A 144,179-nucleotide genomic window follows, 5' to 3' on the forward strand; every position below is an offset into this window, starting at 1 on the left:
TTAGGATGGAATGTACCACTGAGTATAGTTACATTTACATAAAGATGGAATCGTATTTACCATGTTGCACATTCCCCACATGTCACCGTTTACATTAATGACGTCCAGAAAGGTGACGCCAGCTAGAGCAGTGTCGCATTTGAAAGTTGCCATTCGTTAAAAACGGATTTTGCCATCGCATCGCACCGAAAGTACTTGCAGGTTGTTGGCTGCACTTGAGGTTGCCGTTTATTTCTCTATGTGGAGGAATATGTTCATTGTTTATTTTGCGGAAACATGATGTTGTAGCGTGTTTGCCACTGCTGACGTATCCATGTGAGCAAGAGCAGTCATCTCTGCTTTGCTAATAATTTGTAAGAATGAATGTGGTGAGCTGCTCTCTAGTTAAACCAATGCAATCAGACCTAATAGTAAGCAACACATGAAATGTTCATATTATAAAGCTGAAGGCAAACTAATTTCAGGTTTCAGGATTTCAAAATTAGTAATTACCATGTATATAGACCGAAATCTCATCTACAGCAGAATCTCAGAAAAAACAAATTGATTAAATGGAACTTGCTTAAAGAGCACCAGCCTCATGTGGTTTAAAGGTGAAGCATTTCTTGGTGAACCAAAAGGTGCTTTGACCATATCTCTCTATTTGTCTCTCTACATGCCCAAGTCTTGATGCTCTTGTGATCATTTCATCATTCGATATTACCAAACTTGGCCTGGCATGATGCGAGTGGATGACAAACATGAATGATAGGCTGTGGCATCAATAGCAGGACATGCAAGTCATGTACATGATGGTATACACGACGAGGTGCCATGGTGGCCATTTTATTACCGTGATTTTATTGAGAATGTGCATATATGATGTGCATATAACAAACAAGTATGACAGGTCGCAACATGAATTGCAGGTCATGACATGAATGGCACAAGTGACGTGATGTGTTTGTCGTTAAGCTGTCGTGGTATTTTAAGTGAAGTGGTGTATACCACGATATGCATGCATGAGTCATTTAATGTCATGAATAGCATGGCATGAATGACAAATGGCAAGATATCGCACAGTTGCTTGATTAGCTGGGGTGTACCTCAATATGCGTGACATAACGGAAATGACAAGGCATGTATATATTCCATGACATACCGTATTTGCTCGTGCAAAACCTATGCTGGTTGGCAAACTTTTGGCTAGCGTTGCATAATAGGGCATAATGCTGAACTGTTTACTAGCACTGGCTAATGTTGACCGGGTTGGCAAGTGGCAGCTAACTGTTGGCTAATAGCTGCTAATTTTGATTTGCGGTGGAGTTAGTGGCTGTTGGCTGGCATTCCATAAAGTTGTGATCTGGTGGTGGCTAGTGTTTGCCAATGTTTGCGAAGGATGGCTATGTGTTGGCTTAGCGTGGGCTAGCATTGGCTCATGCTGGCTGATTTTTGCCCAATGTTGCCTGGTGCTTGCTGGTGCCAGCTGTCGGTGACCAACGCTGCTTGACTGTTAATAGTAGTTGGCTACAGCGCTGGCGATTATTTGGCTAGTGGTGCGCTGTCAGTTATAGGCTAGTGCTGGCCAATGCTGGTTACTTGTTGGCTGTTGTTGCCTAACTTTGGTTGCATTCGCGTGGTGTTGGCTTTCAGCTCTCATAACAATGCAATAAACATTGCATATGTACTGCCACCACTGGGCAGCTTAGTCTAGCTTTGCTCGACCCCACAGAAAGGCGCCTTCTGCTTTTGGTATGCACAAGTGCGTCGTAGCGTGCATTTTGCCTCGGACGAAACTGATCGTGCATGCTCGAATGTGATTGCTAACGTTACGTCGGGTTATAAGGTGCTCCTTGCAATGTAATCCAGTGTAGTCGAGGTGCCTGGTCAGACCACGTCATGCACACAACCACGAGATGTCGATCCGCCTTGTAATGATAGGCTCTAAGCTAAAAAATGCGGCATAGGCACCTCGATCCTCAACTGAAAAACATTTCTTAAACAACTGTGAATGTTGTTGGGACTCTGGATAAACGGAACTTTAAGCACAACCGTAAACGAATTAACAGGCATTTCAGCAGCATCAAGATGTGCACCGACTACAGCGCACAGCTGTTCGAGCTATTTTTTCCCATTGGCCGTGGTTGACTCTGGTGTTTATCTGCTAGGTGAGCTTCCTGGGCGTTTCCACCCATTGGCGATACTGAAAGGCACTTGCTTGCGCTAGATACGCATATGAAAATCGTAAACGAAATCAAGAGTGGTGGCGTCACGAAAATGATGCTTGCTGGGAAGTGTATGGCATCATTTATCAAGCATCCTGCAAGAAAAAAAATCACAGCATATCCACGGAGTGAATGATGATGAGTGGGCGAAGCTGCGGAGGTTCATCGGTAAACCGTGAATCTTCCGTGAATTCTGCCCAGTACATCATCACCGACGTGAGATCGGGCGCGTTTATACTAAAGGTTCGATGAGAGTTATGACGACTTGCAGCTCACTTTAATTTTGCATGTACGCTGTGAATTTTCATTGTGTAATCACGCACAGGAGAAATCGCACACACGCACTACCTTGGAGGTCAAAATCCAGTGCGAAGATGGAAGCCTGCTGCTCCACGTTCTGCGCCCGCAGCCTCGCGTCGTTGTCACGCCCATGCGCGCTTCCGTGCGCATTGGCGCTCGGAAGCGCGCATGGGCGCTCCTTCAATTTCCGCTGTCCGTCCTCCGAGCGAATAACGCCACGCGTCCGTGCCATGCAGAGTCCAAAGGGCAACTGCATGATAACAGCGATAGCGCAATCTCTACGCCACGAGACAAGGGGGCACAACGATTTTCGGGAAGTGCCGCCGCCGAGTGTCGCGATCGACACTTGTGAAAGGGGCATTAGCGGTTCCGAGCGGGCGAGGAGCACATGTGGCGAGGCCCGAGGGGCGCCGGAAATGGCTCTTCTGCGCGTCTTTTTTTTTCCCTAGAACCTAGCCATACACATCTTCGCTGCAAAATAAGTGGCACCTCAGCCAGTTTTACTACCCGAAGGAAGATATTGTTGTGAGCAAACCACGAGAACCTCGAGCGCCCAGATGTTAAATAATAATAAAACAAATTAGGTGTCGTTATAGCTGCGCTTAGGAGACGTAGTAATCTAGCTGCATTAACTTCCTGTGATGGCGCGCCCTTCATCCGACATGGGTTCCGGGCTGGTAAGTGTGGTCGAGTCATTTTGTGCCCTCTATCCCATGGCAGCAAAAAAATTGCGGCAGTTTGCACTAAGTCGCGTCGCGCAAAGCTTGGCACAGCGAAGCACGGGACCGTCGCCGCTCGTAGTCCCCATCGACCGACACATCTAGCTTCGAGATGCGCAGCTTCCTCCTCGGGAGGTAGCGCGCGATGTCTCCGTTGGTGGGCGTGGCATAGCTACTGCGCATGCGCGGCTTGTCCAGGTGGTGCGGTATCTGGTCGCTAGACGACGCGATGTAGGCTTCCTCTGCCTTTCTATCTTCTTTCTCTCTCTTTCGTTGATGTTCTCTTTTTCTTTCTGGATTTCTTTTTCTCTATTTCTCACGTTCTCATTCTTTATGTGCTACGCTTTGCTCTCTTCCTTCCTCCTTTCCATCCTCATAAGCCACCCTATCCTCATCACCATCACATCTCTCCTCCTCACGTTCACTTCCCTTTCCCACCGCGTGCATTGCCGTCGGTTACGCTAAAGTCCCTGGATATTTTTGGGAAAGTACCGTCCTGCTTTTAACCAAGCCGCCACGCCGAGCACCCTCCTCTCCCGCCTTCCACCTCCCCGCTTCACGGGCCGTTGCCTGGGAAACGCGCGCGTTATCTGCGTGACATAGCATTCTTGATAGGAAGCGGCGCGTGCCGCGTTATAGGGCCGGCGCCCGCACGGTGGTCGTTTGGGAGAGGAGATAGATACGGTTTGGACACTTGGGAGAGGAGGGTTGGACTTTTGGGAGAGGATATGGAGGAGAGTGTCGCTACTTTCTCTATATCAAGGGACTTTAGGTTACGCCAGGCCAGCGCCTCCTCTATTTTTCTGTGCCTCGGCGAAGGAGCGGAGCGCAATGGGAACCGACCGTCGGCGTTAGTGCGGCTTTTAGCCGTCGGGCGCCGCCACCGAAGTAGACCCGCCGACGCGTCGTCGCTCGTGGAAACGAATGCCGTGGCTGCATTCGAAGCTGCTATATGGTTCAGTTTTCAGCTGTATTCGCGTTGTTTAAAGTGTAATGAAAACTTGTAAGCGGGAATCATGAAGCACTTGTCGTTCTGGGCAACCAGTCCATTTCGAAGACATGTGTCTTTCGCGGCTATTTGATCGAGACGCTCGCGCGTCGTCTGCTAGACCGATAGCGTGCGCATGCCAGTGATGCGCGGAAAATTGTTTTGTCACCGTTACGTTTGCTTGACTGAGAGTTGGTTTTTGACTGTCTGACAGTCGATTTTCGAAAGCAGCGTTTGCTAAGAGCTAATACTGAAAGCTTGGGCGCTTAAAGTTCCGCGATGCGTGCTACCGTCTACTGGTGTAGCACACTATACGCAAACCTGGAGTTCATGCGCTAAATAGCATGAAATGTCACTAGATTGCTTCCAGGGATATACGTTATCGCCCGTTCCCTTCGTAAAGCTTTGGAGAATTACATTTGTTGCCACCGAGAGAAAGCAACAGCTGGTGCCAGAAAAAGAGGAACTATGCCAAGTGATTCCACGATTACAGAGCTTCAACCAGTTAAATCATGGTGGTACGAAAAACAAATAAAAACAGCGACATATGCCACGCGCTTCCTGCAACACTGACCGATGTGTGTGAACAGACGCTGTCGTTCAGGTATAAAGTCGTAGTGCCGAATCTAAACTTGAGCGAATGTGAAAGGCGTGAAAAATGGCGCGGCCTGTTGTCAGTTGCTTGAGCAAGTCGTTTGTATTTGTCGGCGGATTGTTGTAGCCTCTGTATCTGGCTCCTCAGGTATCTTTCTTTTTTCTTCCATTTGCCCTTTTCCGTAGTGAGCAAAGTATAGAGGCCGAATGGCTGTCGACCTGGACGCTTTTGTCGCATGGGGCAGCCTGCTCAGCCTTGTGCACTCATCTATTGTGACAATGTACATAATGACTCGGTTGTTTCGCCGGTAGCGCATGTGGTGTCCATGGGCTCCGATTCTTCAGCTTCTGGACCTAATGTCAGCGCTGCATGCACATGGCGGCGATCGCGAGGCAGCGTTGCTACTGGTACTACATCCATTGGTTGACTGTTCGGACGCAACACGGTCACGTTTAGGGATACTTGGCATGCTTGGTTCAGTTGTTACCTTGGGCTGCAAACGTGAAGGGTAGTCTGCAAAGAGTGACGCTACTGCATCCTTCTTAAGCCGCCGCTTCTTATATTCTATGAAATCTTCGCGTCGTAAACGACGGCTGCATATTCTAGTGTAGCTTGAAGATGTAATAGGAGAGCAATTATCCCGCCTAATTACTGTAAGCCACCTCTACCGAACACCAGCGGCAGCTGGAATTTCATGGAACGGCAGCCGAACAATGTATTAAGGCGAAAGCCTTAGATGCCTCATCAAACGCGAAAATTGACCGTCGGCGGCGTCAGCACGAGTGAGTGTGAGTGAATAACTTTAATAAGTTCCTGCAGGTTTCCGGGCTGGGTTCCCGCCTAGGAGTCGGCCGAGAGACCGTGTCTCTCAGCAGCTTCCTTGGCCTGCTGGATCGCCCAGAGTTGATTGTCTAGTCCTGAGCTGAGCAGCGCGGCCCGCCAACGCACCCGAAGGTCCTCATTGGAGGCCGCGTCCCTAGTTTTGCGTATTAGTGCTGGACACTCCCAGAGAATATGCGCTAGTGTGGCCCTATTGGTGCAATACTTGCATGAGTTGTTTGTATACAAATCAGGGTAAATGTGCTTCATAATTACGGGATTGGTGTAGGTGCCTGTTTGTAATTGCCGCCATTGAACGGACTGGGCCCGGCTAAGTTTGGGGTGGGGCGGGGGGTATTCCCGTCGCTGAATTTTATAGTGTTGGGTAATATCGCTGAATTTGGTTAGTCTATCCCCCCACTCCCATTCGTTCACAAGGGAGTCCTTTCGGGTAGTGTCAACCGCAGACGCAGGACTTGCAATGCCACTGGAGAGATCCTACCATTTGCAAAATTTCGAACTGCCGTTTGTGAGTCACTGATAATATATTGGGCATCGGTGTGAGCTATGGCCAGCGCGATAGCTACCTCCTCCGCTGTTTCTACGTGCCTTGTGTTGATCGAAGCACTGGTCATGCATGTGTGCGTATGGTCTACAACCGCAACAGCAAAACGGCGACCGTCTCGATAGCGCGCTGCATCGACAAACACGGCCTTCTCATTGCGGCCAAAACTTTGGTGCATAGCTCTGGCTCTACTGATTCTTCTGCCTTTGTTGTGTTCAGGATGCATGTTCTTTGGCAGTGGTGGTATTATGAGTTTAGTACGGATATCGCGGGGTATGTCGTGTTTGTTACCGTGTTGTGTGTGATAAGAAATGCCGAGACTGTCGAGAATGTGGCGGCCGGCTTTGGTATTGCTCAAGCGCTCGTACTGCGAGATCTGTTGCGCTTCAATTATTTCTTCAAGGGTGTTATGAAGGCCTAGTTGGAGGAGGAGTGATTCAAAAAGTAATTACGTGATGACGTCATCATATAACGTCACAGATCATACAATTTTGTGACATCATCGTGACGTCACATCATGTGACGTCGTCATATTACATCTTCGCTTGGTCAAAATGGGCCGATCACGAAGGCAGTGCATGCCTCCGCTGATGTCTAGAAAGCTTGCACTGCCTCCGATCCTTGAGGCTGTAAGAAAACCACGTTAGTCGCAGAAATATCTCGGAGGGAGGCAGGGAATGTTCAATACATTGACTGGAAGAAACAGAAGAAGGTGGCTTTCGCCTTTCAGTCGTCTTAGATGAATGCATAAGGGTGAGATTTCTTTTCTTTATCAGGAAAGGGAAATAAAGAAAAGACAATCGTGATTTATTTCAGTTCCATTTGCAGAGTGGAACAAAACAGTATGACATACTAAGGCATTCGGGCGGATGCAATAGCCTGAAATAGAAAATAAAACGCGAACACTATCAAACTCGAGTGCAAGTATTGAACCGGCAGCACGGACTGACAGACTGCCTGAGGAATACGTACAGCGGGGATGGAAAGACACGCGAACATGCGGCACATGCATTCTTTGCTGTTTCGCATTTATTTTCAAGTGGTTATAGCCTGGATGATTGATGAAAAGATGGCGTCATCTGCGACACAATAAAAGACCATCTAGCATCTTTTTATTGCCACCACGGCTAGAGCGTGATGAAAACAGCGCGCAGCTATGTTCGCGTTTCTTTCCACCCCTCTGTACCTGTGAAAGCTTGCAAGAAGCATAAATGCAATTTAACTCGGATGCAAACACGAATTCGTTAGCTTCGTGATACGCGCGGCCATTCAACGCCAGCTTCCCGTAGTCTACTTGCACAGCGCCACCACGCGGCAGCGGCGAGCGGACGCGGAGCGCGCGCTCGACAGCCCGAGAAGAGCGTTCGCCCAGGCACTGATAAATAGAGGAGGCGCTGGCCAGGCGCACCGCAGGAGTTGCCGTGGGTTGCATGAGACTCCCGCCTTGGTTGGCACCCGTTGTCTCAGGCACCTCGCTAGTCTTGGCGCTGGTTGCATCAGACAGTCTATCGATATTGACGCCACTTGCGTCAGACGTTCTACCAGCTTGAATTCCTTGCCGAAGCAAGGAAGTTTGGGTTGGGAGCCCTGGCATAACAACAGACGGAATTACACTTTCCTAGAGCGGTAATTCGAACTTACGGACAAGAAAGCCAATGACAGTACAGTGGATGTTATTTTGTAGTAATTATGATGTAAATGTGAAGAAAGTAAAGTGGACGAAATGATAACTTGCCGCTAGCAGGGACCGAACATGCGACCTTCGAATATCGCGTTCGATGCTCTACCAACTGAGCTACAGCGGCGGTTCTCCACCCCGTCCACTTTATGGGGCATATATGTGCATTTTAAACTTAAGAGTGTTATTCAGCGCCGCTGACGAGTTTAGAACACTCTTTTTCTGCCTGCTGGCGTCACGAAACACGTGATCTATTTTACAAACTGGCAGCTGACCAATAATCCGTCGTATATAGCATTCAGTCTGCCATTCGAAGGTCTTGGTTTCGGTCTCTGCAAGCGGCAAGTTATCTTTTCGTCCGCGTTACTTTCTTCACATTTACATCATAATCACTATAAAATATAATTTCCTGTACTTTCCTTGGCTTTCTTGTCTGTTATTTCTAATTAATGTTGTGTCTAGCAAAGTAAAACGAGCCCTTGAAATTGCCCTTCTTTCGTTCATTGTCTAGAGCGGTGGAGCACGTGGAAGTAGACGCTGTCTTTGGCCGCAGCTGCTACCTCAGGTTAGCTGCAAGCTTCCTGTCTTTCTTGAATTGTAGCTCAAGAACCTAGCATGCAGTATGACTATGTCAGGTATCATTACGGCGTCGGTCTTGCCATATTTCTGCAGAAACCGGCAGATGAAGCGGCCATCTGGGCGCTCTAGACAAGCGTGGTTCCGTCTGTACTAGCAACTCCAGAGTTTCTTGCACGTCGATTGACACGTTAATCGCTTTTCCCCGTATCCCATATTGCCCATAATCATGAGTGAGACGCCGAATGTTCATGAATGGTTTCTCCAGCGACACCATTTGCTCTTCGATCTCCTTGAGTCGCGGTAGTGATGCAAGCTTGACCGGATACGTAAAGTTATTGCTGACGCTAAACTGAGGGACACCGCCACGCACAATCGTGTCCCGGCACGTCCTACATTACCTTAGTTCACCGTGGTCACTCTCTTCCGGGAACATGTCTTGCAGAACTATAGGCCTTTGCACGCTTTTCGTTGCACCGCACAGAGCTTATGGTGGATAATTTGGCGTTGAACCATGGCAGTCTATCGCACGCCTTGCACGAATGTCCAAACTCGAGGGCTAGGAACTCGCGCGCCAACCTAGAATTGTACTTTTATGGCGCTGTCATTTGGGTTTATGGCAACATTTGTCGAGAGAAGAGCGAGCGATTTCTGTTTTGTCATGACTTATCTCAGTGGCCGATAAAACACTGGGCTTTTTGTTAACGGGGATTAGCTGAGTTTAATAAGCGTTGGGGTACAAGAATAGGTGCGGCTACATGGAGGTAGGAATGCAGAGAGGAGAGTTCCGAGGCGGGGGAGCGGCCCGCCGGAGGGCCAGACGAAACTTGATACTTCGTGAGCTCGGAGTTGATAGAAAAGGAGGAGGAGGAAATAAACAGAGAGGGAGGAAGCGGAGAATCTCGAAGGAGCGTGCGGCTTGCGTAAGACACTGCACTAGGCTCCCTACACTGCACGCGATGGTTGCGCCACCATCTCTGGATCCTTCTTGTAACAATTTCTAGCTGACTTTTAGAAACAATTGTAAGTTCCAGGCCGTGTGCTGCGCTATAATCTTTGGCTCACGTGTTCTCAGGAGCCTCGAACACTGACCGGCCGCGTTTTCACCATGGTCAAAAAGTGTTGCAGGGCCCGCATGAAGTGACCGCATGAGGATTGCAATACATTTCGCAGAGATATTGGGGCGGTTCGAAGCTTGCATGGGCAGCTGGAATGAAGGGCGATGCAAAGATGATTTATGCACAGGAAATAAAAAAAAAGAAACGAAAACGCGCCTGGTTTTTAATGTAGTAACAGTGCAAGCGTGTCGTGAACGGTATGGCAGCCCTTATTCACTGCATACAAAGAAATGAAACGCGTCGCGTCCGGAAAATTGTTATGCAGTATGATTCACGGCAAACATGACTTTCATCAAGTTTTTTTGCAGACATCATCACGTAGGTTCTGCAACTGCAATAACCGTATTCAGCATGTTTGAACATGATGTGCATTTTTGACTTGCTGCAAATGAACAGTGGTAATTATAGTTGAACACATTTGGAATTGTTATATCCATGCTCCTCTTAAGAATTGGACTACAACCCTTTCTTATCTTAGGTCATGTTCCACAGGTTTCCTGCCGACAAGAAACTGCATGCAAGGCTGGGCAGAGATACTCGTGAAAGTACTCCGCAATACAGATATCGAAATACATGTGCTGAAAGCCTAAAATACAAATGCTGAGATATATTTTTGTTTTTGACGTAACGGGATATTTCGGGGATACGCGCAAAAACACGAAAAAAGTATTCCGGAATACAGATACTGGAGTACAAATACTGGAACACATTTATACTTTAGGGACGCTGATGCTCCCCAAAGATATTTATTAAGTGCCGCCTAAACATGGTGTGAATAATGTTGCAGTGTATTGAAACTTGCAAGTCAAGTACATCGCTCAGTCATTAACAAAACCACTGAATTAAGAAAAAGTATATTTTACATACAAGATCTGTTTTTTCTGAGAATGTTGTTGCGTTAAACAACAGCAGCCTCTGAGAACTAGGCTGTCTTTTAGTTTAGAACAGCGTTGGTTCGGCATCAACACAATTAAGACTCGTGAAAGGGCTGGCCGCGCGGAAAAAGTTGTAGGTGCTGCACCGGCCTTCAGACACTTCCAGTGGCAATGCCTAAGCAATTATGCCGTCAGAAACGTCGGGCGCTTTACCACATGGGCGATGTGTGGGGAACACCTGGCGCCCTCCCAGTGACGCTAAATGGCGGCGCACCTCTATGTTTGACCTAGCACAAAAACGTTTTCCTTTCCCTCTTGGAAACAGGTCAGTGCATTTGCAACAATGTAACCAGATACTTGTGTCCGCGAATTATCGCGATATAGTCGATACATCGTAAAAGTAGTTCACTACTGAGATACAAATACAGTTTTCAAATGTATCTCAATACAGAAATCCAGATATCCCAAAGTGTCTCTAAGATACTATCGCGATACTCTTGTATCGCGATACTGCTTAGCCCTGGCTGCATGTACATGCAGTCGATCTACGCCATTCCGTGGAACTTAAGGAAACAGTTTAATATACCAAAATTATCCAAAATATCCAAAAGTGCGATGGCTCGAATGACAATGCTGTCGCTTGAGTTTTCCATTATATATAAAAAAATTGCACCATCTCCCTCTAAAGGGGACCATGAGGCGATGCGAAGCCGGAGCACTTGCACGATCGCGTTCCGTTGGCGTTCGTTGGGCATGCTACCGACCTCGCGTCGTGGAACGCGAAGAGGGACGCTACGCGCGTCGTATCTTCCATCTAGCCTGGCCGTTAATTCTCACAGGGCGAGCGGGGAACGCGGTCGACAGGCGGGCGGGAGGGGGGCAGCGTAGGGGAGGAGAGAGAAGGGGAGGGGACGCGCATGCGCTCGAGCTCATCGCGGCGTTGCGCAGGAGAGAATTTCGGCATGTCTAGCCCGCGTTTCAGATGAAGAGTGGAAAGGGGGAGGGGAGAGGGGTATGGGAGAGGGGAGAGGGGGAAGTGGAGAGGGATGTAAGAGAGGGAAAGGGGAGAGGGAAAGTGGAGAGGGAAGTAAGAGAGGGGAAGGGGACAGGGTGAGTGGAGAGGATGTATGTGGAGAGGGTATGCGCATGCGCAGTAAGGGTGGTCACGCCGCACACCACCGGATTGAGCCAACGCCACCTAGACTACTGAAGGCCCCCGCACTCCTCCTTTCCAGCCGTGTGACGTCACCCTACTCTGCCCGAGGAAGCGAGCCGCCGCTCCTCAGGCAATGTTCGGGCGACCTGCGTGAGATGGCGCTAGCTGCAACTTTCCCAGCATTCCTCGCTCTGACTGCCTCGGTGTTGTTGGTGCTGCGTTGCCTAGAGCTCGTCGCTGGCCACGTGTGCCAATTTTCTTCGCTGTTCTTCGTGTGGTGCTAAATATTCTTGTTTTTCGTGCCTGTCTGCTACATATGCGGAAGAATGGGACGTTGCTGTGTGCCAAACTGCAAAGGGAATTACGACACTGGCCCCAAAGTACGACTGTTCGAGTTCCCTCGCGATCCTGAGCGGAGATCACAATGGCAGCGAGCTGTGCGGCGCGGCGACATAGACGTTGCAAAGCCATTGGTAAGTGTGTTTTTACGTATGTCACCCAAAAATATTTGGGTACAGAAGATTACTAGAAATGTAACTTTTGCAAAAATGCGGCTGATAGTAGGACCTGTCAATGTGTGAGGAGGTCCTCTGTGCATATTTTCCACCTAAGAAATATGAGGGCATTTACCTATTTTACATGCACGCGACTAGCTGTCATGTGGTTGTTTTTTTTTAGAACTCGTTGTTGAGCTAGTTTGAAACTCGTCATAGTGTAGGTACTTATCGCAACTTCTTATTCCCTCGAAAAACACGCTCACATTCACACACATCCACGCAAATGTGGGGTGCGCTTTTCGAGTGGATGCGTGTTTTTCGAGGAAATACGATGTTGCGCTAAGTACCTGCAACATGGGTTGTTTTTTCACTCACTAAAATTGCAAGTGTTAAAGGGACACTAAAGGCAAATATTAAGTCGACGTTGATTGTTCAAATAGCGGTCCAGAAACCTCGTAGTGCTGCTTTTGTGCCAAGGAAGTGCTTATTTTGAAATAAAATCACGTTTTTAGTGGTCCGCATCGCGTTAGCGCGCTTCAAATCTCCCGCCTGAAAATACGACTCTCATACGTCACTGCTGCCGTGCCCAACGTTGTCCGCTTTTACTGCGCGGCCGCCGACACTAGTAGCAGCAGAGCGGAAGTAGCGGGACCCACAGTAGCAACAACGGCCATCGAAGCTTGCCGCAATCGCCGCAATGGATGTGGACGGAGAACTTGACAACGAGACATTGGCTCGCGACGCTGGGCTCCAGTTCAGCGACTTGAGCCCCGATGAACGCGGTATGCTGCTGAGGGCTCGTAGTGCCGGCGTCGTTGCGTACTACGATAGCAGCCTCGGCAGCGACTCTCCCGAGCCCGAAAGCAGCGAGGAAACCAGCAGTGCGGTGTCGGGCGAGGAAGCTCATGCGGCATTTTGTCGAACTTTCTGTCAGAGCGACTTTCACGAGCGCGCAAAACACACGCGGGCAGTACGCGATCCCGAAACTACCACTGAGACGGGCGAGGCGCAGTTCGGCGAAAACGGAACCTTTGAACCACGCGCGCCGTTCCCCATGGCAACGCCACGGATGTTTTTTTTTTCTTTTCCATGAATCAAGCGGAAATGAACAAACAGCATTTTATTACGTCTTTTGATGCTCGGAAGGTTCTTTTTTTACTGCTGCTAGTTTGATTACTAGTGATTTATTGTAGGCCGACTTCCATACGTCATCGGGATCACTTCGAAAATGTCCCACTCGTGGCGCTCATCATGTGATACATCTAGCTTAATTTCTCGGTAAGTAGGGCACTGCTGTTGATAATATTGCCGTTTTAGAAGTTGTCATACATTGGACTTTCACTCTGACATAAATTGTTATTTGCCTTCAGTGTCCCTTTAACGTGAGAAAACCTATATCAAACCGGAGTTGTGGCATCATTTTGTTTGGTTGCACGCATCAGCGCAAATTTGTTTACAAAGGATTGGGTTGCTGCACTCATCCAGGTATGTAATAGGACACAGCGATTTTTAATAGCGACGCCTGCACTGTCCTGTTGTCTTCTTGCCTTTCATTGCTTGGTTTTGTTACATGTGCACAGAGGCACAATTCACATGGAAACAAACTAATTTTGATTTATGTCTTTTGTGCAGGTATGCGAACGTCACTTCAAAGAGGAATCTCTCCGCACGACGACAAAATATACAGATTGTGACGGTCGCACCATAGAAGTTAAGATGAAATTGACGCGACTCACGCACGATGCTGTGCCTACAATTTTTCCGGATAGCCCTGACTACCTGTCGGATACTCACCAATCGAGAGAAGAACAAGGAATGAAGAAAAAACGAAGAGAAGATGAGCAACGTCAGAAAGCTATTGAGGAGTCCGTGCTGGCGCACAAGAAGGAGTTGGAAGAAAACAAGTTGACATGCCTGGACGACATAAATTCTCGCCTGCACCTGCTACAAGAAAAAAAAATATTGGTCAGTTGTGAATGCCGACGGCCATGTCATCTTTGCGCACATCGAGGCAACAATTGAAGAAGCTCCGAATCTTATTTCGTCTATAGTCATATCATCGGATATGTCTGTGCGCGTCTTTGTGGGAGGTGCTCGCCTTACGTCAGACGAACGGCTTGACATTCCAGAAGTAGTTCACGACATGCGTGTGCTGGTGCAACTTCTGGACGGCGTACAAGAGTACTGTCGCAGAAGAGAACTTGGAAAAGATGAAAAAGTGAATGGAGTGTTAAAGCTTGTGGTTTCCCTCCTCGAGGATATTTCTAGGGAAGACCTTCTGGAGGATGAAAGAGTAGAAGCAATAATGTTTCTCAGGGAACAGTGCCAGCTCCTGATGAGACGAAGCAAAAGGTATTCAGCTGAACTATTAATTCTTTCAACTGTGTTTTACACTATTTCTCCCCATGGTTACAACTTTTTGCGAAGCAGTGGTAACATCGTATTGCCTCACCCTTCGACAATTAAACGTGTGTGTGCCTCTCGTGATGTGAGCCCTTTGAAGGAACAAAATCAAGAAGGGTTCTTACGGTACATGAAAAGAAGGGCCAGCCTACTGCAGTTGCATAAAAGAAATGTCACATTGATGCTTGATGAAATACACTTGCAACAATTCTTTGACTACAAGGCAGGCAGGTTAACAGGAGCTTCTGTTAACAGCATTGAACCAGCGAAAACAGCGCACGTTTTTATGGTTCAGAGTTTATTGTCAGCATATAAAGATGTAGCACACATATTACCAGTGTCTAAAATTACAGCTGAAGAACTACATAGGTGCTGAGAGAAGTAATAATTATTCTTGAAGATTGTGGCCTTCACGTAGTGGCAGTAATAACAGACAATAACTCAATTAACAGAAAGGTAATGTCACTGTTCGCAGGAAGCAAAAATCTAGAAATAGTGTATCCTCATCCAGCGGACCCTCAAAAACCTTTATTTCACATTGTTGACACAGTGCATTTGCTAAAATGCATTCGTAATAACTGGATTAACCAGAAAAATTCTGACAAGTGCCTGTATCATCCTCATTTTGATTGTTATGATGAGGAGAACAAAAGGCTGGAAGGTGCATCGTTCACCTCACTAAGAAAACTGCATGAAGCTGAAGAAAATAGTGTTGTGAAAATTGCTTATGGGCTAACTTACAAGGCTCTGAACCCAAGTAACCTAGAGCGACAAAATGTTAAGCTCGCTCTCAAGATATTTAACACCTTCGTGTCGTCGGCTTTGAGAATTCAAGATGAAACTTTGCATTTGGTCGTTGCTGACGGAACAGCAAATTTCATTGATTTAATTGTAAAGTGGTGGAGCATCGTGAATGTGAAAACTCCTCATAAAGGCTGCAGGCTAAAAGATGTGTGGCAAGAGCCAGTGCGCAATATCAGCTGCGAGCAGCTGCAATATCTGGACAAGTTTGTTAGCTGGCTTGATTCTTGGAAGGACAGAAACGTGCAAACAGGCGCTCTCACAAAAGAGACCCACACAGCTTTACGGCTAACTACGTATATATGCCCTGATCGAGGTGTCTAGGTACTGCATGGAGGAACTTAATTTTAGATACGTGCTCCTTGGTAAATTCCAAACTGACTCGCTTGAGGCTCGGTTTGGGAGATACAGGCGACTATGTGGTTCGCACTATAATGTGTCGATAACACAAGTTTTAGAGGCTGAGGCTAAAATCCGCCTACAAAATACATTGATTTTGGCAGACATGCCTGAATCACACTGTCAGAATGAAAATGAGCCTAATGCTGAAGAGACAATTAGGAAGTATGGCATACGCTTGACCAATGCTGAATTAAACAAGCCACGACAGGACATGGCTGCATTGGTCTACATCGCCGGCTACTGTGCCCACGCGGCTCTTAAGCGACAACCATGTGATGACTGCCGTGACATACTGACGGTCGCGGAACGAGAGCTGGAAGAAAGTGACAATGTGCTGATTGACAGCATCAGTCGAGGTGGACTGAAGTTTCCACAGCCAGCTGTTATTCATGCAGTCCTCTGCGCGAAGGTTGTTTTCGATCGTGTCACTAGTAAAGAGCATGAGCTTCTGTTTCATGCCGAAAGTAATCATCGACTGACTACTTAGTGTTCTTATGTATTTGTTGAATGACAACGAAGAATTTGATGCTTGTGCGGCTGGCCACACTCCAGATTCAGTAATGAAAAATGTTTTGCTGCCAGCGATAAACATCCTGCTCAAGAACTACGCTTCTCTCAGAGATGAAGCGCTGAGCAAAAAGAAATCGAATGGAACGAAAAGAAAGTTAGTTACTTTGAAATGATTTTGTGTTTGCATTTCTTTTTCTGTGTGTATGTGTTTGTGTGTGCATGTTCGTGCGTATTCACTCTCGAAATAAAATTTATTTCTTGTTCTGAAACTCTTCTCCGTTTGGTATCACTCTCCGAACTGCTTGGAAATTTGGATAGTGCACATATTTAAATAACAGTGATGACAGAATCCTCGATGCTGTAAGAATTATGTTTGGTAAATTCGTCTAACCCAGGCGACGAGAAATTACAACTCATAAGATATTCCACCCTGTAAACCCAACTACAAAACAACAAAAAAAGTTTTCAGGTTTGTTCATTAGATCAAAAGCGTGTCTTGCGTAGCATTCGGTGACAAGCACCAGCTGTCATGTCCCGCACACAGGTAACAAAAAAAGACAGAAAAATACGAGGACGCAATACAGCTATATGTGCAAATGTACGTATGCGGTCGAAACAAAAGGCACAAAAACGGTGAAATGCCTACGGTGAAATGCCTCAAGATATGAACCAGCCTTGCATTAGCCTCACGATCATCGCATTGACTAATTTAACGCGAATTAAGAAAAAACTGCGTTTATAGCTAAAGCGGCCGCAGTCCAGAAGCGCCGCGTACGGGCTGAGTGTGGTGACGTCACGGAGGAGTGCGGGGGCCTTCAGTAGTCTAGGTGGCGTTGATTGAGCTCGGCCTTAAGATACTTCGCATCTAAAAAAAACGTTGATTCTCGGCCTCCTCCCGCAATGTATTTGAAAGCTACACGCGACATTGGCGAAGCTCGCATAAATGAAGACATGCTCGAGAGTATGTGCTCACCAGCAATTGATGCGATGACGTAATTAAACGCAGTTTAGGAAACCAGCTGATGCTGCTGTCAGCGAGCGCTTATTACGACTGAACAAAAAATGAATGAAAAAGAAGGGCTGATGAGGCGCGAAAATTTTCAGATTGCAGTGACGAACTTGTACAGACAATAGGCAAGTTAAGAAGTGTACTAGTTGATACAAATGGTAGTTACGAACACAAACACATTTTCTTTCTCCTTCATACCACTCACATAGAACGATGGGAATCGGGCATCTACCAGGCTACGTTGTTTCTCTTTCTGACCACTCTCTTTTTTGTCATTCTTTATCTGCGCACCCACTTTGTCATAATCCTGTCTAATAATATCATGTATATCTCTTCGCCATACCTTTCTTTTCCCTTACACGTGTCGCGATGCCTTCCCTTTCTTATTTTGCATTTCCTTCTTTTTGTGATATTTCCTTTAAGTTTATATTTTTCTGCCGCTGATATTGTATTACTTGCTGTGTTTATCTCAGTTCATTTTTCTTATTTATTGTGTAAGTTTTGTTTTTATTTGCGTTTCATTCGATTTATTTATGGCTTTTTTGACGTGTCATTTATAATAACTGCCAGTTGGGCGTGTTGGTATACATGGTATACATTCATGATTGTAAAGTGCTAAAAGAAACGGAGACTTATGAAGAACACAGGACACGGCGCTACTAGCAACAGAGTTTAATTTAGGAAACAACGCCCTCATATATATAAAATGTATGTCATCATTAAAGCCAATTTTTTTTTAACACATGATCATGAAAAAAAGTGTTTCTGATGGAAAGTGATCTGATGGAAAAAAGTGTTTCGACCCAGGTCGACCGGTTAAAAGGAGCTAGTTTTCCAGATGAGTGCATCCTTTTGGCATGTGAAAAGAATCGCCGCGAGATAAAACAGATGAGGACAAAGGCACTGAGGATGAAGGCGGAAAGAGAACGAAGTCAGCCGTTGTTCCATACTTACACAGCACGGACCGCTCCCAAATGTTCTGAGGCCGTCCTCTAATAACACCATTGCACCATTCCGAAATTTCTGTCTGCAAGAGGAACATACTAAATCTTCTGTCCTGATAGGTCTTGGTTTTTCTGTTCTGATAGGTCTTGGTAATGCTCAGCGCCCTGGCTCTGCGCCTGCCCTGGTGATCGGTAGGGTGCATGTGCTTAGGAACCTTGAATGTAGATCTGATCTCGTCTGGTATGTCTACCGTGCGGTCCAACTCCCGTATGCTATCTTGGTAGCCTAATCTCCGGAGGAGGGCTCGTCCTGTCGTATTGCGCTATAGTCTTGTCTTCTGAGAGGCAAGCTGCGCCTCCCTGTGTTCGTCATAGGTATTGTTATGCCGAGGTCTATTACTTTTGTGGTTGCCGTGCTTGTTGCCAGACCTAAGGCTGTCTTATAAGCCTTCCTGAGGATCGCCTCCACTTGCTCCCTTTCTCTTTGGTTTAAATGCTGGTAGGGGAGGCTGTAGGTGGTTCTACTCACCACAAGTGCTCTTACAAGTTTGAGGGTGTCATCTTCCCGCAGGCCGTTTCTTCTGTTGGTTATGCGCGTAACCATTCTCGTTATCTGGGCCGTCGACCCAGACAGCAGTCTGATTGTGTGGTCCGCCCTCTGGTTAGATTGAATCCACATTCCCAGAAGCCTTAATGTCTGTACTTCCGGTATGCGGACCCCGGCTAGTGTGACTGTTAGGTCGACTTTGTCGCCCTGTCTGGGCCTGCGCATCCTAAGTATTTCCGACTTTTCAGGTGAACATGACAGTCCTCTTGCTTTTGCGTACTCTTCCACACAATTGGCAGCCACCTGGAGTCTCTCTTCTTTGAGTCCCAGCGAGCGCTTCGTCGTCCATATCGTGATGTCATCGGCGCACATTGCATGCCGGATGCCTTCTATAGCGTTCAGTTTCTCCGCCAGCTCAACCATTGCAATGTTGGAGAGAAGAGGTGAAATCACGGGCCCTTGCGGCGTGCCCTTGTTGGGTAGCCTGAACGTGTCTGACCGCAGGTCGCCCATCCCTATGGTCACAGTCCTATCTGTGAGGAAGGCCTTGACGTAGCCGTGAATTTTTTTCCCGCAATTCAAGTTGGTTATAGCCGATAGTATGGTGATATGGCTAACGTTGTCAAAGGCGCCTTTGAGGTCAAGAGCCAGTAATACATGTTCTCCATACTTAGGAACGTTCCTGAGAACTTCTTCTTGGATGAGAAGTAAGAGATCTTGCGTTGATAGCTTGGGACGAAACCCAAACATCGTGTGAGGCATGAGGTCGTTATCTTCCAGATAATTTTTCAGCCTGATCGTAATTATTCGTTCATGTAGTTTCCCTAAGCACGAAGTCAGTGAGATAGGTGGTAGGTTTTCTAAGCTCGGCTTTTTGCCTGGCTTTGGGATGGTGATGATCTGCGCGTGTCGCCGCTCCATTGGAACGGTCTCCGCTTCCCAATGCTTGTTCAGAAATTCCGTGATAGGTTTGACATGTTCCGGCCCCAGGTTTCTTATGATTGCATTGCCGATCCTGTCTGCTCCGGAAGCTGTGTTCTTGACAGCCATTCTGACTGCCGCGTACACCTCTTCTTGCGTAATGGGGCGGTCGAGTTTATCGTTTTCGGCACCTCGATAGAGGTCCGTGCAGACAGCGATGTTCACAGACCCAATGTATCGTTCCCTGATCTTGCCTAGTAGCTCCGCATCATTACCTTGGAAGTTGTGGGCGATTCTGTGTAGCGTCTTGTTGTTTTCTGTTTTGGACTTGGTTGGATCGATCATGTTTCTCAGCAGCGCCCAAGTTTTGGCAGTCCCTAGCGTGCCCTTGAGCGAGTCACAGAATTCGTTCCAGTTTTGCTTCGAGAGCTCTTGCGCGTATTGCTCTGCTGCGACCGTTAACGCAGCGATTTTTCGTTTCAATTTTCTGTTGGCTTTCTGTCTCCTCCATCTCTTGGTCATGCTTCTACGAGCTTCCCACAGGCGTAGAAGGTTATTATCGATTTCAGGGGTGGTGTCCGTCCTTTCCACTGCCTTTGTTGCCCTTTCGTACGCCTCGCGGATCCCCTTGCTCCATTCCGCAATCGTTTGAATCGGTTCTTCTTCGCAGTCTTGTCTAAATGCATTCCAGTTTGTTATTTTTGCCTGTCCGAGTTTTCTTCGCACTTTCGCGGTGGCGACTGACATCATAGAATAAGAGAGAGCTGAGCTAGTTGGTAAGTATGGTGGTGTCCTAACTTCTTTCTTGTGTCCGTGTTTGCACGCCCTGCCTTTTTAGAATGACTGACATCCAAAGGATAAAGTGGTCGCTGCCGAGGTTCTCTTCAGTGTTTACCCAATATACGTCATGGGTGTTTTTTACAAATGTGAGGTCTGGGCACGTATCTCTGCTGACACTGTTCCCCATTCTAGTCGGCTTCGTGAAGTCCGTGACCAATTCGAGACCTGCATGTGCTGACACTTGAGCCAGATTCTTCCCTTTGCTTGTTTCTTTCACATATCCCCAACTCTTGTGTTGCGCATTGAAGTCTCCTAATATCACCAAGCCGTTGTTCTTGACTGTCCTGCTCGCTGCTTTGATTAGTGGCTCGAAATCAGGGTTCCTTTGCCTAGGTGGGCTGTACACATCCAGAATGAACACGCTCCCCTTACCTCTCTTGTGCGGTATGATCTCGGTTAACACAAGCTCGATGTCAGTGTCTAATGCCGGGTGTTGGATTGTCGTTACTTCTTTGGATACCAGGGTCATCGCTTTTCCCTCTGTCTGGCTCAAGTATGCGTCGTACCCTGTTAGAGTGTGAGAGCAACCAGTCTATTGCAGCGCTACGATGTCAGGCCTCACAAGGGTCGTCTGCATGTATTGCCTAAGGGTACTTTGCTTCTTACTGAAACCGCAGCAGTTCCATTGCCAAATTTCTAGTCTTTCTGTGTTTCCCTTTGTGATTCTAGCCAGGCCACGGTCCCGAAACCGCGACACTCGAGCCAAATGGCTCGACCCATAGGCGTGCGCACAGGGGGCGGGGGGGGGGGGGGGCAGGGGGGCAGCCCCTTAGGGCATTAGGGGAGGGGCAGCCGCCCCTCCCCTAATCACCTAAGAGTGGGGGCGCAAAATCTTCCCCGTACATTGACCCTTCTAGTCACCCAAGAGAGGGGGGGGTCGCAAAATCTGCCCCATACATTGACTTAGTAGAGTGGGGGGGCGCTGCGACGAACCTTTGCCCCCCCCCCCCCTATTGTGGAACCCTGCGCACGCCTATGGCTCGACCAAACCGCTGATAGGCACTAAGTGCCACTCAATGTAAAGAGTAACAACAAAAGCGGGTTCAAGAACGCACTCACGCACGCTGGCCGACTGTCAAGTGGCTTGTTTACGTACGTAAATTACTTTTTACAATTATACGCCAGGTAAGCGAGATGGCAATAAATAGCGGTAAGTGAAGAGTCAAAGAGGCGGAGAAGACTTATCGGATACCAGCGATGGAAAAAATGGGTAAAGACAGAATAAGGGGGAAAGCATTTTATGATAACTCAAAGAGGAGCGCTTTACTGCTTTAAAATGTCAGGTTGCCTTAGAACGCGCAGTTAAAAAGCGAGATTCCGTAAAGAAGACGACGAAGGTACTAGCCGGAACATGTTTTAATTCAACGTGGATAGGGGCACTAGCCCAACTGAATCCTTGGGTCTTAGCGACACCAAGGAAAAGATCAACGCGGTCAGTGGAATGGTGGCGGATAAGTTGGGAGAAAGGTCAAAAATAAACAGTGCGAAAAGTGACATTGCTCATGCGTGAGACGCAGAAAGTTTACGAGATCTTCACTGTATGGGGAGAAAAATTAATTGAGGTAGACGAGGCATTATGACCCATTAAACTATAATAATAATCAGAAGCATATTTTTTTCTAGCTTGGTGGCGCAGGTCACCGCCTCACAGCATCCATCCATTCATCCATCTATCCATCCACGCGTTGTTGTTTTTTTACTTTACGTGCAGCATATTACTTGTACAGTAAAATTTTATGGTATGGATGGAGCATATCAGCAAATTCGTGGGTGAGACGGCGATGGCTGTGGGAAGAACTAATATTTATTTTTAGGCTCGCCGAAGTCAGTGGGTGAACAATGGAGATGTCAGTGACATCACTATGACGTAGCTATTTTGGGGATCTTTTTTCGCCATAATAGCTCCCCAAATTCTTCGTTTTTCTTCGTTACGTTCCCTATGACGCTGCGAAGTACCTGGCACGTCACGTGCCACTTTTGTTGCGAACATGGCCGGCGTGATGTAGATGTTGAGTTTGCGTGTCAATGACAGACCGCTACTGTGAGTTCCAGAGCAGGCATTCGCGCAAACACGTTCATGATACCTTTACTCGCAGTGACACTTGTCGGGCAGCTCTGAAAGTTTCAAGAAATTCCTGTTGCAAAATTGTCGGCATTTCCATCGGTGCTAGTTTAGCGCTCTGAAAGGAAAGAGCTTTTTGGTGCGTCTTTCTGTCACACAACAAAGATAACCTCGCGCGCTTTGTCTTGCGTTGTCGCTGCGCGCACTGCACTGCTAGGTCACGAACGGAGTGCACGCTATTAGCGTTACGCAGCATTCTAGATGCGAGCGTAGATTTTTCTAGAAAAGAAATTTAGGCAAGCAGGCCAGATGGTGATTAGTGTGCGATCGAAAGATGCCCCAAGTAGGCCTTCATTCGTGTGTGTGTGTGTTGTTTGTGCAGTGGCCTAAGAATTGTTCGTGAAACTTATATTTCGAAAATGCAAATATTTTAACATTGATTCCCGTTCTTGTCATATAACGCTTTTGGCATTTTATTCCATTTTATTGATCTTGACATGGTCACAGAAAGCCTATGTACACGTAGTGCTAATACCTTCACTTTTGGTAAACATATATAAATGCACTTGACTTGTCAGTCTCAGCTGTCTCAGCTGCCCCTTTCAAAGATGTTTCGTTGTATTAAACACAGAAAAAGCTATTTTTAATATTGCTGTTGCCTGTGCTTGTGGGTTCCAGATTATGGCCAATATTTTCTCTTCCATAACAGATCTGTGATGCTGCTGGGACCAGTCTTTAAGACCATCAACATATTTTATGCAATCATTGCTAGTTGCTCAGAACTAACAGACAATAATGCCAAGGAAAGTATAGGGGATGTTATTTGCAGCAATTAGCATATAAATGTGAAGAAAGTAAAGTGGACGCAACGATAACTTGCCGCCGGCAGGGACCGAACCTGCGACCTTCGAATAACGCGTCCGCTGCTCCACCACTGAGGTACGGCGGCGGTCATCCCCCCGTCCACTTTGTAGGGTGGACGGGGGTGGGGGGGGGGGGGGTATGACCGCCGCCGTAGCTCAGTGGTGGAGCATCGGACGCGTTATTCAAGTTATCTTTTCGTCCACATTACTTTCTTCACATTTATATCCTAATTACTACAAATAACATCCCCTATACTTTCCTTGACATTATTGTCGGTTAGTTCTCAATAATATTGTGTCTAACCAAGAAAAACGAGCCCTTAAAAGTCATGTTATTTTCTAGTTGCTCAGAGTATTTCTTGCCTGATTAGTGAGGTTCAGTTGTGGAAATTCTCATGCTCTTCGGGACATAAATTCGATAGCAGAAATTTTAAAGCACACTCAAAGCATCCGGTGAGGTAGTTTATGGGGTGTTGTTTTCGTGCGGCTTGTCACTGGCTCACACCCATTGTAGGGAATCCGCCATGGATTGGGCGGTTTTGAAAATTCGTAAAAAAATCTTTAGAATAGGGTAAATAAATTACGAATTAAAAGGAAAATTTAGGTACACGATAAAATGCAGAAAAACACGATGCTTTTATTATAATTGATAATATACAAGTAAAAAACCCAACATTTTTATATAGATATGGGTATGCACAAAAAGGTAAGTATAACCGGTTTAGCTGGATAACCGATCCGTTTCATCGATATAATTTTGCACAGCCAAATAAACTTTCGCACTGCAGAAGCCAGAAATGGATGCTCCAAAACACAAACAGGTGCATAAAAAATATTCCGACATATATTTTGCGGCGGGGTTCTTAAGAGGGCTTTTATTGAGGCAGTAAATCGCCTACAGGTAAAAAAAAATCTATTGTTTCGGGCTCGCGATAGAATGCGCACATCGGAAAAGGAACCTGAGTTTCCAGGACAGCGCAGCCTCATAAGTGGCACTTCCAGTTTTCGCGGGAGACGAAATGTTGTCCGCCAGGTGTATAAGAGATGAGGTTATTCGGTGGAGTTGGTGATGAAGTCTGAAAATGCTTCCGTGATGACACGCCTATACGAAGCCGAGCAGCCGTCACATAAGTGAACAAAGAAAAGTAAGGTAAAATCGGCCCACTTATGAACAAAATGTCAGATAACTCTGCCATTTGAAAGAAGGCCTTTCCCAAATCTCGTACATGAAATGGGTCATGTATGAAGGGGATTTGACGTCAGCATTCGATAACGATATCGATACCGATCTCTAGAATGAATTATTTCTGAACGTCGATTCTCAAATATAGTTTTTGCTCCACGGTTACGCTTTCACAAATGGTGGCCGCATCGGTTGCCTCGCTAAAAAAAAAAATACTTGAGACCAGTCACGTCTGTGTAGCTCATGAACGCACTTAGGAAAAAAAAAAGAAAGATATAGAAAGTCATGTATGTGCGGGCCGGGCCGCAATCGAATGGTCCGCCTGTTTGAGCCCCTGCCTTACACCTTCACAATAATGGTGCTGTTGTGGCTGCATGGACAAAGCAAATAATTGCTTTCTTTTTACAGCAAAGATGCAAGCTTCATCCTTTCGGAACATGGTTGAAAGCCGTGCTGTCACAGTAGCATCAATTCTTTTGTATATTTCGGCTTTCGTCAAAGATTGGTAAAAAGAACGATACCGGTGTGGAAACAGCTTCACTGGGCATTTTCGTTCATGCCTAACAAGTTTAACAGATTTCTCTCCTGAAATGAGAACTCTATTTCCTGAGATGCACGGCGCAAGAAAAGCGCGGTGGGGCTGTTGGGGCCTCGGAGTACTTGCAGCTGCGGCGGTGTTCGGCGCGCGCAGCTCATAGCTTGCGTGTGCCGGCTATTGATTGATGAAAAATGAATGATAGCGTACCCTTGTACCACAAGTCGAACCGCCCTTCTTGCGGCAGCACTGGCTCGACCATACGTCTAACGTAGTTAGCGTTGCGCGTAAGTGAACTGTGGCTGCTCGTTGTGGTTGTCGTGCGCGCTATGCGTTAATGAGAGGCCGATTAGAGAGACAAAAAGCGTGGCTGATCCCGCCGTCATAGGAATCGGTATAACACGAAAGTGAAACGTGTTTTCACAGTAGTGCTTATTGTGTAGTGATATATCAGAGCTTGTACAACGTCTATTGGTGTCTGGCAGCTATAGCAGCGTTTGACATGGATGCACCCACGTTGACGTCTATAGTAGCATATCTCCATCGCGACGACTAACGCCCATGATCATGATTTAACCATTGTGATAGCTGAAGTTTTTAACATATACCTGGACACAGCGTATCGTGAATCCCGCGCAAAGATGACATCAACAAGAAAATAATAAACGTGGTATTCGATATGCACTTCAAAGCGTCGTCAATTAAGGAAAGAAACTGCACGGTGTGCGCTCCCGAGTAATAGGGTAACCTACGCCTGTGCTCATGCATGCACTGCCACATGACCGCACTGCGCTTCAGCAACACGGGAGGCATAGGTTCTTAGCTTGTGCCACGAAGGCGCGCAGGCGTTCCACGTCCCGCTGGCCTCTGTCTCGCTCCACAAGGCACGACATTCGCCCGTTGACATCGTTGGTTTTCTGGAGCGCCTACCGCAGCAATTTTATTAGTCGATGCTATCGTACTCGAAGCAGTCGGTGGCGAAACACCATTGGTGCGTGTGGAAGCTGCGCTACTCCGACCAGTGTTGCGGAGTTGCCACTCCGGAATTGGAATGACTCTGGACTCATTCCACATTTCCGCGACCACGGAATGGAATGGGGACAACGCTTGGAGGAATGGAATGGGAATGCAATTTAGCGCCTTTTGCACGGAATGGAATGGGAATGGAATTACGTCTTTTCCCGAAAATAGAGCACGTTTTCGTCTACGCGCTGTTTTTCAAACTTCAAACGTTAGTAAGTCAGAGCCTCGAATTTAACAATTTAACAACAAGACATTGCATACCTGCGCACAGGCGAACACAGAAGGTTCTACTCACCCAATCCATTCTTGCGAGGCGCGCCTGCGTGAGTGCTAACGAGCAGTGCGGCCCAGTCACTGGCGTAAATCATGGGGGTGGGGGGGGGGGGGGTCATGGGGGTCGTGATCCTCCTTGTGTTCAGGCTGGGGGGGACGCCTGTTGCGAGTGTCCCCCTCTTGAGATTTATTTTCAGACATCATATTTCAATTGCTTGACAGTAAAATATAGCGCTCTTAACTTTTTTAACGCCGGTTTATTTCGTAGTACGTGTGTACCTGTGTTCAATACTCTTCAGCTGTATAAAGCTGTATTGAAATTGCATCTATCATTCGATCGGCTTTCAAGAACACTCAATAGCACCATGCAATTACGTGAGGTGTGAACCTATGCTTACTGCTTTTTTAAAAATTTTATTTCAAAGCATGGTTTTAAATTTTATATAATTAAATATAAAACCTCTATTTATAAAAACGAAAAGGCCGCCATGGCCAGGAGTGTGTCTCCCCTTGTGGTTTTTCTGGATTTACGCCACTGGGCCTAGTGTTCCGTATTCGATGCAAATGCACAAGGTGCCCTAGCGGTGCACTGTTTCAACTAATACCAGCAGATCTAGAGGGTTTTGTACCCCATTAACCAAATCAGGGCCTGACCAAATCTTACTTTTCTCCATATTCACGACCGCTCACGAGGCGTGGCGAAACTGCTTAATCTTCTTGAACACTACTTTTGTCAGCATAAAAATACGCTATATCGTCACTTTAGCATTAACATGTTTAAGCTTAAACAATATTAAAACACCACCATTTGTTCAAACATGCTGACCATGCAAATACTATAGGTAGCGGGTGAATTGCCCCTATGGGAATTAGTAAGGTGGTTGTACTGCACGAGTTTTGTCGCCAAGCTACTATCCCCCGACCTTGGTAACGTGTTTTGCGTACTTTTGCATTTCTTGATGCATCTGATGACATCAGCTTTATGGGGCTCTCATTCTTAACTCGCTAAAACTATCAAGATGCCTTTCCGACGTTGAGGAATTGCAGAAATGGATTTTAAATGCCCTGCCATTCCCGGAGTGGGAATGGGCTAAGTTTTTTCATTCCCAGGATTTGAAAGTAATGGAATTACGGTAAGTTCTAATTCCCCGGAATGGAACTGGAATGGAATGGAGGCGCCCATTCCGCAACACCGACTCCGACAACGAGCCGTCACACGCTAACACTAAGCGAAAGGCACAGAACGTAACTGCGTCTAGAGCGACTCGCCGATGATAGCGCGGCCAGCGTTTTTCGCTGCTATAGAGAAGCTTCAACCATGGCCTCCGACATTGCGCGCCGGCGCGCAATCTCGGAGGCCATGCTTTAACTGCGTCGTCGCCGAATCGTTCTCTATCGGCGCTAGTGTCGTGCCACATTATTTCACTCCCCTGCTCACAGACGGTGGCACCACCCCGCCCCGCCTAGCCCAGCCAACAGAGAGCACCGTGCGAGAGAGAATGTGTGAGAGATATACGGTGCGTTTGTGGAGAGGCGTGTATCAGCTTCCGTAGCGGGGCGCTTATGGTCCCGGGCCAAGTAGTCGTAGGTGCGATTCCCAACGGGGGAACTTTTTCTTAGTTTTTTTCTTCTCATCCGTTAGCGTGCATTTTATCAGCGTCATATCCGTGACGGAAATACGTCACTAAAGTCGTGGTGGACCCCGGCATAAAACACTTTCGTGTTAAAAATATGATTGTATATGCATGCATGACGCCTGATCAGTGCTGAAGCGACCGACAAGGAAAAGTCATGCAGGGTAATTGTCATTTTCAGTCACAAACACAAGCAGGAGAAACCATGTTTACAGAAACGTTCTGCATTTTAATGATTTTCGCAACGGCTGTCGCTAAATAATTTATTACGAAATGCCGAATTTCGCGAAACTCCTTGAAAGACTAACATGGTTGTGAATTTAATATCACGCTTCGAGAGACGCTCAATTTATAAATTATATGACGAAGAATCTGCTACGTGGACAGGTGCGCCGTGCGTCAAGCAATAATGTGGCTCATCTGGTGCGCGCCTCGATGATACTCTCGCACGAACTCCCGACCACCAGAAGAGGATCGGCTTCACTAAATGGCTTGAAATAATTTATCCGCGCTTCAAATAAGTCCGTGTAAGGATGGCGGCTGCTCCGGGAAGGTCGCTGGTTCGAGCAGGTCAGGAGGCAGCCGCATGCTCACAGGGCAACCTGCAAGCACCGACAAAGACCATTCGTTTGCACCAGGCATTCAAGGATTGGTGAGGCGCCATTGCGTGGCTGTTGCCGCAGTGTCCACTGCCAGGTCGGAATATACACAGGTTCGTTTAGTTGTTGAAAGCTGACGTAGCGGGCAGATGCTGTCGTTGATATGAGAATAAAAGCTGCAAGACAGACAGGGATCACAATACGACACGAACGTCCTTGTCTCATTTGCAGCGTTTATTCTCGCAGCATCATGAACCATATCGGCCACCAGAAATAAGCCCGAGAACAGAGGAAAATGAATATCTTGCCCTATGATAGGATACACGAATTAAAAATTTTCACGTGTGCTTTCAATATCGTTAAAAACAAACTGCCTTTTCATATTTCTTTATTTTACACATCCTCTCGAGTGACCAGAAATCAAGCATACAAAAATTTCAATCTTCCCCCAACTAAGAATACTTACGGACAACATTTGCTACAGTATTTAGGGCCAACAATTTGGAATAAACTACCAGCAGAAATAAAAGAAGCAAATAATTTTTCATCAGTGCTCAAAAAAACTTACTTAGTCTGAACAGTGTTTATCAATGGGAACAATCATGTTTTTTTTTGTCAGTAACTTGCTGAAACCTGTTAAAAATACCATTCTTAACTAGTGATTTGTTTTTTCAAGATTAGCCATGTATATTTTAACCTTACGTAATAATGCAAGAATTTGCCATGTTTACTTGTGTTTCATGTTTACCTACAAGGATATAAATGTTATATAATGTGAGGATATAAATGTTATATCCTAATTGCAACAAATAACACCCCCGATACTTTCCTTGGCATTATTGCCGGTTAGTTCTCATTAATAGTGTAACAAAGAAAACGATCCCTTAGAGTGATGCTCTTTCCTATATCTATGGATGTAATGTATCTTTCTTTTATACATCGAACTCTTATTTATTTATTTTTTGGACCCGCAACTAGCCTTTCGCTATGGGTCCAACCAGTTTTGGTATTTCCGTATGCTTTACGCCTGCAAACAAAGAATTGAATTGAAAAAAAAAAAATGTGTAGCTGAGTCGAAAGAGGCCCCTAGGCCTCTTTCCACTGAGTGACGTGTAATCATGCTCGTGCAGTTGGAAGCTTTCGTTTCAACTACCGTTGCTCCTGCGGCTGCTGCATCATTTTTGTCTGCGTCAGAACCACTGGAATGACACAATGAGACCAGCGAAGAAGAACGTGGAGTCAGCCCCATGCGCGATAGCTACGGCTTGTCTCTTGATGCGTGCTTTGTCCTGCTGCTCGTCGCCGTCGACAAACCGGATGATCCAAACAACGACAGCATCTGTCCGCGCTGACGCCAGCCTTCAACAATTAAAAAAAAAAAAAAAACTGGGGAGGGGCGAATCATGCAGGGAAAGGTGTTTCAGCTGCCCTAACGTGAAACCTGGGGTGGGGCGAAGCATGCAGTGTGCGCCGGTGTTTCCAACAGCAAAATCGCTGCTAATGAGCATTGAGAGAAGAGACAGAAAAAGAAGAAGGGCCTGACCGAGGTAATTTGCCACATTGTTTTGAAAGAGATTTCTTCGATGAGGCACTAGTGGTGCCAAGCCTGTAACCGGGCGTGTAGGAAAGGGTGTTTCAGCTCCACTAACATCGCCGGAAAACTGCGTCGGAATGCACGTTACCCTAAAATACCACTTTTTCTTCTTCCCTTCATGTCCGGTTTCAGTTCCCTACGGCATGTAGGGAAGGGTATTTCAGCTCCACTAACGTCGTCGGCTATTTGTTGGGCTAACTGTTGCCTCCTTCATTTTTAGTGGACCGGTCGCGAGTAACGCACTATCACTTTGCAGATATGTTTCAAGAAGTGGCGTTTCAAATAGATGACTTTACCGTAGAGATCCACGTTTGTGTCTCTGGTTTTAGATAATAAACTTGAGCGCCTTGGTAATTTTCGCCGGCGATTGTGACACCGCTGCTAAGCCAAGCATAATGTTTTAGGCAGTAACGACGAACCTTCAACTCATGATATGCATGTATGACCAGTAGCGACCCTATTGGAAAAAGCCAAATGGTGGACATGGTGGAAACCACCATCCACCATTATAGTGGATTAATGTAGTGGGTGGATGGTGGACGCTGGTGGATGGTGGGTGGATAGTGGACGGTGGTGGATGGTGGACGGTGGTGGGTGGATAGTGGACGGTGGTGGATGGTGGACAAGGTGTGTGGATAGTGGACAGTAATTTAGGTGGGCAGATGGTGGACGGTAGCCTTGGTGGCTAAAAAATTATGCTGTGTACAAGGTACGCGGCAGGTATGGAGATGGCGGGCATATTTGTCAATGAACTATTTCTCTTTCAATGCTATTTCAGTTATATTTCAAAACATATTTGTTACACAAGGCATACAGGTTAACCACAGATTGGTAACTCTCAGCTTTGGTTCCAAATGTGTTATCAGGCAAAACAGGCACAATAATACCATGTTTGCACTAAGCAAAAAACACACTGGCTCAGTGAATAAGTTTATTCCCTTTTCTACATTTCTTGGCGTTATGCTTACTCCTTTGCCTCGACGGGCAGCTTCTGCAGAAAACCCTTGTAGAAAACCCTCACCACGACATCACGGTAGTTCCTCGGTGGCTATAATTGAAGCGGCTACAAAGAGATACATTTCTCCAAGCAACCTGAAAAATATTTAAAAAGCATCATTAAAAATATAAATGATTTGTTTATAATCAATATATTGATGTGTCTTACACTGCTCCTTTCAAACAAATAAATAGTACTATAGTGAGTGCTTGTTGCAAGTATGGCATGTTGTTGGGCTAGTTGGTTCATAGATACAGCAGACACTTTTAAACTGGGCGAAGACAACACGTTAGAAGACAGAAATAAACAGACACACACGAAGCGCACGGTGTGTGTGTTCTCTGCGCTTCGCTCGTCTTCGCACAGTTTATACGTGTCTGCTGAACTTACGACTAAGTGACTTTTGAATTAATACAGTAAAATTGCACTACAAATCACCACAGCTGGTGAGGTACTACCGGCTGTTGTATTATTTTTTTCGCGAGTTGCCGTAAGCGAAATAGTGCCGGCATTCCGTGCGAGGACAATTACTTGCCCTCGCAACAGGTCGGCAGCGTTCACTTGATTGTAGCCCTTGAAATAAATCTTATTATAACCACAAGTGGGTCAGTTCTCGCGGCAATTAACCTAACCCTCGCAAAATGAACGCGGGATTCGATAGCCCGCGTTGAGCAAGAGAAAAAAAAACACACCGAAACCACAGCCCAAACTTTCAAACGTTGCAGCGGCAAAAGAAATCCACATTGGACGATGCCGGCGGCCAGCCAACGGGGATACACAGCCGGCCAGTTGACGCTAGCGCCGCAGTGCCGAACCCCCGCCCCATTCCGCCTTCCCCGGAAGCCCACCTACCACATTATATCGTCCTTCAGGGGCGGATTCTGAACAAATTCCCGTTATTTCCGACGTAAAAACTTATGAGTGCACAAGGGTGCTAGCATAATCAGTGTTGTTTATTGCATCGCCAAATGAAACGTATCGCGCCTCACCGATTCGCAGTCACAGCACAACCCGGTGGCAGTAGCAATAATATTTTTAATTTGGTTATTACAAGTGCAGTGACGATTGTTAAATACCTGTGTAAGACGAGAGGCTGTCGAAAATTTGATGTATGTTTTCAGTTTTACGGCGGGTAGTGCGCACGTCTCACATATTCAAGCACTTTGTAACAGGAGCGATTAAGCTGTTCACAAACGTCGGGCGGGAGCAGCTTCAACACAACTGCAAAGACATTCAGCACCACCGTATTCAATATCCCTTGGCAATACGCATACAGCAATAATAATGCATAACGTGCACAGAGTAGCACTCACAGCCACCTACCTTTCGCAAGAGAATCATGCTGGCAGCGTACACGTTGCGACGTCCGCCGGTCTTCAGGTGATGTAACGAGTCGGCGTTGGCTGACCACCCCGTTTGCAGGCATCCGTCGGTCTAGAGGCAATATGGTGAGTTCCCATGTGCACGAACTGTCACGTCGATTCTCCATGCCACAGCGCGCGTTGCGAGAAACTATTCCGGCACTCTTCATCGACGATGATCACCAACAAAGGAATCGTACTTGGGAAGCTGGCGCCTGCCGCTCACTTAGTGTGCCGTGTACCGCGCATCATACTGATTCAAGATGTTCCGCCTAAGTCAATGACCGCAACATAAACCACAAAGCACTGGCACGCACGAAAATCAACCGCATCAGCACAAACACAATCACCACGCCATGATCACGTTGTAAGCTGCGCGCCGCCATGACAGGAAAGAAAAATCTGGGAGGACGACAGCGGCGACGCCAGTGGCCACGGCCTAAACGAATTTCACTTCCGACGATGGCGGACGTGACGTCACCGCCGCCATTGAGACTGCGCCTATGGCGAACACGGCCTCAGAGACCAGCAGTAGACGTTTATCTCAGAGGCTAGGTTGTAAGCCGCTACCAGCGCAGCGAGGAGGAGGGAGCTGGGAAGCAGCTGCTCGGCTCAGATAATAACTGCTGGGGTTTGACGACGTCCCAAAAGCACGATATGATTTTGAGAGACGCCGTAGTGTGGGGGCTCCGGAAATTTCGACCACTTGGGGCTCTTTACGTGCGCCAAAATCTAAGTATACGGCTGTGCTTTGCACCTTGCCCCCGTCTAAATGAGGTTCTCGGCTCAAGCCGCAAATTGTTTTTGCAATACAGTACATTGTCAATCTGTTTACGCGAGGTGATTCGGTTGCAGCATGCATTTCACGGACCTTTTTCTCAACATTTACATCCGTAGCGCACATGATGTTGGTGTTTACTTCCAGCCTTATCATAAATGTGAGCGAGCAGCAAATTCAGCGCGAATGTTAAAGCGCAACAGGCGTGGTCTCGGGTAGGTACATCCCACGGAAGTCCAAAAATTAACTGCTATCCAGTGATCACTAATTTTGCTTTTTCTTCGTGCTCGAATCAATATTCTCAGCCAAGAAAATCGTATTAAAATTTACGAATAATCAGGCAATACACTCTTGAGCATTTTTTCGCGATCAATAAAATAGGCACTGCAAACAAATGTAACATTGAAAACGAAAGCTCAAGGGGCTCGACCACTCACCACAAAAATATAGATTTATTTTATGTCAGTCAACAAGAAATAAACAAAAATGCATGCTTACAAGGGGTGCATTACAAATACAAAACAAGCTCGATATCCTGTCTATTGAGTTTTACATTGCTCCATTAGGCATTACCAACTCGCTCAAAATGCTGTTCATTTGCACTGCAATGATATTTCACATTATACTCATCATAGTTGCCACTGCTTTCGAGTATAATGACGGTGTTTGGTGCAGCTTCTCCAGCATGGTGCAGCATGGTACACCATCATTTTCCTCACCCACCATTCCCTCGCTGCTTTCCACCATTCGCGCCATAGTGGGCGCTGTCTCCTGCCCCTACCCAGTATTTTGCTGCTACTCTCCACCATCGTCCACCATCCTTTCCACCTCACCCAGCTAACGTACACCTTGCCACCCACCACTGTCCACTATAACACCATGATTTACAGCATACCCAGCATTATTTCCACCATATCCACCACCTTTTCCAGTATCCACCATGGTAGTTTTTCCGATAGGGGAGTAGTGGGATTTACCCAATTTTTGTGGCACATACCCGTTTATGATGGACCGTGACGACTACATGACACGCCGACAAGACGAGACCCTCAGGTGCTTCGCCTCTAAAACCCAGTGCAGATTCCTACCTCGCAGGAATTGCGACAAGAGCCACGCAATGAAGTCTAAGCGTTACTCGCTGCTTCTGCAGGTATGTTACTGCAAGTGTACGGAATGCTTGCTGTCTGATAGCCAAGGGCCTAGCCAGGCGTACCCAGAAGATTGTTTTCGGGGTTGGGGAAGGGAGGGGTAAGGGTAAGGGTACGACCACCCGTCCTGTACGTGCGTGCGCATGTTTTTATGTGTTCGTGTATATATACATTAAAAATTTATAGATTAAATTTAAAAATTCATGGGGAGGGGTCCTCTTGGGTGAAGCAACGCTTAATCATAACGTTAATGAAAACAGACAATCAAGGCAAGGAAAGTATATACGGGATGTTATTTGCGGTAATTTCGATATAAATGTGAATAAATTATAACGGACGAAAAGACAACTTGCCGTCGGCAGGGAGCAAATTCTCTTGTCCACTTTAATTTCTTCACATTTTTATGGCTTGATTATCTGTGAGTTCTCATTAACGTTGTATCCAACAAAGAAAAACGAGCCCTTAAGTTACCCTTCTTCGTTGCTTAATCATAGGAGTACATACGTAATGTTTGTCGCATTGTTAAAAAAAAAAAAAACGGATAGCCAACACTGCAAACCCAGTTGACGTCGCCGCGAGATGGCGCCAGCGTAAGGTTTTTTTCCAAAGCAGTTTTAGGCATTGGCGTGTTTCAATGGTAGAACACTTGACTACCGCGCAGAATGTCTGGGTTCGATTCCGGCTCGAACCGTGATTTTATTCTTCGGGTTTATGGGGATTTTCTTGCCTTACCGGCAACAAATGTTTCTGCGACATGGCCTTTTTAACGCGATGGCATTAAGGTTCCCAAAGTCTATCTGCGCCATTCCTGGGTGGATATAAACAGTGAATCACGTGTGCCGCATACCTGCATTTCATAGGCTATGGTACACGGGTATGCGCCTCACGTGGCTGCGGGAAAGGGCTTCATGACGGTCGTGAGAGGCATGCTACATTATTCACGTCATGACCTGTTGATCGTGTTGGTCATGCACTCACGTCCTCCTGTGGCAATTTTGGTATATACCAGGTTAAAGGGACACTAAAGGCGAATATTAAGTCGACGTTCATTGTTGAAATAGCGGTCCAGAAACCTCGTAGTGCTACTTTTATGCCAAGGAAGTGCTTATTTTGAAATAAAATCACGTTTCAGTGGTCCGCATCGCGTTAGCGCACTGAAATCAGACTTTCGTACGTCACTGCTGCCGTGCCCAACGTTGCCCGCCTTTACTGCGCGGCCGCCGGCGCTTGTAGCAGCAGAGCGAAAGAAAATAGCGGGACTCACAGCAGCAACAACGGCCATCGAAGCCATCGAAGCTTGCCGCAATCGCCGCAATGGATGTGGACGGAGAACTTGACAACGAGACTTCGAGCGTAAGGGTTCATTCCGCGGCACCCAGTGAGAAGACACATCGGTTTCCTTGCTGCAGCACTGGCGTTGTGCACCATTCGGGCATCCGGCAATATCACATGCATGCGGCATTTTGTCGAACTTTCTGTCAGAGCGACTTTCACGAGCGCGCAAAACACACGCGGCAGTACGCGATCCCGAAAATACCACTGAGACGAGACTGCGTGAGCGAAGCAGTCGCCGGGCGAAGCGCAGTTCGGCGAAAACGGAACCTTTGAACCATGCGCGCCGTTCCCCATGGCAACACCACAGAGGTTCTTTTTTCCATGAATCAAACGGAAACGAACAAACAGCATTTTATTACGTCTTTTGATGCACGGAAGGTTCTTGTTTTATTGCTGCTAGTTTGATTACTAGTGATTTAATGTACGCAGACTCTCATACGTCATCGGGATCACTTCGAAAATGTCCCACTCGTGGCGCTCATCATGTGATACATTTAGCTTAATTTCTGGGTAAATAGGGCACTGCTGTTGATAATATTGCCGTTTTAGAAGTTGTCATACATTGAGCTTTCACTCTGACATAAATTGTTATTTGCCTTTAGTGTCCCTTTAACGAGACGACCACGAGAGGGCTGACGTAAGCGGCTAGATAGATAGATAGATAGATAGATAGATAGATAGATAGATAGATAGATAGATAGATAGATAGATAGATAGATAGATAGATAGATAGATAGATAGATAGATAGATAGATAGATAGATAGATAGATAGATAGATAGATAGAAACGGTCAAAGTGCCTTTGGTTCACAAAGAAATGCTTCGCATTTAAAATAATAGCGTATCCTTGATTAATCGCGATTTATTGAATCTAGCACGCCATGTTGGAATTTTGAGACGCTCAAAACGCTTTGATGAGCCACAGTATAAGCTCTATTAACGCTTCTCAAAACAGCTCTCGAGGAATGGATCTGAGGTTTATCGATACGAGAGCTCCGACTTGAGCCTTCGAATCTACTTGATGTCGTCGAAACGCCACGACTTGATAAAGAGAATACTATTTTTTTTTACAGCTCCGGCAACATTTGTCGTGCGCTTCTACCTGCCTGCCCCACGTCGTTCAATCGCTAGTGCGCTCCCACAGTCTAGAGCATAGCGCTTCACGAACTCACTACTGAAATCACTACTGAAGATCCACATCTGACAAGGAATGTTCCACGACGTTAACGTGTTACCACTATGGCATTTCACCCCAAAACAAGAAATCAGCTGCCCGTCGTTTTAACCATCACGGTTCGCCATTAGGTAACTGAACTTGGTAACCGCGGTTTGGTTATGTTCCCGAAAAGTATTCGCATAACATTGATCACCAGAGTATACGTAGTATCGGCATAGGTTGCAATGCCCGTAAAGCTTTTCTCACAGTTGGAATCGCTCGTGTGAGTTTATAACACGGAAACTTGAGCATTCAAAACGCCAACAAACTATGTATTGAAGAACTCAGGTCCTTCTTGCGGTGCTGAAGATCACGGCCGTGAGAATAAGCCTGAAGCGCTGCATTATATGTGCAACTATATATTTCCGACCACGTCGGGAGCGATGTATAGGTGTATTAAAACGCTGCTAAAGGTTGATTTCTGGTGAAGCGGCTGCATCACTTAATTTGTGCATGCCGCTGCGTGAAAGGAAGTGAGTTGGCGAAATGCAAATTAGAGCTCAACTTCTATTTTCTCCCGCTTTCGGAAATATGTGAATGAGCTGAAAGGCGGCACGGTATGAGTCCTTTCGTTGTAACATCGTGTGCGAAGCTATTTTGCATAAAATATATAATGTAGAATGACTTGGTGCTGCAGCATGGTGTATCTGCCGGTGACGTACGTACAGCCAGGACATCCAGGACCTACGCTATCAACTTATTGCAGAGAAGCCACATAAAATAAGCTGCAGAGCCTGCTCTCTACAAAAAAAAAAGTACTCCTCAAGAAAGATTTTGGTACACAAACAAGCACAAATGACTTGGCAGTACAGAGCAGCACACGGTGTTTTAGCTTCAGTAGCTATTAGCGATATGCGCAAACCGGTTGGAATACACTGCCGAGCTATGTCGTTCCGGATCCGACAGGCGATGCCACCAACCTGTAATTTGGGTCCTTCCGCAGCGCCGAGCGTAACAGCTGGCCCGTTTCTGTGCGCGGGAGCGAGGCAGGGAAGTACACGCCTCCCAGCAGCTGCTTGTACGTAGCCAAGTTTTCTGCGCAGTGTGAAATGTGCAGTGGCACACATACTTTCTAACCTATTCATATTGCGCAAGCATTTCTATGCGGACTCAGCAAGAAAGCTGCGTGTTTGTGTGTCCGTCCCTCTTTCACATAAGACAAACCGCTGTAGATATATAAGTGCATAAAACAAAACACCTTTTCTTGGTGGTGATGGGTTTCGAATGTAGGGCCCCACGATCCAAAAGTCCAATGTCTTAATCAGTGGGCTTAACATTCTCGCTTGCGGAATGTGAATGCATCTGGGCCACATGAATGCGTTGTGCTGGCGAATTACCCAGAAAATCAATGTAAAAGGACAGCGCTTTCTATGAAGGCTTCGTTGAAGTATCTCGTGGTGGTGAAATTAAAACCACATCTAGGACAAGACGTGAAGACGACATGGAGGACACCAGGAATTACGACTTTGCGAAAATTTAACGCCAGACACTCCTGAAATAAACAGCGCAAAAAGCAGCGCTTGTCCCGTGTGTTTCCTTTCCATGGCCGTCCGTTTTTTGCGCTGTTGCTTTCAAGTATGCACAACTAACTAGCCCAGTCAGCTACTTTGCCAGACACGCGTTTCGGTGGTCGCGCGACGCGCCTTCCATGAGGCCGTTCAAGACGCTGACGAGTGCTAGAGAAGTTGAAATATTGCAGTGAGACCACGGTGAGTAAAACTGACAGTTGGGCGAGTTGTATTATATTCATCATTCGAGATGAAAGTTAAAATAGTCTGTGCCGATGACGCTCGATAACAATGTTCCAGGAAAGGGAAGGAATCGTGGAGTTTGCCGCAATAAAGCTCCACGCTTACGCATCACTTAGGCGAATCCTGCGTGGATTTCGTTTTGTTTTGTTTTTCGCCTGTTACAAAAATGTCGCCGATTCGGAATTCGAGAAACCATCGACCGCATCTGTTATGCTCGCGAAGGCGACAATGTTAAGTGAGCGAAGACGTTACATCAATCGCATTATACTGCGATAATCGTCGTGTCTTTTTCACTTAGCGGGAAGTTTTCACATGCAAGAAAGTTAATTTCGAGGCTTAATTTATGTAGGCGCCGAATAAAGGGTTGAGATGCAAGCAACAGTTCATTAAACTGACGTGTTTGATAATTAGCCTAGCGTTTTACGCGATTTTGAAGCACTTATGAGTAAGATACTATGTTGATTTGATTACCGAGATGCATCGCTGAGCGTGCAGTATGGCGACAGTGGTGATGGCGGTATGCAACAATGTACTCGAATTTAAGCAAGCAGACTTCTCACGATACGCACCGGCTACGATATTCTTGATTTCCTTCTCGGATATCTCCTGCCCTGGTTTGAGCGTGACAAACGCCGTGGGCACCTCTCCGTAGTCAGGGTGGGGCAGCCCGACGATTCCCACCTCGGCAACCGCCGGACAACGGCTCATGATCAGGTCTTCCAGCTCGGCGGGTGCCACTTGGTTGTCCATGCATTTGATCATCTCCTTCAGCCGTTCCACGATGTGCACGCGACCGGATTCGTCGTAGAACGCAACGTCGCCTGGAGCACGCAAGATGCCGTTCCAGATTGGCTGGCACTCTCCACTGAACTATTAAGGGGCTTCGCAAGCACATGAAAACAGAGGAACGCAGGCTGCTATCTAAGACAGGACAGATATACCTTTTATTTATTTATTTATTTATTTATTTATTTATTTATTTTTTAGAAATACTTTCAGAGCCTGAGGGCATTACAAAAAGGAGTGCTTAATACATATACAAGTGCGCAGTAATACGATGTATGAAAATACAAGTTTCATCTACCCATTGTCATCCATCACGCCATTATATTCACAGCATCTTCTCTTCTCACACTCTTTCGTCTTTGCGCTCTTTGGCCGTCAGCGGTCCTTGCGCCATTTACCACTATTCATCATCATCATCATGAAATACGAGTTGACAAAATAAGGCATCTTGAATGGGACTGCTGATGTTAGTGTCGGCAATTGCAGCGATGGAGGCAAGAAGATGGTTCTATTCTGTGCTCGTTTTGGGATAGAGAGAGTCATTATACAGGTTGATTAGGCAAAATGACACGCCAACGTTAAACTTGTGGTCCACAGGTGATGAAACGTACGTCGGTTGAAGAAAAAAGACGGTTTTTTAGCACTTCGTTTTGATGATAGATGTTGTGAAAGAGGCAGAGACGAAGACATTTACGACGTCAAGACAGATTGGGCAGGTGTTCTTCATTGTGGACACAGAAGCACAGCGGAAGTAATTTGACAGAATAAACCGGGCGGCGCGATTGTGAACAGGTTCGAGGGTATCAATTAATATGGCTTCGCTGGGGTCCCAGATGCTGGATGCATATTGTAGTTTTGGATGGACTAAAGCTTTATACAGAATTAGTTTTAAAGTGGATGGCGCTTTCGAAAAATTACGGCTCAGGTAGCCAAGAGTACGGTTAGCATTGCGGGTTATGTAATCAATGTGCATATTGCAGGGAATGTCGTTGGCAATATTAATGTCAATGTATTTATAGGAGTTAGCGGAATTCGAGGGGGGCTTCTTTAAGGTAGCAAGTGTAGTTTGTGCTATGAAGGTGCCGGGTTCTTCTCATGGTCTTACACGTTTAGTTGCCTAAGCCATTGTCGCATCATAGGGATAACTGGTCGAGATCTTTTTGAATACTTAGTGAATCATAGGAGTTCGTTATTCCGTGATAAATAATACAGCCATCTGCGAAAATCCGTTTGTTCTTCTTCCAGAGTATTTCTTTTGTGGTTGCGCAGCACGATGCTAGTTCAACATGGACCAAGTAGTCGGCACGAAATCTTTAGCGCAATCCATTTTGACTTTTCTTCCTCGAACTCGACGTAAGCCATGCTGTCAGCTCAAGCTCACAATGAAAAAATTGCTACCAGCATTTACTCATCTCCTCTACATATATTTACCCACCCTAGCTCGCCTCACATATAACATTTCGCAGCCACTGAAGTTTAGCCGTCCTGCCTCATCTCTTCTCTAAATATTTATGAGCGCTCCTTCATATCACACGTAGCAAAGTTATCCTCTCTCTGACACTTCACGTATAAAGATTTAGCTGCTCCACATCGCGTCACCAAGAAAACTTTAATAACCACGCTAACACACGTGTAAATGTTTGCACACCCTGCGTCAGCAGGTATAAAAATTTTCTAGCTACCTAAAATCACCTAGCTACCTAAAAGATTTCGGACACAATTCCGAACATCAACTTCCCTGATCTTTCTCATTCTCAGCTGATTTTTGCAAGGTTGCGCTCGTTACCTCAAACATAAGAAAGTACCCGAGCTTTCTGATCTATTCGATGAATACAGCGATTTCAACACATTCAGAGTAGCAAGATTTGCGCGCATTCCGGATCCGCCCGTCACCGTCTCTTGGCGGCCGCTTCTTCGGCCAAGCACGCTGGATCCAATTGCTGCCGGCGTTGCGATTCCCGTGCTGCAGCACGACGAGCTGAGGATCAAACGGATCGAACAGCTTCGCTGGGCCAAGTTTTGCGCAACTTAGTGCAAGCATCCCGCATTTTTTTTTTCCTTTTTTAGAAAAATTGACCGTAAGCACGAAGCGCATACGAGGGGCTGGTCATGGGGTGTGTGTTCACTCACTACTTGCTTTCGGAAAAACGGTTTTTCAGCCACACACAAAAAAGAGACTTTTCTAAGAAGAGCACGAGTATGAAAAATATGCAAAAAGGAATAAACTTCCCAAATTGCAACGAAAAAAAAGTTTTTTTTTTTAAATTTTGCCTTACCCTGTACGATTAAAATACGCAGTTTCTGCCGGAGCCACACAACTCCCCCTCCAAAAAATTACGAACATGGTAAACGGCCCAAAGTATCCGTAATTCAGCAATTAATTTCTGTAGAAAGCAAACTGAATATAATAAAACTCATTGGATACTGCCTTGTAGGTGAGGAAAAGAGAGAGGAGGAGGGTAGAGGGTATAGCATTGCATAGCAATGTACAGTATAGCCAAGGCCGGGGGAAAGGGAAGTGAGGGTGAGGAGGAGGGTAGATAATAGCATAGTCTTGTATAGCAAAGGGAAGGAGAGGGAAGTGGGTGTGAGCAGAGAGAGAAAGGAGGAGGGTAGCCGCACCAGCTCCGCTGTTTCTCTAGTCTTCTCGCCACTAATTAGTAGCTGTCCCAATAGTTTTTCATGTGTGTGAACGCGTCCTTTGCGCGCCGCTTGTGCAGCATACTCCGTCAGTTGAGCACCTTGACGCGCGCTCACCCGTGTGGCACCAGCTGTTGGCGTCCAGGAGCTCGGCGGTCTCGTGTGGCCTCTTGTAGTAGCCACGCGTCATGGAAGGAGTGCGGAAGACAACTTCGCCTTGCTCGTTTGACCCCACTGGGCGCCCGCTTTTCAGGCAGAGGAACTGCGTTGCAGACAATTTGTGCTCCATAATCCGATCGCAGCGATAGGCGCGGCATTCTGCTGATAGCAATGCCACGCTGTTGCGACCCCACGATGGTACGAAGCACGGCATCACGATGCGAGGTCGGTGAGTATGCACTTTCCTGAATCTGGCTATCTAGCTTAGAGTCGGTACAAGATGCGACCCGATCCATATCTACAGATCTTTTCGAACCGCAGTAAGCTGTTTTTCATGGTCCGTTTTTATAATTGTTAATCTACCTTTACTGCGAAACAATCCACTAATTTAGCTAAAGACAGCGTATCCGAATGTCGCAATCAGCGCCTACCAGTACAATATCCTTTCACAACAAGGAAATGGCGGATATAGCTGTCGAAACGAAACCATGCAATAAAGAAAACTCCTGGCCTGTCGAGGTCCTAGCCATCACTGTCCTTACTTGAACTGAAGCAAGGTGTATGACCGGGCTAGTTGGTATTCCATATTGACGTGAACAGCGCGTGGGATACACAAGGACGAAGAAACGACGAGGACTAGCGCTGACTTCCAACAGAAATTTATTAACACAAACATAGAAAAACGAGAACAAGTAGGCACGCGTGATCACCGCTCATTTGAATTGCGCATGACGACAGGCATGGAGAGGGAACCAAGAAACAAAAAGAATTAATAAGCAAAAACCACAAAAGCGCGAAAAGACGTCAGGAGAAGCAATCGAAGTATGTCTAGGTTATCTGGTCGGATGAACTTAGGTAATCTATTTCTTTTTCAGTGAGGGCGATTGAAGGTTTGCTGATACAATTGCCTTTAGCGATTGCTGCAGCTTCAATGATTATGCGCGTGCTGTCCTGACGATGCCTAGCTAAAATCTGTGTGTTATCAAATGCTGGAGCGCACCCGCATTGTGAACAGTGCATTGCAAGAAAACCTTCTGTCCCTCTGCGTACCTTTTGGTTATGCTCCTGCAAACGTACATTAAGGCACCTGCCCGTCTGGCCGATATAAGTCTGTCCGCATGAGAGTGGAATGCTATAAACAACGCTACTAGAGCAGTCAACGAATTTATTCTTGTGGTTAATTTTGCATGCGCTTTCATCCCGTTTTAGAGGGTTGGTCCTGACACTCAGCTCGGACAGCTTGTGCGGTGCCGAAAATACGACGGAGATGCCCGCCTTTTCACCTATCTTTTTTAGCTTATGAGAAATGGCATGCTTATACGGGATAGGTCCTGACACTCAGCTCGGACAGCTTGTGCGGTGCCGAAAATACGACTGAGATGCCAGCCTTTTCACCTATCTTTTTTAGCTTATGAGAAATGGCATGCTTATACGGGATAACCGCCACCTTATTTCTCGCTGGTGCCTGAAGATCAGGAGACCTACTCGACGGCTTGAACCTTTCCCGCAGCTTATCAGCAACAGAGACGAGAAGGTGGCGGGGATAGCCGGCTGCCTTCAATCTACCTATCTGCGAGAAGAAGCTGTCGTGGATGGAGTGATGGCAGGACTTGACAAGGGCGTTGTGCAAGCATGCTTGGATGATTCCCCTCTTAACAAGTTTACTATGTGCCGAAGCGTTCGGCAGGAGAGGTTTTTTGGCGCGGGGCTCGTACTTCCAGCACACGTGCGAGTTAAAAAAGGACAGTTTTAAGTCAAGATATTTGAGCACTCCCTCATCAGCGAGCTCATGTGTGATTACAAGGGCATCGTACAAGGGCATGTCCATCGACGTCAAGGACCTTTATTATTCTATCCCCCATCGCGCTCTCATGAGTGTCATTGAACAAGCAATCCTTGATTTCGGCGCCGTTGCTTTCCAAAACGAGTGCGGTGTTACAATAGCAGGCTTTGAACTTTGAACTTTGAACTTTATTTATTTCAACATTCGGGATGCTGAGGGCCGTGGTCAAAAAGCCTCTAATGGCTTTCTTGATATACTCAAAGTGTACCTCACCTCTACCTTCGCTCAGTGGAATGGGCGTGTTTACTTGCAGAAAAGTGGTGTATGTATCGGTTCGTGCATCGCTCCCATACTAAGTGACTTGTTTCTAGCCCATGTTGATAGGAAGCTTGAAGCGAGATTGGAAGGTACCAATGGGGCAAAATGCTTCCGGTTCGTGGACGACTATCTTGTCTTGTTTGAGTGCAACGATGCCACTTTTGGGTCCTTGTGTCGCGGCACTTTGTCAATTTTTGAGGATTGCCTTGACCCGCTCGTAAATCAGGATCTACATGACATGCATGTCATGACTGCCGTGCTACGACCTGCCTTTTATTGTTCGTCGTACACTCATGTCATGCATCCCAAAACCACGATATGATTATGAGTGACGTCGTGATGGAGGACTTCGGCAGTTTTCACCAACTGGGGTTCTTTAACGCGCAGCTTAATCTAAGTACACGGGCCTCTAGCATTTCGCCTCCAACGATATGCGGCCACCGCGACCGGAATTCGATCCCGTGACCTTCGGGTCAGCAGTCGAGCACATATCAAGCCATACTAATATTGGTATATATAAAGGTTAACGAAACGGCCACGAGAATACAAAGTCGTGGCCAGATAGATAGATAGATAGATAGATAGATAGATAGATAGATAGATAGATAGATAGATAGATAGATAGATAGATAGATAGATAGATAGATAGATAGATGGGGTAGCTCGTTTACGTAATACCGGAACTTGCCTTGACAAGAGAATGACGAAACTGGTATGAAGGCCAATCGCAGTAGATTCTGGCCAGGAAAAAAGGGCAAGTTGTCTGAAAGGCACAAGTGCACCGCGTGTTTTTTTTTTTTTTTCATGTGATGTCTGCTTCTTATCCAATTGTTAAGGTAGAAGTGTGCATAAAGCACTTTTTCTGTCGCACTGCCTTCAAGAAGAAGCACCGCAGTGGCTGCCCGAGTTTTACGCAGTATAGAAAATCCGGAAGTTGTGGTTTTCTTACGCGCAGCCCTAAAGAAACACGCGAGCAGCAAACAATACACGCGCAGTTCAGGCGATCCGCACGTGTATTTGAGATGACTCGCAGCTTTTGACGGCAAGATACCTCTGCCCGACGCGTCTTCATCAAAGGTTGTGGGGATCCGAGGCGCGCCCGAAGCCACTGCGCGGGCATTTCGAATCCTTTCCCTCTCCCGTTCTCCCGCGACGGCGAGTGGCGCCATTTTGCGCTACGCGCCGACACTCGTGGTGGCGCTGCGCGCGGTCGGAGAGCCGCGAAATTCGGCGACTGACGCGCGGGCAGGCCGGGACGAACGCTCTCTCTCCCCGGACGCCGCTGGGTAAGCACGCATTTTCCTTCCGGTCCAACGTCCCCTTTGGGAATCGCTGGACTGTAGCCTGCCTGGGTGCCTCGGCATCCTTGCAGGCGTGTTTACCTCAGTGTTAGCTCCGGTTCGTACGTGAAGCCAAAGAGCGGTGCCTAGTGCTCGCGCGCGGTCGTACCACGCCGAGTCGCACTTGCCGGAGGCCCACGCGTACGGAGATTGCCCTAGCTCCCGCGACCAGGCCCAGTGGTCATCGCGAGAGTGCGCAGCATAGCCGCGAGGGACCTTTTCCCGAGCGGCGTGTCAAAGCTCGCCATTGCGAGCTGCGACGTGCTTCGCGGAACCCCTTGGTGTATCGTCCGCGCGGGAAGCCTTTTGCTTCCCCGTGCCCGGGAGCGGACGTGTACTGTGTGTGTGTTGGGGTGCCGCAGAAGGCAAATAAAGTGTTTGTGTGTGTATGTTAGCTCGAACACTGTGTTTATGCTGCGCGGCGCTCAACGCCTTTGCTAGCTGAGCGCGTGCGGAGCGGTGCGCTAAACGTAAGCAGGCGACGGTAGACGCGGCCCTGTGGCTCGCTAAGCCTGAACCCGCGGTAGTCTTCGGCTCCGGTGAGCATGGAAGCTACCACACTGGCGCCCAACGCGGTATCAAAGGCTCATTAAGCCTTTAGTCGAGTCAGCACGCCTTTGCGTATCAGGCTCGCCGTGTTACCCGCGTTATGTCTGCTAGGCGTGAGTTTTGTCCGCTGTCGTTTTTAGCAGATACCACTTTGCTCGAGAACAGGGCCAGTGCCCCCTTCGAGCAGCATGCGCAACAGGCGCTCCCCGAGAACGGTGCAACGGCCGGTATCCCCTTTGAATCCGCGCCGCTTATCGAGCTCGGAGACAGTTCCCCACCGCTCGAACGCGCCTTTAACACACCGACAGCTTCCTTTGAAGCGGGTGCACAGACGCTGCTGCAAAATGCCGCCCAAATGATACAGGCGCTCACAGGGGCAGTCCAAACGCTTTCGGCTGTTCCGAAACGCACTCATCCCGCTGTCATGTTGGCCGTTCCGACCTACAGCGGGTACGGTGATCTGCAAAGTGCACGCGATTACCTGGACTCCCTCACACGTTACCAGAGAGCCATGGGTCTAGACGATCAGGATGTGCTCGGACGCGTCGTCCCGGCCGCACTGACTGACACGGCGGCGAGGTGGTATCGGCTTTCAGGCCACCGAGCAGCAACCCTCGATGAGTTCCGCGCGGCCTTCCTGCGCGAATTCTTACCCGCTGACTACGAGAGTAGGATGCGGCGCGAGCTCGAGCTCCGCACGCAAGCTCCTGATGAGTCGCTTCAGGAGTACGTACGCGCGATGGAAGACCTTTTCTCTATCGCTGAGCCCAGAGCTTCGAACGAGGAACGCGTCGAACGGGTGATCAGGCAGGCACATCCGACCTTTTCGGCGTACCTGCGCGGCAGCCGCTTCCGAGATTTAGAGGAATTGGCCGCCGAGGCGAAACGCATTCAAGGCGACATTCTCGCCGCGCGCGCCTATCGCCCGCCACCACCAGCCAGCGAGGCCCTCGAGCCGCGCTGCGCGTGGGGAGGGGCCATGACCCTTCCCCTACAGCAACAGCCCGCCGGAGCTGCCTTTGCGGCTACCGCTGCAAGCGGGCGCAGTTGGGAAGTGAGCGATCGCGCGTTAGATCCCTACACGTACGGGAGGCGCGCAGCCTGTGCTGCACCGCAACTCGACACGCGCGAACAGGGACGCAATCCGTCCCAGCGCATCGATGAGGGTGACACTCGTCATAATGATCAACAGGCGAACCGACCCCTGCCGCTAGAGGCTGCTCCTCCTCGGGAGAGGGGCCGCGACGGCGCATCTTCCCTTTCCCGAGACGGAATGCGCTGCTTCCGCTGCCGCGAGCGAGGGCACATAGCGAGGGAGTGTCCCGTATCTAGGCCTCCTGTGAGGCAGGGAAACGGGGGCGCGGGTCGTTCGTGAAGGCACGAGCGGCCGAACCCTTGCTTCTCCCCTCCGCGTACCGGTCAAGCAGTCTTGCTGGTGCGCACGCGCCGTTTATTTCGGTCATTATTGCCGGCCGCGAATTTTCGGCGTTGCTAGACACGGGCGCGAGCGCTTCGTTGTTTGGCGAACAGGTGTTGTCCCACTTGCGGAAGCACTCGGTGCGCTTGCGGGACAGCCGAACGACATTCACCCTCGCGAAAGGCGTGGCCCAGTCGGCTGGCGCCGCAAGGTTGACTGTCACATGGGGAGATCGAAGGAGACGCACGCGTTTCGTTCATCTTCCAGGGCTCAGTGTTCCTGTGATTCTCGGTCGGGACTTTCTCCTAAAAACCGGTATCGTTGTGGACATTGCGAATGGCGGCTATCGCGACGGACCTTTTTCCCAGCTCAAGCCGTTCATCAGCCCGCCGGCGTATGCAACTGCCTGTGCAGTAGAGGCGTCGGAACCGTGTCGCGTGCAAAGTTCGGGGGCAGGCCCCTGCGCTATGCGCTCGTCGGCTCAAAATCCCCATCGGGATCGAGCGGCACGACACGCAGAGGCTCCGCATCCTTTGACCGCCTGTGCGACTCATTTGGATGATACACAGAAGGCTCGTTTGTCGGCACTGTTACGCGAGTACGACGAGCTCTTCACCGATCAGCCGGGCTGTACTGAGTTGGTGAGCCACGCGATCGAAACTGGCGACGCGCTTCCTTTGAAGTGTAACCCCAGGCCCGTCAGCCTGGCCAAGAGGCAGGTTATTGACGGCTTGCTGGACGATATGCTTTCAGCTGGCATTGTTCGCCGTTCGTCCAGCGCCTGGGCGTCCCCAATTGTGTTGGTGCCTAAGAAAGATGGCAGTCGCCGCCTGTGCGTAGACTACCGCCGTCTGAACGGAGTGACTCGTAAGGATGCCTATCCGCTCCCCACGATTAGCTCCATCGTAGGAAACCTCGGCACTGCGCGGTACTTCACCACGTTAGATGCCTCCAAAGGTTACCTACAGGTCCGGATGGATGAGCGTGACCGGTGCAAGACCGCGTTCACCTCCCACAGAGGGTTGTTTGAGTTCACTCGTATGCCCTTTGGTCTTTGTAATGCTCCTGCGACTTTTCAGAGACTCATGGACCGCGTCCTCGGGGAAGCAAAGTGGTCATACTGCATGTGCTACCTCGACGACATCGTGATTTATTCACGAACCTTCGAAGAGCACTTGGCCCATGTTGCCGATGTGCTCGGGAGGGTGAGGGCTGCCGGGATGACGTTAAATCCCGCGAAAGCCCAATTAGCGCAGACTCGAGTTCAGTTACTTGGGTTTACGCTGGGCGAAGGCTCCATTGAGCCAGACCGGGAGAAACTTCGAGCAATCCTCGATTTCCCCGTGCCCAAGGACATACGCGGCCTGCGCCGCTTTCTTGGAATGGCCAACTTTTACCGGTCGTTCATTCCGTCCTGTGCCCGAGTGCAGGCGCCCTTGACCAAGCTCTTGGGTAAGTCTGCGGTGTGGCGATGGGGACCTGAGCAGCAAGAGGCGTTTTGCCATCTGTCTAGCGCCATTGCGGAGACAGCGCAGCTCAAGCTCCCCGACCTGACCAGACCGTTTGTTGTCCAGACTGATGCGAGTGATCTGGGATTAGGAGCAGTTCTCCTACAGGAATACGATGGCGTGTTGCAGCCGCTGGCCTTTGCCAGCCGCTCGCTGATACCCGCGGAGAAGAATTATTCCGTGACTGAGAGGGAGTGTCTCGCCATCGTGTTTGCACTGCGTAAGTTTGACGTCTACCTGGATGGGACGAAGTTCGTGGTGCAAACAGATCACAGCGCGCTAAGCTGGCTGATGCGGCTCCGTGAGCCTGCGGGCAGGCTGGCGCGCTGGGCTCTCTTAATACAGCATTATGACTTTTCAGTGCAGTATCGGAAGGGGAGCACTAACGTGGTAGCTGACGCGCTATCTCGTGCCCCAGTGTCTACCGGGAGCCTGGATTCTGGTGCGACAACCGCTAGCGGTGCCTTTGCGCAAGCAAGCGTCGGGGGCGAAACGGCAGCCGAGCCGCCGAGCGGAGAGGAGGGTGAGTGCGCCGACGAGCGAACCCTTTCCGCGAGCCAGGCGAGCCAGGCAAGCAGCACGCCGCGACGCGGGCGAGAGGGTGAGCAACACGGAAGCGAACCCATGACGCCGACGCAAGCGGCAGCGATGGCTGCAGTCCTGAGTGGGAACGATACCAGGCTCCCCTTTGGGAGAATGGGAATCGCTTTCAGCAGGCAAGAGCTACTGAAGGCCCAGCAAGATGATCCGTTTTGTCGCGAGTTGAGCGACGGTCTCAGGGAGACGGAGCGCCGTGACGCTGCTGGTAGTGCGGCGGGCGCAGGGGGACGGGAACCGGCGTGTGTCGCTGGGTCCCCCGCGGATACATACTTGCTGGACCATGACGGGCTCCTGCTGAAATACATAGCCACCGATGAGGAGTCCGTGGACCCGTTTAAGGTGGTTATGCCCAAAAGTCTGAGAGCCGCACTGTTGCGATCCTCTCACGACGAACCCATGGCCGGTCACCTGAGTGGCTCCAAAGTTTTTGCAAAACTGAGCAAGACTGTGACCTGGCTTGGCATGAAGCGTGACATTTTCCGCTATTGCCGTTCCTGCCATGTCTGTCAAGCGGTGAAATCAAGGGGTGGCAAGCCCGGCCTGATAAAACCGATTGTCAGTGAGCGTCCGTGGCAAGTAGCCACCTGCGACCTAATGGGGCCGTTCCCCAGAAGCAAGCAGGGGTTCATACATCTGATGGTAGTCGTGGATCATTTTTCGAAGTGGGTGGAATTGTTTCCGCTTCGGAAGGTGACAGCGCGAGCGGTGCTTGAGAGGCTGCAGGAAGTGTTTTGTCGGTTCGGCTTTCCGGAAAGACTGATTACTGACAACGCGTCGTATTTCACCGCTCGGGTGTTTGGTGACACGTGCCGTTCCCTAGGAATTAATCACTGCACCACTTCGCCCTACCATCCCCAGTCCAATTTGACGGAGCGAACCAATCGTACGCTCAAACCGATGTTGGCGGCCTTTGCCGAAAGTCAAAAGGACTGGGCAGACCATTTGAGTGAGCTTGCGTTCGCAATCCGAACCTCCGAGAGTCGCTCTACTGGTTTCTCTCCCGCTTTCCTCAACTTCGGAAGAGAGTTGGCAAATCCGGTGACCAGTGTCATGCAATGCCAGCTCGGAGACGAGGAAGCACCAGCAGACTGTTCTGCTTACGCATCGAAGCTTCGGGACAGGCTTTGTCGAGCTCTCTGTAGAGCAAGGCAGAGTTTGGCATCGGCCAGGGCTGCGCAGAAGGCCCAGTATGACCGGAAACATCGCCATCTTTCATTTAAGGTAGGTGATCTTGTCCTGAAGCGCAACCACGCTCTTAGCGACGCGAGCAAGGGGTTCTCAGCCTCGCTCGCTCCTAAGTGGCTTGGTCCGTACCGCGTGGAGAAAGCTTGGACTCCGCTCGCGTACTTGCTGAAAGATCCCCTTTCGGGAAAACTCAGCCGTGCCCACATCGCAGACTTGAAAGCCTTTGCGTCGAGGTCAGACGAGCTCCCGCCAGCGCCCAGTGGCACTGCGCGCAAGCAACGGGGCACACCCGGGACGGCGGACCGCATTCGGACCACGCACCGGTACAATCTGAGGAAGCGGTCACCTTAGTGATTTCGCGCCGGACGGCGGACTTATTTCCGCAACCGAAGGCCCTCACATTACTATCTAGTCTCAGTTGCCTAACTTCTTTACGGCCTGTGCTCGCAAAGAAGTGGGCCCCGCCCAGTTTGCTGCTATTTTTGTTTGTTTGAGTGTTCATGTTTACACTTGATGTGTTTCTCGTAGTTTTTTTGTTCGCATATGGAGTGTCATTTTGTTTGCTTTTCGCTGTGTTTTTTTCTTTCGCCTGCGGAAGGGGTCGTGCATACTGGTGCTTATGCGGGGGGGAGAGGTACGAAGGACGCTACGCGCCTTCCATCGCGTGGCGCGTTGGGAGAAGCCCGTCTTCGGAGCTGTGTGTGCGTGTGTGTGTACGTGCGTGGTGGATCTGTGCGTGCCCTGGAAGTGTGCGGCGTGGTGACGACACCGTAGGAAACCACCTTCACCCTGTCGCCGTGGACCCTGGAGGTGTTCGGGGACCCGCTGACGTCAGGCGGACCGCCCGGCTGTGTCCTCGTCTCAGCGTCACCGAAAAGCCTTGCTGCCGTTTGCCTCACGGCTGCTGCGCGAGGCTAGCTGACATGGCAGCTGCTCCCGGCTCTCTGCCGACGCCGGGACGCCTTGACACCAATTTGGTTGGCGTCAGGATTACAGCAGAAGGACCGGCTGTCCCAGCGAGGTCTTTGATCATCCAGCCTGGAATTCGGGACCTCCGAACCACCACCGAAGCGGCGTTCGTCGGACTCGCGGGTCTGTCGTCGACTAGAGCGACGAGCCGAAGGTGAGCCCGTTCCGGGCATGCGGACATCAAACAGGCCTCTTGCCTCGCACTCTGGCCAGCAACATTACGCGCTCCGCCTCCCCTCCGCGCCGTGGACGCTCTCCCGTGTGAGCATCACGAACACTCGCCTTAATTTCTTTTACCCCCTTCCGTAGCATCATATTGTATAGTATAGTGTATTTCAAGTGTGTTGTGTTATTATTTCTTTTTTTTTTATTTTTTATTTGTAGAGTAATTAGCAGCAGTTGTGGGCCTGGGCTGAGGTTAGCTGTTGCTCATTGCATAACGCCTTTGCATGCATGGGCGACGACCGGCTGCCTTTGCAGACCGGTATAGGGTGATTTAAGGAGAGGAGGATGTGGGGATCCGAGGCGCGCCCGAAGCCACTGCGCGGGCATTTCGAATCCTTTCCCTCTCCCGTTCTCCCGCGACGGCGAGTGGCGCCATTTTGCGCTACGCGCCGACACTCGTGGTGGCGCTGCGCGCGGTCGGAGAGCCGCGAAATTCGGCGACTGACGCGCGGGCAGGCCGGGACGAACGCTCTCTCTCCCCGGACGCCGCTGGGTAAGCACGCATTTTCCTTCCGGTCCAACGTCCCCTTTGGGAATCGCTGGACTGTAGCCTGCCTGGGTGCCTCGGCATCCTTGCAGGCGTGTTTACCTCAGTGTTAGCTCCGGTTCGTACGTGAAGCCAAAGAGCGGTGCCTAGTGCTCGCGCGCGGTCGTACCACGCCGAGTCGCACTTGCCGGAGGCCCACGCGTACGGAGATTGCCCTAGCTCCCGCGACCAGGCCCAGTGGTCATCGCGAGAGTGCGCAGCATAGCCGCGAGGGACCTTTTCCCGAGCGGCGTGTCAAAGCTCGCCATTGCGAGCTGCGACGTGCTTCGCGGAACCCCTTGGTGTATCGTCCGCGCGGGAAGCCTTTTGCTTCCCCGTGCCCGGGAGCGGACGTGTACTGTGTGTGTGTTGGGGTGCCGCAGAAGGCAAATAAAGTGTTTGTGTGTGTATGTTAGCTCGAACACTGTGTTTATGCTGCGCGGCGCTCAACGCCTTTGCTAGCTGAGCGCGTGCGGAGCGGTGCGCTAAACGTAAGCAGGCGACGGTAGACGCGGCCCTGTGGCTCGCTAAGCCTGAACCCGCGGTAGTCTTCGGCTCCGGTGAGCATGGAAGCTACCACAAGGTTCTTCACTTCATCACGGGAAGTTTCGGTCGGAAATTGAGCGGCCGTCTTTCCGACGCGCCCGGTGTTTTGGTATTGCCGTTAAAGTTCGATAATGGACAGCTCAAATTGCATGACATTTCTCGATTTCGTACAACATTCGTATACAATACAAAATAAGGTTAATCACAAAACGCAAATTGGCAAGCTTCTAGCTGTTTTTTATTAATACACCGTTATTTCAGCCCGACACAGAGTTTTCCCGTGAACACGGCGCAGGTGCCTGTAAGACTTATGAAAAATCTATATTGTCCATGCAAACCCTGTATTTCTAGGGAAGAAAGGCACCTCGCATGGAGAGACGACACAGAGAAGCGCTTCTGCACCATCGAAATGTGCGTGGCGAGCCGCAAAGAAGGCTGCGCCGTTTACTCAAATGTGACCAGTGCGGACCTTGAGCTCGGTGTTGGGCGTAGGGAAGCCGACGTCCGAGTAATCGATCTCCTCCACGCCTGGCGCAGCCAGGAGTCCGCAGCATTCGGCGACACCGTAGAAGTTTCGGAAGTTGCGCAGGTTGGGGAACACTGCGAGCGCCTCGCGCATCAGCGGCTCGGTGACCGCGCAGCCGGCGAGGCACAGTTTGCGTACGCTCTCGAGCCGCACGCGCGAGCGCTGCATTTCGTGCATGATGCGGTGGATTCGAGATGGGAAGCCGAACAGCGACGAGACCTGCGCGCGCGACAGGCAGGCTTGTCAATTTGAGGTCGTCAGAAGCATGATTGCAACACTCTGTCAGGACATCGAAAAACTTCTAGGCGTAGCTTTGCTGTCGCAAACACCAATGTTCAGCGGAGCTGAAAGAAAGACTCAGCGACGAACGTCTTAGGCCGCTTTACTAAGCTTTACTCTCTCCCTTCTTCCTGACCCTCGCTTCAATTTTCCGATCACCTCCCTCCTCTTCCCCCTCGCCTTACTAGTTTCTTGCCTTGATGCTTCATGGCATTACTACGCTTTTACTCTCTCCTTTCCTCCTGTCCCTCGCTTCTCTTTCCCAACTCTACTATGCTAGGCTTTGACTCTCGCCTATGCGCTTGCCCCATCTCCCGGCTGGGCTATGCTGCGAACGACATCGCTGTGGACGGACGTAGCTCGACTATGACAGCTCTGTACGTGTAGAAAAAGTGCTCGACTACGAACTGGCACGTCCCGCGCATTTCACTTATACGCAAGTGCCAAACCGCAGTTATATCAACGGACAAAGCGCGTCTGCTGGTGGGCATATAAGACGCAAGTTCAAATGCGCGCAGCGCGTTAAAAATTTTCAGTGCTTTACGTTGTCGTTCAGGAGCACCCCAACCCAGTACTTGATTTGGCTTGAAAGAGGTTCATTGTAGAGCCGTGCAATCGCAGTGGAACCAATATATAAAGAAATCTGTCAACGGGCAAACACATTAAGAAAGAAATGCTTACCTTGGAGTTGTGAATTATTGAACAAGAGAAGAAATGCCTCATAATGGCTAACAAGAATTTGTTTTACAAGAACGCACTTTGTCCGGTAAAATTATGCAGTCGTCGAGAGATATAATATCTTTAATACAGCGTACTACGACAGCAATATTCAGAATATTTGTTCGTTCTCATAGGACAATTATCGCAAATTATCAAATGACCTGGTACATATGACCTTCTTTTCAAACAGTAACCAGTTTTGAATAGTATTAAAGGATTTTTAGAGGACACGCGACTCGAAAAACGCGTTTTTTCGGAAATTGCAGATTTTTTTGCTTTTGCCTGTTTTGTTAAGTGGAGTTTCTCTACTTTCATGGCAATAAAAATCAAGGTTTCATTTAAACGGCAAATGAGTTAACATCGCGCTTAAGGATCACAAGGCGGCTGTTAAAAACTGGAAATAGTACATTGCATAGAGTCCCCTGGCTGGCACCGCACAGCTGCTTGCCATTGCAGTTTGTACGAGGAGTTGACCAAAGTCACATTCTCAAGATAACCATGAGTTCCATGCTCCCGCGAAGGACGAAATAGTCATAATAAAGCACACGTTTCGCACATGGCAAGCTTTAAATTTTACGTTTAAAGGCGCCCTGCAACACTTCTTCGAGTAAATATCGAATGACTTCCTTAAAAGAGCTTATTGCAGTGGTTCTCAGCCATTGATGTTTCAGGGACCCCTTGTATACCAGTGGAACTGATGGGGGACCGCTTGCCGTTCTGTTGACAACTTCAATGATTTCAGCATTCAGTTAATTCCAGCAGCTTTTTCCAGTCTTGTTAATTTCGGTTAACCAAGGTTTTACTGCATAACACTGCAGCTTCCTTGATGTCCACTTCCTTGCATGCCCTCCATGCCATTTCCTATTGCCCCTGCTTACTGGCCTGTAAGTGCACCTAAAGTTTCTTCGCGTAACACTGAAGTGTCAACAAAGACTGCCTGCGCAAGGAACCTAAAACAAGCCCAAACTTAAACACAGTCAAAACTTTCACATGCAGCATGTGAAATAGGTGCCTTTTATTTCTATCTGGCAAAGAATGGTGACACAAAAGTGCCACGTCAATTCATAATAATTGTTGTTTTCTTCCTTTCACCATTGACCATGAGCATTCCCGACCAGACGAGTTTTCGTCAAACTCTTGATTTCATAATTGTTGGGGTTTAACGTCTCAAGACCACGACATGATTATAAGAGACGCCGTAGTGTAGGGCTCCGGAAATTTCGACCACCTGGGTTTCTTTAACGTGCACCTAAATCTAAGTCGAACATTTTCGCCTCCATCGAAAATGCGGCCGCCGCGGCCGGGCTTCGATCCCGCGAACTGCGGGTCAGCAGTCGAGCGCCATAACCATTAGAACCACTAAATTCGATCTCTGTCAATAAAGTGTGCGGTCTGCAGCCGCATTCAACCTGTTTCTAGCTATGTTTGCTTTTCAATTATGCAGAAATAGCAAAAGCATGCTCGCATGCATATGTCCTAGAAAACTGCAGCAGAAACTTTGCAGCCATCTCATGAAAGAGAAACATAGGTCAGCTCCGCCGCATTGCAAAAATGTTATGCAGTGAAGCATACCAAATATCCGAAATGGCCGCTGTCATGGGACATGATGTGCCTTCAAAACAACGCGTTTTTTTTTTACAAGTATGGCTTTTGCGGACTGCCATAAAAAACCTCGCGGACCCCCATTTGAGAACCACTGGCTCTTTGCCTCACGAATCGACTGCCGTAAAAAGTGTACGAATCCGCCAGGTACGAGCGGAGTTTCAAGGATTTGTCGCAAACTTCAAGCGCTTTCTCTCTCCTTTCTTGCCAGCGAGCGTGCTGAAAGCTACGCGGGGAGATGGATGACAAGGGGGGCAAGAAGATGCGTCCATTGGTCAGCGCGTGTAATGCGCTTGAGCGCATTCTCTTCTTTTTTTGTTCTTCGTACGCGTGGCCTACTTTCAGTGTGATCCCAAGTGTGGGCACGCGGCGGCATCCCGCGACGGCCACGGTAACCATGCAGGTCAGGATGTTCAAATTAGCTAATAATGGCCGTGGACTTTGGGGATATGGCGCGGTCACTTGGGTTTATGGCATAATTTGTCGAGAGAAGAGGGTGATTTATAGCTAATTTCAGAATTAATTGTAAATTCCAGACCGCGTGCTGCGCTGTAATACTTGGATCGCGTGTTCTCTAGAGCCTCGACTACCGATCAGCAGCGTTCTCTGACCACGCTGAAAATGTGTTGCAAGGCCCCTTCAAGATGCGCTTTTCTCAAGATGCAAATTTTGACCCCGTCTTAAGTTTGTCTATCTTCCTTTTAGGTACTTTAAATGCTCGAATCTGGATGACATTTTTTCCAAGTTTTCTTTAACATGCGAGGAGTGTCGTTATCTTATCAAAGTTCTATATGGTTTGTATAAATATTATGGATTTAAGTTTACTGATTACTGGGGCCTGAACATTTCAAGACTTCCCAGGTTCTAATTTTACGCGCTTAATACCAAATTTTATATGCACTTTCTTGTAAGTTCTGGGCAATTTGCAGTTGATGGGAAACAATACGAGTCATTAATGGCTCGCAGATACGGAAGCTTAGTTATGGAAAAAGTGGGGACAAAAACGCCAGTAATTTATACATTGCCGTGATACAGAACAAAAAGTACGCAACTCACTGTAGTACTGATTACATACTTGAAATCAGCATAAAACGCTATAAACAGCTCGAGTTTCTTTGCTCTAGCGTGAATATAACAAAAGAAAAAAAAAGAGCCTTCGAGTATAGCACGTCCTTTGAAGGCAGGTATCTAGACAAATTAATTCAGGAACACTCATACCGATATGACATTGAAGGGACAGGTAACCCTTTACTTCAATGCAATTTAGAAGAGTGGTAAGTTGGGCTAGTTGGTAATGATCCATACTTAATATAACTACGCAAAAGACGGACGGAAACACGAAGGGCGAGAAAAGGACAAAGAAGCGCTTCGTTTATATTGCCTCGTTCTTGCATTAAAACTTCAGTTGACAGTCTGCGCTTGTTTGTCCTTTTCTCGCCCTTCGTGTTTCCGTCCGTCTATTGCGCAGTTACATTAAGTATACTTCAATGCAATACCAACTGCAAGGCCAATAGAACACGCCGTCAGCACCAGGTTAATACGGTCAGTTTAATATAGCGCTTGTCAATTTCTTTCTATTGGTACTGTGCCTTTAGCTGTTAGATGTACCAGCGGGCCCAAGTCATCATTGTCTCGCGTATAAACACATAAATCGTCATTCGTGCTCGGATTTTGCTTAAATATTTATTTATGTTTTTATTTAATACACACTGTTATCCTGCGTGTCATGCTTTAAGCAGAAGTTGGCATACATAATTTTGTGCGGGAGAACAATTGTGACAGACACCACTACAAGGCAATTAAACTGGTAGCCTTATAGGGACACTAAAAGAAAATAACAATTTATGCCAGAGTGAAAGCTCAATGAATGAAAACGTCTAAAACGGCAGTATTATCAACAGCAGTGCCCTACTTACCGAGAAATTAAGCTAAATGTACGTATCACACGATAAGCGCCAAGAGTGGGACATTTTGGAAGTGATCGCGATGACGTGGGAGAGTCTGAATACAACTAATCACTAGTAATCAAACTAGCTGCAATAAAAAAGAACCTTCCGTGCATCAAGAGACGTAATAAAATGCTGCTCGTTCGTTTCTGTTTGATTCATGGAAAAAAGAACCTCTTTGGCGTTGCCATGGGGAAGGGCGCGCGTGGTTCAAAAGTTCCGTTTTCGCCGAACTGCGCTTCGCCCGGCGCCCTGCTTCGCTCACGCTGTCGCGTCTCATTGGTAGTTGCGGTATCGCGTACTGCCGCGTGTGTTTTGCACGCTCGTGAAAGTCACTCTGACAGAAAGTTCGACAAAATACCGCATGCATGTGATATTGCCGGATGCCCGAATGGTGCACGCCGCCAGTGCACCCCGCCGCGCAGTAAAGGCGGACAACGTTGGGCACGGCAACAGTGACGTGCGAAATACCGCTTTCAAGCGGGTGATTCGAAGTGCGCTTACGCGATGCGGACCACTGAAACGTGATTTTATTTCAAAATAAGCACTTACTTGGCATAAAAGTAGCACTACGAGGTTTCTGGACCGCTATTTCAACAATCAACGTCGACCTAATATTTGCCTTTAGTGTTCCTTTAAGGGACAAGAAGAGAGCAGTGTGGGTCAGGCAGGGGTGGATTCAGGACTTTGAAGAAGGGGTCAAGACACGTGGACCATCTCCCCCCCCCCCCCCTCTGGATCCGCCAGTGGGGTTAGGGAAAAAACGCGTTAAGGACATATCTTCGTCGAAGTCAAGAAGAAATGGGCGTGGGCAGTGCATGTAGCGAAAGGTCAAGATGACTGCTGGTCACTGATAAGAGAAACATACGCAGAAAGTTAAAAAGGGCCGATGAGATTAAGACGTTTTTGGCAATAACTCGGCGGCAGCAAGAACAGGACCGGGTTAGTTAAAAAAAAGAACATTTGAGAGGCCATTGTCCTGCAGTGGGCGTAGACAGGCTGATGATAATCATGCTCCTGATACGTTTGTGCGATATTGTAAATTATTGTGCGTGCGCATATTTGTTGCTGTCAAATACACTTAAATAGGGACAACGGGCTCGTCAAGCTAAACATCTGTAGAATTGACCGCTAGTCTTTTCGTTATTATTTAGTGTAGCGGTTACGGTGCTCGGCTGCTGACCCGAAGGTTGCGGGTTGGATCCCGGCTGCGACGGTCGCATTTTGATGGAGGCGAAATGCTAGATAGAGGCCCGTGTGCTCCGCGATGCCAGGCACGTTAAAAAACCCCAGGTGGTTTAAATTTTCGGAGCGCTCCACTACGGCGTCTCTCATAATCATATCGTGCTTTTGGGACGTAAAACCCCAGATATTATTATTATTATTATTATTATTATTATTATTATTATTATTATTATTATTATTATTATTATTATTTAAGGTATATGGCTGTTTAGCAAAGGTTATGGTGCGTTAAGGTACACCCAGCGAAGTTTGCAGATCTTTATGGTGACACCTTTCGAGATGAGTACCCATTGATCACCGAGTGCCAGGTCAGCGTACTCTTTTACACATAACAAAAACTGGAGAGTTCCCAGCTGGCATTGGAATCGAACCCGGTACCTTTCGCATTTGAAGCGGATGCATGCTCCTTCATTTCACCAAAACAGCGGTCGCCGGCGATAATCCAAAATTTAGCGTGAATTTACTCATGCATTCAGACGAAAAAGACGCAACCTGATATTTGTTGCACACGTCGATGAACTGGTTGTAAGTGAGAGCGGGCGATACGATGACGCACGTGGATCCGACGCAGACTGCCAGCATAGTGAACAGGAAGCCGCACGTGTGTGTGATTGGGTTCCACGCCAGCAGCACGTCCGTCTCGTCCGACGCTATGGTGCTCCTGCGTGCGATGCGAGGTTTGGACTCTTGTTTTCGATAGCGTGATGTAATGACGGCCGCGCCACACACCTTCTAATCAAAGAATGTCTTAAAATTTGGTGAGTACTTGGGCTTATATACCGAGTCAGCGTGTCGCTTCTGCTCTACTTCTGCCGCATTCATCAGTACGTCCGTATGGTAAAGACAACTCTTAAGATGGCGGCAATGCGTGTTTGTGGGCAACTGAAAGATGCAGTTAGCTAGCTTTTAGCCGTTCAACATCACGTGACAAGAGAGCTGTTTCCTTTTTTTGTTGCTTTGTTTGCTGTGATTTACAGGTTTTCTCAGATGTCACGACACAATCCTTTATTTTTTTTCTACAAGGTTGCATGATTAGCAGTACTGCCGAAACTATGGGAACATCTTTACCTTCACCTAGCTTCTGTACACAGGGGCCCCGCTATCAGGCGCTACAGTGGTAAAGAAAATATAGCTTTGGTGAATTTCATTGATGGAATACTGTGACATCGGGCGAGGTATTTAAGTGAGTGGGGCGGGGACGTGGTTGAATACAAGCGTTTTTATTACATTGCTATAAAACGTGACAGTTAACTCTACGCGCCGGTAGCGAACATACCGAGTAAAGCAGCTCCAACCTACATACTCATGACTATAGCCAACAGCAACCGCGACTACACCCAAACACTAGCGTACAACAGACCCCTTTAGGATATGTATCCGCGAGACACACAAAAAAGAATGCACAGACACGTACAGCTTGAAAATCGAGAGGACAGTATTGGGCATCCCTACTGAAATGTTCCGTATGCCGCACCAATAATTCCACATGTTTCCTTACGGAATTCCTATATTAAAAAAAATGTTTTCCACATATTTGCCGTATATTTCCCTACGAATCTTACGGAAACATATGGAATTATTCTAGCGGCATACGGAACATTTCAGTCGGAATGATATGCAGATTGCGGTACACCAGCACGTACAGTGCGTTTTACAGAGCATACACTTCGACAAATATGCAAGTGCGAATTATACACCTAAGCACATATACAAACAGTATTGTGATGCATTAACTCTTTGAATAAATATACAAAAGTTAGTATGAACATGAATAAGCTTATGTTAACTGCCCTTTGCCCAGTAGTTCATTTCGTGAATCTCTGAATGAAAATTCTTTAGTATCAAGAAGCTTTCCAGTGCTAATTGCACTTAAAAACGGTGGTGGCAAGAGGTATAGGATTTATTTTCAATAACTGAAATAAAATTTTGTACTTCCGGGTCTTCAGGTTTGCGCGTATTAGTACTATTTTGTTTGAATTCTTTGTGTTCTTACAGTGGTTCTAGCGCGTCGTCATCATAAACTAGACAAAGTTTGTATTTCCGGCACGAAGTGTAAGTGTGCACGGCACGAACTTGAATAATACTGGGTTTTAGAAAAGGTAATTGGAGTGAAATAGGCATGGAACTTTGCATATTACACAAGCTAGTGGCGTTTCAACAGCGCGATCTCGTAATGATTTCCTTGGTGCCTCCTCAAATGAGCAATCAGTAATTTATGACAGATAAAAAGAAATTACCCCATTTCCCGCTAAAGGGGACCATGAGGCGATGCGAAGCCGGAGCACTTGCACGATCGCGTTCCGTTGGCGTTCTTTGGACATGCTACCGACCTCGCGTCGTGAAACGCGAAGAGGAACGCTACGCGCGTCTTGTCTTCCCTCTAGCCTGGCCGTTAATTCTCACAGGGCGAGCGGGGAACGCGGTCGGCAGGCGTGCGAGAGGGGGGCAGTGTAGGAGAGGAGAGAGAGGGGGAGGGGACGCGCATGCGCTGGTGCTCATCGCGGCGTTGCGCAGGAGAGAGTTTCGGCATGTCTAGCCCGCGTTTCAGAGGAAGAGGGGAAAGGAGGAGGGGAGAGAGGAAGTGGAGAGGGGGAGGAGAGATGGGAAGTGGAGAGGGGGAGGGCAGCGTGAGTGGAGAGGGTATGCGCATGCGCAGTAAGGGTGGTCACGCCGCACAGCACCACCACCACCACCACCGGATTGAATTCCGCCATAAGATACTTCGCATCTAAAATATCGTTCAGAAGTTTCAGCGCAATGGTAGGAAATATTGCACGAAATACCAACAGATCCGGAGAGGTTAGTGCTGAGTTGGTTGACGTGGTCACCCCATGCCCTGTCTTTGAATGAATTTCTGTTTCTTAAAGGGGTACTAACAACAATTTTCGAAGCGGAGTTTACTCAGTCATACAAATATCCTGTATACAGAGACCACTCTGAGCAACTTTGAAGCTGAGTAAATGCTGATGCGATATTTTTATTTTTTATGTTTTGTATTTATTATTTTGATATTGAAATCAATTTTCGCGTGACGCACCGTCTGACATGGACACTAGCGTTACGTCAGGCTACTTCGCGCGCCAGTATGACTAGCTGTGATAGCGTCAGATACTAAAACATACAATATGGCCGCTTGCACGTCACCAAAAACACTCAAAATGGCCGCTTGTGCGTCACCAACAGATCCACTCAGTGGAGCGGCCGTGGAAGCGTTACCATATCGTATGCGCGCACGCGACGAGAAGCTCATACCGTGTCGTGACGTCAGGGTACAGCAGAAACTGAAAGCAACTTTAAAAACATGCTGTAATAATTTTGTCAGGGTGCACACACACACTTACCAGTATATTTTCTAGGCTCTTGAGGACTTGTTCTTTCATCTGACGCGAAAAACGACAACTGAAAATTTTCCTATTAGTAGCCCTTCAAAGCTATCGCTGAGGCAGCTTCTTTCACCCCGTAGAAGTAGGGCATTTGTTTTACTTTTATAATAAAAATCTCAGTTTTGGTTATGGGGTATAAGCTATCGAAATAATTTCAAGTAGTAAAATAATAATAATTAATGTACTTATTATTAAGTAATCATCACTTATTGAATTCGTTAACTAAATAACATAGTAAGGTGGCAAATTGGGCTAGTTGGAACGTACTCGCCATGTTCATAAGATAGAGGGATAAGACTTTTTTGTTTGGTTTTTGTGGTTTTTTGTTTTGTTTTGAATTTTTGTTGTTTTTTTGTGTGCTTATATATGACACGTTTCTTCCATTAAAATTTCAGTTGTTAGACAGCGCTTGTGTCGTGCACTTGTGTTTTCGTGTTCCTATTTTGCGCTGAACATGGCGAGTAATTACCATAGATTGAAAAAAATGTGAGCACATATTTTTTTCATTCTTTTCGCTACCATGATCATGCGCATCACAATTTGTAAAAACCAGTGCTGACACAGAATTTGGATCTGAAAGTAAAGTATTGTGGTCGGGTAGCACTTGCAGACCATTGTCGGGAGCAGCAGTAAAGAAAGCGCGCTAATTTTGTATCGCGTATTTGTCCTGGTTGTTCTATAGAAACCGCAACTTGACATTGGTAACGAAATGCCGACTAGCGAACATGCATATGTCAAAGTGGCGATTACAATTTCTCATTCAACCTAGGTGTGCGGTTGCAGCTATACACGCAAGTAGGGCCGCTTACTTGTTCTGCACCATGTTAGCGACGTAGGAATAGTGGGTGATCTCGACGCCCTTGACGTGTCCGCCGGTGCCCGAGCTGAACGCGATGGCGGCCAGCGTGTTGCGGGGATCGAGCACGGCCACCTCGCGAAAGTCCTTGTCCTCCAAGTGCTCGAAGCCGAGGATGGAGATGAAGCCGGCTGCCTCACCCAGCACGAAGCGGTTCTGAAACGTGGAAGAATTTCATCGTACAGGTGAAAGAAAGGCTCTGCGACAGGTCATTCGGTAAAAGCACCGAGATTACTAAAAAGGGTGTTTGCGAAAGACCACCTGTGGAAAAAGCGACCGTATTAACACACACACACACACACACACACACACACACACACACACACACACACACACACACACACACACACACACACACACACACACACACACACACACACACACACACACACACACACCACACACACACACACACGCACACACACACACACACGCACACACACACACACACACACACACACACACACACACACACACACACACACACACACACACACACACACACACACACACACACACACACACACACACACACACACACACACACACACACACACACACACACACACACACACACACACACACACACACACACACACACACACACACACACACACACACACACACACACACACACACACACACACACACACACACACACACACCGTTCTGCTAAACTTCAGGGCGCCAATTCGGTACGGGACATAGAACACAAACACACATGATAAGCGCTTGTCCTGCGTGTGTTTGTGTTCTTCTATTTCTCGTAGCGAATTTGAGATCTGAAGTTTAGCATTACGAACCAACTAGCCCAGGAACAAATTCTCTTAACACACACCATTGGGGCGTCCTTACACAAAAGAAAGAGAGAAAAAGTATGCAGTTGCACTCAACGTATAAGCTGAACGAAGTGCGGGAATCGCCTGCCCTTCAGCTACGCTCGCGTTCACGGGCAAGCAAGCGCTGGCGTACCAAACGTGCAGCCTGCTCGTCATCCATGGCGGGAAAGGAAACCTTCATTTGTGATGCAGTGGTGCCTGCTCCCCTCCTCCTCGCCCTGACTTTCCTTCCTTTGCTATACTGTACTATAGGCGGCTATGCTATGCTCTACCCTCCCCCTCCTGACATCACTCCTCGCCACCCTCACTTTCCTCCCCCCCCCCTTGCTATACTATACTATACACGGCTATGCTAGGCTTTGCCTTCTCCTCCTCCTCACCCTCACATCTCTCCTTCTCACCCTCAGCTCCCTTTCCCACCCCCTTTAGAGGCGAAACACCTTAAGACCTCACAATGTCCGTCCGTCCGCCGCAGTCTACAGTCGAAGCGCAGGCGCAAGACAGCTGTGCACAAACCGTCTTCAGAGCGAGCATAGCGCGCAAACGGTTTAAAAATAAACCGTACTCGGTGCGGCGCCGCTTGAAAGCTGCTCGTAAACAAGCCCATAGATTAACAGGTGACAACATGAGCAAAACCGTCAACAGAGCGCGCGTAGCGCGCACATGGTCCCAAAATAGACCGTTCTCGGGCGCGGCGCCGTGCGACCGCGTTCTTGCCAACTTCAGGCTAGATCCGATCGAAGAACCATGGGCTCTAGATTTCACGGACCACAAAGCAGGAATAATGAAGGCAAAACGGAATCCACAGCTGAACACGACACACGAGTTATTACCAATAAAACACATTGTATGTAACTGTACACACGCGTTGTCATTCATTTACATGCGCGAGTGGGCAATTTCACGGGAGATTCACGGTTACCGAACGAGTGCTTCGCCCACTCATTATCATTCACTTCGTGGATATGCGTGGAATTTTTATGCTGTACTATACACGGCTGTACTTTGTTCGATGTAACTGCGCGGTAGAGAACACGGACAAGTAGACGGGGACAAGCGTAGACTATTAGCTGAAAGTTTATTTATCCCATACCACATATATATGACTGAAACAGGAAAAAGGAAAGTTGGCTGTTAACAAACAATGGAACACAATATTTGTACACCCGATGCACGAGGCAGAAGATTAGATTCACTGGCCATGCGCGCCACTTGGCAGGAACTGTTGCCCTTTATCTAGAAAAGCAATCGACGGTTTGATGACGCAGTTGTCAGGTTCTCGCGCCATTTTCTCGGCTTCAGTGATCATACGGGTACGATCGTCTTTGTGTTTATGCATTACAACTGTGATTTAGAACTGCGCATGGCAATGAGCGCAGGCGCAAGACAGCTGTGCACAAACCGTCTTCAGAGCGAGCATAGCGCGCCTGGCTCAGCATGCCAGCCGTTGTGGTTGCCATGGGCAGGTCGAGTTATTACACATGGCTAAACATGGCCGTGCTATGCATGGTTTTGCCTGCGTAACGTCATAAATGGCTATGCTACCCTGTCCCCTCCTCCTCACCCCCCTTTCCTGCATCCTTACTATACCATACTATACATGGTTTTGCAAACATGACGCCATACGTGGTCATGCTATGCCTTACCCTCTCCCTTCCTCCTTTCCCTCCTCCTCACTTTATTAGCAGTTTTCCTCACCGTCACTTTCCTTTCCTTGCCATACTACTTTACACATGGCTATGCCATAGATGGCTACGCTATACATGATTTTGCGTGCGTGACGCCAAGTGACGACATGAGATGACAGCATACGACAGCATACGACATCCGGGGCCCCTAAAGTGCTCCGCACTTAAAACGTTTGAATAATGTCTGTGGCAGAAAGCCATATGCGCTGTATTATTGATGAGCCACATTTCCCAAAGATAACGTCATCATGAAAAAACGAGTTGTAATCGGCTGCTCAACAAAATTTCACACGTTAACGCAGTTAATTCTCTGGAGGGAACAGGAATATTCAAAATGTATAACGGGAAATATTGGCATATTGTTAATTTTTACGTTTCAATTGATAAAAAGTTATTTTTTCTGAAGAAATAATTAAAACACCAGGGCCCATATTCACAAAAAAGCTTATGCTAAACATTTTCGTAAGAGTATATTTCAGACAGTTACGATACGGGACATATCATTAGCGAAGCCGGCTGACCACTGGGAAAACGCACTCACGAAAGAGAACTTTTGTAAATTCGGCCCCAGTTCATTTTTACGGTTAGTTTCAATCTCTGCGTCTCGGAACGGTCGGAATTGGGTCCGCGTGCGGGTTCCTTGAAATTTCAGAAGGTAGAATTCGTGAGTTGGAAACTGATAAGAATCGGGCTTACTAAAATTGTGCCATCATTTCGCGCTTTTTTCAGGAGCTGCTGTGGCCGTCAAAGGTAGCTCTGAATAGAGGAACGCAAGTTAAGACACACGGAGGAAACTGATGGGATGAGCGCAAGTGCCAGCGCGAAGCTAAATTGTGCCCATAATTTTTATAGCTATGTTTTATCAACTATAGGCCACGAAGAAGTACTTGAAGAATATCATTTTTAAATAAAGAATTGCTCACGGGAAAGTGCACCGTTTCAGGGTGGCGCTTACGTTTGTCGTGGTAAATAATACAGCAGCAATGTCACAGATGTGGTTGAGGGCACGGCATTCTTTATTGTATCGTACTATTCGCGCAGCAGCGGATTGTTTTATTTCCCAAATACGGAGGACCGAGCATGGTTGACGCACTGATGAAACTTTGTACGCTATAACGCAAAGCTACTTCAATTTTATGTATTCCAGATTTGCCATTAGCGCAGGCTTATTGACAAGCGAACAAGGAGCTAATAACTAGTGGCTTCAAGCTAACAGCTTGCTCCTTTCGTGTGATCTATAGCTTCAGCGCAAACTTTGCGGTGAAAGCACCGGACGTACAAAACTCCCCCTCAAGAGATAATCGCGCGGGCACGGTCGACCACGCCCTGTATGCCAAAGTGCAAGGCGGAGGCGCACATCCCAACTCCGGCGAAACACAAGAGAGTTTTAGAATTGGGGATCCAAGAAATTTGCGAGCCGCCAGATAAGGAACTAGTGAGGAATGAGGAATACGGTATAGCTATACGTCATTTCATGCCAGTTCATGCTAGAGAGCTTTTTAAAATAGTTTGCAGCGCAAGCACGTCAGTGCTGAAGGAAAGGCGACGCAGTGAAGAACGCAAGGCAAAGAGGGGCGCACACAAATCGCCGTTCTTCTTCAATGCATTTCTAGAGAGTTTGGTCAACAGAATATAACACGCCAGCCCCCTGTGGAGAGATCCCCAAGGAAAAGCGCACGAGCGCAGGTGACAGCGTCAGAAAATATGGCCAGCTCAGATAGAAAAGTAGACCACTACAGCTGCCGCAAGACCGACGCTCTAAACAATTTATTTACATGCATGCTGCCAGCACCTGGCTAGCAGCATTTACTCGCATGGTCTCAACACGGGATAATGTTAGCTAAAATTGGTGAAATAATGGCTAATATTTTGGATAATGTAACCTAAACGGCGCGTAACGTAGGCGAGCGAAGAATTATCCTTTAAAGGGGGGGGGGGACAAATTTCGCCGCAGCAACCCCCCCCCCCCCATCCCAGCCCCTTCCTTTGATCGAGTCCGAAAGAAAACGAGCTCTGCATCGGATGCAACGATGAAAGATGAAAATGACGCAATGTCGTGCTTCTCACAAAGGCCTGCCATTGGCCCCCGGCTTTCCGCGGGGAAGGTGGGAAGTAAACATATCTTTCAATGCAACAGCGAGAATTCTTGGTCACCATTATTGTCAAAAGCATGCGTAGCCGTAACACCGCGCATTAAAAAATTACGCGAAAGGCCTGACTGAGTGAAGGCATGGGGCAAACTTGGCGTCCCATTTAGACGATCTGGAAGGTCATCGCTGTGTCGCCACATTGAGTAGCTAAAGGTGTCAGCGTAAGTGGTTCTCGGCAGTGCTTCAACTAACGACGCCGCTAATGAAGGTACCGCTACTGCAGAAAGCAGTGCCCTCGGGAATCAGGTGAGGTACGGGCTCGACGGCTGTCGCCTTCCGCAAGTTGAAATGCTTCACTTCAACGGGAGCCCATCGCAGTGGCAGCCTTTCTGGGACATGCTTAAGCACGGTGTTAATGAAAACCCCGAGTCTGACCAATATCAAGCGCTTTCACTGTATGAAGAACCTTCTGACTGGACAGGCTGGAATGTCCATCGACGGAATTCAAGCTACGGAGGGGTCATACGAAGATGCCGTCACCCTATTAAGTGATCGATTAGGAAACAAGGTCATCGAATAGAATTACTTGGCGAATCTACGAACGCTCAAGGCACTTAATATCTTCCATCGATGTAGCATCTTCGCGCAGCTTATTCGACACCATCCACATCAACATAAGTGACCTAAAGGCGCTCCGATGCCCGGAGCTTCCTATCTGTCTTGCTAGAAGAACCAGAACAGACACTCACCTCGTCGCTCAGGCTGATCTGGTCGCACACTTTGCCCATCTTCTCAGCGTTGGGAGTGTCAGTGACTACGTGCGTCGCATCAGCGTCGGTCATCCGCACCACCAGCTCACCTGCGAAGTTTGTACGGTTTTCAGAAGATGCGACTGCGCAGCTGTCAAGAGACGTACATAAATCGCATTGGCAAAGCAATAATATTCGGGATTTTACATGCCATAACCACGATACGATTATGAAGCGCGCCGTAAGGCTGCGGAAATTTTGACCATCTGGTCGAAATTTCCGCAGCCTTACGGCGCTTTAACGTGCACTGACATCGCGCGGTACACGGGCCTCTATATCATTTCGCCTCCATCGCGCGTCGGTAAATCACTGCAGGGAAGAGCAATAGGGAAGAGTGAATGCGTGGAAGAGTTTGTTTCGTGCCAAGCCCAGTTTTGAAAACTCAGGCATAAAGACTTACCCGCATGGCTTTGCTGAGGACGTACAAGAAGTACCTATCGACGACATTATTGAACGGCAGCGCAACCAAGCACGCACTCTTGATCAGGTCCCGCTTATAGTGCTAAATATAGCCAGGAAACCGGACATATTTCATCTGGTTTCCTGGATATAGCTAGCATTTAATAAGGACGTGATTAATAGTGTAGACAAAGAAGAAACAATATGACTACAAATATACAGCGCTGACTCACAACTTAAGTTTTTTTGTTGGAGAAACAGCATAATATAAGTCAAAAACACGCAGAAGTACCAATAAAGAAGCACAACAAGATCCCTATGAGACCAAACTCGCATTTAAATATCTAACAAAATTCCAACTAAAAATCATGCAGCGTCACCAACGGTTTATTGATAGACGCACCAGAGTGTTTCCTGATGTTGTACGACACGCTTAACTCGCCAACAATCTTGTTTTTATGACTTCAAAATGACGACCACATTAAATTTAACTACACACCCACACCCATTAGGATGCTGAGCCAAATGTGCATACCCCCTGGTGCTCATTGTGTGTGTGTGCCTGTGCCGTTCAGTCATGAAGCACAACCAACTAGCCCAAGTTTCAGCCTTGTTACTACTGACGGCACAGCAAGCGTGGCATAAATTTGACGAAACGAGAATGCTTGCTGCACAACGCACGAATACCTTCAGCGCTTGTTCAGCGGTCTCTTGCTATCGGCGTTGCTACTATATGAACAGGCAAGATGGATCGGCGCCAGTATGAAAAAAATCAAGCTTTTTTCAGCAATGGGCAAAATTACTTAACGCAAAAAAAAGAATATCTGCTCAATGAAGTGGCTGATGCTCTGAAGGTTATGTACCAGGTGCTGTTATACAAAACATCGTGTCTCATGATCTGAATGCAGTTTAAGGGCGTATAATCACGGAACATACTTAAGTTAAAACAAAATATAAAACAAAAGTACCACTCCACGTGTCATCCTTTGACGTCCGCTCTTCTCTGTTGGCTGTGAACGTCACGAGCAGTATTCCTTGAATTGATTGTTCTCTTCTCCCGCGTCGTTAATATTGAGCGTTACGCAAGGACTAGATCCCGTAAAAAAGCATTGTTTGAAAGACGTCTACGACTAACAACTGCGAAATTTGTATTATCGGCGATCTTTTACATCAATTTGATGTCATCATTACGTCACTGTGACAGCACATAACGTGACATGAAATGATGACGTCATGATGCGACATTGTCGCTTGGTGAAAGGTGGGCTGATCTCGAAGGCAGCGCGAAATCACATGAGGTGCGGAAAGATTTCAAGGGGGGGGGGTTGTTGCCGGGCGTCTGGCTTTTTCTGATGGATGCCCATTTGGGCGAGCTAGTGATCAGTCATTTTGTTAAAAAAAACATGGCTGATCCCTCCGTCATAGGAATAGGTATAACAAAATAGTGAAACGTGTCTTCACAGAACTACAGCTTATTGTGTAGTGACATATGAGAGCTTGTACAATGTCTATTGGTGCTTGGCAGCTATAGCACCCTTCGACATAAATGCACCCACGTTGACGCCTAGTGGCCCATCTCCATCGCGACGACTAACTCCCACGACCATGATTTAATCGTTGGGGTAGCTTAAGTTGTTGACATATACCTGGACACAGCGTATCGGGAATGCCGCGCAAACATGACATCAACAAGCACATAATAAACGCTGGTACCCGATATTCACTTCTTCAAAGCGTCGTCAATTAAGGAGAGAAACGGCATGGTGTTCGCTCCTGAGTAATAGGGTACCTACGCCTGTGCTCTAGCATTGCGCTTCAGCAACAAGGCAGGCAGAGGTTCGTAGCTTGAGCCGCGAACGCGTGCAGGCGTTCCACGCCCCGGTGGCCTCCGTCTCGCTCCACGAAGGCAGGACATTCACTCGTCGACATCGTTGCTTTTCTGCAGCGCTTACTGCAGCAGTTTTATCAGTCGGTGTTATGGCACTGGTAACAGTCGGAGGCGGAGAAACACCGTTGGTACATGTGGAAGCTGCGCTACTCCGGCAACGAGCCGTCACACGCTAACACGAAGCGCAAGGCAAAGAATGTAACTGCGTGTAAGGCTACTCCCCGATGCTGGCGCAGCCAGTGTTTTTCGCTGGTATCGAGACACTTTAACCATGGCCTTCAAGACTGCGCGCCGGCGCGCAATCTCCGAGGCCATGCTTTAACTGCGTCGTCGCCGAATCATTCTCTATCGGCGCTAGTAATTGTCATGCCGCAATACTTTCCTTCACTGCTCACAGACGGCAGTACCGCCCCGCCCCACCAACAGAAAGCACCGTGTGAGAGAGAATGTGCGAGATATAAGGCGCGTTTGTGGAGTGTCGCGCACCTGCCACGGTGGCTTAGTCGGTAGCGCGTCGGGCACCTATCGTCGCTGACCGAGAGGTCGTAGGTTCCATTCCGTTCCATTCTTTCTCACCCGTTAGTGTCCATTTACCAACGTCATATCCGTGACGGAAATACGCCACTGAATTGTTGGACCCGGGCATAAAACACTTTCGTGTCAAAACAACGCGGAATATGAAACGAGGACAAAACGAACAGGAAAAACACAGGACAAGCGCTGAATATGAATTCAAAGTTTATTGAGAAAATTAAGTGACATATATACATGTAAATTGCTTTTAACTACTTGTGCGCATTCGTGATCACATATCCGGACCTCTCACATACTCAGATACAACAGTTACAAGAGCATGTTGTTACATATTATGAGTTATCGAGATACATGCAAGCTCTCATGAAGACATACGGAAGCTTGGCTGACGCATTCTTCTCCCAACTTATTAATGCTCTACGCTTCCATAATGTCTCGGTGGAACTGACTCTTATTTTTATAAAAAATGCTTGTCTTACCTTGAAATGGTACATATGGGCATTGACGACAGTACAGACGAACGTGAAGTGGGCGTTACCTTCAAAGAGAAGGAGGCTCTTTTCTGACGTTAGCCTAGGGCGCAAGCAGCGATATAACGGTACACATAGCGACCAGAAGAACCATCGGTGTTCTCTAAACTTCTTCAAGAATGAGAGGTGATAGCTGACCAGGAAGGACAAGCAGATGCTCCGAGCCTGTGGCGCTGACAATTGTGGAGGTAGAGAATGCGTCCTACCGCACGAACGTATAAAGGGTGGCGTCGATGCTGCCACTTCACACCGTCTATGATGAATCAGCAACACGAGAAACCTTTGTGATTTCAAGAATTCTTCGCGTTAGTTGCTGCTAACCTCAGTAAAAGATAGCAGGGTCATTCCACGCCAAACGTCCCAGACATTGCGCTCGACCCTCTCCAATTGTATTGTAAAAAATTGTGGACGTTCATATCAGTGCACTATTGGCCCTCGGAAAGTATTTTTCGGAAAAAAAAATTTTTCTTGTCTGTTACAGTGATTTGAATTTTGCCGTAGTGGGTGAAACATAGGTTGCGAAAAAATACTCTAAAAAATACAATACTTTACGGAACGCCTTAAATATCTGCTGTTTACTTGAAAAGGAATGGCACTATCTTATTATCGCCCATTGACGACCACTACTTTGTCTCACGATGTGCTTTGTGGTGAAGTAATGCTGCAATTCTGCGCCCAATTTGATTATTTTTTAAAAATTCTACGAATATTACACACAAAATAGGACTATATCACATGGCTGGATAGTTGGCAGTAAGCATTTCAAAGAAGTATTGAAGTCGATGATCGAGTAGTTTCGAAGTGGAAGGGGCGCAAACATTGAAAAATGTGTGAAATGCTCCACGTTCAGGCACATGTAGAGTGGTGATGCAGTCCACGTAAAAATGCACGCTTGGTCTCGTTGGGAAGAGTAAACAAAGGAGATTTATTTGTGAAAGTTTCATCGGAGTGTTTTTTTGTTTTTGGCGAGAAACAAAAATTTATGTTGAGCGGTCGCGGCGTGCTTGGGCGCGGGCCCGTAAGTCCGCTTCACTGCGCCGCAACTGTTCCTTGGGGCAACGGAAGTATGCAGCGCCCACGCGGGTGGCACGATCGTGTGCTGCTGTGAGTTTTCATGTTGCTGAAAACTTGCAAACAGTGTATATGGCTGGCAGAATGTTTCGGAAGTGCACTAAAGGCTGCCGGTTAGTAGTCGGAGCAGAGCACGATTTCATTGCCACGTCACTGCATGCACACGTACGACAGGCGCAGAGCTTGGGTTGTGTTTTCGATCTCTGCGGAGGTTGCAGTTCTTACTTCCGTTGCCGACGTATGGTCTTCGCCACTTGAAATGCCTGTGTTGCTGAGTAGGTGGTGAGCCCGGCATTAAGAGTGGTCAGTGATGATGGCACGAAAAGGTGAAACGTGCGCGTACCTTTGACTGAGATTGTAGACTCAAACCTTGCTGAGAGCTCAACTTTCTGGAAGACGCTGCATGCGATGCTTTCATCTTAGTAATCGCCTTGCGATTACTAAGCGAAGGCGATAGACATTTAAAAGGACGAAGCCGCCAGGCGGCTTCGTCCTTTTGTATATTTATCGCTTTCGGTTTCCGTTGTACAGGCTCTCCGTCTAAAATATGACACGATAGCAGTATACTCACCATTCGCAATGTTTATCTTACGCGCTGCCAAGGGATGCGGCCGAAAGACGAACCTTCGAGTGCCGCGTGCTCGCTCGGCGACGCGATCACCGGAGCAAAGTTCACCTCTGTCGAAGATCCGAGCGTAAGAATACGTAGCACCATTCGGCTCCGAGGCACGAATGGCGCGAGTCACGTTCAAGCTAGCTGCCCATAAAAAGGAATTATAAGTGTATTCCCGGCGCCTGTTAGCCACTTTTATTATATAATAATATATTTTAAACGAACCATCACTCGTTTTCCCTGACACTTCGTCGGCGGCACTGCGGAAAGCCGAAGAATGCGTGTCGAAACGTGAAAACTCACAGCAGCACACGATCGTGCCACCCGCGTGGGCGCTGCATACTTCCGTTGCCCCAAGGAACAGTGGCGGCGCAGTGAAGCGGACTTACGGGCCCGCGCCCAGGCACGCCGCGAACGCTCAACATAAATTTTTTTCTCGCCAAAAACAAAAAAACACTCCGATGAAACTTTCACAAATAAATCTCCTTTGTTTACTCTTCCCAACGAGATCAAGCGTGCATTTTTACGTGGACTGCATCACCACTCTACATGTGCCTGAACGTGGAGCATTTCACACATTTTTCAATGTTTGCGCCCCTTCCACTTCGAAACTACTTGGTCAACGACTTCAATACTTTTTTGACCCACTTACTGCCAGCTATCCAGCCATGTGATATAGTCCTATTTTGTCTGTAATATTTGTAGAATTTAAAAAAAAAAAAATAATCAAAATGGGCGCAGAATTGCAGCATTGCTTCACCACAAAGCACATCGTGAGACAAAGTAGTGGTCGTAAATGGGTGATAGTAAGATAGTGCCATTCCTTTTCAAGTAAACAGCAGATATTTAAGGCGTTCCGTAAGGTATTGTATTTTTTAGAATATTTTTTCGCAACCTATGTTTCACCCACTATGGCAAAATTCAAATCACTGTAACAGACAAGAAAAATTTTTTTTCCGCAAAATACTTTCCGAGGGCAAATAGTGCACTGATATGAACGTCCACAATTTTTTACAATACAATTGGAGAGGGTCGAGCGCAATGTCTGGGACGTTTGGCGTGGAATGACCCAGCACGCAGATGGTGCTATGTACAACGTCATCAGGATGGCCCACTGAAAGACGACACAGACAGTTTGCGTCATTTTGCAAACTTCCCCACTTGTAGAGCACGATAAACGAAAATTCCTGGAGCCACAAAACCTTGCGACCAAGGCGTCCTGTCGGGTAGTTAAAAAAAAATGCCCCCACCTCCCCGAAGGGAATCGTGAGGAAATGCGAATGCATTTCTTGCGCCGAGAGTACGCGGCGTAGTAATTTTAATGGCGTAAAGCTGGACGCATCAACGTGCTCAAGTGTCTCCCTTTTGGGCGCCTCTTTCAACGAACGCTTCCTACGTGCGTTCGTAATCACCTCAGGGATTTTGCCACCGCCTTCAATGCAGCACAAACGCGTTTAGAACGCGCTGTTTTCAGGCTGTGCCAAGGGAGCACAAACGCTACAAACGTGTTTCAAACGCACTGCATTGAGGCGGTGGCGCAGGGAGGAGAGAGAGCGAACAGGGAGAGAAGGAGCGGCGAAGCACTGCACCTACCCTCTCCTACGCTCTCTCCACACACGCGGGAGCTCCGCCGAGCTCCCACGATGCGAGCGGCCTCACACGCCAGAGCGCGCTCCTCCTCTCCACTCACTCTCCGCTACTCCGCCCGCACCACCTGCTCCTGTTGCTAGGGGCGAGGATAAGCGCGCGCGCCCGCAGCTGTTGGCTATGGGAGAGGGAGTGAGAACGGAGAGGCGCGCGGACAACGCCGGACGCCTTACATAGCCCGACTAAGAAATGCATTCGCATTTAAAAATTCAGAGTCAATCCATTCTGTGAAGATGAACGACCAGCGAAGTGGTGCGGTGCGGCATGCAGATATCGCTGGAAGCTTCACACCATCACAGAAAATAAGGATCGCACCGTTGTTTTAAACGCCTCCTCTCTGTCGAAGAAAGTCTCTCGGAATCAATCGGCAGCGTCATCGCCTTCGTTTGCGCTCGGCACCTCGGGCGCGCTTTTTTCTCTGCTCTCGACGTCTCTCGAAGTAAGCTTATCGTTCCTCGTGCGTGCCAAGGCCGTTCGATGAATGTGCCTGCGTTGGAGCGAGAATGACCCCCGCAGGCGCGCGCATGCTTCGCTGCGAGAGAAACAAAAAAGGGACGCAAAGATTGGAAGCCAGTCTCTGAAAAGAGTGTAGGAATGGGCGTGTTGGTATAGACCCTTTTCATAAATACGCCACCTGACGGTGGGCTTTTCGTCAGTTTCGCTTCGCAAAGGAGCGTGGGATAGCCAGCGCCATCGTGAGGGCATGGAAAGCGAGCCGTCAAATGCGTGAGTGCTGTGATGTTTGTATTGGCGGCTAGTTCTCCGTGTCATCCGCTGAAATCTCACCGTTTGCGTGCTTGAACGAGCTCTTAGTACTCTCCGTTGGTCTTTCTGAGGTGCTTCCGCTGCACAATGAGCAACATTTTGTACCCTTCAGCGGGTTGGACGAGCAGTTTGGCTTGACTGCCGCGGTTGCGGGAGCGTGACCACCGCAACCGGTGAAAATCCTGTCTGCCGCAAGCCACACCACGCAACTATTTTCCGGACGCCACGCGTTGGGTATATTTGTATGCAGTGGCCAGGGGGGGGGGGGCACACCGGGCCCGTGACCCCCGAAATTTTTTTTTGTCATGGCACACAGAGCACAAAATGACACTCGACCACACCTGCCTGCCCGGCCCCCACTTCAGATCAAGGTGGTGCCCCCCCCCCCCCCCCCCCCCCCCCGAAAAAAGTTTTTGCCTACGCCCCTGTTTGCATGTACTAAAAAATGTTGACACGTGGCTTACGATATGCGAGTACTGTTGCTACTAAATGAACGATACGCAACTTCATTTTTATTTTTCTGGCTGGCCTTACGAACCCTCGCAGTATTTCTGCACAAACAATCTATCGCAATTCACCGCATGCAGGCACTCGGGAGAATACTATTCATTCGTAAAAGCAAGGCTACACATGGCGCTGTAAAATAAGCACGTCCGTTTCTGTAGCGAGTTTACAAAACGGCACCCTTCCGCACGTCCGTTTGACATCACGTACGGATAGAGAGCACGTGCGTTTGTTCAAGTTTTGTCGCGTACCTTATCGCTGTTCTCGTCGCGATATCCTCGATGGTGGCACATGGGAACGCAGCACGTCTGCGCCATTGCAGCACGCCGTCTCTAGGAAAAACGTTGATGACAGTTCACGATTCGGCGGTGCTGAAATGTCATGCACTGGCACGTTGCCGAAGCCTGCGTCGTCTGCTGCGGTGCCCTCACAATGGCGGCAGACTGTAGTTTCCGTGCGCGGCGCTAGGGGCGCCCTTTTTCGAAAAGGGTCTATACCATGATTATAATTCTTAGCAGCGCAACAACAAAAACGGGACAGAATAAAGGAGACAGAGCGCTACGAGTGAATAAGCCAATTCTCCCCTATCAGTCTGCACATTCAAAATTTGTTAGGCGTGGTGTTGTTAAAGGGACTGTCTACCGTTCTTCATCGCTTTTCTGTTTTGTATCGAATGCAAAGCATACCGTCTGAAGTGTCGAACATTGCAGCAGTTTCTCTAGAAGTAGAAAATTTTAAAACAGTATTTTTCGATCTGCGTTCGGTCTTCTTTCATTGGTAGGGGGACGCCCACAACACTGGTTGGTGGACGCGATGACGATTGTAGTACCAGTCAATGTATGAAACTGGAACCACATGAAGTTTTCGCAGGCTTCATTAGCTTTTGTTTAATAATAAAACAAATGCCGTAGCGGTCGTTTAAAGCGCGCAAGCTGTCAGATAATGTATATTACCACAGTCTCTCCAGCTTTGTATAGCTAGCCTGAAAAACTGCTGCAGTCGAGCGGAAAATTTGACCTGTTCCAGCAACGCTAGTACGCCGGGGTTGTGAGACGAACTGTAGAGGTTCCACTTATACCAAACGTGCAACTAAAACGAACATGAAACGTGCCTCACAGAAGAGAATGTCCTTGCTGTTTTTCGGTTATGTTTAGGTGTTCTTTGTTGCATATGCGACATGATAGCCAACACAGACGCCTTGCTGAAGCGGAACATGAAGGTAAAATATCCTTCAGTGTAGAAGTCTCTTTTCTCTACCATAGGTAGGCGCGACGTTTATAGAACCAGGTTGGGTAGGCGGGCGAGCGCGTCACCGGCAGCGCCACCGGGCGCCTCTTTGAACACGTGAGGAAAAAAGAAAAAAATTACTGTCTGACGCAAAGGAAAGCTGTAGAAGTGCATAAATACAATTTTAAGTTATACATATTTGTTTTCAACAAAATAAGTCTACGTGCGAGAATTTTTTGCTCCTATCACTAGATTGACCACATCGCTGTTGGGTGACGCTAGCGGTCATGCTTTCATGACTTTCAGAGCCAAATTAAAAATATGATTCACTTTTTATTGGACAGAAGCATGCTCCTTACCGCCGATGTGACAATCTTCTCATTTTCACCACAATCAAGAAAAAGTTGCTGAGCGGTAGACAGTCCCATTAAGTCTTGCTTTATGAGTTCTTTACGAAAATCCTGTGAGCACAAGATGAGTGACAGTTTTGAGGAGCAAGTTGAAAGGCTTACTTCGGCCGGTTATCCTGACTTTGTGCAGGTGTCTGTTGCCAAAGGGCTTTTTAGTGATTTTCGGTCAGGGCTGAATGCTAATGCAGTCCGGCCAGTTAGGGAGAGGCAACCAACTGCTGCAATTCCCTATGTGCATAAAATCGCGCACAATCTGAAGAAAGTAGCAAGCGCGTGAAGGTAGACGTGGTTTTCTCTGCTCCAGAAAAATTGAACATGTTGTGCAAAATGTCCGTCCCTGTATCTAGGCCCCTCAACAAAGGGTCTCTCATCAACCATAAGAATAAATTTAGAGATTGTGTTTCCGATGTGGTATAGCAGCTACCCTTGTTATATATGAGCAAAATTTTGCATAGTGCAAACGGGCCGCTGCGTAAACGATAGTTTGAAAGAGCATTTGTACAACGTTGATCGCTCAAAGCAAGGGTGGCTCTCTGCCCATTGTAGCAGGTGTGGTTGTAAACTAATGTTTTCAGACTCTAGCGTCATCGCCAAGTGCCGAGATCGGACTGCACGCGAAATCATCTAAGCAGCGAAAATAGTTTCCTTGAACGATGGGTGTTTCAGCACGCCTTAAGTTGTGTTGCTGTTACCGATAAAGAGATCTTCGTAGGGTTAATCACGTGTTGAACTGCGGTTGTTGTGTGTCGTGCATGGTTGTTGTGCGAGTGTACAACTCTATGTAAGGAGAAGTGTTTTAAAAGAAATAAACAGCTGGAAGTTGGCGCTCTGTCCCTTCTCTTCTGTCCATTTTTGGTTGTTGCGCTGCTAAGAATTGTAATCAGTCTCTGAAAGCAGCATCAGTCTTCGCACTTGTGGCGGGGGGCGAGAGTATAGGAAAACCCAGGGTCACCGTCGTGCGGATCCTGGGCCATGGCCGCCCGCGCACCTTGCTTGTGCAGCTATGCCTGGGCATGTTTGTCGAATTCAACGTCGGGAACGGAACGGCTGTCCGCAAATCATCGCAAAGACGGATATAGCTTTCCGCCTCATTCACAGAATCGCAAACCGACCCCGAAGCATGAAAGAAGACAATCTTTTCAGGCTGATCAACTCCTTCGTACTATTTCACTTCACGTACACGATTTCTATGCACAACTGGCTCAGAGCGGAGCGAGACAAGCTCAACACTCTCATCCGCAAAGTGGTCAAAAGGGCTGTCGGGCTAACCATGAGGGCCCATACCGAGGATCTCCTAATGATGGGGGTACACAACACCACCGAGGAGATGGCCGAAGCCCAAGAACGCGCGCAACTCGCTCGCTTTGCCGCCACAGCGTCGGGAAAATGCATCCTCGAGGAGTTGGGCTACCCCCCTCTGGGATCCTCGAGGGGCAGTACTCCTAGGTGCATTCGAGAAAAGTCCAAAATGGCTCCCGTGGCCCGAAACGTCCATCGTCCATCCCGTCCACAACGAGGGCAGACGCAAGGCCAGTGCAAGAGCGATCCTCAAACAGATCAAGAAAGAAGACAGGGCAAGCTTTGTCGACGCCGCGGAGTACAGCGATGGGAAGACCTTTGCCGTCGTCGTGGTCGACTCCAGTGGTAAGATTTCTAATAGTGCTTCGATCCGCACTTCAAATTCCGAACTCACCGAACAGGCCACCATCGCTCTCGCTCTGCTAGACGGTAGAGCGTCCGAGATGCGCAGCGATTCCAAAACTACAGTTTGGGCTTTACAGAAGAGTCGCATTGCCGAGTAAGCTGCTAGTATTGTTAGCATAACGTTAAGCGCAATACTGAATCGACGAGGACGGGACAGGGAGTGACACACACACAAGCGCTAACTTTCAACACTGCTTTATTGTGAGCCGGATCACTGCATAAATACATGAAAATTGCGGACATCAGGCATGCGCAAATGTGAAGGATCTAGAAATGACAATTCTTTTCTGGACGCACGCACAAAGATGAGACCACGCGGTTGATAGTTGAATCAGCCACCATACACGAGTTAGGCCAAGATTGTGTCAGCGCACCTTCATTATCATTGTCCAGAAAAGAATGGTCATTTCTAGATCCTTCACATTTGCGCATGCCTGATGTCCGCAATTTTCATGTATTTATGCAGTGATCCGGCTCACAATAAAGCAGTGTTGAAAGTTAGCGCTTGTGTGTGTGTCACTCCCTGTCCCGTCCTCGTCGATTCAGTATTGCGCTTAACGTTATGCATATGTCGCACCAACAAGGCCAAAGTTCCACCCTTGCTAAGTATTGTTAGCGTCACGAGTCCGGATGCTCTCACCCATAATCGATTCACTGATTTCCCGCTCACGTACGGTCGGTTGAGGGTGCTGCCCCGAAACGCAATGAGTCTGCTCACGAAGTTGCGCGCGACATTACCGACCACGCTTCCTGTGTAAGGAGCGCCGAGACTACTCCCCCTACGACCACAGGGACGCTCCTGCTGCTCACAATGAGATTAACAAGTTATTCTATATGTCTAGAAGGGTCTTTCCACCTCCTCACTCCAAGTTGAACAGGGCGCAAGTCGTTTCTCTTAGGCTCTTGCAGACCGGCACATTTCCGTGTCTGGCCGTTTTACACGAAGCATACCCAGACGTATATCGCGATGACGCCTGCCCATTCTGCAGGCAGACCTCCACTCCAGTACACATGCTCTGGGAGCGCGGGTCGAGATACTCTAAGTTAAACAAGGGGTAGCGCTGCCTATCTGCGATGTACCACACACACTGGCACCTACTGCTTGAGTGTCCGTGGCGCTAGGAACACGCCACTCGCAAGTCAATAGCTCCCGCGAACGTTAACCTCCTCTTCGAGACGTGGGAGGCCAGAATCTCTACCCGGGACTTGGACGACCAGCGACAGCTCGTCACCAGAGCCCGGGATGCGATTGCAGCATCCTGGAATAAGGGACCCTCCCACCTTTTACAACCTTGAGCTTGCAGGCTTAGTACAGTCTCGGAAATAAACGTTTATTTCATTCATTCACTCACTCAGAAACACATGGCCAGTTTCGGGCTCGCCCTCGCTCGTCCCTTTCCCAGTACTCGTCCCTCGTCCTTAGTACGCGGATTCCACTGTCGACGTTACTTTTTTCTACACACCCTGTAGACGTACGCAGTTTTCGTCAGAAACTAGCCTATAACAGCTACGCTGCAAGAAATTCCGGTAGAAGTTTGTAGCAGCAAACGTGCTGTCAATAAATCAGGAGCCCTTCACAATCGTGGTAATGGGGGCAAGCGAAGTTTGGTGTTTGGCTTTCATTCATTCATTCATTCATTCATTCATTCATTCATTCTTTCTTTCTTTCTTTCTTTCTTTCTTTCTTTCTTTCTTTCTTTCTTTCTTTCTTTCTTTCTTTCTTTCTTTCTAGGCAGCGGCGGTCCCCGGACCGCTGTTTTCTGGCTGAATCGGCATGGCGTCTTTGACGTTCTTTCCAGCAATCGTCAGCCTATAGGACGGCCCAACGAAAGGGCCATCAAGCGATCGTGGAAACGCGGGTTAGGAATTCAATTTTCTCGAAGCCAGAATTTTCCTGAAATGTGCAATTCCTGATATCAACCTTACGCGTTGTCCAGCAGACCGCTCTCAGTCCTCAAAAACAAAATATTTTAATGAAGCGCCCATAGAATGTGCACCTGTTTTTTTATGTAGCGGCCGTGGTACAGGTCAGTCAATACAAGCTTCGCTTGAAAAATATGGCCAGAACTTGGCGACAACCCAAGCTGAAGTCGAGCACTGCCTTTCAATCTGTGTCGGAACATGAGAGCAGGTGCCTGTCCTACGCTGTCTTTCTCTGTCCACGGCCACTCAATGAAAAGGTGCCCTGTCCATCCTTCAGCCGTTGTGATGGCGACAGAGCCGCGATAGTAACGCTTCAGACATGCGTTGCACATTCTGATCACGGCTGAAGTTCCTCCATTAGTGACACGTACAAACTGGTGTTTGGTTGGGGTAAAGACCTTGCACGGCTAAGCACGGAGATTATAGCTCATAACAGAAAGACGTGGTCGTGTCACTGAGGGAAGTAACAGGCGTGCTACCACACCCCGAGCAAGTTCTGATCCGCAGTCAAAGTAAGGTTTTCAGGTCGAGAACCAGATGCAGCTTCACCTCTGGGAGCTGCATAGGTCAGTTTTCTGAGACAGAGTGTTCAGAGGGGCTGGGGGATGAATACTGACGGGGCAAAGGTGATCGGGAGCGATCATCGAGCGGGGACAGCGAACGGCTGGAGCGTCGAATTAAGGGAGGAACGCCACGGTATGGTCCACTGTCACGAGCGGCAAACTGCGGGTGCCGGTTTTCGTCACGCCGAGAGCGAGAAAACAAACCAGATGTGGAAGGGCGACAACGACAGTATAGCGAGAAATACATCTCACACTATGGTAACGCAAGCAGATCACCTTGTCTCACGCTTTCCTCTGCAGATGGTCACGATAGCGTCGAGACACTGCTGGTGCTCGCGAAGGCAGTGCCATAAAAGTAAGACGAGGTTTCGTGGGCGAACACACGGGCTGCTGTCTGACGTTAGCGACACCTTCCCGAACAATGGTTTGAATCAAAGAGATCATCGGCCGAAGGTAATCGAAAGGACGTGCCGACGAAGATGGCCAAGACACCACCTCAATTTCGCGACGCACGATGCGGACTACGCTCGCGGTGGTAGGCAGCTGAGTGGACGCCGGCTGGAGCTCCTCGGAGGATGACGTTGCCGCATGAAATGATGGGCGACTCTCCAGTTCTTCGAACCGTTTCTAAATGATATAATCCATGGTTGAACAGACACCAGCGGAGTATCATCTGCAATGGCAGTAGGCACATATATCCTACTTTGTATGCCTCGGTCATGTTGAGCGAAGAGTGGGAACGACAATCATGCAAAGACCATATATATATTCATTTAAGTTGGAACCAGATAAGAGAGACCTTTCGAAGCACCGCGCTGGCGGCCGCTTGTCTGCCATATAGGTAGCGAAGCTTCTGCTTACACAACGTGATGTTCAGAAAGAAAATTGTAGTGGTTTGTAATCGAGATGATTAAGTAATGCGCTTCTCTGCGCCTAGACGAAGTTTTCACATACAATTTAAATCTCAAAGTGACGGATGCATGATTTACGGTTTTCAGCTCTCACCGTACGATGGTGATTCCTACGGCAACACCACCTCTTTACCGTGGTGCCAAAACAATAGAAGGTTGCTTGTGTTCACAAAATAGCGAGTGTACGGTTGTTATTTATTTCATACAGTAAGATATGAATAGTTGAGGATCGCACAATTTTTACGAGACCACACATCACACAAAATTTTCCAACGGCTTGTAATTAGCTCTCGCAATCTGGTACACCTTCAGGACTTACTAAATAATTATCTCCTACCTTTAGTCATGTAGCACTCAAGCCGAGGTCACGCGTGAAAATTATAGGAAAAGATGGCACAGCTGCTCGTAGCAGCACCCAATACCACAGAAATTCTGCGCGCCTAGAAAGGGGAAGTTATTATAGAGTACTTTGCTCAGTGGAGTGGTGCGCTAAGTTACTATGGAAGTGTCGCCTGCTATTCTGCTTCCGTTTCTCTATGTCTCGGTAGGCTACCGCTCATTGCCAATAGGCGTGCTCCTGCTCCGACGAGTGCTTGGGCAGGTACGCCATCCACACTTATACTTCTCCCTGACACATAACGACGATTTTATACCTCCCAATTATACTTCTCACTGACACATAACGACGATTTGGTGGAGTAGTAGTCAATGCAGCACCACCTCAAGGAGTTGCATATCTTCGTCTTCCGAAAGGGTAGGTTGAGAAGCACAGGGGAATGACAGACAACTTGATTCCGCCGAACAAGATGGTGTTCATGCGGTGAAGACGTTTGTACCCGTGTTCGTAGAAGAACTACTGCCGGCGTTGGACTCTTTGCATGGCCGGCATTCGTGGGGTCGAAGGAAATGCGTTGTGACAACAGCAGGAGTTATGTCCCACATGATGACAAGCGAAACAAACTGGCTGTCCGTCGGCAGTTAACGCGTTCGGTTACAGATAACACACAAATTATTCCTATGTTAGGGGCGAAGCACCTTAATTAAGACCTCACAATGACCATCCACCGTATTCTACAGTCGAAGAGCAGGTGCAAAACAGCTGTACATAAACCGTCTACAGAGCGAGCATAGCGCGCATATAATTTTAAAAAACTTAAAAAATGGATATGGGCCGGGCACGTAGCACGTCGGCAGGATAACCGGTGGTCATTAAGGGTAACTGACTGGATTCCAAGAGATGGCAAACGCGTGAGGGGGAGACAGAAAATTAGGTGGGTAGATGAGATTAAGAAGTTTGCAGGTATTACGTGGCAGCAGAAAGCACAGGACCGGGTTGATTGGCGGAACATGGGAGAGGCCTTTGCCCTGCAGTGGGCGTAGACAGGCTGATGATGAATTTTAAAAAATTACACCATCTCCCGCTAAAGGGGACCATGAGGCGATGCGAAGCAGCGTTTCGGCATGTCGGGCCCGCGTTTCATCCGTAACAGTTTCCCGCCGACGTTGCCGTTTCCGCTGGGCTTCCATAACCTGGAGCTCGGGGTCCGCATGCCGACGTTTACGTTGCGCTTCGGCGCGTCGAGCCTTCCGCTGCTCCACCCGTTGCTCCGCGATCTCGGCAGGCGTTAAGGTATTACTGCAACTGGCGCCGACGTTGACGTTAGAACTCATGACACCGGCGCCGCCGGCGCAGTGACTGAGCGTGTGTAACGTGTGTACGACCTAACGCGAGCCTTTTATCTAAACGAGGAGGGAGAGCGGGAATAGGCAGGGGGAGTGGGAGTAGAGAGGGCGAGTGGAGAGGAGGTGTGTGAAGAGGGTCTGCGCATGCGCATGCGCAGTAAGGGTGGTCACGCCGCACACCACCGGATTGAACTCCGCCATAAGCTGCTTCGCATCTAAGGCCGTACTCGGCGCGGTGCCACTCGAAATCTGCTCGAAAACAAGCGCATCGATTAACAGGTGGCAACATGCGGAAAACCGTCTACAGAGCGCGCGTAGCGCGCAAGTGGTCCCAAAATGGACCGTTGTAGGGTGCGGCGCCGCGCAACCTCGTCTTTGCCAACTTCAGGCTAGATCCGATCGAAGAACCGTTGACTCTACATTTGACGGACCACAAAGCAGCAATAATGAAGGCAAAACGAAATCCACAGCTGAACACGACATACGAGTTATGACCAACAAAACACATTTTATATAACTGTACACAGGCGCTGTCACTCATTTACATGCGTGTGTGGGAAATGTCACGGGAGATTCACGGTTACGGAACGATCTCCAGTGCTTCGCCCACTCACCATCATTCACTTCGTGGATATGCGCGGACTTTTTTTCATGCTCCTATGTTTTCATGCTCACGGCTGAAGACGAACTAAAACAGGGATGGCAGCATGATGGGAGTACAATCACTTCCTGTTGATGTCAAACAATTCGCGCAAGGTATTCTGATGGCGACAGATGTCGTGGTGTTTGGTTTTCACAAGTGGATGTTGCAGCAGTATCTGGAAGCTTAGCGAATGTCTGCAAAGTGTGGTGGTTATCGGCTTGTTGGAAGTGCTGGCAGGCCTTGATGATGGCACCCATGGTACAGCAGCTTTTGCACATGAGGAAGTTGGAAGCATCATCAGCCATTCCATTGAGCATGTGCTACACCGTTTTCAGCTTCTGATATGTCGCTGTCGGTTTTACAACATAGAGCCAGTACGTTCTGGATGTATGCGACGTATGTTTCTATTTCGGCGCCTAGCGGCGAACGGACGAAACCCTGAAGTGTGGATGCCGGTCAACCGTGGCCGCTTCACCAGCATTGTATGCGGTGTTCGTACTTCGCGAAATTACGATGGAAGTTGTCGACGACGGTGAGTAACCTGTCAAAATCCAATTGTTTGCTTTTTGCAACGGAAATTCGTAACGTGAATCGCTATATCTCGTAAATTAATCGATGCGAAAAGCCTTTGCTTGATGCGACCGCACAATATGCACTTGTCGCCTTTTAACGTGTTAGGCTAATATGCGTTCTCTCTTTCGTTTCCAGTGCCCTTGCCTTTGAGCATCGTTCTTAACCTTGTTGATGACGGTGTCAGGTGTCTCGTTGAAGGCGACGAGATCGTTGCAGCGGGCCACATTATTGAATGTAGTGCCATCGCGTCCTCATGCTGCTCTGACGGTCCAATGCACATTATCGCATTCGCGCTGCAATCGTTCGGGCTTACGAAGGACCACATCGAGTCGATCTAAAGTTGGCCGGCGATGCGATCATAGCAAAATCGAACTGCACATGCCCTACAGGGTAAGTAGTGCAAGAATTTTGTGACGTCACTATGATGTCACATGCAGTGACGTCATGCGATGACGCCAACACGACATCGCCGCTTTGCACTGCCGATCACGGAGTCAGTGCTAAACCAGCTCAGGTGCAGAAAGCTTGCACGTGGCGGGAGAGGATCAATGCATTGACTGAAGGAAAAAAAGATGGCTTTCGCCTTTGAGTAATCTTAGTCGAATGCATAAGGGACCCTGTGAGTTTTTTAGAATCAGTGACACCAAGTAAATATTAAAAGTAGATTGAACAGTATTTTGCTTATTTTTCCTTCAGCACATCTCACAAGTGCAAGCACTGTGTTGCTGTGCTGTTGTATATCAACAATTGACGCTTCTATCAACAACTGACTTGCCCCAATCATGGGGACAGAACGCAAAGTACACTGTGAAACAGAAGTATGGACCTGCCCCCATAACTGAACTACCATGCTGTCCCAAGGTATGCATAATGACTTCCCTTCCCAGACATTGACTTCACTGCCAAAGTACAGTGTCGGAAGTGCGTCAAGCCTCAATCTCTTCCGCGAGAACCCTTAAAAGGAGAGAGAGAGAGAGCGAGAAAATACATATCAAGATCAGCAGTGGCGATAAACTCGCTAGCGCATTTTCATCGCTTACGTGGCGAGTCAGGGCTCACAAAACGGTACTCTTTACTATGCACCAGGTCATGCATACACACCTGCCACGTTTCAGTGCTCGTATTTACCTTGCGGTACGCTAAGGACTGTTCTCTTAGCTGTGCAAACACAACGGAACATGCGCATACTACAATAGGGCTCGGGGACACTCATTTAAACAGACTCGCAGCTGAGCGCGAACTAACATTGCATTCGCAGCGCAGACGGTACATGAAGGGCAAAGAATAAATTGCGCGAATTAATTTTCTTCTTCTTTCTCGATTGATTCTTGATTAATTTTCTTGCGAAAGTGTATGGCAATCAAGGCACAGGGTAATCATGACTGAACACCCCTCGCGAAGTTTCCCCGAGCATTCGCTTACTGCAACCGTCTTCACACTCGTAGTGCACAGCCGCAACAAGCACGAATGCATACAATACCGAAGTTATCGCTCACTACTCACCATCCTTTCACGTCCGCGTACCCTTGTATGCACCGTCGTCGAAGTGCTTGCTGCACACTATCGCGTACTCGGAAGGCGTGTTGCCGTTACGAAGCCTAACGAGCCAAACTCGACGACGTTCCGTGTCGGTGGAATAGAGATGGAAGCTTATCCCTGGCTTTGTGCAGTATGTACGGCATTGTGGCACCGAACAAAGCCTCACTATCGAAAACGAAGAGTTTTCTGCAGATACTGAACACAGAATCACGATGTCAAAATAGCAGACCCTTACACTTCCCTTCACCGCACCAAAGCCGTATCCACACTAACGGGGCGACGATGCTGCCACCTACAGGTCGATCTCGCCGCCAATAGAGGATCGGTGCCGGAGGCCGATTTCCGGCAACCGTACTACCAGCTGGTTTGATAACCTATTGTTGTAACTTCTGTTTGTACTGGTTCCAGAGGCAAGTTGGTTAATTTCGTACCGCTATTTCGCCTTGCTTTTCATGTAGAACTTCACATTGGCTAGTGTAACGGTTGGATCCCGTTTGTTGTGAGTACTTATGGGCTCAAGCATGGGGAATAAGTCTTCAACGTTGGAGAAATCAGTCCCACAGTATGTTTTGGGATCCTTAGCTAGTACCAAAACAATTGATGATGACATTGATCCGGACGGCTCACCGTCAGTCTTGATGGGGACGGCTTTGGAAGTTCTGCCGCCAAGCTCCGTCCCGAACCGCGATACCCAGAACCTCCATCAGTGTGAGTCGTGTATGTAGAAAATACATACAGGATGCTCTTTCAGGTAGAATAAAGAGAATGGGAATAGTGCACAAGAACTCACCAGCCAGCTTCTACAGACCTTTCTTCTAAGCAGTAATCCTAAATTTTTAAAATTTTTATTTTCACGCCCGGTTACAGGGCTATCGCAGGAGTGGGTTGAGAGCAGTAAATAATAATAAAACCCCCGAAAACAGGTGAGATAAGCACAAACAATAACAGTTCAGGGACATACGAAAATATCATAAACATATTTATATAAACATTGTAAAGCAAGAAGCAAGGATTAGGGCATACCGTCTTTTAGTGCCTTCAATGATTCATCTTTCTGTAACGAACGAATGTGACCGGGTATGGTATTCCACACTTCAATATATCGGGGGAAAAAGTGTATTTGAAGAAGTAAGTCTGTGCGATCATAAAATACAGATACGTTGAGGGCATGGCTCTTTCTAGTGGATGTTTTGGCAGGTGTTATGTAGTACTGTTGTTGTGCGATGAATATTGCGGCGAATTGAAAAAAAAAGTGGAAAAGTTTCAGAGACTTGATGTCGCGTCTTTTAGAAAGAGAAGTTAAACCAATAATAATAATATTTGGGGTTGGACGTCCCAAAACCACGATATGATTATGAGAGACGCCGTAGTGGAGGGCTCCGGAAATTTCGACCACCTGGAGTTCTTGAACGTGCACCTAAGTCTATATACACGGGCTTCAAACATTTTCGCCTCCATCGAAAATGCAGCCGCCGCGGCCGGGATTCGATCCCGCGACCTGCGGGTCAGCAGTCGAGCGCCATAACCACTAGACCACCGTGGCGGGGCCAGAAGTCAAACCAACGTGCGTTAGATGGAACGATGGTGAGAAATTACAATCATAGCGTCTGAAAATGAAGCGAATGACTTTTTTTCTGGATGGATTCGATGGGTTTTATGACACCAATTTTATAGGTGTACCATACAGTGGCGTCGTACTCAAGGATAGGTCTTATGAGGGTTTTGTATGTTAGCAGTTTTGTTTCCTTGGTGGCTAAACGTAATGAACGGTTAAGATACCCCAGTTTTTTCAGGGCATTGTTGTAAGTTGTGTCGATGTGATGAGACCACGATAAGTTTGTGGTGAAGAGGAGGCGCACTACATAATTGTTGAACGAATAATTAAACGTTGATGGGGTTTTCTGTCTGCTAAAGCACATAGGAGCTGCCTTTTGAAAATTAATGTTCGTCTGCCAATTTTCACACCACCTGCAAAAGTTTAAGAATGAAGCATTGAGTGTTTGATTATCATCTAGTGAATTGATTACACGATTTCTCCGTAACAATGGTGTTAGGGAAACGGCTACTATCTTTTGTATTGAGTTATTACCGCAAAGACAAGTGGGGCTGCTGTATACAATTTGTTTTTAAGCACTTCAAGTAAGAGGTCGACGAGAAGAAGAAAACTCATACGGATTGTGTTAATGGCGTATTTATTAGTTCAGATGCGGATGGCTTGTAACGCAGATTAGCAGCAATAACGTTTTTGGGTGAGGCAGGTGCCACGCGTGGCACTGGAGAAGCAATGAATCAGGGGCATTGTATAATAATTCAAAAGATGCCTTAGAGGCTTTTGTGACAGTGCGACACTCTGAGCAAGTTTTTCGGGGCCCAGGGTCTGAAACCTATATTGCTGTAGAAAGTCACTCGCTCTTTCCATTTCATAGTAGAACAACACCAACACCCTGTGCGTTCAAGGTATCAACGGATACTCACGGTGCTTCAGTGAGGTATTGCAGAGGACGACGGTGGCACCGGCAAATACGAGTGCAAACACGACGACGAATGCGTCGACCGAAGTGCGCAAGTGTATGCACACGTGGTGTCCCTTACGCACGCCCAGCGACTGGAAGCCGGCCGCGTAGCGTTCGATAGCACGTAGTAGCTCCTGGCGCGTGTAGCTCCGGTGGTAGTCCACCTGTGCGAAACATCAAAAACGGGCACGGGAATTTCACGTGCAACAACGACCATACAATTCTGAGGCACGTAGCAGCGGGAGACTCCGGATCAATTTCGACCACCTGCGGTTCATAAACGAGCTCTTAATCAAAGTACTTCATTGCATTTCGCCCCATTGAAATGTCGTGTCCGGGAATCGAGCCCGCGCCCTTGAGCTCAGCAACGTGACACCGTACGTGCCAAGCTACCTCGGCGGGTGGATTTTAATGTCTTAAGTCGTCACTAGACAACGGATTTTATGCAAACGCCTATTTCGCTCCTTGCTTCAGTCTCAAACTATTCTAGCACAAAATAAGAGCGTGTAAGGCTTTGGTACTGCTTTTCAATCACGTATGCGTGAAGTTTCCGGCGTTAGTGCCCACGTGTGCATGTTTTCAACCTGGGTGCCTATATCAGCGCAATAATTTTGCTTCGGAGTGCAGTTTCACATTTTAACAGCATCTCATGATATGGGCTGAAGCACAAAAACACGAATTATGTTATCGCCGCGGAAAGAAGGCCAGGAACAAGCACTCGCGGCGCTGACGCAGTGTATTGATTACAAACACGCTACCTCAGCGTGAGAATGTATACCAAAAATTGCTGTGTCGCTTTTAGTGTATGCTCATTTCCGCCACTCAAATGTCGTAATTAAGCTACAAAATTGTTTCCTAATTTGCAACTAAAAGCACTCCGCGAATTCGTCATCGCCATCACTACTTTCATTGACGCATAGCGCAAACTGATGGTCAACATCGTGTAATCATTATTCGTCCTCACTACTAATACAACGTAACAGTCAGTCCAGGGGCGTAGCCAGGGGGGGGGGGGGGGTTGGGGGGTTCGAAGCCACCCCGAAAATTTTCAGTTTTGCTTGCGTATATATACACGCGCACATACAAACGCACGCGCGAACATATTAAGTATGGTTGAACCCGCCCCACTCAAAAAAAATTTCTGGCTACCCCCCTGAGTCAGTCCTAATATTGCTTGTTGTCCGCTGCGGTGGTGTAGTGGCTACGCCACTCGGCTGCTGACCGGAAAGTCGCGGCTTCGATCACGGCCGCGGCGGTCACATTGCGACGGAGGCGAAATGCTTGAGGCCCGAGTACTGTGCGATGTCAGTGCAACACCAGATGGTCAAAATTTCTGGAGCCTCCACTACGGCGTGCTTCATAATCATATTGTGTTTCGGGCACGTAAAACCTCTGATATTATTATTGATTATTATAATCGAAATTTCACCCCTTTCTTCAACTATCGCTACTGCTCTTCATTTGTGCTACTGTGTATCATCGTATCATATTTAGTTCTTTGTAATACTCTCACAATACGCCGATCTGAGAGGTTGCACCTATAAGTTTCCAATGATTTGTTACATTCATTATTATCACTGATTAACGATACTGAGTATTTCAATGTGCGAATGTGAGTCGTAGATGAGCACTGTCCTTGAGCTTTAAAGTCATCGACGACCAATATCCCCTATAGTAACACAATACTATATAGGTGCGATAAAAAAATCCATCTGCTTAACCCGTGCCTTCCATGCCCTGTAATGTCTGACTGCGTCACACTTTATTCACTGTTTTCTAATTGGACCTGTAAGGTACAATAAATAAATAAATAGTTAGCGACAGGCTACTTTTCGCCCCTGTATTCTGCTGCGGCGCTGCGTAGGTTTACGAAAGCTCTTGAAAAAATATGCGGTGTGCTAGTCGTACAGAAGTTGCACTAACATAAAGAGGTGGCCATAGAGTGCATGCTACCAGAGCGCAGTTAGCCGATGAGTGCTCGTTGCGATGCAACTAGCTTTTTCAACTTCGTGCGGGTCTTTGTGCTTAGGAAAAAAAAAAACAGCGCACTCTGATTTTGAAGAAGTTCTACCATAAAGCGCAAGTGCGCATTCGGGATTTTCTTAAAAAGCAATGTGGGAGAAACGAGGCATTGTTTAGCACCCGAGTTTAAATAGGACTCTTCAGCGTCATACTCCGTTTTACACCAAGACGGGCTTCGTCGCAGTAGTAGATGGCTAAGATTTCCCGACTTGTTGAAATTTTCTGGGCTGAACAACGTCGGCGCGGCCCATGCCGATGCGTATCTTCCTGCGTTTATCTGTCCACCCATCAGGCTAGGCTGCCCGCAAATCAACAGCTGTAGCTACTGAAACGTGCTAGAGCGCCTCCTTAAGCGCCAAACATGCACCCAGTATATACGTCGCGCTCATTCCGGCCGTGTGAATGTGTAGGGCACCGTAACCTCAACTGTACATGTTTGTTAGGCTCTGAAGGTCACTAATCAATTTAGTGTCTGAGAAAATGTGACAAAATACGGATTGACAGAAATTACCCTTGTTCTGCGTTGCACATGTTTCGTACCATCCTCACAGGATTAAAGCGGCAAGCTGAGCGTGTAGGTACATGCTTGCAAAAAATTGCAGCGCAACAAAATATGTAAAAAAAAAATGACACCAAAAAGACGACGCTCGTCCTTGTCGTCTTGTGCCGCCCGTGTGTCGTTAATTTTTATCTTTTTGCGCTGCCATTTTTTGCAATCATAGCAGGAGCTCCACTATATATACAGGAATAGTATTCAAGAACCAGCGTATAAGCTTCTGGAGTTCTCTTCGTGGAGCAAACGATGATTTTCGCGCAAGAACTGATGGACATGTAACTTCAATTGTATAGTCCTTTTCCAATTTTTGCGATAGCAGGCTTCCTGTGCATAGTTCGTTGGCATATGTTTAGCAATACTCCGTGTTGTGCACTGCAAGGCTGTAAGCCGGGATGCGTACGCTCACCGCTGCAAGCTTAGATCCAGCCGAACTTAAGAATGCCTTGACCACCGTGTAGACCGAGCAGACCGGCACGTTGACTTTTGGATACGGTGAGAGCAGCACGTTGTTTTCGATGCATGGCTTGAACTTCTCGGCGCCTGCATGTAATTCATTCAAGCAAGCACTGGAACTTCCATCTGCGCGTTTGAAGGCACTGCGGGTAAAGCCTATTAGGAACAGGAACAAATAGACCCTTTTCATAATCCGCAAGTGCGCTTCTCTGCGCTGCACATTTACCCAACTAAAGGCGGTACCTGTCTTGCATAGAGCGGAGACGAAGTCCTAGTTGCACGTGCTGGGGCTTGTCTACTATGCGTGTTTATGTCAAGAGAGCGGAGTCTACCTACATTTTCCACGTCATAGCATAAGCAAAATGAGCTTGAACACGCTGTTTGCAGTAAGTGACTAACCGCCATTAGTTGGGCAAACTACATAGCAAGAAAGCTAGCTTTACAATTGTGAAAAGGGTCTATTGCATAGTAAAGCTGAAAATGAGGATTACGGCGTGCCGACTGGGCAGCTAACAAGGCGAATGTTCTTGTGGCTTAATCCAGGTGACAATGGGTGCTTGTGTATCATGATTGTCACCATCACCAACAATAGAAAAAAATATGGGGCTTTACGTAAAAGCCATAATCACGATACCATTGCGAGGTATGGTCGGTGTGATAGTGAAGTACGTCACAGCAAAGGACAAAACAATTTGAACCACTTCCCTGTCAATGACACCCATGCAAAGTACGGCACCGGGCGCTTTTGCATGACGCCCAACAAAAATGCTTCTGTGAGCGCGAAATTTTGGGGACCGCGGGTGACCACGCCACAATTGAAGGTAATTATTATTCCATTTCACAACCGTAAAAATGGACATAGATATCTATTACCAACAAGAAAAAAATTACCGCAGCTTGCACTAAGTCGCGCAAGGCTGGGACACAGCAAAGCTGGTGTGCACCTAGCTGGTCCTGGCTTGGCTAGGCTTTTACCTTCTCCATTCACACCCTTCATTCTGCTATACTATACCATACTATATAATATACACTATACTGTACTATATTATATCATAGTATAGTTTACATGGCTATGTTCGCTCTTTTTCCCCCCTTTTTCTCAAGTCTATATCTTTCTATCTCTTTCTATCTGAAGAAGACACGCAAATTGGGCGAGTTGGCGAGGTTCCATGGTAAAAATATAAAACAGAGCTTTCTTGAACACAAGACGAAGGAAGAAGAGACACATCAGGCGCTGAACTTGCAACTGGTTTAATGAAAAAACGAAACGCACTTTTCAAGGCGCGCATGCTCATTGTCAAAGATGAATCACTTGTCAAACCGTAAGTCAAAGCCTCGTGTGAGCTCCCTAGTCACCTATGGTTAACAGGCCCATTTCCTTCGAAGATACGTCAGGGAAGGTTGGCTAACGCAATCACTTGCTTTTCTTGATATATGGCATGCCTCAGCTACTTCTCTAGTGTAGCTGTCATTATGAACAAACAACATTTTTGTGTCAACAAAAACGGCACAAACTGACACTCAGAACAGTGCTTGGACAAGTTAGTTGATTTCTTTTGTAATCAATCCTTGTGCTCAAGACGCCTCACATTAATGCACCGGCCTGTTTGCCCTATGTATGTACGGCCGCATGACAAAGGTATCTGGTACACTAGTACTGTAGCTGGTACTGTATCCAAGACTCGTTGGAAAGTCGCAGGTGCCGAGCAAAGACCGAAGGACATGACCTTGAACTCGAACAGGCCGTCCGGTGTTATGAAGGCAGTCTTTTCTCGGTCTCTCTCGTCTACTTCGATTTGCCAGTAGCCGGTCTTGAGGTCCATCGAAGAAAAGTACTTCGCGTTGTGCAGTCTTTTCTCGGTCTCTCTCGTCTACTTCGATTTGCCAGTAGCCGGTCTTGAGGTCCATCGAAGAAAAGTACTTCGCGTTGTGGAGTCGATATAGGGCGTCGTATATACGTAGGAGAGGGTACATGTCCTTTTTCGTGATTTTGTTCAGGCGACGATAATCGACGCAGAAACGTAGGGTCCCATTCTTCTTGTTCACCAATACCACGGGTGACGCCCACGGACTCTTTGAAGGCTGGATGATGTCGTCGCGTAGCATTTCGTCGACTTGTGTCTTTATGGCCTCACGTTCTCGCGTCGAAACTCTGTACGGGCTCTGACGAAGTGGCCTGGTACTTTCTTCCGTTATGATGCGATGTTTCGCGACTGGGGTCTGTCGAATTCTTGACGACGACGAGAAGCAGTCTTTGTATTGCAGGAGCAGGGTTTTGAGCTGGTCTTGCTTGACCTTCGGAAGGCTCGGGTTGACGTCGAAATCTGGTTCGGGATCTCGATTGGTCGAAACAGGTTCGGCAGCATCGAAGAGGGCGAAAGCATTGCTGGCGGCCACACATTCATTGATGTAGGCGACCGTCGTGCCAATATTGGGGTGCCTATATTCGTGGCTGAAGTTTGTGAGTACTACCTTTGCTTTACCGTCAGGCAGCTCGGCTATACCTCTTGCGACTCAAATTTGATGGTTCCGGAGTAGTTGCTGATCACCCTCAATGACGCCCTTAAGGTTCGCAGGTTTTTCAGTGCCGACGGAAATAATGACGCTGGAGCGCGGCGTAACGGTCACCTGCTCTTCTATCACATTCAGTGCATGGTTCCCTGGCGTCGGTTGGGGCGGGAGCGCTTTGTCTGAGGTTAGTGTTATCGAATTAGACCTCAGGTCGATGACGGCGCCGTGGTCACTTAGGAAGTCCATTCCAGGTATGACATCCCTGGAGCAGTTTTGTAGGATTACAAAGCTCACAGGATAAGTCCGGTTATTGATGGTGACTCTCGCCATGCAGACACCAATCGGCGTTATCAGGTGGCCTCCAGCTGTCGGGATTTCGGGTCCACTCAAAGCGGTCTTTACTTTCTTCTTCTTGGTGGCGAATGGCGCACTGACGACGGAATAGACGGCTCCAGTGTCTACGAGAGCGGTGACGTTGTGGCCGTCGATGAGAACGTCGAAGTCGCAAGTCCGTCGCCTTGCGTTGCGGTTAGGTCGCGGCATCGGATCACGGCTGCGTCGATTTGTTTCGGTGCTTCCATGCTGCGTCGTCAGGTGTTGATTGGTCCGCGAGGTTTCGTCGGCAGGGCATCGTCTGCTTCGCGTCGTGTTCTGCAGGTCTCGACGCGTTGTCGTCATTGGCGGCCGCGGAGGATCTTCGGCATTTCGTCGTACAGCAACCGCACCTCCATCGGTTGCTGCCCTTAGTTTCCCGAATACGGGCTAGGCGACCGGCCCCGATTTGGGCCAGTGTACTGCCGGCGGTGCGATGACATGTATCGGCCGGGCGACGGCTAGCGGGAAGGTCGGCATTCTTGCCACTGTGTTCCGGTGAGGTAGTCGTCGATGTCGCGAGGCCGTTTGCCTAGTTGCGGGCGCTGCGCGTTGACGGGGAATCCGCGTAGCCCCATCTGTCGGTACTGGCAGTGGCGGTACGTGTGGCCGGCCTCACCGCAGTGGTAGCAGAGCGGGCGGTAGTCAGGGGCGCGCCAAACGTCGGTCTTCCTTGGCGCGTAGCGCGAGGCATAGCACTGGGCGACAGGAGGACGGTAAGGCGTCGGTGGGGGTGGTGGCGGTGGCGTCTGGCGGCGGAACTGCTGGGGTGGCGCGGCGTCTTGACGTGGACGATGAGGGGGGAGTTGCGTCGGGCTGCAGCAGCATAGCTCATTGCTTGCAGCTGCGGCTGCGCTGACTCAGGCATGCCCAGCGAATGCTGGATTTCCTGTCGGACGATGTCTGTGATCGAGGCACCTTTAGGCTGGCACGACGGGAACATTCGACGAAGTTCATCGCGCAACACTGCCCTCATGGTCTCGCGCAGATCGTCGGAGCCGATAGCTTGAACCGCTGCGCTGTCTTGGATCAAGCGGCGGCTGTGTTGCCGGGTGCGCATTTCCAACGCGCTCTCGATTGTTGTGTCCTCAGAGACAAATTGCTGGGCTGTCTTGGGTGGGTTTCGCATGAACCCAGCGAAGAGCTCTTGCCTTACTCCTCGCATGAGGAAACGGACCTTCTTCTCCTCTGTCATGTTAGGGTCGGTGTGGCGGAAGAGTCTGGTCATTTCTTCCGCGAATATTGCCACTTTTTCGTTCGGGAGCTGGACCCGTGTCTCGAGTAATGCGGCGGCCCTTTCTTTTCGCACAACGCTTGTGAACGCTGCGAGAAAGCTGGTCCGGAAGATTTCCCACGTTGTCAGGGTAGACATGTTCTCGAATCACGTCCTGGCGCTGTCTTCCAACGCGAAGTATACATAGCGTAGCCTGTCATTGATGTCCCGTTTGTTGAAGGCCGCAGTCCTCTCGTACGACTCGAGCCACGTTTCTAGGTCCTCACATGATGATCCCCGAAAGATCGGCGGCTCCCTTGGCTGCTGCATCACGATCGCGGGTGGTGGCGCAGTGCCTGTCATCGTTGCCGCAGTCATAGTCCTGGCCTTAGTCTTCCGAGTCTTGTCGGGTATAGGCCCGTACTCCAGCGGTAGACCTTGTTGCCTATGGCTACCTCGCTGGTCGTGGTTGGCGTCGATGTCTTCTCCGCGCTGTGGGCGGGGTTCGCGGCTTGACGGGGGCGTCCGGAACATGAACGAACAGCACCTCCACCAGATGTCACGTGGTCGAGACGTCGAAGAAGGCAGCAGTGAGCGCCTCCGAGATGAAACTCTTTATTTGGCCGTACTTGTGGCCGGAAAACTGAAAGTCAAATTACAGCAATACACTGATACACAGCGTACACTGATAGCCGCGAACAGAGCGTCGACTGTCGAAAAACTGACAAGCGGTGAAGCGCGTCGGCATTTATGCATGTGCCGTAGAATATTCCAGCGTTATCACTGGTTGTCGCGCAATCTCTAGAATGAGCTCGAGTGTTCGCGTGTTGCTTGCAATCTTAACAGAATGATCTACAATAATCGCGAGGCTTCTCGAACAATCCGGCGCGGTTTGCGCTGAGCGTTGCTGACAGTCTTTGTGGGCGAAAACAGAGTAGAGCAAAAGTGATTATAAGAAACGTACGTGGCAATATATATTGTACAAACTACTCTTTCGTGTGTTCTTTGTAAGGTAAATTTGCAATATTTCTCATATCTTTTTTGTAATAGATGTATTTTAGTTATGTTGGTAATGCCTGTGGTACCCCATACAAGATGGCAATACTGAAGCAGGGAAAGTACCAATGAGTTGTAAAGTAAGATTTTTATCTTTTCAGGAAGCATGATTTGTAATCTAGTAACTGCGTCAACTGCTGAAGCAACTTTAGAACACAGGTACTCTACATGTTCGTTCCAAGTTAAATTCTTTGAATAAAAGGAAACATCCAGTATTTCAACGCTGTCAACAACCTCTGTGCCGTCATTTTCTATGCTTATATTATTCAGTCTTGGAAAAATATTGCCTTTCGGTGGATATAGGAGAACTTGTTTTGCAGAAGTTTATTTTAAGGCTATTTGCGTCAGCCCACTCTAACTTTTGGAAACGCACAGTTGGCCTTGCGCTCAACATCAGCTGTTAACATGCCCGTAATGAAAACAGACGTGTTACCGGCACAATGAATAAATTGGGCATCCTCGTAGCAGAATACAGTGCCATTCACATAAATTGTGAAAAGGAGCGGCCCTAAAATGCTTCCTTGAGGCACTCCTGCAAGTATTGACTGTAAGGATGATCTGTGATTGTTAATATCAATATATTACGTTCTTTGGCTAAGGTACGATTTCAGCAGATTGTTTGCTATTCCAGGTATTCCATACAGTTTGAGCTTACAAAGGAGAAGAGAATGGCTTCTTGTGTCAAAGGCCTTCCAAGAGTCACTATATATGCCCACACCCTAATGTGCGGCGCTGAAGGCCCGCAAAATTATTTCTTTCCGAGCGAGAAGTGTCGTTTCAGTAGAGACCTGTGCTTCCTGAAACTATGTTGGAAGGCATTCAGTAATTTTTGGCAAGTGAGATACGAGGAAATTCCAGTGTACATTATTTTTCCGATGCCTTTTGATAATACCGGCAAGCTCGAGATTGTACGATAGTTATTAAGAACTTTCTTATTTCCGCCTTTAAATATTGGTATGCGACACGAGCTTCTTGCATACCTTTAGGGAATACACCACTACATAGAATAAGGTTGGAAATATAAGTTATTACTGTGCATATTAAGTCGAGCACGTACTTTACGGGCGTAATTTGAATTGCGGTAGTATGTGCAGATATTATATTTTTAATTGAGTTGATACACCAAAAAACCTCTGCGCAATCTCTAGGTTGTAAAAACAGCGAATACACGGTGCTGCAGTTCAATAAACTTGTATCAGTACCAATAGAACTGGTATTAATATTGCTCGCTTGGCCTTGTTCAATAAAGAAGCGATTGAACGCGTTTGCCATTTCAGCGCCTGAAAGTTGTTGGCCTGCAAGCTCTATTGTGCAAAGATCTATAAGCAGTTTTAGTATTCAGGAGCTGCCCGAATTTCTACGTCTGACTTTTTTAAGCAGTCACCCCAAAATATGTTACTATAATACGCATAGGTCGGCAAAAAAATTGGAGCTCACTCAGACTCACTCGAGAAATATAATTTGCTCTGAGGGCTCACTCGGCCTCAGACTCATCCAAATTTTCCTCAACCGAACTCACGTGGACTCACACTCACTAAAATTTGTCTCAATCGGGCTCACTCAAACTCAAGCTCACCAACATATTACTCAGCCGGACTCACTCAGACTCATACTCACGGCTTTACCTGAGTCTGTGTGAGCCTGCGTGAGTCGGCTCATGAGTCCGTTAGCGTAAATTTACCTTTTTTGATCATGGTGCCAATGCTCTTTAACGCCAATATCTCACATAATCGGTGCTCTACGATACACCTTTCTGTCTTGCAATTCAAATACGAGTTATCAGTGGTTTCAATCCCGTAAGAACATTTTTATCAACTACGCGACTCACACGAGATATCTTATCAAGAACTTACCATGAAAGAGCTCGCCGGGGGAGGTCATGGCACCCTCCCCCCTAATTCACGTCTCTGATCAATAAATATTGAGTCGGCGCATGAACGCTACTGTGTTATGTGCGAATAGATTTGAGTATAAACGTAAGCAGATATAAGGCTGATAGCAATGTTGAAGATGAGTAGATAGATACATAGGTCGGTTACAACAGGTGGAGCTCACTCAGACTCACTCAGGAAATGTATTTTGCGCTTAGCGCTCACTCGGCCTCAGATTCACCAACATTTTCCTCAACCGGACTCAGTCGGACTCAGACTCACTAAAATTTTCCTCAACTGGACTCACTCGGACTCAAACTCATGAGAATATTACTCACCCACACTTACTCAGACTCACGGCCCGATCTGAGTCTGAGTGAGTCCACTCATGAGTGAGTTTGCCGACCTGTGATAATACGTGTCTTTTGCCGTCTTTATCTTAGAGTTAAGTTTATTATGGTATGCGTTAAACTCTTGAAGTACTTCAAGATTCTTTGTTCTAACGAAATGGGCATATAATTGATTCTCGTGCGCTATCATGTGTAATATGTCGTGGTTCATCCAGGGTTTTCGTGCCTTGCGCGGCTTGCGTACTTCCTTCAACGGAAAGCATATATAGTCTTAAAGGTATCTACAAAGTTGTTTTATGGCATATTACTATCGTGTGATTATAAGTACTTTGTCATCTCTGCTGACCGATGGAGCTGCTGAATTGCTGAAATCATCCTTGCGTGATTAATTGGATGCAGTGCTGTTTTTTTGGTTTTTTAAATGTCCCGCAGTCCTTTCGCACTAACACCAATGTACCACAACGATCAGAAATGTCAGTGATAATGACGTCTCCGAAAATTGGGTCACTATTTATGTTTGTTATAAATATATACAACAAAGAATCTCCTGTAGATGTGACTCATTGGCCCATGACTTATTCTTCGCTATAAGTATGACACTGTCAGTGGCCACATAATATAATTATTTCTGCCAGCAAATTGAGGTATTGGGCTAGTTGGTCTTGCATGATTAAAAAACTGCGCTGCAGTTAGAGGGAGAAAAGACGTTAGGGAGAACACACGTTACTAAGTAGACACAACAAGCGCCAACTATCGACTGGATTTATTGAAAAAGCGTGAAGAAAAAAGCCAGAACTCGAGGAAAGGGAATGTTATAGTTTACGATGGGGGTGAACATAAATATAACAGTTTACGCAGGGTCCGAGCACGTGAATTACCCTCCCTGTCTGGTCTCCCTTCTTCTGTCGCCGTTTTTCACGCTACATGTTCAAGCAAGAATACGGTAATGTTATGATGTTAACCCCTGGCACTGCTGACCTGTCGGCACTGCTAAATGAATTCCAGATTGGTGTTCTTCCTGCCCTGTTCTTAATTCAGCCGCAGCCTATTATCCTAGAAGGAGCCCCGGCTTAGCCGAATGACTACACTTGATCAATCTAGCATGCATATTTACTTGAGCTAGCATGCATACTCACTTGAGCTTCGCTGAAGTCGGGACAGGGGGGGTGCGTCTCGCGCACTCGCGGTTATGGGGAATCCGGCCATGGCGGCTGCGTAAGGATTAGTGTTGTCACTGCATATGCAAATTTAAGGTCACTGGCGCCTAAAACTTTCGAGCGGCGGAAATGGTAGAGTGACAATGGTAAGATATGTTTATAGCCACAAAATATGAAAACACCAAGAAAAATTCGCGAGAATTGTTGCTATTCGCAATGCCCAGAAACTATAGGTGGCACGCCGTGAGATTCAAGATGGAGCCCGGAGCAGAGTCAACCCGTTTGTTCGCGTAGGAACAGATAGGACGTGCGGACGTACGGCCCGTGCCACTTTCACTAGATGAAGTCATGAGCTGCACTGAAATGGATATGAGACCAAAATACTTTCCCAAACCAGGGAAAGTGCTAAGTACTCGCCGCCTAATTATTTACTGCGGTGTGAAAGGTTATATTTCAGCTCCGTTACCATGCATCAACGATGCTTTGCGAAATGCTGTGCGTGCTTCATAAAACTGCATGAACTAGAATTGACGTATGAACGGCACTCCGAGGTAGTGCGTACCGAGCCTGACTTACAGATTTGCCGCAGTAGTAGGCCGCCAGAGAGTAGCGCCATTGCTGCTGCACGGGACCGCAGGCTTACCGCGGTGACGGTTTGCAAACATATTACGCCGTCGTCTATACTTACGCAGCCAGGAACGCGGAGTTACGTCTTCAACGGAACACAAGCATTTAACATCCCATTCAGCAGCGATTTTGTCACAGCCACACTGAGACTCTAGCCGTTGCGAAAACCCTACGTATGCATTTATTTCGATATTCATGTTTCGATCATGCTGATCGAACCTGTAACATGCGAGTGAAGTGAATTGCACACGGAGCGAAACATTCGTCGAACAACAATAGCGTTCGGAAGGTACCGGTGAGGTATAGAAGTTAGCCGAGAGGCGTAGATTGTGGCCGTGACTGCACGTTCCATCGCTCTAACCACTTCGCTTCGCTGGTCGAGCTCGAGCGTCTTGGCGGCATGGGCGCTTCATAATATCCACAATAATTGTGCTACATGCAATGCACAAGAAAAACTATGCTTTTATTTTGATCTTGCTCAATGATATTATACAATAAATACAATCAAAGTGACTTACGAGCGTGAAAGGACATTAAGGCACGAGGGGACGTGAAGTGCAACTCGCTCCTCGTAAGTTAGCAGCTGATCGTTCATCGTCGCTGTAACTCTCGGTGCTTTCACAGTCTTCTACGTCCAATGAAAAATCCTCGCCGTCAAGATGGTTTTTTTCAAAATCACTGCTGAAAGCAATCTGTAGAATTTCCTCCGCCGAACGACTTCAACCACTCCGCGTCGCCATGTTTACAATTTGGGAGACGCCTGGGCGCGGAGAACATTTTGCTCTCAAACCGGTCAACAAACAAATCGCTTGCACTGTGCTGCCACCTATCAGCAAACGTACAAAAACAAGGGGCGCAGCGCTGGCTATGAAATCAACGCACTGGTTAAGGTCGGCGTTGAAAGCGTTCGCTCCACGAAAGGCGTGGGGCAGACGCGTCCTCGAATGATAGAAGCGTAGCTCGCACGATTCATAACAGCGCTTTCCTAACAACGGATAGAGGACCTATTTTAATGTATCGCCAACTTGAGAATGCTCAGTTATAGAAGAATACATCGCGAGCCCGCGTGACCTCCCGCGTACAATGTTATGCGCTTCATGCACTACAAGAAACACTGACGAATGCTATATGCAAGTAAAACAGGGTTAGCTTCAACTCAAAATGTGAGACTATAACATTTAACTAATCTACGTGTCTAGGGAAAGCCTCGCGAAGCTGACAGTATGTGTACGCTGTGGGCTAGCATTGAAAGCGCGAGTTGCCACGTATTTTAACGAAAGCTTCGCGTCTCGCAAGAACGAATCAGATTTCTCGTGTCACGGAGGGCCCGATTTGTTCACTGACGCAGGGAACATGCAAAGTTGTAATGTTCATTTCTTGCCAACGCATCAACACTGAAGCTAGCGCAGCCGATCAAGGGTGCGACTGCGTAGTGCTGCCATTTTGTCTTCTACTAACCCTCCTCGAGAGGATGCTCCTGAATTCCACTTGGCGGCGCGACAGTCTACGGGCATTGCGAATATTTTCCTGCTTTGTCTCAGTATTGCTTATCATCATATTGTAGCGAAATATGGCAGAAGTTTGCAGCTTCTTTTTGCATTGAACACAGAACTACCCTTTGTAGTGACAAAAAACAGCTCCATTAACGTGAAACATGTGGAGGGGCGAAGCATGCAGTGTGCGCCGGTGTTTCCCGAAGCGAAATCACTGCTAATGGGCAATGAGAGAAAGAAGAAAGATTAGACACAGAGACCCGCAGTCCGCTTTTAGTTAACGTGCACGCTGTGAATCTTTGTTGTTCAACTACGCACAAGCGAAATCTTCCATCGGCACTAGATTGCAGGTCAAGATCCAGTGCCTCTATATGCGGGGTGGCCGGTGAACGGTTGTGCAGCGTGAGCAGTAGGTTTTTAGGGGCGAAGCTCCTTAAGACGGCACCCGTTCGTCCCTCGTAATCGTCGTCATCGTAGTAGTCCGTAACAAGTCTTACGCTTTGACCTCCAAGGTGGTGCCGGTGGGAGATTTCTCCTGTGCGTTGTTGAACAATAAAAAATTCGCAGCGTGCGCGTTAACTAAAAGCCGAATTCTTCTGTCTCTCATTCCGCATTAGCAGCCATTGGCATGTTCCAGTAGGAAACGTTAGTAGAAGTAGAAGTGTAAGTGTTAGCTAAAAGCCGACTTCTTCTGTCTCTCATTCCCATTAGCAGCCATTGTTTACCTCCAAGGTAGTGCCTGGTGAGATTTCTCCTGTGCGTGATTAAACAATAAAAATTTTGTTCAAAACGCCGTTGATTGATGAAATAAACCAACGAAAGACGCCAGATGTTTTGTAAAAGCAGAACGAAAGAACGCCAGATGTTTTTCTTAAAGTGTAGTAGTAGTAGTTGTATGTAGCCACCTCGCCCGATCGTCAACGGGCGAGGTGGACCGGCAACGGCGCGAGGACCCTGCCGTACGAGAGTTAAATCACACTAAAAGACATACTTTGCGGGCGATACACTCTAGTGAGCTTTCAACTTTTCGTCTTAATGTACATGATAAAGAAATTATTTCTACGAAAAACGCAAGGCACACCTTGAGCAATATATTTGGTTTTGGGACGCTAAATGGAACCATGAGGCGATGCGAAGCCGGAGCACTTGCACGATCGCGTTCCGTTGGCTTTCGTTGGGAATGCTACCGACCTCGCGTCGTGGAACGCGCGTCCTGTCTTCCCTCTAGCCTTGCCTTTAATTCGCACAGGGCGAGCGGGGAATGCGGTCGCTCTTGGCGCTCTTTCGCTCGGGAGCGGACTTCTTCCTTGCATTTCACCGATCACAAGTGATAATGAAGGGACCACGTAAACCAACAGTACAATATAAGTTTGATGTTTAATATATACACGATGTTTCACACTCTTTATATTATGTACTGGGCGCATTTCACGGAAGAGTTTCACGGTTTACAGATGATTCCCTCCGTAGCTTCGCCCCACTCATCATCATTCACCCCGTGGATATGCTGTGATTTTTTCAATCAAGAAACTCGCTAGCAGACGCTGCCTGCGTCGGCGTTGTCTCTCGCGGGCGAGGGCGCGTTCTCGTTCCTTGCGAGCTCGTAGTTCACCGTTCATCGCATAAAGAGCGTTTCCATAGTCAAAGAACGCCGTTAGCTCTCTCTCGGAGGGAGGAGAAGAGGTTCTTGATGGAAAAAAAAAGGAAAATAGAAAGGTGGGGGAGTGACACAGTAACTGTCTCTCAGCCGAGGACACCACAACCGCGTCACTTTAGGGGAAGGGGGGTAAAAGGGAAGTAGGAGAAGATGGTGGGAGGATAGGGAAGGTCACAACAGGTAGAGGGCTGGGGGCAGAGGAAGCGGGGAGATCCGTCGTTGTCGTTTCTGGTCAGGCGCTAAGCACGTCCTAGAGGCGGTCTGCGAGTTGCGCGGCATCAATGTATTCGAGCACCACGCGTAGGGCACCGCGAACACGGTCCATGGCTCCGGCCGGGTGCAGCACATCGTTCATGGTCGCGCAGGGTAACCCTTGCCTCCTGAAGGCGCGCGCGAGGAGCTCCCGTTGCGGAGCCAGAGCAGTACAGGAGATGAGGAGATGCTGGAGTGTTTCTTCCTCACCGCAGTCGCCGCATAGGGGTGAGGGAGCACCGCGAAGGCGGTGCCGGCGCTCGGCGGGCCAGACAGAGCCGGTCCGCAGTGCAAGCAGAAGGGAACGCTCCTTTCGGTTTAGCATTCCCTCCGGTAGATAACGCGGGGGGCAGCCGGAGGCTACGCACGCATCAGGGTGGTTGCGAGCGAGCTCTCGCCGGATGTTCTGGCGTGCTGAATCTGTGGAGCCCGCGTACGTTGTCAGCGGAACCGCGGGGTCGTGTGCAGTCCTCGCCAAGTCGTCAGCAGCTTCGTTCCCCGCGATTCCAACGTGTGACGGTATCCATTGAAGAGCCACGTCGCAACCGTGTCTCGCAGTGCGTGCAGTTGAAGGGCTACACGCTGTGCGAGTGGGGGGGCGCGCTCCTCTTTGGCGAGCTGGCGGAGTGCCGACCGCGAGTCCGTGTAGATCGCGGCGCGATCGATGTGCGCCGATTCACGGATGAGGTCAGCAGCGAGGTGAATTCCTACCAGCTCCGCCGTGGTGGAGGACGCAAGGTAGGCGAGCCGGCATTGGCGCTTCAATGCCAGCTGCGGTGCCGTGCAGGCAGCGGCCGCAGAATGGTCCTGGAGCACGGAGCCGTCAGTGAAAAACTGCACTCTTCCTTCCAGGTCATGTTCCATTGTTGCAGCGGCTTCTTGTGCGATGGCACAGGCGGGTGTGTTCCGCTTGGAGCGGACCCCCGGGAGCTCGAACCCGATGGAGAGAGGCACTCGCTGATGAGGGGGAGGCCACGGGGGAATCTTTGGAGCGCTGTCCCCGACGATGGCGTCGAATGTGCTGAGTAGCAAGCCAACACGGGAGTCGGGCAGTGCGCGCAACTGAGATATGATGGCTGCTCCATCCGGTGCACGGTTGAGGCGTTCCAGGTGGTAGAGCGCGCGCATTTCGCCTGTGAGTGACGCCGGCCAGGCGCGGGTCTCCGCGAGTGTGTCCGCAATGCGCGAATTGCGCGGATGTCCGTGGCACATTCGGAGAACTCGGCGGTGGTCGGCGTCGATCGCATGCCACTGGATGGGGCGCAGGGGGCACAGGGGCAACGCGTAGTGCACCTTGGCCATCCCAATGGCCTCGTAAATGGTCATCGCGAAGGAGGCGGGGCATCCGTCGCCTCGCGCGAGTATGCGACGCACACAGCACTCAACACGGCGCATTTCACGGCGTACACGGCCTACCTCGTTGTTCCACTGGAGTCTGTGGTCAATGGTGAGGCCAAGGTAGCGCACGTGTGTTTTCCACGGCAATGGGACACCGTGCAGTGTGATGGGGGCAGTGGTGCGGCGAGCACTGGCGCGCGGATGCACAAGGAGTGCCTCAGTTTTCGCAGCCGAGATGCGCAGGCCAATGCCGTCCAAGAACCCGGCCACGGCCACGAGAGCACTCTGGAGGCACCGGCGGACGGTATTGGCGTAGCGGGTGGGACCCAAGGAGGTTTAAAAAAAATTGGCCGCGTATCTGCGTGCTTCGCTGCAAATGTCATGTAAAGACGATAGAAGAGGCGCTGTGTTAAAGTCCCTTGATCTTGGGAAAGTACCGCCATTCATTGTACTCGCCGCCGCGCGCGCGTCCTCCTCTCTCCCTCCTCGCCCCTTTCGCGTCCTCCCGTTCTCCGCCGCTTTTTCCGCGCCGACGATTGGTCTCCTTCGCCGTTGCCCTTGGAGACGCGTGGATCTTGCGCTTTGCTGGTATTTTTGTTTTTCGCTCGCGCCATTTTACGCCGGGGCTCCGCGTAACGAACGTTGCGCGCGCTTTATTTTCTGTGCTTTGTGTGGGCGCTATGCCGTGGTGTTGCGCCTATAATTGCAACAACGAGAGTGGAAACGGTTATGCACTTTTTACGATTCCCCAAGGTAAACGTGATGGCTTGCGCAAGAAGCAGTGGCTGCAAAACGTCGGCCGAAAAAAAACTTTGTTCCGACAAAGAACAGCGTTCTTTGCGAGGCAAGGCGCATCTCCTATTACTCGTATCAAAGCATCGCCAAATGCTACATTTTAAATATCGTTCCGGCCTGCTCATCGTCTTTTTTTCCTAGGCTATTTGCGCGTTGCTTAAAAATGGGGCTGTCCTCAATATGTTGAATATTCAGCTGAGAGTCCATCACCTCGCACGTCGGCAACTGTTATTCAGTCTAAAGTACGCGACTATAAGATTTGCTTTCCGCTGCGAACAATTACGCACGATGATACAGCTTCTCAATCGCGCTTGTCGTGATTGTTAGATTCTGTTTATTGTGAATGTTTGGTGTAAAAAACAAACAAATGGACGAATAGACATGACACTTACTGGCGCTGCTTCCCGAATGAGGGTTTTTTTTTGGGGGGGGGGGGAGGAAAATTCACACATAAAAATCGTGACACAAATGCGATCAGTCGCAAGAACAAAAGAAGCTCACAAGCGCAACGCACAAAAAAAAAACAATAACATTCTGATAGTGAAAGTAAGCCGTTATCTAGCCGGCCGCGACCGAAATGGCTCGTCTTGGTCACGCCTGCATTAGCATGTCTTCCGTTCAGTAATGAAAAACTAGATTATCTCTTATACCGGTGTCACACGGGTAGTTTTGATCGCGATCAGAATCAGTCGGGATCGGATTTCTTGATCGCGATGAACAATCATCGTTGCTATTCGGTCCAAAATAATCCGGATCGAGTTTGGCGCAAACGTCAGTCAAATCGCAATCCGAGTGTCAGATATCGATGAGCAGATCGCGATGATCTTGATTCCCATCGGGACTGATCGCGATTATAAGTGACCGCGTAGCAGCACCTGATCTGGAACGGCCCTGATCGCGATCAAAGGTGCCCTGTGACACCGGTAATGCTTACGGCGTTGTCTTCTACATGACGACTCACCTTAGTGATCAGTTCTTTTCCCGTGCCGTGTTTGTGCTGTCCTATTTTACTTGCTCAGATTCGCATTGATGACTCTACTAATACGCGTGCTTTCCCAAATAAACCTCAGGTACAATTCAACGCTTATCCGTGTGGCTTCTACTCGCCCATTTGTTTCTTTTTCCGCGCTGTAACATTCTTGCAGGATACGTTGTCTGTTTTACTGAAAATTGGAACAGCGGCTTGAAGAGGCGTTATTCTTCCAGCTTACTTTGACATGCGCTTCCCCCCACACGGCTTTCGAAAGAAACTAATATTTTATTAAACGTTCATTTCAGTGTTATCGATCTTAATATCACCATTTTTCAAAGTTTTTTACAGCACCGGGACGCGAAAGTGGCCCGACATCACGCGCCTCCAATGATTTCTACGGCGCGCCCACGGGAGCGCCGGCGAAAAATGGTGCCGTGCGCAGCGCGCGCCGGCGGCGGGCGAGGAGAATCGAGGAGGAAACGCGCGCGCGGAGGAGAGTGTCGTTACTTTCCTAGATCAAGGGGCTTTACGCTGTGTGAGATATGGACGCCATCTGGCAATACGTCGGGAAACATGAGTGCTGTGTTGCGTGCTGGTAGTCCCGGCGAAGCAGCAGGCGAAGACCGGCGGTGACCAACGCGACCAGCGGGGACGCCAGCCAGCTCGAACACGCGGTTTGGCGCGAAGCGCTGAAGCAGAAGAAACGTCCGCACTCAACGAGTACTCTCCACACACTCTTTTATTTACACGTCGCCTGGGTAAAACAGGAATGCCAGAGCGGCGCCCACAACCGGCAGCCTGAAGGTCGCCCACAACGCTGCTTTTTCATTTTTTTAAATATTTTTTTTCACCTTCTTGGCCTTCTCAAATCTAAAGTTTTTTAACACCAACCCATGGCATTCGTACAGTGTAATACAGAACCGAAACCGAAACACAACAATGAGCTCGTGTGGAGGGCACGGAAAAAGGCAAATTTCAGCGCAGCTTAAGAAACTAGGGTCCTTAAAATTACGTATGTATGCATTTTCTATTAAAGAAACACGCCACCTAATACTTACCTAATGATCTTGCACCTCAGATATGCATGATATTTACTTTTTGATCGACAACGTTCACAAGTATGAACAGCCGTACCAGTTCAAGAAGGCTGGCCCTTGGGCAAGTGGTTCAACTTTGGCCGAGTGGCTGAATCGAGGGACGTGCCGACAAACAGAAAGACAGACAGACAGACAGACAGAAAGACAGACCAAAATTTCTCCGTTTAAGTATCCCAAGAAAGACTATCGTCTTTAAAATTCTGGAGTGGAAGCTCTCGCAACGCCTCCCCAGCGAAAGTGAAGCCAGGTTTTGCCCACCAAAGAGCTCGGAAACATGCTCTTTTCTGTTGGTGCCTACTTGGAGATCGAATCGCCTTGATCTGTTAGTGTAAATACTACGGTAATTATAAAATAAAAGATCGTTGTTGCCGACAAAAGTAACTCGCCCAGAGGAGTACTGTCGATTGATCGCCAATAAAATTTGCCATGACTTTGAGGCTTTTTTACGGAAACTAGTAACACAAAGACACACTTGTAGCAGTTTCTTACCCGTAAAAGTTGCCATATTAAACTCGTCTGGCGTGCGAGGAAAACGCTCGCTTTCCTTCGCCAAACGCCGATGATTCATCTTGCCCCTACTAAGATGGCGGGCGCAGCCGCCATCTGTTGGTGGGCACGGCTTCACTCTTGCGCAATAATCGCCACTCCAGCAATTCTTTTTAAACTCCTTGGTGGGACCGCGCACATACAGGGCGATGTCGTCCGCGTATATCACCGCGCGCACAGCAACTTTATTGAGTAGTAGGGAAGGGGGGAAAGGGAGCCAGGACTTGGGGGGATGCTAGGTCGGGGCCCAAGGGGCCGCGGCTGTCGCCGTCCATTCCGCCAGCCTGGACTGAGTGGCCTGCTCTGGACATCGCAACGTTTTTTCCCACTCTTCGGGTGAGGGGGGCAGTTGCAGGAGCTCTTTAGGGGGCGGGTGGCGGTCGCATCTACATAGAATGTGGTCCTGTCGCGCCTGAGCTAGGCCGCAATACGTACACGACGAGACGCTGTCATCCCTTAGGATGGCCGCTAGTCTCCTGGGGCTGAGCACACTGTGCGTTTGAACTCTGCGCAAGGCCACGGCCTGGTGTCTTTCTAGGCCTCCACATGGAGGAGGATAGATTTGTCGCTCCTCTCTATGTCGACGGAGGCGATCTCCATAACTTGTTGATGCCTCTTCAGGGTTTGCCGGATGAAGCTGCACCTCTGACCGGTTTGTATTTGCGCGGGCTGTGAGGTGGGCAACTTCGTTGCCGAGGTTTCTCTCATGGCTGGGGACCCAGAGAAGCCTAATGCTTACCGCTGGCTCTTGGAGTTTTTTTGCCGCGGTTTCGCTCACTTGTCCTGACCTAAAGCTTCTAATCGCTGACATGGAGTCAGACACGATGAAGAGCGTCCCTTGGATAGCCGTTGCCATGACGATGGCGGCCTCCTCCGCCTTCAGGATAGACGTAGCTGTGATTTTCTCGGTGCTCAGGATTCTTCCCGTTCCGTCCACAGCAGCTATCGCGTATTTGTCGTGTCCTATAGGGGAGGCGTCCACATAGGCGGCCGGTTTGGCTGCCAGAGTCTTCCAGAGGGACTCAGCGCGCGCGCGTCGGCGTTCTTTGTTGTGCTCTCCCATGTTCTTTGGCAGCGGTTGAATTATCAATTTGTGCCTTATCACTTTTACTATTTTCACTCTCTTTGTGGTCCCTGTGAGGGGAGGAAGATTGATCAGTTGTAAGATGTCGTGCCCGTGTTGCGTGCATGACAGCCTCCGCCACTGCGCAGCTCTTTACGCTTCAATGATTTCGCTGACGGTGTTTTGGAGGCCTAATTGCATCATTCTTTCGTTGCTCGCCCATGTAGGGAATCTGGTGGCCACTCTGTAGACTGAAAGCAATAGAGAGTCTATCTTTGCGTTGTCGGTCTTTCGTAGCTGAAGGAAGGGCAAGTGTATGCGATCCTACAAACAAAGTATGCCTGTATTAGCTTGCATGCTTCTTTTTCTTCGAGTCCGAACTTGCGGCCAGTTATGCGTCGCAGCAGACCCGTGACCTGGTGAGATGTGCTTTCCAGTCTTTTCAATGTGTCTTTGCAACTGTTCTCTTCTAGGAAGGGTCCCAATACCCTGATGGTCTGGACCTGGGGTACTACTCTGTTGACTATGATTTGTAGTGCACTTCTGACTGCCGGTGTTGTTTTGCCAGCAATAAACAGTTCTCACTTGGCGGAGGAGCATTTTAGTCCATTGCCGTTCACATAGGCTTGTACAGTGTTGGCCGCTTCCTGCAGTGTTCCTCTGACGGCTTCGGCATTGCCTTGCCTTGTCCAAATAGTCACATCGTCTGCGTAGATGGCATGGCGGATGAGCGAGATCTTGTCAAGTTATTTGGGCATATTCCTCATTGCACAGTTGAAAAGAAATGGGGATAGTACAGCACCTTGGGGCGTACCTCTAGCGCCAAGACTGAGCAGGGGGCTGTTGATGCCTCCGATGCTGAAGGTGGCAGTCCGGTCCCTAAGAAATGCGATGATGTACTTGTGCGCCCGTGCCCCAACGTTCATATTCGATAGGTTTCTGAGTACGACCTCGTGTTTGACGTTATCGAACGCCCTGTGCACATCGAGCCCGAGTATTGTGCGTACTGCTCCTGGGATGCCTGTGTCCACCACGTCCCTTTTGAGCATCCACATAATATCTTGCGCGGACATAGCTTGCCGAAAGCAAAACAGGGTGGGCGGAAATAGCTGGTGTTCATCAACGTGCTCGATGAGGCGTGTCAGAACCACATGTTCTAGTGCTTTGCCCAGGCACGACGTAAGCGAGATTGGATGTAGATTCTCAAGTTGTAGCTTTTTCCCTGGTTTTGGAATGAAGACTACGGCGGCTTCTTTCCACGTCTGTGGTAGTTCGCCGGTGCGCCAAACATGATTGAATAGGTCGGTTAGGTTTTTGATCGACCGGTCGTCGAGGTTGCGCAGCATTTTATTAGTAATGCCGTCCGGCCCAGCCGCCGAGGTGGTTTTTAGAAAGGCGAGCGCAGCTCTGACCTCAGACTCGGTGATATCGGCATCTATGTTCTCATTTGCTTCGCCACTGTATTCTGCGTGCGCAAGATCATCTGTTTCCGTATATAAAATAGCGGCTAGTGAGCTCTTGTATGATCTCTTGATCCGATGCCGAATGCATCCGGAGGAGCTGGCTGACCTTCTTGGCAGTTGCCCCTTTGCTATTGTCGGGATCCAGCAAGTGAACAAGAACCAGGGGTTCTTCGAGCCGAGCTGACCGTTTAGCCTGTTGCACAGCTGCATACACTGAGCCGAACGTAACTCTTGGGAGTATTTCTGCACTTCAATTTCAGCTTGAGCCAGGCTGAGTTTAAGTTGACGGTCATGTTTGCGCTTCAGCCATTCCGCTTGGAGAGTTTGCTGGTTTTCCAAAAGTCTGATCAGCTTAGCGTCAGGTCTGGGCCATCCTCTTCGGCGAGCGCGTCCATCATGAACTCTTCGGCGTCCTGGAGGAGCTGCGTTGTCCATTCGTTTAAGTCTTCAATTTTTGTGACAGCCTGATGATTCCGTTTGAATCGAAAAAGGTCCCACTTGGTATGTTTGATATGTTTCTTCTTTTTACTGTATCCCGCCGCAGGTATTCTGATGTCCAGGACATAGTGATCACTGCTCAGAGCTCTGAGGCGGTGGCGCCCTCTCTTGCGCTCAAGCAAATGGACAGGACACGACGATGCCCGCCGACACGCCGATACCCTAAGGTGCTTCGCCCCTAAAGACTTGATTGACTCTAACATGGGTACCATCAACAGTTATACATAACATCGGTTGGCGCACTGATCCGTAAGTTTCAACAATCATATATTCATACTCATATTCTAAATTATAACTCAGTCTCATTAAGAGCGACCTTAAGAACATTGAGAATGTATGATCGTGGGTTCTATATATTAAAGAGCCGGAAGAAAACTCACAGGGTCCCTTATGCATTCACCAAAGACGACTCGGAGGCGAACGTCATCTGATATTTCTTCTTAGTCGATGTATTGATCCTGCTCCGCCACCCTTCGAAAGCTTTCTGCACTTAGCGTGGTTTTCAATTACCTCCGTAATCGTCCCACCTTTGACCAAGCTACGATGCCATGCGATGACGGCAGCATGTGACGTTCCGGCACGTGACAGCACGCCAAGATATGTGACTTTATGATGACGCCACAAATTTTTCAGAGTAGTCACGTCATGATGACGTCATACGGTGACGTCATCACGTGATTATTTCTTGCATCACTCATCCCTGACGCCGCCGACGGTCAAACTTCGCGTTTCATGAGGCATCTAAGGCTTTCGCCTTAATACATAGAGTAACGAACTTCTGTTTACGCAACAGATATTGCAAACGTATACACCAGAGCACGCCTGTCTCGCACCCAGGCTGCTGGCGAGCCGAGCGGATACTCTCGCACCCAGACGCCGGGCTGGCCGGGGCTGCCAAGGCGCGCGAGGGCTGCACCAAGTAAACAGGGCAAGCTGCAGTTCTGAGGCTTTAAAGTGCGAAAAAGTGCCCGTTCACGCCGTTTCAGCGTATAAGAGCTCGTCTGGGCACTACTGCGTCGTCTTTGGATGACAAAACAAGCAGCGCAACAAGAGGCTATTAGCGTTGTCTACGACGATTACGACGCGCCACGGAAATAGTGCCGGTGCGGTGTTTTCAGCTTCGCCGCGAGTGGATAACTGTGATTCAAGCAGAAAAACTAGGAGCCGAGTGAAAATGCGCGAGTAAGTACACTAACTGCGTGTATTCTGCAGTGTGATGCCCACCTATTTCATTTTGCGAACGTAATTTGCGTGACACGCAGCTGGGTTGAAGGCAGGCGCGAGCTTTGTGTGGGGGTGCACTTCATACCTTTGAGCGTTTCCTTTGACGAAAATCTAGTGCAGGGTAGTGCTTTCAAGCACAAGCAATCAGCATGCTTTGTCACTTTCAACGTAGTATTAAGCTTTAGTGCTTTTGGTGGCATCGACGCCTTCGAGATTTCGTCTTCAAAAGGTAATAAATGGCACGGTGCTCCTCAACAGCTGGCCAGAATTTCGTGTTTTTATTTCATTGTCTGATGTCCCCAAATTTATTTGGACACGAGGCATCCTGCTGCACATAATACATATATTGGCACGTAAATAAACAGTACTCGCGCCAGTGTCCTTTATGTCGCAGGCGTAGCTAACCGGCTTAACTAAGAGTAGCACAGTTTCGCTTGTAAAGCACCATCGTTAGAAGAATAAAATCGCGCAGGTAGCTTCCAAAAGGGATCGCTGAACGATACTGCAAATTATACTCTCTGATAGCACGCTTTTGTGAGCAAGACGCATTATTGTAAGAGCGCTCGTGAAACAAAAATTACGTCCCGCGAAACTACCCGTAAAGCGTCCTCTAATTATTACGCGATGCATGCTGAAATGATGAGCTTTCACAAAACTTTGTGCAGAACTTGTAATATGGGGCAACAAAACATCGTTTCACTCTTTCGCGAGCTGCACTGCAATTACGATTCACGCGTACTACTGTGAGAAAGTTTTTTTACAAATGTAACAGCGTACGTATCTGACGAGGTAGGTTGCTTCCGCAGCCCACTCAGCACGTACTGTATACATTGTGGACTTGCATGAGCAAGATGTTCTTGATGTTCCAATAAAATAAGCGAAAATGTCCAGGCTAGAAAAGACGCGAAACACGCTCTCCGACGGGCTGAGTGTCGAGAGTTTCACGTTTGCTCTGTGTAGCGTCTGCTGGCGTGGCAGCCCGCGCATGTTGTTTCGTCGCGTGTACGATAGATGGCGCGACGCGCGACGCAAATATGGCGATGCGCATGGAATTCGCTGTGTTCTGGTCTATAGTGCGAGCGCACGCGGAGTCGCAAAGGCAGGCGACGCTGTTAGGGATATAAAACTTTGAGCGCAAATAAACGACGGAGGACGAGGAAGTTGGCTTACACATATGTGTAAGCCAACCATCTACATCAGTGCATGACGAGGAATTCAGTTTCATTAACCGCTACGGAACACGTGCCTTGGGTGTGCGCCTTGTAACGCCTTGCGACTTGTGCGATGGGCTGTTTGCATATATGTAGATTCTGTCGTGTAATAAATATTCAGTTGGGAGTTAGCGCTTCTGGTGTGCGTTTCCCTTCTTCGTCCTGGGTCGTTTATTTGCGCTCAATGTTTTATGTCAAAATGCTATACCAACTAGCCCACCTAGCTGTCCTGTCGTCAGTTGAGCAACTATGCAGAAATGACGGTCTAGTGATGAGTGCCTAGGACATTCAGTAAGAGTGTGCGAATACTCGAATATTCAAATACGAAACTAATAGTATATTCGCGAATAGTTCGATTCGCGAATCGAATTTGTCGTATTCAATTTTTTGAGTAGCGAAACTTCGTTAATACGCACCTGACGGGAACGCGGCATCCCTAAGCGCTAAACGGTGCGCGTCAACCAGCAAGTACAGATTTGCATCTCCTGACGTACGCCGCCGCTATCAACGAAGCAATAAATGCAATGCTACGCGAAATCGAAGGCATGCGAAACTGCGTACGCCGCACTTTGAGTCATGCCTATAACGAGGTAAATCGGCATCTTTGTGTAATTTAACTATTTTGTGTGCACATGACCAAGCACGTTGAGTACCCTGGCTGACCTCCCTGCCTTTCCCTCATTGGTAATACTTGCTCTATGGCGCCCAAAGGGCAGCTCATTCTATGACGAAACGCCAACACTCACGTTACAGCACGGAATTCACTTACTGCAATAGGAGTTGCCACACATGGCGCTTCAGACAGCATGGGAATGATGTCTATGCATATGTGTTTGCTTAGGCTGATATTCTTTCGGTTCCGTGTGGCCTGCAGCCGCTTTGTCGCAAGACAAAGTTCAGCAAAGGTACAGCAGTCCACAGAGTTTCATACAATAACCTAGAGAAGAAACTGGCGCTGCGATTGTTCGATCACCATGATAATGATGGGAAGTACAGGCTTCGGATTGTATAGCATTAGATAGGGAACTGTCTACGGATCTTTTTCTACTGTTTCAGTTTCGTTCTTCGGGAGGCGTGGGCAGTGGGGTGCGTTGCAAAACACTCATGCAGTGCCTTTGTTGTTCAAAGAGGCTGAAGACCGCTAGATCTCTTGGCTTGCTCTGACGTTGCAGCTTTACAAGTTGCATTTGACAATTTTAGCAAAGCGTCGTGCACCCACCGCTGCGCATAGATGTAGCGTCCCATGCCAGTGCAGGAGATTGCATAGAGTTCACCTGTTTTGATAAGCGCTACTTGTGAAAACTCTTTCAAATCGACTGCAAAACGACGGCGAAGCTAAGTAGACACACCGTCACGTTCCTCTGACTCGACTTCACAAAAGAAAAAGAAAAAACGAGAGATGCGTTGGGGGCAGACGACTTGCACAGACGCATCTGGCATCGCAGCAGACGATAAGTTAAGTGTTTCTCACTCGATACAGTACAGTTATTTCTATTATTAGATAATGCATACTTTCGAGAGAAAAAGAAGCGTGTTGGTTTTAGGTGTTTAAAAAAAATAATTCATTATATCGTGATGCCAATTCTGGAACACAATTGTAGAGCAATGCATACCCTAGTGGTTGAATTTGTCCAGGTTCACTTCCATCTTATGGTGGCGTAAACATTTTGCAATAAGTTTTACGTACAGAAGAGTGAAACAGCATGTAATTGAAAATTTCTTCATATCATGTGGTTTATCCTCGGCAAACAAAGGTCGCGAACCTCTAGAACGAAAGCAGTCCGAATTAGATCCGAAGCCTGTACTTACCATCATTCCCATGGTGGCTCAAGCGCCGCTGAAGGATCCCGCATAGACACTAGCGCCAGATTCCTCTCTAGGTATTATAGTAAGAAACTATGCAGTAGTCCGACTTCACCACCTGGATCCTTTTAATCTGAACAATTCAAATCAGCTCACGAGGTACACAACGAGCCATTCTTTTATCCGAAACAAAAGCCAAGACACAGCGCTAAACAAAGGCACACGTATGCTCGAAGCCGCAAGCACGAATACTAGGCAAATTCATGCATTACCCATCATTCCCATGGTAGCTGAGTTATAGCAGCGCCTCAGTTCCCCCTACTAAATATTGTAGGAAAATATATGGTAAGCAGCGTTCATTGGATTATTACTGCGGGGATGAACAACTAATGCTATAATATAGTTTTAGGCATAAGAGTTTAGTGTATGTAAGCGCTTGTGCGCTACATTAAATCACAAACAAACGGTATGTCTTTCTCTTGTTTAATCCGCGCAATGTGTCTTACACAGTTTTCATTTTCTATTTTAGATGTCCTGGGTTAATATTGCCACGCTCGAAATAGACAGAGAACGAAGACGATGTGCGCGCAGTCTCGTGAAAAGGGACACTGACCAAAGAAGACGACGTGCATTTGTTTATGTCTTTGCTCTTGGCTGCTGCATAAAAACACGCCGTCGGTTCTCGGACTCAACGTCTCGGTGGTCTGCTTACGTTGAACCGCGACACTGGTGGAGGTGCTGGACTGCAAGCCTGCCGATGCTCTACACCCCATCTGGGAGCCGTTCATCAAGTTCCGACACGCAGTCACCTGTTACGACACCAGTGCACCGCTTCAGTCGGCGGTTGCTAGGCCTCTCTCCTGAGCTGACCTCCTTGGACGAACATTCTACCAGGCATTTCTCACCTCTGCCAATGGCCTCCGCCAGCCAGCCACAGGTGGTCCAAGGGATACAAGGCAGCCCCGCTTCCAATCCAGCCCAGGTAACGCTTCTTCAGCCACTTGTGCCTAATCGCTTCAGTGGTGCCCCACATGAAGACGTTGAAGATTGGCTCGAACATTACGAACGCGTTGCCGACATCAACCAGTGGAATGATCAACAGAAGCTCGCCCGCACGTACTTCACCCTCGATGACAGCGCTCACACGTGGCTTGAGAATCGAGAAGGCCGTATATCGACATGGGATGAGTTTCGTCAGCAGCTGATTGACACCTTTGCTAGCGTCGACCGTCGAGAGCGGGCTCAGCAGTTGCTTAAGACTTACGAAACCTGACGAAACTGTGGCAATGTTTGCTGAAGACGTGACGCGCCTGTGTCGTCGCGCTGATCCCAGTATGTCTGAGGAAAAGAAGTTGCGCTACCTTATGCGCGGCGTCAAGGAACAACTGTTCGCCGGCCTTGTGCGCAATGCCCCAACTACCGTGGCCGATTTTATAAGAGAAGCCACTGCCATTGAGCGTGCTCTGCACCAAAGATCGAGGCAGTATGATCCCTCGTCCACTACCACCCCAAGCAACGCCGCTTCAGTGACTCTGGACAATCAGGGCTCCCTACGTGACCTGATCAGAGATGTTGTTCGCGAAGAACTTCAGAAGCTTTGGACTCCGCCAGTGGATACACCAGTGACCGCCGTTGCCGCAGTCGTTCGTGACGAACTTAGGCACGCTTTCTCAGCAGCTGATCTCGGTCGCGAGCAGCATCAAATGAGTTACGCCGACGCTGTCCGCCGTCCACCACCCGTCCCGCCTATCACGTCATACTACCAGCCACCTACAGCCGCACCTTTGTCGCAACCTTTGCAGGAGGCTTTCAGACGTCGGCCCATGTCTCCGATGTCTTCATGCCACCAGCCATACCTTGCCGCGCCTTACCACCACAAGAGGACATGGGACGCCCACAATTTCGCAGAACGGACGCTTGGCGCACTGTGGTGGTGCCGGCCATATAGCTCGCTATTGTTGGTACCGCGACACATCGCTTCGCCCGTCTCGGCCAGGGTACGGCTGTCGCCGTGCCAACGCCGACTATATTGTTCGCCATGACGACCCTGGTTTTCGAGGACCTCCAACGACGTGTTCTCCATATCACGAGTCGCTTCCCAATCGCCAGCCCAACTCCGCCCACCGGTCACGCTCTCCATCCTCTGCACAGACATCGTCACCGAATCGACGTACTTTTGCTGACCTTCGGGGAACAAGGTCGCCCAGCCCTTACCGGGGAAACTAAAGGCGGCGACCTCTCGGGGTAAGGTCGCAGCCCGACCACAAGACGATAAAAAGTCCCCAGTACTGCCGCTACAGAACGACGCGACGTCGACGAATATTAACAGCGACGAAACGGTGAGCGCCGACCTCAATGTACTTATTGATGGAGAGCAAGTGACGGCTTTAGTCGATACGGGTGCTGACTTTTCCATAATAAGTCACAAGCTGGCCGATCGTCTTAGGAAAGTAAAAACGCCGTGGACAGGACCACATATAAGAACAGCGGGTGGTCAATTGCTGCTCCCTACTGAAAGATGCACAGCAAGAATCAGCATAGGAGATTCCTCTTTCGTCGCGACTTTCATCGTTCTTCCAGAGTGCTGCAAAGATTTAATTATAGGAATGGACTTTCTCAGGGAGCATGGCGCAATAATCAACATCCCGGACCACGTGGTTTCGTTTTACGAGAGTGCTCGTCTGCCTGATTCTTCATCACCAGAACACAAATCCTTTCGTCTCAAAGACCACGACATAGTTGTGCCGCCTCGATCATGTACCCTCGTTTCAGTAGCATGTGACGTACCGTTCGACGGCGAAGGAGTCGCCGACCAACTAACCTCGCTGCTTTTCACTCACGGGATTTCAGTAGCACGAGGAATAGTCAATGTCACTGACGGCCGAACGAACTTGCTGTTGACCAATTTCACCTCCGAGCGACGGCACCTTCCAAAAGGCACAACTTTGGCATATTTTGACGAGATAGCAGATGTTTGTGACTGCTTTTCAGCACTCGAAGCAACGCCTACACAAGACCCACATGACCTAGCACCTAACCTTGACGTCAACCCTACTTTAACTCAGCAACAGCGGGAACGCCTCCTTGCGCTGCTAGCCGAGTTCCACGATTGTTTTGCGTCGACCACGAAAGTTGGCCGGACGTCCTTGACCAAGCACCGAATCATCACAGAGGACACGGCTAGACCAATGCATCAAAATCCGTACCGTGTGGCTTCGAAAGAACGAGAAGCGATAGAACAGCAGGTAACAAAAATGCTTGAAGACGACGTGATTCAACCGTCTAAAAGCCCTTGGGCGTCACCTGTTGTTCTAGTCAAGAAGAAGGACGGCAGCCTGCGTTTCTGTGTGGACTATCGAAAGCTAAATCAGGTGACAAAAAAGACGTGTACCCGCTTCCCCGCATAGATGATTCGCTCGACAGGCTTCGAAACGCACGTTACTTCTCTTCTATGGACTTAAAGAGTGGATATTGGCAAATTGAAGTCGACCCCAGGGATCGTGAAAAAGCCGCTTTCGTGACGCCAGACGGACTGTACGAATTTAAGGTTTTACCATTTGGCTTGTGCTCCGCGCCTGCTACTTTCCAGCGTCTCATGGATACCGTGCTCTCTGGGCTTAAATGGAGAACCTGCCTAGTATACCTTGACGACGTAATTGTGTTTTCTGCAACGTTTGGCGAACACCTCGAACGATTGCAGGTGGTCTTGCAGGCCATACGGGCCGCAGGCCTGACGCTCAAGCCGGGGAAGTGTCACTTCTGCTTTGAGGAACTACAGTTTCTTGGCCATGTCGTCAGTTACGCAGGAGTTCGTCCAGATCCCGAGAAAGTTGCCGCTGTCGCACAGTTTCCGACACCATCAGATAAAAAGGCAGTCAGGCGTTTTCTGGGTCTCTGCGCATATTATCGGCGGTTTATTCCAGATTTTGCGCGCATTGCGTCGCCTTTAACTCGCCTCACGAGGGATGACGTTGCATTTGTTTGGGGCGACGACCAGGAAGCTGCTTTCAATGACTTGCGGCAACGTCTACACACGACCCCCATGCTTGCCCATTTTGATGAGACAGCCCCTACAGTGCTCCATACTGACGCCAGCAATGTTGGCCTCGGAGCTGTGCTTGTGCAGCGCCAGGACGACGAGGAAAGAGTGATCGCTTACGCAAGCAGAACTCTGTCACGCACAGAAGCAAATTACTCGACAACTGAAAAGGAATGCCTCGCCGTGGTGTGGGCAGTTATGAAATTTCGCCCATACTTGTACGGCCGCCCATTCAAGGTTATCAGTGACCACCATTCGTTGTGTTGGTTAACAAGTCTGAAAGATCCTTCCGGGCGATTGGCACGCTGGAGCCTTAGACTACAGGAATTTGATATAACGATGGTGTACAAGTCGGGAAAACGACACACGGACGCCGACTGCCTGTCTCGATCACCGATAGAGTCGGCCGCTTCATTTGAAGAAGAGACGGCATTCCTCGGAATCCTCGACACGTCAACCATCGCAGATCACCAGCATGACGATCCTGAGCTACCTGGCTTGATTAATTATTTAGAAGGACGAAGCCAGAACGCACCCAAAGCCTTTGCAAGAGGACTATCGTCGTTCTGTCTGCGAAACCAAGTCCTTTACAAAATGAACTTCTCGTCAGACGGGTCCACCTACCTGCTTGTCGTCCCTACCGCTCTTCGTTCTGAGGTACTGCAAGCGTGCCACAACGAGGTCACAGCTGGACATTTAGGCTACACGCGCACACTGGGCAGAGTTCGGGAGAGGTATTACTGGCCTAGACTCACCGCTGCCGTGAAGCATCATGTTCGGACCTGCCTCGATTGCCAGCGGCGCAAGTCACCTCCGACTAAACCAGCCGGTTTGTTACACCCTGTCCAGATCCCGCCAACGCCATTTGACCAGATCGGAATGGATCTTTTGGGCCCACTTCCCACCTCTAGTGCTGGTAACCGCTGGGTTATTGTGGCGACCGACTACCTTACCCGCTACGCCGAGACAAAAGCCATCCAGAGAGGCACAGCAGAGGAGGTGGCCCGATTCTTCATAGAGAACATTGTGCTGAGACACGGTGCGCCGTCGATCGTTATAACAGATCGTGGAACCGCATTCACGGCCGCGCTTTTAGATCATGTGTTGGTGCTCAGCGGTACTATTAACGCGATAGCGTTAAAGAGCTCGTATCGCAGAAATTCCGCCGTCGGCGTCGGGGCCGTTGGTTGTGAGCGAAAAATCATCATCTTGTCCGTGACCGAAAAATCGAAAAAGCTGCAAATAAAATAAATAATAAAAATGTTGGGTCCGAGTGAGAATCGAACCCAGGCCGTCTGCGTGGCAAGCAGGTGTTCTACCACACAGCCACGCCTCTGCCTGGAGCTGCACTGTAAGTAACGTACATGCTTCCCAAAAATACGCGTCCTCTATACGGGTGTGACAGTACGAGATGTAATATTGCAGTAATATTGCGTGGTACAAGCGTACATTGCCATCGGGCGTCACACCACGTCAATATCATAACGACTTGGTGGTTTAAAGACAGCCACCCATTACAAGAGGCACACACATTTCTGCGCGTATTCAATTAAGACCACGTAGTGGGTGCATGTCAACTTCGAAAAAGTTTCTCGCACATAATTGCTCCTGGTTTAAAGCATGCTACCCATTACATAAGGCGCACACCTTAGTGCGCACATTCTGTTACACTCGTAGTGTTCGAAGTGTGCACTAGAGGCAGGATATCGCTATCGCGTTCAACTCTTACAGGCGAAGCTTAAGCGTCCCCCAATTTTTCATCGTAAGTCGACAGCCTACCATCCACAAACCAACGGGTTGACCGAGCGGCTCAACAAAACTCTGGAAGACATGCTTTCAATGTATGTGGACATCGAGCACAAAAATTGGGACGAGATTCTCCCTTACATAACGTTTGCCTACAATACTGCTAAACAAGGAACCACACGGATGACCCCATTCAGCCTTGTTGACGGACGAGAAGTAAGGACCATGTTGGACGCGATGCTGCCACACGAATGCGATAACAACGAAACGAGTGCCGACGCGTTCACTCAACGCGCAGAGGAAGCCAGGCAGCTCGCACGTCTGCGAATATACCAACAGCAAGAGTACGACGCAGGACGCTATAATCTACGTCATACACCTGTAACGTACGAAACCGGGGACAGGGTATGGGTGTGGACGCCTGTACGAAGACGGGGACTATCCGAAAAGTTGCTCAGAAGATACTTCGGACCTAATCGAGTGCTGCGACGACTAAGTGACGTTACCTACGAGGTCGTCCCGGATAGCCCAAACTGTACAAGGCGTCGCCAGCACCGACCTGAACTTGTGCACGTAGTGCGCATTAAACCATACGTCAGCGAGTGACTCTACGAAGCACCGTCGCTTGTACAAAGTGACTTTATGCGCGAATGACTGTCTCAGCTATAGTATCGGGGCGACGCTCTTTTAAGGGGAGGCAAATGCCACGCTCGAAATAGAGAACGAAGACGATGTGCGCGCAGTCTCGTGAAAAGGGACACAGACCAAAGAAGACGACGTGCATTTGTTTATGTCTTTGCTCTTGGCTGCTGCATAAAAACACGCCGTCGGTTCTCGGACTCAACGTCTCGGTGGTCTGCTTACGTTGAACTGCGACAATATAGATTGTGAATCACCTGTGATTGTGAATCACGCTGGGCAGTCGCGTCCGTCATGCATTCATACCCTCCTATGTCAAATTTGGTATATACCCAGTTAAGGAGGCGACTACGAGAGCACCCAGACGTAGGCGGCTACCAATAAATAAATAACGAAAGAAAGGAAGAAAGAAAGAGAGAAAGAATAAACGAAGGAAAGAAGAAAGAAGGAAAGAAACAGCCAAAGTGCGTTTGGTTCACAAACAAATGTTTCGCACTTGAAATCCCGACTGTCGTACACGATCGTCCGATACTGCTGACCCGAAGGTCGCGGGATTGAATCCCAGCCGCGGCGGTCGCATTTCGCTGGAGGGAAAATGCTGGAGGCCCGTGTGCACGAGGGCCCCTAAAAGAACCACCTGGAGAAATTTAGTTGTGGTGTTCTATTTGTGCACGAGTCTTCAACAAACATGTATCCGCGAGAATTTCTCCAAATGGTTCCATAATAGCGGAATTACGCGCATTTGGTGACACAAAAGCGTCGCTCGCTCGCGTCGCTCTTTCCTTCGCTACGCTCTGTTCGAGGTGTCCTCACTTGAGAGACAGTTATCGCGCACTCTACACCCAATTTTCATTTTCATTTCCTTCTTCCTTTTAAGAATCACCCCCCCCCCCCTCTCCTCCTGGCTGAGCACTCCTCGTCGCCGTGAGAGGAGGAAGAGCGGCGAGCGCGCGTACCTGCGAGCTGACAACCAGCTTCTCTTTGTTGCTGACGTTACCAGACGGGAATGGGACGTCACGACAATGCTGGGGATAAGTTGGATAACGAAAGGCCCGGAGAGGACAAGAAATTGTTTTTCTTTGTGGCGCACCCGCGGCTCGTAGCGCTGCCGCATTTCGCATTGTTTATCGTGACGGCATTCTGAAGTCGATGCGCGCGTTTATTTGAACTGTTAAAAAATTATCGGAGCCCATTAAAGAATCAAGGTGGTCGAAATTCCCAGAGCCCCCAACTCATAACCTCATAATCTCATTACGTCTCTTATAATCGTATTGCGTCATGGTACGTCTTTTTTTGCTGCTATCGACGGTTCGACAGCCAAGTCACCCATTAGCCCCCTCCCGTTGGTCGAATCTGGATGAAAAAAAAAATGAAAATCAAGCGATGACGTGCTTCTCACGATGGCCTATCTTTGGTCTCTGGCTTTCCTGAAATACAGATGGGAAGTAAACAGTTCTTGGAATGTACAGTGTCGTCAACTCTTAGTGCGAACACGGCGCACCCGTCGCGGCCGCGCATCGAAGCTGAGCAGCGCGGGCGCACAGGGGTTGCGTCATCGTTTCTGAAGCGCTGGGGTGCAGTGCTTGCATTGCTGTGAAGCACAACTAACCATAAGCGGGCCTGTAGCGACTGAGCACACCGGAACGGGGTTGCGGAAAGGTGCGCCTCGCTTACTGCAGCGTTTTTTGCAGTTTTCCGCTCACGCTGACTGTGCGGTTCTTCCTTTCACTGCCGCAATCCATGTTATTTGCGTGCATTTTTGCAATCTTCTCGCGATTGCTTGGGCATATGGCATTTCACTTGAAAGAACGTGAGCCAGCGCATATTGGTAATCCATCTTAAGACCTATAGCGCACAGAAGGGACAGAAACACAAAGAGCGCTGCGTCCACGTTGTCCTTTGTGTTTCTGTTCTTCTGTGCGCTATAGGTGTTAAGATGGTATTTCACACCGAAATGTGACTGCCTGTATGATAGACGCTGTAGAAGAGGGCTCGGAATAATATCGACATCTCGGGGCTATTTAGCTTGCACGGAAATCACGAAACATCGTGCCGTGGAAACGAAATGAAAAGAGCAGCACACGTAAATTGAATGCTATATTGTGATGTTACGTCCGCCGATAAAAGAACGTCTGGTGGCTTGAGAAGTTACAAAAAATCTGATCATTGTCCTTCTGGGTAAACGAGACATAAATGCAGCCCCATAACGACGTCGCCAGCAGAAAAGGGAGTGTGACGTTCATGCTAACATGAGGCACGATAGAAGTGATCTCGGATAGCCAGAACACAAGGAAAGCCGGTGAGCAAAGGCGGTGCCAGGATTTTATTACGGGGGGGGGGGGGGCACTTCACTACAAATCAGTTCCTTCGGGGCGGGGGGAGGTAGGGAGGAGGGGAATTATGCGTGCGTTGTGTTGAGCTTACATTTGCTCTTGAGGAAAGCAGGCGAGAATTTAGAGGTCGTCCACCCCTCTGCCCCCCCTTACACCCCCCTCTCCCCTGGCGCCGGCCCTCCCAGTGGGGCGGCAGGCTTCTTCAAGCGAGGCTAAAAAATTTTGGAGATAGTTTGTAAGGCAGAGCTCGTAGGTTTAGCGAAGAAAAGAATGCATTTGAAACAGTAGTGTACTTAGTGCGATGTTGAAAGGCCGATGTGATGAGCGGCAGGAGGCATTTGAAACAGTAGTGTACTTAGTGCGATGTTGAAAGGCCGATGTGATGAGCGGCAGGAGGCTCTCGCAGCCGTTGGGCTTAATTCCACATGGAAGTATTCTAAATATCTATGATTCTTCTGTTCGTGATGTTTGGTTAGGCTATCGTTTAGGGATGGTAAAGAGAATAATTCAGAGGTTATGAAAAACAAGAACGGAGAAGCTGTTTCACAACAGTGGTGCACAAAACTGGTCACCATTGCAAAGTGTCATTCTTGCCGGAACTCCACTGCGCGTCAGTACCGGTCAGAGCAGGAGAATGGTTACGTAGCAGATGGCAACAAGACGTACGACCACTGTGTTCGAATAACAAGCCAGGAATGCATCTCACACGGGGACATATATGTACTATCGTGCAGCACACTAGAGCAGGACCATCCTCATGGATGCGTGAGACCCTTTTCCTAGGCGACTCCCTGAACCATCTCGACGAAGCGTAATGCCCTTGCATCTATCAAGAAAGTCAACAGAGATCGATAAGAAGGTTGCGTGACGGAAACCCAGTCGCTTTGCTTGAATTTTCGTGGACTTGGAATTCAAGCACGCTTGTGTGTTGCCATTGCACGCTAATGAACCCCGTGTGGTCGAAATTACCCAGGGCCCTCATCTACCGCGTCTCTGATATAGACAGAAACAATTCCCGGTGTGAAATATCCCTTAAACCAGAGGAATTCTGAGCAGTTTGCATGTATGCAAGCAACCAACACGGATTGTGGCGGTGAAAAAAGTCACAGCGCCGCCGCAACGGCGAAGCAATGAATGCGATAGCAACAAATTTGAATGTAACGCGAAGAACGGAAAGCAGCTCGAAATTGCCAGCGCGTCGCTCGAGCCCAAAGGACACACGGAAAGAACGCACAGAGGACCAGCGCGAATTATCATGCGTCACAGCTCGACACTTGAAGCGCACTGCTCAAACATAATGCAGGACGCAGGAAACGAACGAACAGGTACACAGAGGACGAGCGCGGACTGTCACAGTTGTTACTTATTTCTGTTTGAACAGCGCGCTCCTTTCGCAAACGCGGCCGCTGCAGCGAGCGAAGTGACCTTCGTATGCTCTGTGGCTTTAGCACAGACATCGCGGGAAAAGCACAAGACATACAACCCCCGCTCCACCCCACCGGCCGCTCCCTTCTTTCGTAGAGATAAGCCCCCGAAGGCGACCACGCCCTGTAGGACAACGGCGTTCGCAGGAGCGGGGCGACGACCTTTAAAGCGCGCCCCGCGCGCACTGCACGCCATCTCGGTGGTGACCAAGAAAGCATGCTGAAGTGAATGGTGTATATAAATAGGTCGCCGTCTAACGCCGCGCGCTGCGAAGCGAGAGGTTGCCCGTTCGATTCCGCGCGTGGGAAATTTTTTCCGAATTATTTTTATATGTGGCTCATATATATATATATATATATATATATATATATATATATATATATATATATATATATATATATATATATATATATATATATATATATATATATATATATATATATATCCTCCTGAGACCTGAGCATATTTGTGGCCACACAGGCGAAATCAAAACAAATTTTTGGAATGCACACACATGCTGTATTAAACCAGAAAAATTGCGTCTGTAAGGCAAACAGTTTTTGCACAGTAGTGTGTACATTATAATGCACACTGGGTCTCAATGCACAGAAAACGAACGAAACTCGCCTATAACAAAATTTTACATTTGCTCACGAAAAGCGCGCTCATTTGTTGTGAAACTGCCTGGAGAAGTTTTGCGCAGATGTGATGCAAAGAAAGATGTTGCACGTGATGCACCGGAAGTTTGTGCGCTGAGCATAGGCGTGCGCAGGGTTCCCCATCAGGGGGCGGTGAAGGTTCATCGCAGCGCCCCCCCCCCCTACTAAGTCAATGTACGAGGCAGATTTTGCGCCCCCTCCACTCTTAGGTGACTAGGGGGGTCAACTGATGGGGCAGATTTTGCGCCTTCTCTTAGGTGACTAGGGGGGGGGGGCTGACCCCTTGCCCCCCCCGTGCGCACTCCTACTGCGTTGAGAATATCCTTGGTTTCGGCAGCTCGAGGAGGATCCCTAATTCCCAAGCTCTGAAATGTGGCTTGCTTGCGCAGTTCTTGGCTCAGAAGGCATGGGCCCGAACTTGGCTTTCAGCAGCTTCCGTGGTGACTCATTAGGGAGCTTTCGAGTAGAGTACGCAAAGCCTTGCGTTGGCTTTTCGCGCAACTGCGCATGCGTCGTACGCTTCTGCTTGCGGGCTCCCGTTAAGTGACGGAAATAGCTGTCCTCAAACGCTAACGCTAACTTAGCGCACGCTATTCGAAAACTGCCTATTGTCAAATTCTGCACCACATCTGTCGTCCGGCAACAGGTAATGGGGAAGGGACAGCCTCATCGTATGAGAATTCTAGGTCCGAGGTGTCGTTGCTGGTCATTGACTCAAGAACACGTTTCTTTATCACTGATTCCTACGTGAAACAAACGCCAAAGCTTAATGCCAAAGAGTAACGAGCGACATGAGATTGGCAAACATACGCAGGAAAAAGCACCCACTGAGACCGAGTGTGCATTATAATGCACATTTGAAGAAAATAGCTTGCGATAACAAAAATACTCGCTTTTAGGGTTACATGACGTACGGGAATTATCCCTAAACCCTTCCTAAGTAGATTTAAACAACAATTAAGAAATGTGACACGATAATTATTGACCAATTTGTGAATTACTTGGACGCCATGAGCAGAACGTCGACGACGAGAATGACTCCATGTTTCAAAGCGGGAAAACGGGGCTTCCACTGTAGTATGCTTGCTGTAATGCTGACCAGATGGCACCCCATGATAGAGCATGCGATTGCACCAAGAATGTTGGCTCTGATAGAGGCGTGAATTTCGAAAACCGAGAAAAAACAAATGTGCATCTTAATGCACGCAGGGTCTGAAGAGGATATATATATATATATATATATATATATATATATATATATATATATATATATATATATATATATATATATATATATATATATATATGTACAGTGCATGACGGCGGCGACGGCAAAACAGGCCGAGAGTGTCCATATAATTGCTATCGCAATAAATGAAACCGCTGAGTTGTCGTAAGCGGAAAACTGCACAACACGCTGCAGTAAGCGAAGCGGGCATTCCCGCAACGCCGGTGCGGTGCGATCAGTCGCCGCAGGCATCTGGATAGTTGTGTGCTTCACTTCAAAGCCGCGCGCCACTCGCGCGCTTTAGGAAAGACGACGCAACCCCTGCGTGCCTGCTCCGCTTAGCGTCGATGCGTGGCCGCGCCGTGCGCGATGGCGCTGAACGGAGCGCGGCCACACTCTTAAAAAAAGTCGGCATATTCACTAACTAAATACTAATCGTTGACTTGGTACAAAAAGCACTAACCTGGTAGTGAGTCAAGGTATAAAAAAGCAGGTTAGGGAAATCCACCACCTAATTAGACTGTGAATAGTGCCGTCTGTGATGTGGTTAGTAAACGAACTTGCAACTTAGTAACCGTTCTAACAATAGTGGACTATAATTACCCAACAAGATGTTTACGCCTATTTGGTTCACATGTGCCGTGTGCATTGTCATACTAAGTTGATTCTATTACAAAGAATATATAAGATTAAATAAAAAGTGAAACTCAACAGCATTGTTCTGTTAACCTAATCAATTAATCGCTAATTACTTCATGTAATTTGTACACATCACAACAACTAACGGAGACAGGAAGGGACCACAAACGAACACACACAGAGTTTCAAGAATTCACGCGTACGCGACTTTGTTTCCCTTCACATCTTTTCTAACAGCAGGTCGACGGCTATTTATGTGCCTACTTTGGGATAAAACACATTGGACCGGTTAGCAGTCATAGAATTTAGAAGAATTATCGATGTTTTGGCCCAGTATCTCGCACCCTACTGTTTGCATATATGTGCGCCATCGCGTAGCACGAAACTGTTATTCTAACATAATCAAGAAACTTAAAGAGTCTAAATTTTGCATAAGACTTTCCAAATTACGCAATAGTATACGACGGCATCTACGGAGCATCTGGACACATAGATGACTTAGTAACCTAGCAAAAACACCAAAAAAACCTCCCTGCTTAGTAACGGCAAAATATACAATCTTAATGTGATGATGTCAAATGAGGTCATCTGGTGGTAATCCACCGAACGTACATTAACTTACTCTAACAGTTGTGAAAGAGGCCGTTCGGCCAACAACATTGTATATTCGAAAAATGAACAAGACTTAAAGGGCCCCTCACCAGGCCACATAGCTAATTTTAGTTAAACGCTGGAAGTTGTTGTGTGCCGAATGAAGAGCAGTATGCCGCAAGAATTTTTCAAATCGGTTCATTACGAGCTGAGAAAAACAATAATTTGTAGCGGCGCGAAACCATGATGCGAGGAGGCGAGTTTCAAACCCTTGCCACTCGCCCCGTGTAGCCTTCGCAAGCCAAATCCCTTCCCTGCCCTCCTCACTTGACACATACGCATGAACACGTCATGCGCATGCATGGCCACGTGCGCATGACGTGCCCGAGCCAGCCCGAGCACGCGAGCGGCGTTGCACGGCCGCTACCTATTTTTTTATGTAGCGGCCGTGGGCGTTTTGTCGGCGTTCTCTGTGATGTACTGCCTGTTTCTGCGGGACGGGCATGAAAGTTGAGACATTTGTACGGGCACGAGAGTGGCCGTATCATGAGCCAGTGCCGCATTGACGTTTACTTCGACGCGGTAGAATAAATGAGCATAATGAGTGCTCGAACGCGCCAGAACATCACTCTCGTTTCCAGGGCTGGCGTCTGCTCGATGCGCTAACCGCGGGGACACGAACGCACGGGAAAGGGAGGCACATTAACCCCGCATATTGCTGCAATTCACGAAAAAAAGATGGAAAAGACGCACACATTCCCTTTATGTGTCTCATTATTTCTCTGAAGCTTTATTAATCCATTCAAGGAACAAATTACACAAACTACACATGTCGTGTCAAATAATTATCGCAGTGTCGCGTGGTACTGTTGGCGACGTCAGAGCACAGTCGTCTACGTAGAGGAGCGACGTCACAGCACTACCATCTACGTAGGGCCATTTTCTCATGTACGTCATCCCCTCATTCTCTAAAGCGCGCGCCCGCGAGAGGAAGGGCAAGCAGCGTTCACCTTGAAATTTGACCCATTTCCGCGGCGCGTAGCGTTGCAAATTTTGGCAGACGTGATCGTGAACGCCCAGTGTATGCATTGCGCTCGTTAGCTCAAAATTGTCAAACCTGCCTCGCGCTCTTTGTTCATTCGCGTCGGACTGATATGGTCGTTTGTTCGAGGGCTATCGTCGAGCGCAGTGCGTGAGCCTCGGTTGGACGGCGAGGTGCGATCGTAGCTACATGATCGCGACACACAAAATGGCGACGAGAAAAAACTTGTGAGTGGAGCGCTTCAGTTTACATTTATTTATGCTTGACTTCAGTTTCCTGTGTGCGTCACTCGTGGCTCTTCTGGAATGATGTCAGTCGTAGCTCCAGCACTGTTCTTCCCTGCACCTGGAGCCCCTCCAGAACCGTGGAAGCGATGGCTAAAGCTTTTCAAGGCGTACCTTGTGTCGGTCGGAGGCAGCGACTGGTCAGCAGAACGAAAAGCGGCTCTTCTCCTGACATCACTCGGCGTGGAGGGACAACGTCAGTACTTTAACAATGAAGAAGTGAAGCAAGCAACAGCCGTCAGAGTCCCTACGGACACAACGCCCACAGCCACGCCTCGAGTTTCAACTGTATCGGTTTCGACATCTGAGTGTCGCACGGGAGAGTCGGATGAGTACACGGAGTTACTGAATAACTTAAACCTGCTCTTCGAGGATGCAACAAATTTCATCGTTGAGAGGCACAGTTCTGGAGGAGGCTGCAACTGCCAGGCGAGCCTTTCACCCAGTATGTCGCTGAACCCAAACAACTGGCGTTGACTTGAGAATTTGGTTCGACATTCGACGAACGCATACGTGATCAGGTCGTTGAAGGAGCCTCCAGCCCAGCGTTGCGCGAGCGTTTCTTGAACGCCGGCCGAACACTTGCGTTGGCCAAGGCTGAAGAAATCGGCAAGGCTTTGGAAGCAATACAGCAAGCTAACGCAGTTTATGATGGAGCACCAGTCCAAAGCATCGACGAATCTGCAGTGCAAAATCGAACGCTAGATGAGCAGTGTGTCCTTCAAGCATCTGGATTTCGCGCGCCCGTTCATGAGCCAGATAGCGTTCGACGCAAATACGCAGCAGCGGGCTTACGCCATGGCGTCCGTGCCGCAGAAGAAGGTGCTAGAATCCATAGAGTTTCCTAAAATTAACTAGAGGGGACTCTGGCGCTGCGATCGTTCAGCTACCATGGGAATGATGGGTAGTACACAAATTTGCCTAGTCTTCGTGCTTGCGGCTTCAAACGTACTTGTGGCTTTGTTTAATGCTATATTTTGGTTTTTTCTTTCGGATAAAAGAATGGATCGTTGTGAACTTCGTGACCAGATTTGAATCGCTGAGCATAAAGAAGATAAAGTGGCGAAGTGAAACTGCTGACTTTTGCTGAACTTTGATTTTCGACAAAGCGGATGCAGCCGACGCGGAGCCAAACGGAGCCGAAAGTACGAAGTTTAGACAAATTTGTGTACTACCCATCATTCCCATGCTGGCTGAAGCGTCATGCGTTGCAGCTCCCATAGACACTAGCGCCAGAGTTCCCTCTAGTAAGTATTGTAGGAAACTCTATGCTAGAAGCAACCCAGATAACGGTAGTCGATCCTTTTGCTACCGTTGTGGTTCCATGAAGCACAAAGCAAATGCAAGAAACTGCCCAGCCCGCAGTCAACAGTGCCACAAATGTGGAAAAATTGGACACTTTGCGGTTGTTTGCCGTGAACAACAGTCCGCAGAAGTTAGAGCGTCGCAAGCAGCTGTCTCTACTGTAGAAGAACATGTCGTCCTGAATTCTCCACATGTTCTAGGCGTAGAATTGGCACTTTACAAGAAGGAAATCGTCATCCGTATAACATTCTAAGGCAATACGCTTCCTGTTCTTGTGGATACTGGCGCTGCCGCACCCTCGTAAAATAACGCCGATTTTCAGAAATATTTTGCAAGATTTTGCACCGTGTCTCCTTCAGCGCTGGGTCTTCGGGACTATTCTGGCAATTTGATTCCTAGTCTCGGCATCTTCGAAGCGGAGATCGAATACAGCGGTACTCAAGCAACAGTGACATTTTACGTCACACAGAAAAGTTCTTCGCTGCTCGGCCTTGACGCCATCCAGAAGCTACAAATTAATATTTCAGGCTCATCCCTGACTTGCCTTCACACTACTACAAATCAGTTGGAGCTTCCGGAAAACACGCCTCCAGGATTTCAAGCACTGTTTTCAGAAGGCCTTGGATTTGTCAAAGACTACGTGCATCAGATCAAACGCCGACAGGATGTAACTCCCGTGAGTGCCAAACTGAGAAGCCTTCCTCTGGCACTCAGGCAGCAGGTCTCTGACGATCTAACCCGCTTGGAGCCCGAAGACATAATCGAACGCGTCGACGCATCGGAGTGGGTGTCTCCACTGGTGGCAGTGAAAAAGAAGGATGGATCGCTGCGCATGTGTGTGGACTTGCGCGAACCCAACAAAGCCATCATAATCGACGGTTACCCTCTTCCGCATACCGAGGAGGTTTTGCAACTGCTCGCCGGAGCCACGTGGTTCTCAAAGCCGGACTTGGCCTCGGCATACAATCAAGTAGGACTTACGGAAACCAGTCGTGAGTTGACAACATTCATTTCTAATGAAAGGCTATTTAGATTCAAAAGAGTGTGCTTTGGACTAGCTTCCGCCCCATCTACGTTGCAAAAGCTTATTTCAAATGCTTTGAAGGGTTGTGCTAACGTAGTCTGTTATTTAGATGACATTTTGGTTCGGGGAAGGATCAAGCCGGAGCAGGATCGCAACTTGAAGGAACCTCTATCACGCATTCACAACACAGGAATAAAATTGAATCATAAATGCGTTTTCGCAGTGAGAGAACTAACATTTTTGGGACACAACGTTTCGGCTGAAGGTCTCTTTCCCATGGAATTGAAACTTAAAGCGAGAGTTAGTGCACCTTCACCACATGACATCAATTCCCTTCAGTCATTCTTAGGATTGACCGGCTACTATGCCAAGTTCCTACATCATTATGCAGATTTAGTGGAACCTTTGCGCAAAATGCTCCTACAAGGTCAGTCATTCGAATGGACGGCTGAAGCGCAGAAGGGCTTTGACCAGTTGAAAGAGCGTTTGGCATGCAAACCTGTTGTGCAGATGTTCAACCCTGAGCTACCTGTCATAGTCACTACGGACGCATCGGACGTCTGGAGCGGTCCTACAACCAAAGGAGAGGTGACATCTTCACACAGTGGCCTTTGCATCGCGCGCTCTCTCACCGGCTGAGAGGAAATATTGAGTAGGGGAACGTGAAGCACTTGCGTGTTTATTCGCTTGCGAAAAATGGCACGTGTACCTTTGGGGTAGACAGTTTACTCTCAGAACCGATCACCGAGCATCAGTTGCTTTGCATCAAATGGTGATTATGGTCGTCGACCATCACGCATTTCTCGATGAACAGCTTGGTTACTGCATTAAAACTGAAATAAAGTAATGCAAGGCATGCAAAATATAGCTGCAGACGCTTTGTCTAGACTGCCCATCAACGAACATAACGCCAGTACTGAGGAAGAAGAAGAAATTGTGTCGCTAGCAACTTCGGCAGTTGACAAAGCTACCGTACAGGCTGCTACAGCCAATGACCCTACGTTGACTAAAGTAATTCAGCAACTCCGTAAAGGTTGGTTACATACGAAGGCGCTGTCGGCTGACCTGATCCCATTTTTTTCACATTCAAGATGAATTGTCCCTGGTAGATGGTCTTCTAATGCGCGCAGATTGCATAATAATTCCCAGAGTGCTTCCTTCCACTTTTTTGCAGTTGGCGCATGAATTGCATCCTGGCATAGTCTGCACAAAGGAACTTATAAGAGAGAGATACTGGTGGCCTCATTTAGATAGGCAAGTCGAGGAATGTGTAAAAAATTCTCATATATCAGTCAGCAGATAAGTCGGACAAACCGGTCTTTGCGCCTTTACAACCTGTTCCTTGGCCAGATCAGCCCTGGCAAATCTTAGCCATGGATATAGTCGCCCTTAAACATCACACCCAGCCCAACTTATGCAATAACTGTCATGGATTATTACTCTCACTGGCCGGAAGTATGTTTTACTTCCTCCACAACATCGCACGACGTCATGGATTTTCTTAAATCTCTCTACAGCAGAGAGGGATTCCCAAGTCAAATCGTTACAACAATGGTCCTCAATTCATTTCCAAACAGTTCCAGAATTTTCTAAAAGAAAAAGGCATTCAACACTGCAAATAATCCTATTATTATGCGCAATCCAATGGCTTATTCGAATGGCTTAATAGAGTACCGAAGGAAGCAATACAGGTCGCACAGCTCGACGGCAAACCAGTGAAACAGACCGTTCTCGAGTATCTAGCCTTGTATCGATTTTCACCTCATGCGACAACGGAAGTTTCGCCCGCAGTACTTTTACATGGCAGACAGCCTAGAATAAAATTGCATTCGAGTAACACGGACTCAAAGTTCCGAAAACCAAATCTGCCGCGGAACGTAACTACCAATCAGTCCCATAATGGAGCGCATTCAGAGGACAGTTTAGTCCTGAGACCGCATACTAGCAACAGAATAGAGAGTAAGCATAATAGAACTTTTTGTTGGGCTAGTTGGTACATGCTTACTGAAAAACCAAAAAGACGCGTACCATCAAGGAAAAAAGTAAAGACAGGACAGACTGCCCTGTCTTTACTTTTTTCCTTGATGGTACGCGTCTTTTTGGTTTTTCAGTAAGAGAGTAAGCAGCAACAGATGAAAGCCTACGTCGATAAACGTAGAGGCGCCAAGTACCCTTAGTACAAGTTCGGGATTTTGTTAAAGTTCGGTCACACCGCACAGTTACAAGCAAGTACTTAGGTCCCTTTCAAGTTATGCAAAAGAGAGGTCAAAACTGATTTCTACTTAGTGACGATAAGACTTGGAATGTTTCGAAATCAGTGCGAATACCGCCGCGTTCAGAGCCGTAAAGCAACTCCGTAAAGGCATGCCTTCTGTTGTGTCGGCGGGCGGTGACCGACGGCGAGGGCCCGACGACTGGACGCGACGTGCGCCGGCACGGCCCGTGACACGAGCAGGAGAAGTGAGTGAGTCCGGAGCCCGCGGAAGCCCGACAAAGACTGAGCCGGCCAGCGGCCGTTTATTCCAAATACACACGACGGACACGCGTGCACACGCGATTGGCTGCATGCAATCACGTGTGCCGTTACAACGACATCTTCCGACATTACAACACACTAAGGCGCACTCTCAGTGCGCGCGCCATTCATAGATGGCGCCACTACACCACACCTTCGACACCCAGGTTATTCATATGCCGGACTAGCTCGCTATTTCGCCTGCCCGCTCGCAAACGAAGTCTGATATTACCAATAATGCGGCATATATTCCGCACAGAGACACTCTGACTGAGGTAGGTGTACCAACGCCTGAATACCTGTCATCTACCGCTGCAGACTTCTGCAACCAGGAGGGGGAAGATAACGTGATGCCACCATCAGTTGACAGTAGCAGCGAACAGGCGAATTCAAACGCTGAAACTGGGCGTCCAGACGCAAGCGCCACCCTCCAAGATGGACCAAGGACTACAACATGTAGTTTTTAGCCTCTTGATGCGATGTCTTGTAATTTTGCTGCGCTGTGCATTAATATGTCTCTTGTGTTTCTTTTTCTTTCGTTTTGCTGTTCTAATGTGATAAGTACCTTTCAATATTTTTTATCAATATTTCTTTTTATGTGTAAATGTCATAATTTCAGACATTCTTGTTGTTTATAATGTAACGTTGTTATTCTGCTTTCATTAACTAAGAGCGCCTTTTTCAAGGAGGAGATGATGTCATGATGTCATATGAGGTCATCTGGGGGTAGTCCACCGAACGTCCGTTAACTTACTCTAACAGATGTGAAACAGGCCGTTCGGCCAACAACATTGTATTCTCGAAAAATGAACAAGAATAAAAGAACAGAGGGCCTCGCGCTCTTTGTTCATCGGCATCGGACTGATGTGGTCGTTTGTTCGAGGGCTCTCGTCGAACGCAGTGCGTGAGCCTCGGTTGGACAGCGGGGTGCGATCATAGCTACATGATCGCGACAGAACACTTAACTAGCTGCTGGCTTGTAAGGAGATGCCACGAATGTAGTGAAATACGCTCGAAACCAGTAAGTGCATGGATTTTACTAAATGTTTACTATCTTTTTTCCTAAGAGTGACGCTGCGCCGTGTTCGTACTAAGAGTGGACGACCCTGTACATCAGGAGCCCGCAGCCGCCATCATCGTCAAAAACCTGCGGCCATAACTGAGTTAACTAATGGGGCAGACTTTGCGCCCGCTCCTAGGTGATTAGGGGTGGCGACCAGCAGGGGCGTAGCCAAAGGGGGGGTTGGGGGTTCAACCCCCCCCCCGAAATTCCGTTTTGCTTGCGTATATATATACGCACACATACAAACGCACGCACCAACATACATAAAGTATGGTTGAACCCCCCCCCCCCCCCGAAAAAAAATTCTGGCTACGCCCCTGGCGACCAGGTCCCCCTGCCCCCCTTGTGCGCACGCCCATGAGGGCGGACGATTAGGATACCATAGTTAGGCTATTATGTAGCCTAGGAATGCGCAGTACTTGCCTTTGCGCTCGACTTGGCGGTTGTAGAAGAATGTGGACTCGGCGCTCCTCAACTGTTGCCCCTGCCGGCGACAACAGAACTGGTTCGGCGATTCCGTCTGCGTCGGTGCCGGCGGAAGAGGCCAATCGATGCGAATACCACGGCTGCCTACATAGTCCCGGTGACCTTCCGCATGAGTGGCCTGTATCGATGATGGTGACTGTGCCTTCAACATGGCTCGTACCCACGCTGAGGAATCGCCAAAGAGCTGTGCAGCGGAACCTTTGCCTACTGTCTCGAGGTATAACATGTAGTTGAAAAAGGAAAAAATAAATGCTGTAACCGAGAAACTACCAGTATTGTGCGAACGTGCGTTCAGAACCGATACAGCCAACCAAACCGAACAATGACGAGGAGATGGACGACGACGATATATGTTCTTGCCAACCACACTATACGTAACCTCTATTAGCACTTTAAAATTTCAGACTATATGATCCGCCCGACTCTTGGCCGATCCCCCTGAGTGGCCAATCATCCCAGGAGCATCATCATCATCATCATAAATTCACTGCACATATCCACCACCAGTTCACCAGCTCTGCTGAGCCCCAGCCTTGTGCGACTTTGTGTAATCTGCGCTAATTTTCATCACTGCAGGAAGAATATATGTGAATGTAGTAACTAAAATTGTAAACGTATCACTCTGTAAATAAAACCACAAAGGATGTCCAAGGCTTTCTTGTGACTAAGAACGCAAGGCCTGCGCGGAGCACGCAGCACAGACAAAGAGAAATAAACCAAAGCGTCTCATTTTATTCTACCACGCTATGTTACATTTGTTCACGCTATTCCTTGCCAGACATGACGCCTGTATAGGGTCATTTTACGAATCAGTTTCAAGCACCGGCGTGGCTCTGTGGTAGAATGCTCGACTGCCACGCAGAGGGCCCGGGTTCAAATGCCACTCGAACCCTGTTCTCATTTTGCGCAATAGCTGTCACGGACACGGCGGCGGACAACTACGCCAGCATTATCGGCTGTTGTTGGATTTCATAAAAGCCTTCGCTGGAAAACTCAGTAGCAAGGTACTGAAAGTCACACCTTTTAACATTGAATCGAACCCTGGTCCTTGAGACTTTATGCTTGCCGACCAACTAAATGCTATCGCGGACGACATTCGAGAAACCAAGATGGAAAATCTGTCGTGAACCAGAGACTAAGTGAAATCGACAAAAAACTTGAAAAGCTAACTGGTCTTGAAAAAGAAGTCTCTGCTTGCACAAAAAAGAGTAGCTGAGCATTAGAAAAACCTTGCAGCTGTGACTAAAAATATTGACGAACTAGAAAAAAATAGAAACCATCGTCCTAACATCATTGTGTACGGTATCCAAGAAATAACGGAATGAAACCACTGAAACACTGCTTCGAACTACTAAATAGGACGCCCTCAAAGGCTTGCTAGGGCTTAACATTGCAGCAATCGAGAGGATTCACCGACTTAGAAAGCCAGTCAAAAATAGTTCTACAAAAAGCAGACCTGTGGTTCTAAAACTCGAACTGATGGCGCAAATGTTAGACAGGGATGAAGAAGACACGTAAGACACGGAAACGCGCACACTCGCAACTAAATTTTATTCTTCCGAAAGCTTAGCTTAAGAACCCTCAAGCATGCGCACAACACCACAGAAAGAAAAATAACACACTCTGAAACCGCTTGATCAAAGCGGTTTTTCAGAGTGTGTTCCTTTGTAACGTTTTATCAAAATCAGCATAGTTTTTTGGTTGATAGGTTTTGATCAAGCGGTTTTTCAGAGTCGCTTTTCCGTGTCTTACGTGTCTTCTTCGTCCCTGTCTAACATTTGCGCCATCAGTTCAGGTTCAGCTATGCACCAACTAGCCCGACAGCAAACGTCACTAAGTCCTAAAACTTTCCAAATACATAAAGTAAGCATCATTAAGGAATGCTCCACATTATAAGGTTCTGGCTTTTGTGTCACTGAATATTGTTCACGTGCTGCACGCGACGTCAGGAAGAAGCTCTGGAAGTGAACAACAGAAAATCGCGACCGAACAAAGAAGGTATTCCTAACCTACGATAAGGTACGAATAAATGGACGACTGTTTGGCTGGGACGAAGAGCGAAATGATATCGTTCAAAAAAAAAAAAAACCGTGACACCAACCGAATCGTAGTCACCAGATACTAAAATCGCTAATACTTCTGAACTTCAGTGCACGTAGACTAGTTAATGAAGCGCCGGTACTTGAAGCTATTAACGCGACAGCGTTAAAGCGATCGTTTCGCAGAGATTCTGGTATCGGCATCGATGCCGGCGTCATTAGTAGTGAGCGAAAAATCGGCGCTGTCTGTGAGGGAAAATTCGTGATATCTGTAAGTAAATAAAATCATAAAAAATGTTCTGTCCGCGCGAGAATCGAACCAAGGCTTTCTGCATGTCAAGCATGTGTTCTACCACGGAGCCATGGCAGTGCTAGACACTCCTTCATAAAAAAAAAGCTGTAAGAATTTTATTTAGTGGCAAGGGACACCTTAACGCATGTAATACTGCGTGGCAGAATCGTATTATCGCACCAAGCGTCAAAACATATGTCTGCGCAACGAGTGGGTGGCTGCCCAACCATTACAAAGAGCGCAGCTGCACAGTTGAGCGCGGCGCCTTACGGACGCGTACCGAGTACTTGCCCAATTTGCAAAATAGCGATTTCTGGCGCAGCGGGCACTTCGCAACTGTATTTGCAGTAGGCACTCTGGGACACTTTGAAACTGCCAATGTTGCGAGCGCAAATGTTTCTTTCCATGCGGCACGGCTGAAGGAGATGCGCACGAGGCTTGATTACGCTATCGCAATCTACTCTTGAAGGCAGAGCTCAAGCGTCCTCCAAGTTTTTTAGGGGCGAAGCTTCTGAGGGCGTGGGTCGTTCCCTCCTCTGTAGTAGTAGTATGTAGCCAGCTCTAGTTTAATGAATTGATCACTAGATGAGCAATTCACTAGATATCATAATTTGCAAGACATCGTAGTGTTCCTTGATTTAATCACACTAAAAGACATACTTTGCGGGCGATATACTCTAGTGAGCTTTCAACTTTTCGTCTTACCGTACATGATAAAAAATTATTTCTACGAAAAACGCAAAGCAAACCTTCAGCAAGATGTTTGGCTAAATGGGACCATGAGGCGATACGAAGCCGGAGCACTTGCACGATCGCGTTCCGTTGGCTTTCGTTGGGCATGCTAGCGACCTCGCGTCGTGGAACGCAAAGAGGAACGCTACGCGCGTCGTGTCTTCCCTCTAGCCTTGCCATTAATTCTCACAGGGTGAGCGGGGAACGCGGTCGCTCTTGGCGCGCTTTCTCTTTCGCTCGGGAGCGGACACTTTCCCTGCATTTCACCGGTCACAAAGCGGTGATAATGAAGGGACCACGTAAACCAACAGTACAATAAAAGTTTGATGTTTAATATATACACGGTGTTTCACACTCTATATATGATGTACTGGGCGAATTTCACTGAAGAGTTTCACGGTTTACCGATAATATTCTCCGGAGCTTCGCCCCACTCATCATCATTCACCCCGTGGATATGCTGTGATTTTTTGCTTACCTTAGAACCTGACGTCGTGACCATCACTGAGACATAGTTGCACTCTGGTAATTCTGACCGTGAGTGTCCAACATGTACGACGGTTCTTTGATGTGCTTTAAAATCGCTGCTTCTTTAGCTGAAGACTAACGCCACCTACAGTGAATCAAGCAGGTATGCCTAAACGTGTTCAAGCCTGCACATTGCTTGTCATTACCATGCATTGCCACGTACGGACCGCTTCATCCGGGTAAACGCGTACTTTGAACAACAGGCTTTATCGAGCGGAAGCTAATTATAGTTATGACTCTTTCTTTGTCTTCAAAATATTGCGATACTTTTTCGACAAGCTCGTAGGAGGTATGAAATTAACCGGGGATAGTTGTGCTATTCAATTGTCAGAAGGTCAGAAGTTACAACGCGGTGAACCCCGCCGCCCTATATTTAGGACACCGGGCAAATAAGGTGTCAGAGGGTGATGTGAATGAAATTTTGCAGCCGTAATGACTGACGTAGAAAGCAATGACGAAAATGACACTGACATGGCTCGCTTCCCTGGAAGTGCCTTCAAAGCGGAAACTGTGGTTCTCGGCAAGTGGTCTTCGTCCAGTGAAGACGATGATAATAGTGAGCCAGCCAAAAAGGTCAAAATCCAGCACTCAATAGACGAGGCTGGACTGCCAGTGTGAGTGGTCGGATGACGGACGTGATGAAAGTTTTTTTTACTCCGGCAGAAGCATTGAAGCATTTTTTACACCGACGTCTTTGGGCTTCTTGTGCAGGAAAGGAACCTCTGTGCCCATAAGAAAGGCCATCAGAGGAAAAAAATGGCGCTCTTCTTTGTTTACCTACCTTCTCGACGCATCCGTGGACAACGCTGTTGTGCACTGCATTAGAAAGAGAATGGGAACATTGAGCACCTTTAGTTTCGGAGGTTGACTGGACTGGCCTACCCCAAGAAATACGGATACAAACCGTCCCGGAGGAAATCTCGCCAATCCACCATTCAGGCGCAATGTCGTTTTGACCACACTGGACATTATTGCT

The 144,179-nt window shown here is 48.3% G+C and overlaps 1 protein-coding gene across 1 annotated transcript; it reads right to left on the reverse strand.

Annotated features, from left to right (window-relative positions):
* Positions 1-28,550: 28,550 nt before the first annotated feature.
* LOC119397162 (uncharacterized) lies at positions 28,551-113,321 on the reverse strand. The gene is made up of 11 exons (XM_049416469.1): positions 113,210-113,321; positions 93,978-94,111; positions 90,956-91,157; positions 69,294-69,403; positions 63,881-64,083; positions 60,106-60,349; positions 53,840-54,115; positions 42,363-42,507; positions 39,389-39,640; positions 37,989-38,103; positions 28,551-28,642 (listed from the first exon to the last, which is right to left on the reverse strand). The coding sequence occupies exons 1-11, from the start codon at positions 113,319-113,321 to the stop codon at positions 28,612-28,614; spliced, it is 1,824 nt and encodes a 607-aa protein (XP_049272426.1). The 3' UTR covers positions 28,551-28,611.
* Positions 113,322-144,179: the final 30,858 nt, after the last annotated feature.

Source organism: Rhipicephalus sanguineus, chromosome 6 (genome assembly GCF_013339695.2).
Source record: "Rhipicephalus sanguineus isolate Rsan-2018 chromosome 6, BIME_Rsan_1.4, whole genome shotgun sequence".
In the NCBI taxonomy this organism is placed as follows: Eukaryota; Metazoa; Arthropoda; class Arachnida; order Ixodida; family Ixodidae; genus Rhipicephalus; species Rhipicephalus sanguineus.

Bases quoted from the DNA above. Each gene is read 5' to 3' on its own strand.
- LOC119397162 (XM_049416469.1), bottom strand. From the start codon at position 113,321: ATGAACGTTGGGGCACGGGCGCACAAGTACATCATCGCATTTCTTAGG. The intron at 39,641-42,362 runs GTGAGCGCGCGT...TGCGTGCTCCAG, and splicing joins CAACAGCTGGTGCCACACGG to GCGACGTTGCGTTCTACGAC. The intron at 28,643-37,988 runs GTTGGTGGCATC...CGGTGCTTGCAG, and splicing joins CGGAAGGACCCAAATTACAG to GTTGCCCTGTGAGCATGCGG.